The following is a 144,179-nucleotide window of genomic DNA, read 5'->3' as shown; positions in this document are numbered from 1 at the left end:
TGGAACCTGTGGCCCTCGAGCAGGCTGGAAGCTACCCGGCTGGTAGTGCCTGTCTCCTGCCTCTTCACCCCACTCAAGGAGAGGCCAGACCTGCCACCGGTGCAGTACGAACCGGTCCTCTGTAGCAGGGCCAACTGCAAGGCTGTACTAAACCCGCTATGGTGAGTATGGAGGTGAATGTTGTTGTTTTAGGCTGAGTGAGTGTTTTTAATTGTTGCTTGTTGACGTTTTTACAAGCACTTAGCTAGAAGCTAAGCTATGTCCAACGACTTACCTGGCATCTCTTTGTTTTCAACTTCAGCTTTTTATCCTTCTGAGAACTTACGTCTCGGGTGAAGGGAAGAGTAGGAGAAGAAAGGGATCACCAACTAAGTTTTTAATATCTTTAGGAATGCTTAGGTGTAGCTACAATCACTCAGGGAAAGCCTCAGGCTAGGTGACAGGTTTGTTTGACTGCTGTACACTGTATCCAAGTAGCTCTGTCTTTCCCCCCCCCCCTTTGTAGCCAAGTTGACTACAGAGCCAAAATATGGGCGTGCAACTTCTGCTTCCAAAGAAACCCAGTGAGTACACCACAATGGACTATACTGAGCTGTCCGACCAAACACTATTCCACCATAGAATACCGAGGCGCATAATGTACCATTTAGACCTATAATAATAGTCATATCTGTAGGCGGACTACATACATTCCTGTGTTTATACTAGTCATATTCCACAAAGGAACACAGCTGGTGGTAGTAGGAATATCTTTAAAGTGGCCTGTCTACATTCCTTTAGCAGGTGAAGCTAACCACTTTTGTCTTCTCGTTCTCTCCTTCACAGTTCCCCCCGTCATACGCCGGCATATCGGACGTAAACCAGCCGGCTGAGCTCATGCCACAGTTCTCAACCATTGAGTACATAGTGCAGGTAAACACGTACAGTTCTACATAGAGATCACTGAACTCTGAACTTTGCACATAGACATTATGTTCTGTTCACGCGCCTGGCTTTGTAGTTTTGTGCGTCTCAACCCACAGAATTGCTTCATCAAATATGAATGTTTCTTTAATCCTCAAGTTGAGTTACCAGCCACAAAGAATGTACTGGAAAATGTGCACACCACATGACATTACCATCACTTTTAAGTTGAGCATTTCTTTAGACATTCTTTGTCTTTGCTGTTAATTGTAATGGACGTTGTCAATTTACAAAGTGACATCGGGTTACAAAAGTCACCTGACCTCAAAGTGTATCACATGTCATGTGACACCATCCCAAGAACTCAAAACACTGCAACATAGAATAACCATGTCAACTCAAAACTAAAGACCTCAGCACTTTGTTTCTGTGAAATAACATCTCCAATCCCGTCTCTGCCACCAATGTAGCGCGGCCCCCCGAACCCCCTCATCTTCTTGTACGTGGTGGACACGTGTCTGGAGGAGGAGGATCTGCAGGCCCTGAAGGAGTCCCTGCAGATGTCCCTGTCCCTGCTGCCCCCCAACGCCCTGGTCGGCCTCATCACCTTCGGACGCATGGTGCAGGTCCACGAGCTGAGCTGCGAGGGCATTGCAAAGAGCTACGTGTTCAGAGGAACCAAGGAGCTTTCCTCCAAACAGATCCAGGTCAGTCAGTAACTGTTACATACGGGAAGGCAAGTAGTCTTGAAGATGTATTCATTAGTTTTGGGAAAAGATCTGGATTAGTTGTACTAAGATGACTGTAATATGACGACAACCGCGGGCCGCATTAAATATTTCACGGACCGCATTTGGCCCGAGGGCCGTATGTTTGAGACCTCTGATCTAGGTCAAAGTCTGCTTTGTCCATAGAAATAGAATAGGATCTTTGTGGTCGTTTGTCATATGAGCATGTCTAGGTGTCCTTGTATCAATTGGAAATTAAATGACAATAAAACAGTAAAATGGGGACAAGATACAGGTCAAAGACAGCCAGGTGTCACAAGATAGGATAAGAAGATATGATTGGCTCTTTGGGATGGTTCTGAATGACAAATAATGGGTCTATGCCACTGCAGGGGTAGTGTTTCATACAGATTAAAAGCCCTAGGGTCCTACCACCCAGAAACAGAGCGCTAGTCCTATACAGCCGACAGGGAACATTCCCCTTAGTCTGTCATGTAATATTCAAAAACATTGTCAGAGGTACTTTGAAATACAGTGTTGTATATGATATTGTGTACAGTCAGAGCGTTAGGCCTATATAGAATACAGTCAAGAGACTGGTCAGGCCAAGATAAAGTCTTAGGCTGCCATGCAATATTCCACAATACCATTGTTGAAAGTCCATGAGAACTCATAGCTCTCTTTCTCTCTTTCAGGAGATGCTAGGCCTGACGAACCCATCGGCATCTGTGCCTCAAGGTCGTCCCGCGGCCCCTCAGGATCCAGCCGTCACCTGTCGGTTCCTGCAGCCGGTCCATAAGGTAGACATGAACCTGACAGACCTGTTGGGAGAGTTGCAGAGAGATCCCTGGCCTGTACCACAGGGGAAGAGACCACTGCGGTCTACTGGAATAGCACTGTCCATCGCCGTGGGCCTGCTGGAGGTAATAACAGTTACATAAGCGTGCATACACACACACACACACACACTTACACACACACACACTTACACACACACACACTATGTACACATTTTGTGCGGTGTACCAATAACCTGATTCTATGTCGTCAACATAGACAACTGCCCTTCAAAACTAAACTGAACCTTACCCTCTCTGACATGTCACAGGTTTCCACTAACCTTTGACAAACTTCTTCTCTCTCACTCTCTCTCTCACACACACACACACACACACTTCACACACACACACGCTTCTTTCTTTTTGCCTTATTTCTCTCTCTCTCCACTATACTCTCTTCCTCTCTCCAGTAACAAAACTAACATGCTGTAGGTACATGTAAGAACAGCTGTGTTCCCTGCTGTCCGGTCCTCTGGTGCTGATGTCTACTGATAATGTCATGATTAGAGATAAGATAAGGTGCTGTTTGGAAACCGGGTCCTGGTCTGTATGGTTACTTAATAGGAATGAGTTTCTTGAAGGCATATCGGTAGTTTGGTGAATCCTTACGGTGCCTGAGGGTGCATTTGCATACAATTTCACAGTCAAATCACTTGGGATGTCACTGTAATGGGGGAAATAATTTAGTGAAGAGTAATTGACATATGTTTTCCCTTCATGTCGTGTTTCTGTTTGGGACGGTCATTTGTGTACGGGTTGGCGGTCACTAGACTTGATAGTGAATGTTCTGGATCGTTGTCATATCTGTTGATGGTGATGCCAGACTGGAGGTACAAGGACACAGGACACTGATTGTTAATGTGTTCTGTGACACTGTGATTCCGTAGCGGCTGAGGTTGTGACTTCCTACAAGCCTCTCGGCGGGTTTTTACAGAACATTGGTGCTGTGAGATTAGAATGGTTGGGTTACAGAAAGACATTTTCTCTGCTTCTGTTCTGGAGGTGTCTCCCTGTTCCATCTTCTAAAACCGACGGGATTTAGATTGCTGTCGTTATTGTTCACCTGGAGATTCCCAATACATTGAGTTATATCAGACTACAGTTAAATCAGACCTCAATAACCTAATGGCAGCTTCTGTGTTGGCAGTCACATCTCAGTTAGAAATGTCATATTTATGGCTGAATTAATCAAATAAATAAATCAAATCTTGACCATACTGACCATAGCCACCGTCTTTCCACCCCCAGGGTACGTTTCCCAACACAGGGGCCCGTGTGATGATGTTCATGGGCGGACCCCCCACCCAGGGCCCCGGAATGGTGGTGGGAGACGAACTCAAGACCCCCATCCGCTCCTGGCATGATATCACCAAGGACAACGCACGGCATCTGAAGAAAGCCACCAAGGTCAGTCCAAGAATAACAGACTGGATAGCGTAGAATGGATAGCGTAGAATGGATAGCGCAGAATGGATAGCGCAGAATGGATAGCGCAGAATGGATAGCGCAGAATGGATAGCGTAGAATGGATAGCGTAGAATGGATAGCGTAGAATGGATAGCGTAGAATGGATAGCGCAGAATGGATAGCGTAGAATGGATAGCGTAGAATGGATAGCGTAGAATGGATAGCGTAGAATGGATAGCGTAGAATGGATAGCGCAGAATGGATAGCGTAGAATGGATAGCGTAGAATGGATAGCGCAGAATGGATAGCGCAGAATGGATAGCGTAAAAATGGATAGCGTAGAATGGATAGCGTAGAATGGATAGCGTAGAATGGATAGCGTAGAATGGATAGCGTAGAATGGATAGCGTAGAATGGATAGCGCAGAATGGATAGCGCAGAATGGATAGCGTAGAATGGATAGCGCAGAATGGATAGCGCAGAATGGATAGCGTAGAATGGATAGCGCAGAATGGATAGCGCAGAATGGATAGCGCAGAATGGATAGCGCAGAATGGATAGCGCAGAATGGATAGCGCAGAATGGATAGCGCAGAATGGATAGCGTAGAATGGATAGCGCAGAATGGATAGCGTAGAATGGATAGCGTAGAATGGATAGCGTAGAATGGATAGCGTAGAATGGATAGCGTAGAATGGATAGCGTAGAATGGATAGCGCAGAATGGATAGCGCAGAATGGATAGCGCAGAATGGATAGCGCAGAATGGATAGCGTAGAATGGATAGCGTAGAATGGATAGCGTAGAATGGATAGCGTAGAATGGATAGCGCAGAATGGATAGCGCAGAATGGATAGCGCAGAATGGATAGCGTAGAATGGATAGCGCAGAATGGATAGCGCAGAATGGATAGCGCAGAATGGATAGCGTAGAATGGATAGCGCAGAATGGAAGTTTTATTGTCCATGTTGTATATGGACACTGTGAAAAAGAGAAGTTGTATGTGGGTTGGTTATATCTTGTACAAGTTGTTGTTTTGTCGCTGTTTGTCCTTAGTGGGCTTGTTTTTAGAGTTAAAGCTGGAATCCTTCATTGGTGGAACTGCCAGATCCTTTTGTGATATTACAACAACAACAGAAGTTACTGGAAACAACGAACACGTATTTTTCTCGGATGTCATTGCACGCACGATAGAACACAATACGTGGTGCAATTCACAGGAGGTTGGTGGCACCTTAATTGGGGAGGACGGGCTCGTGGTAATGGCTGGAACTTTATAGGTAGAATGGTATCAAATACATCAACAAATGGTTTCCATGTGTTTGATGCCATTCCCTTCTCTCTATTCCAGACATTATTATGAGCCGTCCTCCCCTTTGCAGCCTCCACTGGTGCAATTTTGTTTTACCATGCTGTGCGACACTCCTTAGCGCGGCAACAAAAACAATAACAATGGTGTTGTGGCGGCTAGTGGCTTCCCTCCACTGCGGATTCCATCTTTAAGACTACGCTAGTTTTTAGAGCTAAGATGGATGAAACAACTTAAGCCATTTTTGTCTTAATGTAGTTTAGCTTAATTATTTTCTTTCACTCACGTCAAGCTCTCGCGATGTGTCAAATATTTCGCTCAAGTTTGCGCTCTCTTCTCTCTCTCCATACCTCTTCTGTTGAGGTATGTTCATGGACACCGATGCTCCAAAGAGTTCTCAAGGTGCTACCCAGCACTGTTTGTATATGTTGCAAACGGTTCCCTTGTTTTGTTTTACTCAGTACTACGACGCCTTGGCGAACCGTGCGGCAGTGAACGGCCACAGTATTGACATCTACGCCTGTGCCTTGGATCAGACCGGACTTCTAGAGATGAAATGTTTATCCAACCTCACTGGGTTAGTACCAGTCTCAGACGACGTACGCCTGACCTGTATCCTGTCTTCACCTGATTCCCCTAGTTGTGCTGAATCCCTCATGTCCCTGGTGATTTGAGAACTGTCTACTGAAGCTTTTATTTGATCTGAATAAGAAATACCTTTTGTACAATTCCTCTACATTCGATAGAATGACTTTTCCAGAGACTTCATCCTCACTAGCTCATTGACTTTTCCAGAGACTTCATCCTCACTAGCTCATTGACTTTTCCAGAGACTTCATCCTCACTAGCTCATTGACTTTTCCAGAGACTTCATCCTCACTAGCTCATTGACTTTTCCAGAGACTTCATCCTCACTAGCTCATTGACTTTTCCAGAGACTTCATCCTCACTAGCTCATTGACTTTTCCAGAGACTTCATCCTCACTAGCTCATTGACTTTTCCAGAGACTTCATCCTCACTAGCTCATTGACTTTTCCAGAGACTTCATCCTCACTAGCTCATTGACTTTTCCAGAGACTTCATCCTCACTAGCTCATTGACTTTTCCAGAGACTTCATCCTCACTAGCTCATTGACTTTTCGTCTTGTATTTATATTCGAATTATGCTGCTGAATATTCATGTTTTTTTTCCCTCCCGGTTTCCGTCCTCTCAGAGGTCACATAGCGATGGGCGACTCCTTCAACACCTCTCTGTTCAAGCAGACCTTCCAGAGGGTGTTCAGTAAGGACCACAACGGAGAGTTCCGCATGGCCTTCGGAGGCACGCTGGAAGTCAGCACGTCCAGGGAGCTTAAGGTATCGGGGGCCATCGGGCCCTGTGTCTCCCTCAACGCTAAGGGACCGTGTATATCAGAGAACGTGAGTCTTTCAGGCCCATACAGAATCCAAATAGGGTTTCAAAAATATTTTTAAAATCCGGAAACGGTCCCAAAATTCCTAGCTTTTCCAGAATTTCAGGAATGTTTTGCGGGAATTGTTCAACCTTATATTCTAATGGCATTTTCCCACTGGAAGTGAATTGGGAAGCTGTTTTTCATTGACTTCAATGGCCCTTTGTCTCTGTTACAGGAGGTCGGTGTTGGAGGAACAACGCAGTGGAAAATCTGCAGTCTCAGTCCCTCCACGACGTTGGTCTTGTACTTCGAGGTCGTCAATCAGGTGAACACACTTCCCTTTGATCAAACACCTCCGTGATTCCTTAAGGACGTGGTTTTTAGTATTCAAACAACAGGATGTTTAGCCATATTAAATGGACTCCTATCCTAACTATTGTAGTTGTTTTCTCTGTGCAGCACAACGCCCCAATCCCTCAGGGTGGTAGAGGAGCGGTCCAGTTTGTCACCCAGTACCAACACTCCAACACCCAGAGGAGGATCAGGGTTACCACCGTCGCCAGGAAGTAAGTCTTCTCTCTCGCTTTGAATCAGTAAACAGGAAGTGGGTTTGCAGGACTGCTACATCGTTCTTGACTGAAGTGTGACTGAACTGACGGCCCTTACAATATATATATGCAAGAGTCTGCATTTTGTACACGTCGCATTTCTCACATTGTCTTTAAGCAGTGAGTTACCACAAAGTCAATATTGGCTGTACAAATGAGGATGTTGACATTCGCCCTATCCTGTTAAATGACTGGAAGGGGACGTGCAGCCTAAATTTGTGCTTACGCACACGTGCGTCAGTCTCGCCCTGCCCCTAACCTGTCCACTCCCTCTCTCTCCCTCCATCCAGTTGGGCCGACGCCCAGTCCCAGATCCAGCACATTGAGTCGTCCTTCGACCAGGAGGCGTCGGCGGTCATCATGGCCAGGCTGGGCGTGTTCAGGGCCGAGTCGGAAGAGGGGCCGGACGTCCTGCGCTGGCTGGACAGACAGCTCATTCGCCTGGTGAGTGACAGCTAGGCTGACCAATGTGTGACAGGCTTTGTAATGTCATTGGGCATTGGTCCCACCTTGGCTATTCCAAGAGAGTCGCCTGTTGTTCTTCACATAGCTGAATGTATGTAGGACTTGTGGGTGATTGTGGATAGAAGAATCCTTTGTATTCTTGTGTCTCCTTGTTCTTATTCATTGTAGAAGAATGAAGAAAGGAGTTGCCTGGAATGTGAAGCAGTATGACGCGAATACTAATTCGTTGACAGTTTAAATCCCTCTATGACGTTTCGGAAGTTGTGTTGTATACCTAAACTAAAGTAACAGCACTTGACTGGAGTCCTGAAGGTATGTGTTGATGCCTTAGTTCAAGACGCTGACGTTTGTCTTGTCTCCTTGGTTACAGTGTCAGAAATTCGGTCAGTTCAACAAAGACGACCCCACCTCCTTCAAGCTCTCGGAGTCTCTCTCACTCTACCCACAGGTAAGACTGACACCTAGTGGTACACTCTGGAACTATATGAGCTATTTAATGAGAGCCCTTCAATACAAGTCCTTCTAATAGAGTAGAACTGGAATAGATTTAACTAGCTCATCGAGATCTGAATGATTACTTTGAGTATATACATGCTTACCTCTAACTTTAGCAAAAAATCATATTTATGTCAAATGGGATATATGTACATGAAAAAGTAGTCAACGGCTGTATCCTAACACCACCCAGCACAGAAGCAGAGAACTGTGTAATTGGCCTCGTCTGACAACTTAACACCAGAGGCTTGTATGACGTTGAAACAAAAAGGCAGTGACTTTGTCAGTTGCTACAGAATCACACAATAGTGTGTCCTTGTACCTCCAGTCTGGAGTCAATCACTGTCAACAGACAGGAGTTTAATCCATAACACACAGCACTGTGTCTAATGGCCATCAACCTGAGTGTCACAAACAGAACACTGAAAAAATCATGTTTATTACAGAAGTGGACAATATATACATATATAAACATTGTGTTAATCACTCTAAACTGAACGTTAACTTTATTCATCTTAAATATTCCCATTGCACAGATAATCACAACTCATAACTTCCACTTAGTTTAGTTGACCTCGGTGGGATATGTACAGGAACATTTGATGATGCAAGAAGCAATATCCCAAATATAAAAAAAATAATATAATTCGATAATATTTTTAATTTAAAAAAAAAAAATTAAAATCCTATTTCATATTAATCGTTAGAATAATGTCTCTGTCTTCCCTCTAGTTTATGTTCCACCTGCGGCGGTCGCCGTTCCTGCAGGTGTTCAACAACAGCCCAGATGAGTGTTCCTACTACAGACACCACTTTGTCTGCCAGAACCTGACCCAGTCTCTCATCATGATCCAGCCCATCCTGTACTCTTACTCGTTCCACGGACCACCAGAGGTCAGACTCCTACCAAATACTATGGACACACACTCTATCTATAGTAGTGTGCTAGATGGCGCCGAAAGACATGGTCGACCAGTTTCTAGCTCCTAGGAAACTTTGCAGTATTTAAAAAAAGTTATATTAAAAAAAAGTTATTTCTTAATTTAAATTTTCAGCATTTGTGTGTATTGTTAGGTATTACTGCACTGTTGGAGCTAGAAACATAAGCATTTCACTGCACCTGCAGTAACATCTGCAAAATGTGTATGCGGCCAATCAAATATTGAATTTAATTATAATCAACTTTCTTAGTTATTTGTTTTCCAATCTACTCTGATGTTATAAAACCAGTCTATATATTAGATAATTAGGTCACATTTCCCTAAGGGCAAATGAGTTTAGTCAAATATTCACATGCTCAATGAGTTCCACACTACCTTTCTCTGTAAGAAAATGGATGTGAGACTTATCCTGTTGTGTCTGTCTGTTCTACAGCCTGTTCTCCTGGACAGTGGAAGTATTCTCCCAGACAGGATCCTCCTCATGGACACCTTCTTCCAGCTGGTCATCTACCATGGAGAGGTGAGAGGTCACGCTGTAAAACAACGGCGCTGGTGATCTAATGCTAGTTATTAGTAGCTGGAACACCAATACTGTGCTATAATAATAATAATAATTTATTATTATTTCCTAGCATCTCAAACTGAACATAATCATGTAGAGCATAAACAACAATGTAAATCACTATCAATATTACAACAAGAAATCGAGACGTGTGTGTGTGTGTGTGTGTGTGTGTGTGTGTGTGTGTGTGTGTGTGTACCTGCCTGATGTGATGGGTTTGAAGAAATGGGATACATATTAGTAGATTCACTATGTCCTATCATTTTCTATTCTCAACATGTTAGAAATTTCTCACAAACGACAAAAAAGAGATTAGCTGGCACAACTAACACCAACACACAACATCCTACCATGACAATAACCCTGGCCTATATAACTAACACCAAAACACAACATCCTACCATGACAATAACCCTGGCCTATATAACTAACACCAAAACACAACATCCTACCATGACAATAACCCTGGCCTATATAACTAACACCAAAACACAACATCCTACCATGACAATAACCCTGGCCTATATAACTAACACCAAAACACAACATCCTACCATGACAATAACCCTGGCCTATATAACTAACACCAAAACACAACATCCTACCATGACAATAACCCTGGTCTATATAACTAACACCAAAACACATCCTACCATGACAATAACCCTGGCCTATATAACTAACACCAAAACACATCCTACCATGACTATAACCCTGGCCTATATAACTAACACCAAAACACATCCTACCATGACTATAACCCTGTTGTATCTCTCTCTCTCCACCAGACCATCGCCCAGTGGCGTAAGGCGGGTTACCAGGAGCAGCCGGAGTACGAGAACTTCAAGCATCTACTGGTAGCACCTGTGGATGACGCCCAGGAGATCCTGCAGACCCGCTTCCCCATGCCCCGGTACATCGACACAGAGCACGGAGGGTCCCAGGCCCGCTTCCTCTTGTCCAAGGTCAACCCCTCCCAGACACACAACAACCTCTACTCCTGGGGACAGGTAATACAATGTTCATTCATTCTTCAAAACGTCAACTGAGAATAACAGCTGTGGACTTGATTTGGAAATGGGTGATGTTAAGGTTGGAGTTTCATCATGGGCAGTCAATTGTATTTTTCTTAAAATAATTCTAGTCTTACAAGTGGTAGAGCTTCATGTACCATCTGTCTCTATTCTGCTGGCCATTTTGAATCTGATCCAACTGACGGCAGCTTTACTCTAGTGTTTTCACCATACTCATCACATTTCTGTCTCTTTTCATTCTCTAGGAGACCGGAGCCCCCATCCTCACAGACGACGTCAGTCTACAGGTGTTCATGGACCACTTGAAGAAGCTGGCCGTGTCGAGCGCCACTTAATTTCCCAGTCCCGGGACCAAAGTGATCGCCTCGTGACCAGACCGATATGCCCTCCGTTCTATTTCACTTCACCATTACGTCTGGTTGACGAGGCGACCAAAGTGAAGGACCTGAAAGGAGAGAGGGATGAGAAGGAAAGAGAGAGACATTCCTGTATGAATACAGGGACCTAGTAACACTTTCCCCACATATGACCTATGATGGTTTCAAATCCTCTAAGTTATTATCATTCCTGCTTTAAGTTTCTGGAATTTTGCTTCCCTAAAATTGTGATTGACATTAACTTCTCCCCCACACTGGAAAAGCCTTACTGCACCTCGGTTGTAGCCTGGTCCCAGATCAGTTTTTCATGCCTTGACAATGACCGTAGGAGTTGGCTTATACAGCACAAACAGATCTGGGACCAGGCATCCTCAGATATTTATCACAGTTCTTACATTCCATCTCACCTTTATAATAATAATTTGGCTAATGATTTACTTGTTTGTCTGTCTGTGGTAAGGCATGTAGCTACTGTAGTAGTTTGGTCAATGATTGCTGCTCGAGACGCTTTAAATATTTTTATGTTCTTGATAACGTCCTCTAGTTAATTTTTTCCATTAAAATTCCCCTAAAAAATGATTCATTTAAATAATGTTCTGATTGACAGTTTAATCTATCCTCGTAGTGCTACTGTTTTCCTTTTCAATACAGAAAGACTGGAAGTTCAATGAAAAATGTTGTTATTGTATTAAACAAAACCTCTTTCTTTTCTAACACATCCTTTACATAGTCTAGTCAACTGACTACGTTTTCCACATATCTGTTTTCGCACCATCTGGCATTTTGTACTACTTACCCCGAAACCCCTCATCACTGTTCTTTGACTCGCCTACTCTACTCTTCCTAATGTTAACACTTGTACTTACTGTAACAAAAGGGAACGTAATTGATTGATTTAGTCTGACTGATTTTGTTTCTTAATGCTATGCATATAAAGTGCCAAGACAACCTTATTCACCAGCTATGTATTTTATGTTTCCCTCATTGTTTTGTGTGGGTTTCTATGTCATATAAATGTGTCAAACAGATCAGCAATAGCAGAGAATCATTCATCCTTCCATTTCTCTGGTCTGTGTAGACGGACACCATATTAAAAACAAAATGTATGACTTTAGTGGAAGTGTGAACCATATAATTAGAATAGTAGCATTCTGGAACTTTGAGGGTTTATGACATGGCCCCTCTATGGTGAGAACATCCTCATTCACACAGATAAGCTAGGGGTCAAAGGGCAGCTGTCTGGTTCATGGTATAGCTGACCCCTGATTCCTGTATCGACTATGTTTCCTGGTATCTGGTCTTAATGGTCTGGCTAGTTCGTCTCATCCTCATTTTGTATTTATTTATTTTATACTTTTTTATTTAACTAGGCAAGTTAAGAACAAATTCTTATTTACAATGACTGCCTACCCCTGCCACCCAATGGGAATCCCAATCGCAGCCAGATGTGATATAGCCTGGATTCAAACCAGGGACTGTAGACGCCTCTTGCACTAAGATGCAGTGCTTTAGACCGCTGCGCCACTCAGGAGCCTGGTAATTTACTTCAAAGGGACTTGATCAAATCAGTCGCTTCACTGGGCAGTGAGCAATATGCATCTGCATTCAATATTGGAAAAATAACTGGCACAAAAACATTTTTTTTTAAACATTGCAATTTCCACTCTCACACCCAATGTCCCACAGCACATTAAAACCCCATACACAATCCCATCAAAACACAACTGATCACCGACAACGATGAGAGTATAGGGAGGAGGTCAGAAACCTGGTCGGGTGGTGCCAGGACAACAACCTCTCCCTCAACGTGATCAAAGGAGATGATTGTGGACTACGGGAAAAGGACTGAGCACGCCCCCATTCTCATCGACTGGGCTGTAGTGGAACAGTTTGACAGCTTCAAGTTCCTTGTTGTCCACAACACACTAGCATGGTCCAAACACACTAAGACAGTTGTGAAGAGGGCACGACAAAGCCTACCCCCCCCAGGAAACTAAAAAGATTTGGCATGGGTCCTCAGATCCTCCAGGAGGTTCTACAGTTGCACCATCGAGAGCATCCTGACTGGTTGCATCACTGCCTGGTATGGCAACTGCTCGGCCTCCGACCGCAAACCACTGTAGAGGGTAATGCGTATGGCCCAGTACATCACTGGGGCCAAGCTTCCTGCCATCCAGGACCTCTGTATCAGGCGGTGTCATAGGAAGGCCCTAAAAATTGTCAAAGACTCCAGCCACCCTAGTCATAGACTGTACTCTCTGCTACCACACAGCAAGCGGTACCGGAGCGCCAAGTCGAGGTCCAAGAGGCTTCTTAAACAGCTTCTACCCCCAAGCCATAAGACTCCTGAAGGGATATACAGACCCCTCTTTTACGCTGCTGCTACCCTCTGATTAAAATCAATCCATAGTTAACTCTATCTACATGTACATATTACCGCAACTAACCGGTGCCTCCGCACATTGACTCTGTACTGGTACCCTCCTTCTCAGTCAACTTACCTGGTAAAATAACGGATAAATAAAAAATAGCATTGCTTGTTATTTTACTGCTGCTGTTGAATTATTTGTTACTTTTATTTTCACATTTTTTAAAGCATTGTTGGTTAGGGGCCTGTAACTAAGCATTTCACTGTAAGTTCTACACCTGTTGTATTTGGCACATGTGACAAATACAATTTGATTTGAACTCAACAATCAGCCTGTGACAAACGAACACTGTTCTAGAAGCTGATTCTAAAGCGCCCTGCACACCCAGTCAGACAGTTTGATTTCGAGGGTCTGTAAAGTGCAGATTATACTAATCCTTAGTCTCTATCTGTTGAGAGACTAATTCCCCTCCATCTATCAGCTTTTATTTTCAAATTTTTTAAAGCATTGTTGGTTAGGGGCCTGTAACTAAGCATTTCACTGTAAGTTCTACACCTGTTGTATTTGGCACATGTGACAAATACAATTTGATTTGAACTCAACAATCAGCCTGTGACAAACGAACACTGTTCTAGAAGCTGATTCTAAAGCGCCCTGCACACCCAGTCAGACAGTTTGATTTCGAGGGTCTGTAAAGTGCAGATTATACTAATCCTTAGTCTCTATCTGTTGAGAGACTAATTCCCCTCCATCTATCAGCTTTTATTTTCAAATTTTTTAAAGCATTGTTGGTTAGGGGCCTGTAACTAAGCATTTCACTGTAAGTTCTACACCTGTTGTATTTGGCACATGTGACAAATACAATTTGATTTGAACTCAACAATCAGCCTGTGACAAACGAACACTGTTCTAGAAGCTGATTCTAAAGCGCCCTGCACACCCAGTCAGACAGTTTGATTTCGAGGGTCTGTAAAGTGCAGATTATACTAATCCTTAGTCTCTATCTGTTGAGAGACTAATTCCCCTCCATCTATCAGCTTTTATTTTCAAATTTTTTAAAGCATTGTTGGTTAGGGGCCTGTAACTAAGCATTTCACTGTAAGTTCTACACCTGTTGTATTTGGCACATGTGACAAATGTGACAAACGAACACTGTTCTAGAAGCTTTCTAACTCAACAATCAGCCTGTGACAAACGAACACTGTTCTAGAAGCTGATTCTAAAGCGCCCTGCACAGTCAGACAGTTTGATTTCGAGGGTCTGTAAAGTGCAGATTATACTAATCCTTAGTCTCTATCTGTTGAGAGACTAATTCCCCTCCATCTATCAGCTTTTATTTTCAAATTTTTTAAAGCATTGTTGGTTAGGGGCCTGTAACTAAGCATTTCACTGTAAATTCTACACCTGTTGTATTTGGCACATGTGACAAATACAATTTGATTTGAACTCAACAATCAGCCTGTGACAAACGAACACTGTTCTAGAAGCTGATTCTAAAGCGCCCTGCACACCCAGTCAGACAGTTTGATTTCGAGGGTCTGTAAAGTGCAGATTATACTAATCCTTAGTCTCTATCTGTTGAGAGACTAATTCCCCTCCATCTATCAGCTTCAAACGGAAGTCACCAGCATCCAAACACAAGTGAAGCCCCATGTTTATGGCTGTGAACCAAAGGGCAATCTATTCCCTATGTCGCGCACTGCTTTTGACCAGGGCCCATAGGGCTATGTAGGGAATAGGGTGCCATTTGGGATACATATCATATCCGTGCTTACGATGTTCCTGCTCTTACCTCTTTGGAAGCGCATGTGCTTTAAAAATAAAGGCAGGGCTGGTGGATCCAAAAGATGTCATGCAATGTCATGATTTCTATGCAGTAATCCGCTTGTCATAGACACTCCTGCATAACATAACGGCCACCGCTTAAGCTCTTTTGTATGTGTGTGTGTGTGTGTGTGTCCATTTGTTGGGCTATAAATTGCATGGGTATTTAACGTGAGGTCCCAGGGTTGACAGCTGTTGACATGGATTGAGCATTATTCAACCGAATCATCATATTTCACTGCCTGATCTCCCCTGCGTCAATGTATCCATTTTGCAGTATATTTAAGCTTTGCATGTGTTGATGATTGATATTTGCGTGTGTAGGACATTTTGACCCTTTCTATCTTGAAAATGTGATTCAAAGATTAGAGCCAAACCTGTAAGAAAGCATTTTTGTCTGGTTATATGTGCAGTATATGTGAGCGCAATGGAAATATGAATCCGTCCTGACACGTACAATTGGCCAATACATGTTCCATTTCAACGTATGTCCTAGACATGTTATGTAAGCAGAATGCATGGAATATGGGTTATACAACAATGGCCTAGTTGCCTCCTATACAAGGGGAGTAGGGTGACTGATGGGATGGAATACTAACCAAATCAGTTCTGTATGGAAAGAATGACGAGTTCTTTGAACCAGTGGGCGTGGCTAGGACCTACAGTACCTACTGAATATAGGCTATGTACAAACCTGTCACTGACTGTCTAAACATTTACTCCACCACAGGAGGTTGGTGGCACCTTAATTGGGGAGGACGGGCTCATGGTAATAGCTGGAATAGTATCAAATATATTAAACACGTGGTTTCCAGGTGTTTGATGCCATTCCATTTGCTCTTTCAGCCATTATGAGCTGTCCTCCCCTTAGCAGTCTCCTGTGTACTCCACCCTAACCCTAACCCCAATCTACGTTTCCTTCTATTTGTATGTCTGTTACAACTACTGTAAAGAGTCTATAATACCAAGCTAAGCCTTTTGAAATGTTGAAATAATGCCCCGTGAGTACTGCAATCTAGATATCTCCCTCTGTCGTCAGTGGTGATGCTTCATTATCACACATGTATCAGAAGAACTGTTGTGTCCCAGCAACGTCATACACACACACACACACACACACATTTTGGGTGAAGTATCCTGGCTTTCTGTTGTAGCTTATCCAATCGGAGTCTCATGTAAGCGTGCTGTCTCTCAAGTGTAGTAATGAGAAGAGCCGCTGTGCCACTGCCTCTACCAAACCCAGTATCCCAGATTATTGGGGAAACAAATTGCTTATTGGACATTTGTGACAGGCAAACGAAAAAAAAGGAAGGAAGGAAGGAGGATGCATTATGACGAAAGAAAATCAAGTAATACACACATTGGACTTTTTCGTGTCCAATAAGTAATTTGTGTCTATTTCACAATATGCTGTGATGGTGTGTTGGCTTTTACACTGTCAGAGGGGAGACGGAGATCGAGTGAGACGTTTGAGTGATTACCCAATTGCTGTTGAGGTAGCCCTTCAATTAGAACAGAGCCCTCTTTGCAGAACATTATAGATGGACTTTATGGCAACACTTAACTCGTTGACATCTTAATGGCAACACTGAACAATGGCTATCTAGATAGTCTTTATGATAGGCTTGTCTTGTATGTTGTTTAGACTTGATCATTTTGTCATTGCCAATGGAATAGTCCCAAAAGTGCTAATCCTACCCATCTGGCACTCCACCCCAGACAGGCTCAGTCAAACAGTCCAAGTACTGTTCTGAAATATAAGAAATACTATTGATCCTATTCCCAGTCTGATGCTATGGTTTGATTATTGTTAACACAAAATGAAATATGCTATCAATGAACTGTAATCTCATCATCTCTGAGAGAGGGAAAAATAGAGAGAGGGAGAGAGAGGGAGAGAGAGAGCGGCTCATCACAGATTGAAGGCGAGCATCACCGATACAAATCCCACAGATTTTGTGCGAACAAGCTCTTCAAATCTTTTGACAACGTGACAATCCTTCACCGAATGGATGAGGTTCATTTCAGGGCACTCCGTGTGAAAATTATCTAATGGCTAACGACTCGAACAGATGATAATGGTGGATTGAACCTAATTAAAACTCAGATTTTGCCGTCCCTCAAATCAGGTAGGGAGAGTAATTTCAATTCAACGGGTTGGAGTGCCAAATTATGTATTTTATTGCCGACATGTTGCACATCAGTTGAAACTTATTTTCGGTGGAGTTTGACCAGTTTTTCATTACCTGTTTTGATTCATATTGGATGGATGGCGAGTGAGTGAGTTATCTAATAAGTGCAGATATCTATGGACAATGAAGACCACTCGCAAGTGCAGGGCACTGCTGTCCGTTAGTATGAATCTTTTAGCACTATTTTTCTCAATAACTGCTTTCATCACAACATACTGGTGCGTCGGCACGCAGCGCGTCCCCAAGCCGAAGTGCACTAAACTTCGCACGCACAACTGCATCGATTATGGAGTGAACGAGACGGACCCCAAAGTAGTGGTGTACAGTTGGGAAACGGGGGACGACCGGTTCCTATTCAGACAGTTCCACACCGGGATCTGGTTCTCCTGTGCGGAGAATATCCATGATGAAGGTGAGGTGATGATGTGTTGTTGTTAAATGACGTTGTCCCGTCTAGTTGTCAATTAATTATAGTGAGGTCTCTGGTTCTAAGCAGGCATTCTTGCCATTCAAAAAGAGCACCCTATACATTCAGAAATAGACAAGGGTCTATAAAGGCTTGATTAGATTGTTACACACACACACAACACACACACACACACACACACACACAGTTATGTATAATTGCAGCTATTAAACTCTGCAGTCCTTGCTATAATTCCTTGGTTGTGTCATTATGTGAGCCATTCTCATGTGTCATCATCTTGTGTCACCATAGTAACTAAGCGTCTCCAGATGGGACATATACATACATATGATCTAAAACTGCAAGCTAAGGATATTTACAAAGTTATGAGTTTTTTAGGGTAATCACCCCCAGTTTATGTAGGCAGACGCCACTAGTCAAAAATGGCATCTTGAAAAACGAGTTGTCCTCTCGGGCATGAAGTATTGGATAGCCTAAAGAGCAGGTTATCCCGGCATTAGAATCATTGGAACATGGGATGGGAGTTTTGAGTTACGGTACAGTGAATCCTTGGTAAGAAGTTTAGGGGACATGAGCTTAGTGCTTTTAGAAAGGGTCCCTACCGGCTCTGCTAGTACTTCACCCTAGCATTTCTCTTCTTACAGGTCTATAGGGTACTAATAATCTACCCTAGCATTTCTCTTCTTACAGGTCTATAGGGTACTAATAATCTACCCTAGCAGTCTCTCTTCTTACAGGTCTATAGGGTACTAGTAATCTACCCTAACAGTCTCTCTTCCTGCAGGTCTATAGGGTACTAGTATTCTACCCTAACAGTCTCTCTTCCTGCAGGTCTATAGGGTACTAATAGCCTACAGTAGCAGTCTCTCTCCCTACAGGTCTATAGGGTACTAATAGTCTACCCTAGCAGTCTCTCTCCCTACAGGTCTATACGGTACTAGTAGTCTACCCTAACAGTCTCTCTTCTTACAGGTCTATAGGGTACTAGTAATCTACCCTAACAGTCTCTTCTTACAGGTCTATAGGGTACTAATAATCTACCCTAACAGTCTCTTCTTACAGGTCTATAGGGTACTAGTAATCTACTCTAGCATTCTCTCTTCTTACAGGTCTATAGGGTACTAGTAATCTACCCTTAGCGTTCTCTCTTCTTACAGGTCTATAGGGTACTAGTAATCTACCCCAGCAGTCTCTCTTCTTACAGGTCTATAGGGTACTAGTAATCTACCCTAACAGTCTCTCTTCCTGAAGGTCTATAGGGTACTAGTAATCTACCCTAGCAGTCTCTCTTCTTACAGGTCTATAGGGTACTAGTAGTCTACCCTAACAGTCTCTCTTCTTACAGGTCTATAGGGTACTAGTAATCTACCCTAACAGTCTCTTCTTACAGGTCTATAGGGTACTAATAATCTACCCTAACAGTCTCTTCTTACAGGTCTATAGGGTACTAGCAATCTACTCTAGCATTCTCTCTTCTTACAGGTCTATAGGGTACTAGTAATCTACCCTTAGCGTTCTCTCTTCTTACAGGTCTATAGGGTACTAGTAATCTACCCCAGCAGTCTCTCTTCTTACAGGTCTATAGGGTACTAATAATCTACCCTAACAGTCTCTCTTCCTGAAGGTCTATAGGGTACTAGTAATCTACCCCAGCAGTCTCTCTTCTTACAGGTCTATAGGGTACTAGTAATCTACCCTAGCAGTCTCTCTTCCTGAAGGTCTATAGGGTACTAGTAATCTACCCTAGCGTTCTCTCTTCTTACAGGTCTATAGGGTACTAGTAATCTACCCTAGCAGTCTCTCTTCTTACAGGTCTATAGGGTACTAGTAATCTACCCTATCAGTCTCTCTTCTTACAGGTCTATAGGGTACTAGTAATCTACCCTAGCAGTCTCTCTCCCTCATGTCTATAGGGTACTATAGTCTACAGTAGCAGTCTCTCTCCCTACAGGTCTATAGGGTATTAATAGTCTACAGAAGCAGTCTCTCTCCCTACAGGTCTATAGGGTACTAATAGTCTACAGTAGCAGTCTCTCTCCCTACATGTCTATAGGGTACTAATAGTCTACAGTAGCAGTCTCTCTCCCTACAGGTCTATAGGGTACTAATAGTCTACAGTAGCAGTCTCTCTCCCTACAGGTCTATAGGGTACTAATAGTCTACAGTAGCAGTCTCTCTCCCTACATGTCTATAGGGTACTAATAGTCTACAGTAGCAGTCTCTCTCCCTACAGGTCTATAGGGTACTAATAGTCTACAGTAGCAGTCTCTCTCCCTACAGGTCTATAGGGTACTAATAGTCTACAGTAGCAGTCTCTCTCCCTACAGGTCTATAGGGTAATAATAGTCTACAGTAGCAGTCTCTCTCCCTACAGGTCTATAGGGTACTAATAGTCTACAGTAGCAGTCTCTCTCCCTACAGGTCTATAGGGTACTAATAGTCTACAGTAGCAGTCTCTCTCCCTACAGGTCTATAGGGTACTAATAGTCTACAGTAGCAGTCTCTCTCCCTACATGTCTATAGGGTACTAATAGTCTACAGTAGCAGTCTCTCTCCCTACAGGTCTATAGGGTACTAATAGTCTACAGTAGCAGTCTCTCTCCCCACAGGTCTATAGGGTACTAATAGTCTACAGTAGCAGTCTCTCTCCCTACATGTCTATAGGGTACTAATAGTCTACAGTAGCAGTCTCTCTCCCTACAGGTCTATAGGGTACTAATAGTCTATAGTAGTAGTCTCTCTCCCTACATGTATATAGGGTACTAATAGTCTACAGTAGCAGTCTCTCTCCCTACAGGTCTATAGGGTACTAATAGTCTACAGTAGCAGTCTCTCTCCCTACAGGTCTATAGGGTACTAATAGTCTACAGTAGCAGTCTCTCTCCCTACAGGTCTATAGGGTACCAATAGTCTACAGTAGCAGTCTCTCTCCCTACAGGTCTATAGGGTACTAATAGTCTACAGTAGCAGTCTCTCTCCCTACAGGTCTATAGGGTACTAATAGTCTACAGTAGCAGTCTCTCTCCCTACAGGTCTATAGGGTACTAATAGTCTACAGTAGCAGTCTCTCTCCCTACAGGTCTATAGGGTACTAATAGTCTACAGTAGCAGTCTCTCTCCCTACAGGTCTATAGGGTACTAATAGTCTACAGTAGCAGTCTCTCTCCCTACAGGTCTATAGGGTACTAATAGTCTACAGTAGCAGTCTCTCTCCCTACATGTCTATAGGGTACTAATAGTCTACAGTAGCAGTCTCTCTCCATACAGGTCTATAGGATACTGTGAATGTCTGTAACAAGAAGTAAAATTGTCACACAGCTTTACTCTTGAGTCTAAACAAATGCACAAGGTGGAAGTGCAACAGCTGGATCTGATGACGTGTCCGCGTAAGCATGGTTACCATGTTAATGACAACGCCATTAAGTCACAGGTGTCTCTGGAGATTATATACGTAGCTAGATTAGTTACACTGAGTCTGACTCAACCGAGAACATTTTGCAGCATTCCCACCTTTAAAAGAGGGGAAATGGCAGCTTTCCCATCTCTAAACATCGGTCTTGACTTCCAGGTTCTCCAACAGTAGTGACATCAGGATCAGAGCCTCTGGTTGGAGACAGTAGACCTGGTCTGGTGATGGCATATTAAAGAGACATTAAGAACAGAAATAAAGCGTCAGAGTTTATGTGAGAATAAATACTGGGAGCGTGTTGTCTCATCAGGCCTTGGTCTGGGACTGTACAAACACACAGGCGTGCACACACACACACACACACACACACACACACACACACACACACAGTTGAGTTGACTAATGAGGATTACATAACGCCCTTGATGAGTTTTTCCTCTAAACAGCTGTCACCATCTTCCTGATACCTGATTAAGCTTTAGATTTACGACAAATCCAGCAGGCGCAGCGGGCAGCTACAAGCGACAGCGGACGGAAGAATAAATCACGCCTGGAAGAGGGGAGGAAAGGAGGGAGAAAAAAGTGTATCATGTTATCACGTCTTGATCAAGGGACATAAGGTCTTATGGAGTCCCTGAAGGTCCCAGTAATGTCCAGGAAGAAGAACTGCTAGAAGGATGTCATTTGGGAAGGATTGAAATGGAAGCTCTGTGGGGATGGTCAAGTCATTGACCTCTGTGACCTCCGGCTGCTTGTACTTGGCCACGCTGTGCCTTTTCTCATGCAAAGGACGCAATGGTTGAACTTTTAACCACCCACATGACCTCTAAAATAGTTTCTACCGATGCATTAGACTAGGTAGGCAATCAATCAAATGTATTTATAAAGCCCTTTTTACATCAGCCGATGTCACAAAGTGCTGTACAGAAACACAGCCTAAAACCCCAAACAGCAAGCAATGCACATGTAGAAGCACAGTGGCTAGGAAAAACTCCCTAGAAAGGCAGGAACCTACGAAGAAACCTAGAGAGGAACCAGGCTCTGAGGGGTGGACAGTCCTCTTCTGGCTGTGCCGGGTGGAGATTATAACAGTACATGGCCAAGATGTTCAAACGTTCATAGATGACCAGCAGGGTCAAATAATAATAATCACAGTGGTTGTGGAGGGGGCAACAGGTCAGCACCGCAGGAGTAAATTTCATTGTGACTCTCTCATGATCTTTTGCTTGTTTCTGACCTCTTGATTTGCAGTTCTGGCTCTTGGCTTTGCTCATGCTAAGCACACAATGGTATTTCTTCTTTTGAACAGCCCACAGGGCACTGATGTCATTTCAAAGTCTAGTTTTGATTGACATTTGGTTGAGTTGTCAGCTATTGTGAATTCCCCATGAGATTAACAAAACATTTCACCATGACATTGGATTTAGGGTCAACGTTGAAATTCCTTTACATTGATGACTTTCTGCAAATCCAATCAGTTTTCCACACAGATGTTTTGTTGATGAAATGACTTCGTCGCATTTATTTTTTGTTGTTGAAATGACGTGGGAACAACGCTGATTCAGCCAGTTTTTGTCCAGTGGGTACAATCAAGTAGACCAAATCATCTGAATGACTTGTGTGTGCCTTGAAGCTGCTATTTCATCTCTATTGTATGCCAAGCTCGCAGTGTGTCTCTTCTTGAACTGTTGAACCTCACCTAAAATAGATTATACGTTACTATCAAGTAGGCTAATAGATACTCTGAATGACTTGTGGCTAGAATCCAGCGAAATTTACTTCTATTTGACTTATGGGCTTTTCCCTTTTTCTATGCCAAGCACGCAATGTTTCTCTTCTTGAACTTTTGAACTTCCCCAAATTAGGAAAATCAAGTCGTCTAGACACGATACTCTGAGTGAATTGTGGCCCTGAAGAACCCATGCAAGGTATTACAGCTTGATGTGAAACTCCATTTTCTCCATTCGTTCCAGGTGAGAAATGCAGGAGCTTTATCGATCTGGCTCCGGCTTCGGAGAGAGGTGAGTGATCACTGCATACGTCAGGAGGTAAACACATCTGCTATAGAGCTCTACATCACCCGTACCAGGAAGATTACTTGTAGAGGGAGAGCAGGGGCAGACTGGGACCAGAAATTGGCCCTGGAATTTCTAACACACCGGCCCATTTTCAGGCCCCCATTATTAGCCAGATAATAATCATTTTGTGAAAAGAAGAAAAAAAAGTTAGACAGACCCACTTGACCCACTAGGCAAAAAATGCAAAAATGCCAGATGGCCAATCCACCCCTGGGGACGAGGATATTTTATGACTACAGCTAGCAACAACATAATAAACACATTTTCAATTACATGTCTACAGTAGAAAAGAAGAGGATATCTACTTTATTTGTCAACAATTGAGCAAATTACACTCCTTGGAGATAATTACAGTCACTGGAGTATCTGACATAGGCTTTTGAAAAGGCTACCAGTGCAGCAAGTGCTGCTGGTAAGCTTTCTTGACTTGGACATTCACTTTTGCCAACACATGGCTAACCTTTGTTTAACCAGCTAAACAGCTCTTAGTCAAAATAATGAAAAACTATCTACCAAATCTATTCATCTTTTTTTATATACTTCTCCTTGCCATTATCATTCCCCTAATGATAAGACAAGACAGCACATGTTTTGCTAACGTATGATGGGGGTCCCTGGGTCGCAGGTTTGCCTGGGAGGGGGTCCCTGGACAAAAAAAAGATTGAAGACCCCTGGTCTACAGGGTTGCATAAAGTATAAAAGGATGTTGAGCAATACTCTTGCAGTATGAAGGGGTCTGCATCCTGTCTCAACTGCCATCTTGCACTCAAATGTCATCTTGAGCTGTTCAAATGTTATAACTGTCATGACACCACCATAGAGGAGTTGTTTGCAGGGTGCAGTGGCTGTCATGACACCACCATAGAGGATATGTTTGCAGGGTGCAGTGTCTGTCATGACACCACCATACAGGAGATGTTTGCAGGTTGCAGTGGCTGTCATGACACCACCATAGAGGAGATGTTTGCAGGGTGCAGTGGCTGTCATGACACCACTATACAGGAAATGTTTGCAGGGTGCAGTGGCTGCCATGACACCACCATAGAGGAGATGTTTGCAGGATGCAGTGGCTGCCATGACACCACCATAGAGGAGATGTTTGCAGGGTGCAGTGGCTGTCATGACACCACATTAGAGGAGATGTTTGCAGGGTGCAGTGGCCGTCATGACACCACCATACAGGAGATGTTTGCAGGGTGCCGTGGCTGTCATGACACCACCATAGAGGAGATGTTTGCAGGGTGTAGTGGCTGTCATGACACCACCATACAGGAAATGTTTGCAGGGTGCAGTGGCTGTCATGACACCACATTAGAGGAGATGTTTGCAGGGTGCAGTGGCCGTCATGACACCACCATACAGGAGATGTTTGCAGGGTGCCGTGGCTGTCATGACACCACCATAGAGGAGATGTTTGCAGGGTGTAGTGGCTGTCATGACACCACCATACAGGAAATGTTTGCAGGGTGCAGTGGCTGTCATGACACCACCATAGAGGAGATGTTTGCAGGGTGCAGTGGCTTTCATGACACCACTATACAGCAGATGTTTGCAGGGTGCAGTGGCTGCCATAACACCACCATAGAGGAGATGTTTGCAGGGTGCAGTGGCCGTCATGACACCACCATACAGGAGATGTTTGCAGGGTGCCGTGGCTGTCATGACACCACCATAGAGGAGATGTTTGCAGGGTGTAGTGGCTGTCATGACACCACCATACAGGAAATGTTTGCAGGGTGCAGTGGCTGTCATGACACCACCATAGAGGAGATGTTTGCAGGGTGCAGTGGCTTTCATGACACCACTATACAGCAGATGTTTGCAGGGTGCAGTGGCTGCCATAACACCACCATAGAGGAGATGTTTGCAGGATGCAGTGGCTGCCATGACACCACCATAGAGGAGATGTTTGCAGGGTGCAGTGGCTGTCATTACACCACCATACAGGAGATGTTTGCAGGGTGCAGTGGCTGTCATGACACCACCATACAGGAGATGTTTGCAGGGTGCAGTGGCTGTCATGACACCACCATAGAGGAGATTTACAGGGGGCAGTGGCTGTCATGACACCACCATAGAGGAGATGTAGAGGGGGCAGTGGCTGACATGACACCATCATACAGGAGATGTTTGCAGGGTGCAGTGGCTGTCATGACACCACTATAGAGGAGATGTTTACAGGGTGCAGTAGCTGTCATGACACCACCATAGAGGAGATGTAGAGGGGGCAGTGGCTGACATGACACCATCATACAGGAGATGTTTGCAGGGTGCAGTGGCTGTCATGACACCACTATAGAGGAGATGTTTACAGGGTGCAGTAGCTGTCATGACACCACCATAGAGGAGATGTTTGCAGGGTGTAGAGGCTGTCATGACACCACCGTACAGGAGATGTTTGCAGGGTGCAGTGGCTGTCATGACACCACCATACAGGAGATGTTTGCAGGATGCAGTGGCTGTCATGACACCACCATAGAGGAGATGTTTGCAGGGTGTAGAGGCTGTCATGACACCACCATAGAGGAGATGTTTGCAGGGTGTAGAGGCTGTCATGACACCACCATACAGGAGATGTTTGCAGGGTGTAGAGGCTGTCATGACACCACCATACAAGAGATGTTTGCAGAGGGTGTAGAGGCTGTCATGACACCACCATAGAGGATATGTTTGCAGGATGCAGTGGCTGTCATGACACCACCATACAGGAGATGTTTGCAGGATGCCGTGGCTGTCATGACACCACCATACAGGAGATGTTTGCAGGATGCCGTGGCTGTCATGACACCACCATACAGGAGATGTTTGCAGGGTGTAGAGGCTGTCATGACACCACCATACAGGAGATGTCTGCAGGGTGCAGTGGCTGTCATGACACCACCATACAGGAGATGTTTGCAGGGTGCAGTGGCTGTCATGACACCACTATAGAGGAGATGTTTGCAGGGTGCAGTGGCTGTCATGACACCACCATAGAGAAGGTGTTTGCAGAGTGTAGAGGCTGTCATGACACCACCATAGAGGAGATGTTTGCAGGATGCAGTGGCTGTCATGACACCACCATACAGGAGATGTTTGCAGGATGCCGTGGCTGTCATGACACCACCATACAAGAGATGTTTGCAGAGGGTGTAGAGGCTGTCATGACACCACCATAGAGGAGATGTTTGCAGGGTGCAGTGGCTGTCATGACACCACTATAGAGGAGATGTTTGCAGGGTGCAGTGGCTGTCATGACACCACCATAGAGAATGTGTTTGCAGAGTGTAGAGGCTGTCATGACACCACCATAGAGGAGATGTTTCCAGGGTGTAGAGGCTGTCATGACACCACCATAGAGGAGATGTTTGCAGGGTGTAGAGGCTGTCATGACACCACCATACAGGAGATGTTTGCAGGGTGTAGAGGCTGTCATGACACCACCATAGAGGGGATGTTTGCAGGGTACAGTGGCTGTCATGACACCGCCATAAAGGGGATGTTTGCAGGGTGCAGTGGCTGTCATGACACCACCATAGAGGAGATGTTTGCAGGGTGTATAGGCTGTCATGACACCACCATAGAGGAGATGTTTGCAGGTTACAGTGGCTGTCATGACACCACCATAGAGGGGATGTTTGCAGGGTACAGTGGCTGTCATGACACCACCATAGAGGGGATGTTTGCAGGGTGTAGATGCTGTCATGACACCACCATACAGGAGATGTTTGCAGGGTGTAGAGGCTGTCATGACACCACCATACAAGAGATGTTTGCAGAGGGTGTAGAGGCTGTCATGACACCACCATAGAGGGGATGTTTGCAGGGTACAGTGGCTGTCATGACACCACCATACAGGAGATGTTTGCAGGATGCCGTGGCTGTCATGACACCACCATACAAGAGATGTTTGCAGAGGGTGTAGAGGCTGTCATGACACCACCATAGAGGGGATGTTTGCAGGGTACAGTGGCTGTCATGACACCGCCATAAAGGGGATGTTTGCAGGGTGCAGTGGCTGTCATGACACCACCATAGAGGAGATGTTTGCAGGGTGTATAGGCTGTCATGACACCACCATAGAGGGGATGTTTGCAGGGTACAGTGGCTGTCATGACACCACCATAGAGGAGATGTTTGCAGGTTACAGTGGCTGTCATGACACCACCATAGAGGGGATGTTTGCAGGGTACAGTGGCTGTCATGACACCACCATACAGGAGATGTTTGCAGGATGCCGTGGCTGTCATGACACCACCATACAAGAGATGTTTGCAGAGGGTGTAGAGGCTGTCATGACACCACCATAGAGGGGATGTTTGCAGGGTACAGTGGCTGTCATGACACCGCCATAAAGGGGATGTTTGCAGGGTGCAGTGGCTGTCATGACACCACCATAGAGGAGATGTTTGCAGGGTGTATAGGCTGTCATGACACCACCATAGAGGGGATGTTTGCAGGGTACAGTGGCTGTCATGACACCACCATAGAGGAGATGTTTGCAGGTTACAGTGGCTGTCATGACACCACCATAGAGGGGATGTTTGCAGGGTACAGTGGCTGTCATGACACCACCATAGAGGGGATGTTTGCAGGGTACAGTGGCTGCATCAAGTTTGAACTGCCTTCTGATATGTAGTTACTTTGCTTGCCTTTGTTGTTCCAATTGAGGAAATTACATTATGACTCAATATTTTTTTCCCCTCATGTAAATTAAATATGAACGTACCACATCATCAAAGTTACATTTGTTGAACTTTAATTATGTCTGAATTTGGATATTATACAGTGCAGCTTTTTTAAAACAATATGAAGTATTTAGCTGCTACCAATGTTGCAGATTGATGTAATGCATGGAGCAATAAGATTGGTGTAACTTTCTTTGTTAATATATTATAAAGGAAGGAAGGCAGAATAGGTTTAATTGAGCTTCGAAATGAAAAATCCACCCACATGTTTCTACTGATTGTTGTTAATGAAAATTCTGGAGAAAGTTCTGCTGTGAGACTTATAACTACAGTGAATGCTTTTATATCGGATCGTCTATCTATATGCTTTGGTCTAGTTCTTACAACTTGTACTGTATCTCTGGTATACCTTTTCCATATTCATTAAACCTGAACTTTGACATCACAATAGTTGATTGATTTGTTGACTATATCAGCCTTCATGTACTGGAGGTAAAATAAACTCCCTATTCCAGACGTACTGTGGCTTATGTTCTCAAACAACCTTGGCATCATCCCCTGTGTTGTCAGGGACACAGGATGTGGGGTTGCTATGGTCACGCCCACTCTGTCAAAGGAGAAGGTTATGATAACAGCTGTGAAATTATCCATGCGCAAATAATGCAGAATGACAACCAATCAAAACGAGATAGAAGCTCTCATACTTCCGCGAGTCATAATGTGTCTCCCCTAGAAAGTGTCTGCTAAACAACTCAATTGAAACAAAACAGAAAAAACGACATGGATTGTACTGTAATTCATATAGCCTACTTTATTTACTACCGTAGCAATAAGTACAACACTTACTACACTCTGCTCACAAGAATAGTTACACAGAACGCTGTACAGGGTTAATACTGTCTCCAAAGTTAAGTACCACCAAACCTTGTTCTAAAATTCCACTACGAAATAAGACACTGTCTCAGTCTTGGGACATTCCTCCCCCAACCCCATCCCCGCCACCGCCCCTGACCATCCGTCCTATCCCGTTGAGAGCGTCTCAGGGGAAATACTGGCACCAGCCAATTTTCACTTCCTGCAATGAAGTGTCAAGAAGGATTAATAGCAGACTGGTGAGGTAGGAAGAGATGTCTGACTCCAACCTCCCGTAACGAGACAGTGTGAGGGTTTGACGCTCTGGAAGGTCTGAGAAGATTCCTGGTACTTTTTGCATCAGAGACAAATGACATGAATTGGTTTTAAGTGGCCTGTCGGTCCTGAGATATGTTATCAACAGGTCGTCACTATGGATGTCAGAAATGTTGTAAGAGATGTGAGATCGGCAGAGACCAAAAACACAAAAAATACAAATGTGTACCTGAGTATAGGTTAAGTTAGGACACAATCATCAAACATCAGGAATGACTTTTTAGGGAATAAAACGTTTAGTGTCCATGACAGGACTTCAAATAGGCACCTGCCAAATACAGTCCTATGATTTATGAACAAACAGATGGGTGAAGCGATCAAAGAAATCAACCCTTTTCTCCACAACCATCGCACATCCTTATGAAAATATGATCAGTGATTCAAATTGGACATCATCTCACTGATTTCCAATACCCTAACAACTGTTCATGCTTTTACTTTGTCTGTTGCAGGTGTCCTATGGCTGTCGGTGGTCTCTGAGATGCTGTACATAGTCCTGTTGATAGTGGGTTTCAGCCTGATGTGTCTAGAACTGGTTCACTCCAGCACCAGCAACATGATAGATGGACTGAAACTGAACGCCTTCGCTGCAATCTTCACCGTCCTCTCAGGTACAGAGGGACTGTTGAAAACCACCTCTGCAAGACGGCACAAACAGATCTGGGACCCAGGCTATTGTTTCGTGTGTAAGGGCCGGGAGTTCTCCCAGGCCTCATGACCTGACCAGGAAAAACTCCATGGCGACCATAGAGCCCAGATTTCTTTCTGTTCATGATACATTTAGATTTTTGTTGACTTGCATAGATTACGTCATATGGCCAGGGGGGGAAACGCTGTTGAGTCTGGTCTGGGGAAAACTCCTGAACCTTTTTATGCCTAATTGGTGGAGCAAAGTAAAGAAATACTTGTATACATTACTATGCAACTGTTGCCACTAGTAGACATTGAACAAGTCTACCACGGTGGTGAACATGATGAAAAGTGAAGCTAGCAAGGAGAGAAGCTGGTTTTGTAGGTCTTGACTAGGAGATAACCTGCAGCCTCTCCCAATGTAGAAGCATCAGCTATCAGAGAGGGATTTTGAAAAGTCATCCTAGAGGTCACAAGGTCCTAGTGTGTGTGTGTGTGTGTGTGTGTGTGTGTGTGTGTGTGTGTGTGTGTGTGTGTGTGTGTGTGTGTGTGTGTGTGTGTGTGTGTGTGTGTGTGTGTGTGTGTGTGTGTGTGTGTGTGTGTGTGTGTGTGTGTGTGTGTGCCTACATGTACACTAAACATCTAACTGTATACCGGTATCTGTGTATTTGCAGGGCTCCTGGGTATGGTGGCCCACATGATGTACACACAGGTGTTCCAGGTGACAGTCACCCTGGGCCCTGCAGACTGGAGGCCCTATAACTGGGACTACGGATGGTCCTTCTGGTAGGGAACACACACACACACACACACAATCCCACGTCTCCCTTTGTAGCGTCACACTTCTCTAATGAAAACCCCAAAGCTCTCATGTTACCGGGTGGATTAGGCTTTGGTGTCCCAAAGCCCCAATATATATATATGGTCGATGCGATTGGAAAATTGCATAAGGGGATCAAGGGTGAAGTGTAGCCCACAAAGACATATGTACACTGTATGTTCAGAATTTTAATCTTCCAGGCTGAACATCTTAACACTTGTGACATAGCTCTGGATTATAACATGTGCAGTGAGTGAAAATGGGAGCTACAGTGTATAGACTCATGTACAGTAGTGGCCTATTACATTGGGATCTACCCAGATTGACATTCCTACCCTGTCGGGACTGACGGATTGACAATAATCCTGCAAAGCTACGACCCTTCCATTTTTACACGGGAATAATAATATTGACAAAAAGTACGCCAGAAATCCCCAAACTCAAAGTGATTATATGTTTTTCGCAGTGTTTTGCAGTGTTTCATAAAAACATCATATTTCTTAGAGTAGTATTTGTTTGAATTACTTGAGCTGTTGTCAAGTGATTGATAACTTCGGTACTTAACGTTTCTTAGCTTTTAAAGCCACTTGTTTCAAGCCATTTGTTTGTTTTAAACCATTTGTTTGTTTTAAAGCCACTTGTCATTTGTTTTTCATTCAAAGAGCAGCCCAGTGAACTGACCATGAACAGCGAAAGGCCTAAATATGCAGACTGCACCTTCAATTGACTCCTCCTTGCCTTTTCCTCTCTCTGTCCCCATCATTTTCCTCTCTTCATTCTGTTGTCCCTATTTCCTCACTTCTCTCTCTTCCATCTTTTCCATTTCCTGTTTTCCAGCATGGCCTGGGCATCCTTCACCTGCTGCATGGGTGCATCAGTCACCACCCTCAACTCCTACACCAAGACTGTCATCGAGTTCCGACACAAACGCAAGACCTTCGTGCAGAGCATCCGAAAGGAGCAGGCGCGGCAGGCGTTGGGATACTACCGCAATCACCCCCTGCGCTCCATATCCCAAACCGTGGAGGTGTACACACAGACGCCGTATAGCAGTGGTATTAGGACGCACGTACCGGACGCGTCGTTAGACCCGAGTGACGTATCAGAGACTCTGGGGGAAGACCAGTGCTGAAGGGAGGGATCCCAGCGGGGAAAACTGGTTACAACTGGTTCACATGATGTCGCAGTTATGTCATTTTTAACCATTTTCTGGTTGTGCTGATGTTATTTCATCGTCATTTCAACTCGTTTTGCCCACCGGGATGTGTCGAAAGTAAATGTATGAAGTCAGTGCTATCCAATTGTGGTCTGTCACCTGTGTTGGGTCTTTTGGGGATTCTGTAGCAACTGAATCCGTTCGGATTGAATTCATCACTGCCTTAATTGAGCCAGGATATTCACTCCCTTGTTCCCAGTTTGGGCATTGATAGTCATGGAAAGACAGCCGTGTACACACTGATCATACAACTAGATGATCTGACACACAAGGAAAGCCGCAATCAATAACAGTAGCGTTTTACCCGCCCCTAACAACTCTCAAATTCAGAGACAGAACTATGGATGTAAGGACTGAATATCCATGATATCAGCATTATAGTTTTAACCATGTTTTGAGGCTGTGTAGTGTTTGTTTACATTTACTTTGTTTACAAACATTGGAGTAAAACAAGCTTATACAGTGCCTTGCGAAAGTATTCGGCCCCCTTGAACTTTGCGACCTTCTGCCACATTTCAGGCTTCAAACATAAAGATATAAAACTGTATTTTTTTGTGAAGAATCAACAACAAGTGGGACACAATCATGAAGTGGAACGACATTTATTGGATATTTCAAACTTTTAACAAATCAAAAACTGAAAAATTGGGCGTGCAAAATTATTCAGCCCCTTTACTTTCAGTGCAGCAAACTCTCTCCAGAAGTTCAGTGAGAATCTCTGAATGATCCAATGTTGACCTAAATGACTAATGATGATAAATACAATCCACCTGTGTGTAATCAAGTCTCCGTATAAATGCACCTGCACTGTGATAGTCTCAGAGGTCCGTTAAAAGCGCAGAGAGCATCATGAAGAACAAGGAACACACCAGGCAGGTCCGAGATACTGTTGTGAAGGAGTTTAAAGCCGGATTTGGATACAAAAAGATTTCCCAAGCTTTAAACATCCCAAGGAGCACTGTGCAAGCGATAATATTGAAATGGAAGGAGTATCAGACCACTGCAAATCTACCAAGACCTGGCCGTCCCTCTAAACTTTCAGCTCATACAAGGAGAAGACTGATCAGAGATGCAGCCAAGAGGCACATGATCACTCTGGATGAACTGCAGAGATCTACAGCTGAGGTGGGAGACTCTGTCCATAGGACAACAATCAGTCGTATATTGCACAAATCTGGCCTTTATGGAAGAGTGGCAAGAAGAAAGCCATTTCTTAAAGATATCCATAAAAAGTGTTGTTTAAAGTTTGCCACAAGCCACCTGGGAGACACACCAAACATGTGGAAGAAGGTGCTCTGGTCAGATGAAACCAAAATTGAACTTTTTGGCAACAATGCAAAACATTATGTTTGGCGTAAAAGCAACACAGCTCATCACCCTGAACACACTATCCCCACTGTCAAACATGGTGGTGGCAGCATCATGGTTTGGGCCTGATTTTCTTCAGCAGGGACAGGGAAGATGGTTAAAATTGATGGGAAGATGGATGGAGCCAAATACAGGACCATTCTGGAAGAAAACCTGATGGAGTCTGCAAAAGACCTGAGACTGGGACGGAGATTTGTCTTCCAACAAGACAATGATCCAAAACATAAAGCAAAATCTACAATGGAATGGTTCAAAAATAAACATATCCAGGTGTTAGAATGGCCAAGTCAAAGTCCAGACCTGAATCCAATCGAGAATGTGTGGAAAGAACTGAAAACTGCTGTTCACAAATGCTCTCCAGCCAACCTCACTGAGCTCGAGCTGTTTTGCAAGGAGGAATGGGAAAAAATGTCAGTCTCTCGATGTGCAAAACTGATAGAGACATACCCCAAGCGACTTACAGCTGTAATCGCAGCAAAAGGTGGCGCTACAAAGTATTAACTTAAGGGGGCTGAATAATTTTACACGCCCAATTTTTCAGTTTTTGATTAGTTAAAAAAGTTTGAAATATCCAATAAATGTCGTTCCACTTCATGATTGTGTCCCACTTGTTGTTGATTCTTCACAAAAAAATACAGTTTTATATCTTTATGTTTGAAGCCTGAAATGTGGCAAAAGGTCGCAAAGTTCAAGGGGGCCGAATACTTTCGCAAGGCACTGTATTTTGGGTTCTAATGGGGTCAGACAGTTGAACTGATGAGGCATTAATGTTATATTCTTCAAGAATGAATGGGTACATATCATTCATTTGTATGTTCAAAAATGGATGCCCCTTTAAACAAGATTTGTAACAGAATGCCCTCTGATTTTCCTGGGACACCATAGGACTGTTTATGCTATGTTTTTGCATGCTATTAGCCTTACTAAATATGGAATTAGGAAGGGGGTGACAAACTGCATTCAACTCGTATTTTAAGAATGTGCACCGCAAAATATAGCTATAAGTGTTTGCAGCGTATACCGTGCCTATAACACGTAACTATATGAATGTAAATACATGTCACAAAGTAGAATGGTTTTGATCTGTGAAATCACTGTAAGATGTGTATTATTTTCCTTTTGAAGTTGTGTGTTGTTTGTTGCCTCAGTGGTCTGTTTACTGCACATTACTCAGTGTCGGATAAAACTGACCACTGGACACCAATGTTACTTGAGTACAATTATGACCAATGACTGTGTATTCTATTTAAAGTACTTTGTGCTTATAGGGATTAAGGATTCTGCAATTAATTACTCAATAAACAAATGTATTCCATAGCAAACTCAAGAGTGTTTCATTTTGTACAGAAAATATTTTCTGTAGTTTCTTTCATTATGTTCTATATTCGTTTTTGCTTTGCTCTGAGAACAATAAGTGACTTGGATGTATTCTCAAAGTATATATTTGATATCTACTCAAGTACCTATTCATTGATGAACATCTAGACCAGGTTCAATCCCTACCACTAGAGGACAGTGCTGTTCATGGAAAAAATCAACATAGAGTACCATACAATTTTATAGTATTTACAATTGAATACGGATGAGAATATTCCTACATTTATACAACATTCATTGAAAGTATTTTACAGACTAAGCAAAAAACATGTATACATACAGTACACAAATATATTAAATATTCAAATATTTTTTTGTACAAAAACAATGTGTTCTTTTATCAAAAGGGAATACATATATCAGATGTATCTTTTCACACCCCATTGGCTACACTCTTTTATGGTCCAATAGAAACAGTCTACATAGAGGTGGTCCTGCCCTCTTGATGCCAGACAGAATCTTATTGCGTTTCCTCTTATATTTCTCTGCTTTCTACAGCTGGTCACATTTCAATTTTGTCCGCCATATTTTTTCCCCCCCAAGTGGTTCAGTTCTCGGTCATGCTCAGTATCCTCCTCTACCTGTTGCCGGGCTAGCATGGCCTGTATCAGAGCACTACCGGTGCCTGACGCATCTGGGTGCTGTGAAGAAGCAGGCGCCCGGTAAAACTCGCTCTCCTCCTCCTCTGCTCGCTGCCTGGCCTGCATGACCTGCATCATCGCACTGGGCGTTGATGACACTGGGTGTTCTGAATGAACTGGCGCCCGGTAAAACTCGTCCTCTTCCTGCTCTGACTCCGCCCTCTGCCTGGCTTGCATCACCTGTATCATCGCACTGGGTAACGCGTTTACTGGGTTCTGTGACTGAACTGGCTCCCGGTAAAACTCGTCCTCATTCTGTGACTCCGCCCTTTGCCTGGCTTGCATGGCCTGTATCAGTGCACTGGAGGGCGCAGGTGTTTGGTCTGCAGGAAATGGCACCCCGCGATAACTGGCTACATCCTGGTCCTCTGCGTATTGCCTGGCTAGCATGGCCTGCATCATAGCACTCGATGTCGTGGAGACTGAGTGGCCGGAAGGCATAGGCACACCGAAAGAGCTGCTGCTGTCACCATTCTCTTGCTCCAACCGCTGTCGGGCAATCAGAGCCTGGAGCATGCCAGAGGAGGATTCATTTTCCTGTCTTTTCCTGACCTGATTGAGAGAAAGGGTCATAGTTCAAGTATGACATTTTAAATAACATTGGAGTTTAGCTATTTATTGTAAGTTAGATCGTCTCAAGGTTACGTTAGATAGTCTCAAGGTTAAGTTAGATAGTCACAAGGTTAAATACGATAGTCTCAAGGTTACGTTAGATAGTCTCACGGTTAAATACGATAGTCTCAAGGTTAAATACGATAGTCTCAAGGTTAAATACGATAGTCTCAAGGTTACGTTAGATAGTCTCAAGGTTAAATACGATAGTCTCAAGGTTACGTTAGATAGTCTCAAGGTTAAATACGATAGTCTCAAGGTTACGTTAGATAGTCTCAAGGTTAAGTTAGATAGTCTCAAGGTTAAATACAATAGTCTCAAGGTTAAATACGATAGTCTCAAGGTTATGTTAGGTAGTCTCAAGGTTAAATACGATAGTCTCAAGGTTAAATACGATAGTCTCAAGGTTATGTTAGGTAGTCTCAAGGTTAAATACGATAGTCTCAAGGTTATGTTAGGTAGTCTCAAGGTTAAATACGATAGTCTCAAGGTTAAATACGATAGTCTCAAGGTTATGTTAGGTAGTCTCAAGGTTAAATACGATAGTCTCAAGGTTAAATACGATAGTCTCAAGGTTATGTTAGGTTGTCTCAAGGTTAAATACGATAGTCTCAAGGTTAAATACGATAGTCTCAAGGTTATGTTAGGTTGTCTCAAGGTTAAATACGATAGTCTCAAGGTTAAATACGATAGTCTCAAGGTCATTTCTCTTTGATCCTCTCACCTGTTTTTTCTTTTTCTGTTTGTTCTGCTTGGATTTCTGAAGGTTCTGTAGCTTCTCCAACAAGAACGCCTTGTCCTTCCCTTCCTAATAAAGGGAGTGAGAGAGAGAGAGAGAGAGAGAGAGAGAGAGAGAGAGTAGAGAGCGAATGAGAGAGAGACAACCAGAGAGAGAGGGAGTGAAAGAGAGAGATAGTACGTTCTAGACAATCAATACAATTCATAAAAACAACAAATGAACAACATCAACACTGCACATTCAAATGAAAGCAGGTAAATATATTACTCCGGCACTTCAACAACATCATAACGTAGACACAACCACTTCGGACACAACAGCTCTGATGGACGAGACACGTCGGACCAGACAGCTCACCAGAACTCACATTAACAATCTGCTGTCTCAGTAGAATGATAAGCAGCTGGCGTCCCTGAGTGATCTGCCTGAAGATGTAAATGAAGACACTGTGGAAAGGAGGTCAGTCAATGACTTTGTATTACAGTACGTGAAAAGGCAAAGTAGGCACACATAAAGTGCCACTAGATTGTATTTGAAGGCTTGATCCGGTAGACAACGCTACAAAAGCTGAATGCATTGCTTGATAGGACTTCAGTATACTGCTTCAAGGCAGGTAGCCTAGCGGTTAAGAGCATTGGGCCAGTAACCGAAAGGTCGCTGGTTTGAATCACTAAGCAGACTAGGTGAAAAATGTACCGATGTGCCCTTGAGCAAGGCACTTCACCCTAAGTGCTCCTGTAAGTCTATGGATAAGAGTGACTAGCAAAATGTACAAATCAATCTTTTGACAAACAGCTCAAACGATCAATCATTTCTAGGAATCATGATCAAGTTAAGTTTACGACTTATATGCCTTATATCCCGTTTTCAAGACAACTGTCACTTTACCTTAAGACTGTGCTTTAAAACTACTTGCTACCTTCATAAACACAACTTTAACCCAACATAACCACCTCAACATGAACAAAGAGGAACTCACAGGATGATGAGAGAGACCAGGAAGTAGAATATCTCACTCCTGATGACGTGCTGGTAGATCCAGACAGTCCACTGAAACGCATCCACCCTGTTCAAATCATCCATCCAGATCTGTATTGCACTGAAGGTGGTGTTGAGGCCCCTGAAGGGCCCACACTTGTCTGAGGGGGGCAGACTGGGGGAGGGATCAGGGGAGACATGGCAGATTGAAATGCTTAGGTCAGAGAAAAGGAGCCAAAGTCAACCAACTTTCAATCATCCAACTTTCAGCACATTTTCAACTTTCTTACTGGAAGGTTTAAGTATAGCGTCATGCTTTTGAATAGCTGCTAATCCAACAGCATGATTCCACGGACTATCTCAGCCCCTAAAATTAAACCAAACTGAATTTGATCAATTAATGGTTATCAATTAATGACAGACTCCAGTTCTTCAGAACAAGCCATATTTATCCAGAACTAGATGGAATCTGAACCACTCCATATATCTACAGGTGTTTGTTTGGCCTTGCCTTAATCTATGATAGCCTTAACATAACATAAATCCCTAGATTAGCCTTGCCCTGATCGCTTCTACACCTACGTCCACACGGTGTAGGCCACCATGGACAGAGCCCCCACGAAGGAAGGGAAGAAGAGGATAGCGATGAAGATGGTTTGCATCTGAGCCGCCCTGCCGGCTCGCCTGGGGGGCTGGCAGTTCTGGGTCAGGCTGACCTGGAGGACACAAAGTATAGACAGGGCATTACAGAGCTGGAGAGGGAGATAGAGAGAGGAGGAGCCTGGTGACGGTGTCTTGGCAACGGCACGATTTGATGAACAGGTAAACAAACAATGACCTTTGACAATAAGGGAGAACTGAGAGTAACAATTAACCTGCACCTTAACCAGTAATAAAGTAATTATTAATTTGTCAGGGAGGTATTTATTTGTAATTTATTTCACCTTTATTTAACTAGGCAAGTCATTTACCTCGCTGGACTTCATGTTTTTTTATTCAATTTTACCTTTATTTAACTAGGCGAGTCAGTTAAGAACAAATTCTTATTTTCAATGACGGCCTAGGAACAGTGGGTTAACTGCCTGTTCAGGGGCAGAACAACAGATTTGTACCTTGTCAGCTCGGGGGTTTGAACTTGCAACCTTCCGGTTACTAGTCCAACACTCTTAACCACTAGGCTACCCTGCCGCCCACAACAATACATGTATGTTTTGTTCGATAAAGTTCATATTTATATCCAAAAACCTCAGTTTACATTGGCACATTACGTTCAGTAATGTTTTGCTTCCAAAACATCCGATGATTTTGCAGAGAGCCACATCAATTTACAGAAATACTCATCATAAATGTTGATGAAAAGTGTTATGCATGGAACTTTAGATAAACTTCTCCTTAACGCAACCACTGTGTCAGATTTCAGAGTGTTTTCTATCCAGATCTACTAATAATATGCATATATTAGCAACTGGGCATGAGTAGCAGGCAGTTTACTCTGGGCACCTTATTCATCCAATCTACTCAATACTACTCAATATTTACAATGACGGCCTACCAAAAGGCAAAAGGCCTCCTGCGGGGACGAGGGGCTTGGACAATAAATATAAATATAGGACAAAACACACATCACAACTAGAGAGACAACACAACACTACATAAAGAGAGACCTAAAGACAACAACAAAGCAAGGCAGCTACACATGTCAACACAACATGGTAGCAGCAAACATAGTAGCAGTACAAAACATGGTACAAACATTATTGGGCACAGAACAACAGCACAAAGGGCAAGAAGGTAGAGACAACATTACATCACGCAAAGCAGCCACAACTGTCAGTAAGAGTGTCCATGATCGAGTCTTTGAATGAAGAGATTGAGATAAGACTGTCCAGTTTGAGTGTTTGTTGCAGCTTGTTCCAGTCGCTGGCTGCAGCAAACTGAAGAGGAGTGACCCAGGGATGTGTGTGCTTTGGGGACCTTTAACAGGTATCATGTTATTGTATTTGATCAACTAAATCCTTTATTGCAGACACCTTCCACTTGTAGTTTTTTTTCTTCAGATGAATTGATGAACATGTAATGATTTCCCTGTATATACCACAGGGGAAACAACCTCTTTTAATTTCCAGGACACTCATATATGTTTCCTCATTGTATTGGAAAATCCTAGTGACCATCGCTACCATCTATAAATAGAGCTAATTCTATGCCATTCAAGCGTGTCATGAAACATTCAGCACCCTCTTCAGAAGAGAGTAACACGAGCCTGGCCCATTCTGCTATGGCATGGTATCTAGGGCAGAGAATCAACACTGTGCTGCGCTAGCAATAACAAATTCCTGCTGGGGTCACTTGCCATATTAAAATGTACTCACTTTAAATACTTTTTTCACTGTACTGAATATGTACTCACTGCTTTGGATAAGAAGTGTCTGCTAAGGGGCCTATATTATCTACCGTAATGAACACGTTACCTTCTTTAGGTAGAAGAACCGTACTGAACAGGTTACCTTCTTTAGGTAGAAGAACCGTACTGAACAGGTTACCTTCTTTAGGTAGAAGAACCGTACTGAACAGGTTAACTTCTTTAGGTAGAAGAACCGTACTGAACAGGTTACCTTCTTTAGGTAGAAGAACCGTACTGAACAGGTTACCTTCTCTAGGTAGAAGAACCGTACTGAACAGGTTACCTTCTTTAGGTAGAAGAACCGTACTGAACAGGTTACCTTCTTTAGGTAGAAGAACCATACTGAACAGGTTACCTTCTTTAGGTAGAAGAACCATACTGAACAGGTTACCTTCTTTAGGTAGAAGAACCGTACTGAAAAGGTTACCTTCTTTAGGTAGAAGAACCGTACTGAACAGGTTACCTTCTTTAGGTAGAAGAACCATACTGAACAGGTTACCTTCTTTAGGTAGAAGACCGTACTGAACAGGTTACCTTCTTTAGGTAGAAGAACCATACTGAACAGGTTACCTTCTTTCGGTAGAAGAACCATACTGAACAGGTTACCTTCTTTCGGTAGAAGAACCATACTGAACAGGTTACCTTCTTTAGGTAGAAGAACCGTACTGAACAGGTTACCTTCTTTAGGTAGAAGAACCATACTGAACAGGTTACCTTCTTTAGGTAGAAGAACCATACTGAACAGGTTACCTTCTTTAGGTAGAAGAACCGTACTGAACAGGTTACCTTCTTTAGGTAGAAGAACCATACTGAACAGGTTACCTTCTTTAGGTAGAAGAACCATACTGAACAGGTTACCTTCTTTAGGTAGAAGAACCATACTGAACAGGTTACCTTCTTTAGGTAGAAGAACCGTACTGAACAGGTTACCTTCTTTAGGTAGAAGAACCATACTGAACAGGTTACCTTCTTTAGGTAGAAGAACCATACTGAACAGGTTACCTTCTTTAGGTAGAAGAACCATACTGAACAGGTTACCTTCTTTAGGTAGAAGAACCATACTGAACAGATTACCTTCTTTAGGTAGAAGAGGATGAAGAACTTGATTATCTGTATCACTGGGAGGAGGGGAGAGAAGTAGATTCCGATCCTGCAGACAGAAAAACATGGTTATAAGAATTGACCATATCTCATCCACAGTACTGTGTTATGTTTTACTATGAAAATAGATGGAGCTATAGATGAACAGAGATTAGAGTCGAGGACAGCACAGTTCAGTACAGTAGAGTACAGTAGAGCACAGTACAGTAGAGTACAGTACAGTAGAGCACAGTACAGTAGAGTCCAGTAGAGTACAGTAGAGCACAGTACAGTAGAGTACAGTACAGTAGAGTCCAGTAGAGTACAGTACAGTAGAGAGCAGTACAGTAGAGTACAGTAGAGTACAGTACAGTAGAGTGCAGTACAGTAGAGTACAGTACAGTAGAGTACAGTAGAGCACAGTACAGTAGAGTACAGTACAGTAGAGTCCAGTAGAGTACAGTACAGTAGAGTACAGTGTAATGAAATAACGTCAGTACCATGCCAGGGTCTGTGCATAGATCAGGTCAAGGACATTCCTGGCAACATCAAACTCTGGAACTCCCAGGCTCTGTATGCATTTAGTCCCAATGACACTGGTGGAAAAAAGAACAAAGGAGTTACAGAAGAGCATTTTTCACTGAAACCTTCCCTCCAAACAGAAAGATGAGTTACAGTATAGAATTCTCCTGCATACTGTAGCATGTTTAGCTTTAAGTGAACACGTTATGGGAAAATGTGTTTGGAAAATGCCACTCACTTGCTCAGGAACTCTCCAAAGAAGGATCCTAACATTATGAAGAGGAAGTCCATAATAACCAGTCTGTACAAGGCTTGTCCTACGATGGACTCCCAGCACTAAGACAAACAATTGGAATCACAGTGGTGAATGTACACACAGTACATATCAGTGACAATCAAAAACATTTTTGAAAGCATGAATGTGATTTGGTTTAAAAGGACTTACTGAAAATGTATTGGCCACATCCTTCATCCAGTAGTAGCAGAGAATACCCAGAATGGACAACTTGAGAATGACATTTCTAAAAAGGAAAAAGGAATTCAAAAGATCATTCAAAACATCAGTCATTGTACAGTATATGACAGTTCTGTTTTTTCCTGATATTGTATTAAGCATATTTAGTCTTTATTTATGCATTACTGTAATATTTAATTCAGCCTTTACTTTAAATTGATCATTGAGCAAATAGTTTTGATCAATCGATTTCAATATACTGTACCAGTCAAAGGTTTGGACACACCTACTCCAGGGTTTTTCTTTATTTTTTACTATTTTCTACATTGTAGAATAATAGTGAAGACATCAAAACTATGAAATAACACATATGGAATCATGTGGTAACCAAAAAAGTGTTAAACAAATCAAATTGTATCAAGAATATTCATATCCTTGCTTCAGGTCCTGAGCTACTGGCAGTTAGATTTTGTGTATGTCATTTTAGGCAGAAATTGGAAAAAAGGGTACGATCCGTTGACATGAAGGTCAGTCAATTTGGAAGATTTCAAGAACTTTCTTCAAGTGCAGTCGCAAAAACCATCAAGCGCTATGATGAAACTGGCTCTCACGAGGACCACCACAGGAAAGCAAGACCCAGAGTTTCCTCTGCAACAGAGGACAAGTTCATTAGAGTTACCAGCCTCAGAAATTGCAGCCCAAATCAATTCTTCACAGAGTTCAAGTAACAGACACATCGCAACATCAACTGTTCAGAGGAGACTGCGTGAATCAGACCTTCATGGTCGATTGCTGCAAACAAACCACTACTAAAGGACACCAATAATAAGAAGACTTCCTTGGGCCAAGAAACATGAGCAATGGACATTAGACCGGTGGAAATCTGTCCTTTTGGTCTGATGAGTCCAAATGTGAGATTTATGGTTCAAACCGCTGTGTTTTGTGAGATGCAGAGTAAGTGAACGGAGGATCTCTGCATGTGTGGTTCCCACTGTGAAGCATGGAGGAGGATTTGTGATGGTGTGGGGGTGCTTTGCTGGTGACACTGTCAGTGATTTATTTAGAATTAAAGGCACACTTAACCAGCATGGCTACCACAGCATTCTGCAGTGATATGCCATCCCATTCTGGTTTGCACTTAGTGGGACTATCATTTTGACCCAAAAACACCTATAGTCTGTGTAAGGACCGCAGAGTGAAAAGGAAAAGCAGCCAACAAGTGCTCAGCATATTTGGGAACTCCTTCAAGACTGTTGGAAAAGCATTCCCGGTGAAGCTGGTTGAGAGAATGCCAAGAGTGTGCAAAGCTGTCATCAAGGCAAAGGGTGGCAACTTTGAACAAGCTAAAATATATTTTGATTTGTTTAACACTTTTTTGGTTACGACATGAGTAGGTGTATCTAAACTTTTGACCGGTAGCGTATGTATTTTTAAATGTGTTTTGTATCCATCTCTAACCTGACTATGATGGCATAGACCTGCATGCGAGGGTTGGAGTAGTGCTCTATCTTTTTGAACAGAGAGTAGAAGAGAGGGACAACCAGATTGATCAGGGACACCACAAAGGGGAGGAGGAGAGTAGCGGCCTCCTCCAGGAGAGAGCCGGAAGCTGTGTCCCCTGACTGCCTCGTCCGCTGGAAAGATACCATAGTAGGTCAGTTTGTTCTGATCTAAGGACAGTTTTGTGTTTCCCCCATGTTAAAAAGAGGCTTTGGAGAGGGTGAGCTGTTCATAGATCAGTGCCTAGAAGCAACCAGCCTGAAGTCTGGACATAATCAATCACAGCTTTAGCAAGATAGTGTCCCGTTTCCAATTGAGATTTACCCCGATGTTTTACACAAAAGGCTCACATTTTTCTGTTTCCATCTACGCAGGCCGGCACCAATGTCTCACTGGGCCATGTCTCCGGCTGACATGCTCTGACTTGGATCCAAGGCCCTGGGTACTTTTCAGCTTGCATTTAAATAATAATGGCTAACTGTGGACTTTAACACCTTGTCACAAAGAAACATGATGATGAAGATATTGTTGATTCTGCTCTCCCCAAGTCTTTATCGTCACACTTCTGATGGAAACACGAACACTTGAGCTTCCATTAACAATAAATCAGTGGTGACACAATGGTGTAGGGTAAGTCTTAGGTGCTCCCGAGTGGCGCAGCGGTCTAAGGCACTGCATCTCAGTGCCAGAGACATCACTACAGGCACCTTGGTTCGAATCCAGGCTGTATCACAACTGGCCGTGATTGGGAGTCCCATAGGGCGGCGCACAATTGGCCCAGCTTCGTCTGGCCTTGGCCGGTGTAGGCTGTCATTGTAAATAAGAAGTTGTTTTTAACTGACTTGCCTAGTTAAATGAAGGTTAAATTGAAAAGAAAATATTATAATAGTTTGGTGGAAGTGTAGCAACGATGTCACACTAACACCATTATAAAGACCACACCTTGTACAGCCAGGAAAGTAGTATTGTATTGATGCTATATGATTCAGATATGCTCAGGTGCACACAGACACAATGACACACTTTGAATTACTGTATACAAGGGTATGTCTTATACCATGGTCATAGACACTAGTCCCGGAGCTACACATTGTGCAGGCATTTGTTTTAGCCCAGCACTAACACACCTGATTCAACTAATCACCGCCTGGTCTTCATCATACTTAGATGGATCAGGGTCAGCTGATCCCCGGATCATACATTAACAACACAAGCTTTATAAGGAAGCAACGTGCCATCGTGTCACAACGTTTATGTAAGGTCTCCCTTGGGAAAGAGTTCTTCTGACCTCAATGGGACTTCCTGGTTATATGAAAGTTAATCAAATGTACTATACCCATGTATCATATTGACACAGGAAGTAGACACTGGCACCACAGCCCAAGGCCATGCCCGTGGAGAGGAGCCAGGTACCCAGGAAGACCCCATAGTGCTTCAGCCTCTCTGTCAGAGGTAGCAGGGCCACCTGGAACTTTTCTGATAAGGACTCCTGGAGGGGAATGGAAACATTATTTCAAAGTTATTTCACAGTTGGTTATCTGAAAGAGATCCTATTTGGGCCCCCTAACAAGTCAGAGAGCAGAGTATTCTATGTATGGAAGAGCAGATCAGTACTGAGTCACAAGTACTGGACATTTATCTAGTCTCTCAAATGTGGGATTTGTTCAGCGATATTACATTCTTTCTTGTAACAAAGCTACAGTTATGATTTGGCCATGAGGTCAACAAAGCTACAGTAATGATATGGCCACGAGGTCAACAAAGCTACAGTAATGATATGGACATGAGGTCAACAAAGCTAAAGTAATGATATGGACATGAGGTAAACAAAGCTACAGTAATGATATGGACATGAGGTAAACAAAGCTACAATAATTATATGGCAATGAGATCAACAAAGCTACAGTAATGATACGGACATGAGGTAAACAAAGCTACAGTAATTATGTGGCAATGAGATCAACAAAGCTACAGTAATTATATGGCAATGAGATCAACAAAGCTACAGTAATGATCTAGCCATGAGGTCAACAAACCTAAAGTAATGATATGGACATGACGTCAACAAAGCTACAGTAATGATATGGCAATGAGGTCAACAAAGCTACAGTAATGATATGGCAATGAGGTCAACAAAGCTACAGTAATGATATGGACATGAGGTCAACAAAGCTACAGTAATGATATGGCCATGAGGTCAACAAAGCTACAGTAATGATACGGCCATGAGGTCAACAAAGCTACAGTAATGATATGGCAATGAGGTCAACAAAGCTAAAGTAATGATATGGACATGAGGTCAACAAAGCTACAGTAATGATATGGCAATGAGGTCAACAAAGCTAAAGTAATGATATGGACATGAGGTCAACAAAGCTACAGTAATGATATGGCAATGAGGTCAACAAAGCTACAGTAATGATACGGCCATGAGGTCAACAAAGCTACAGTAATGATATGGCAATGAGGTCAACAAAGCTAAAGTAATGATATGGACATGAGGTCAACAAAGCTACAGTAATGATATGGCAATGAGGTCAACAAAGCTACAGTAATGATATGGCAATGAGGTCAACAAAGCTAAAGTAATGATATGGACATGAGGTCAACAAAGCTACAGTAATGATATGGCAATGAAGTCAACAAAGCTACAATAATGATACGGCCATGAGGTCAACAAAGCTACAGTAATAGTTTATCAAAAACAGTGACATTAGTCGCTTGTAAAAGCCTGATAACCTGCCAGCTCACACAAGATTTGGTTCTGGTTTCCGAGATTACAGTGAAAGTGACCTTGAGTTGGATGCGCAGATTGTTCTTGCGCTGTCGTACGGCTTTCTCGTTAGTCACACTGAAGTCCCAGCTACACAGGAGCTGCCAGGCTCCACCCAAGCCTGAGTCTGCAAGGACATACTTCTTCCTGAACGAGCTGGCCATGCTGCAGAGAGAGAGAGAGGGGGGAGGTCAACAATCCACAACAGCAACCTTGGGAAAATCCTCTGCATTATGATTAACAGCAGACTCATACATTTCCTCAGTGAAAACAATGTACTGAGCAAATATCAAATTGGCTTTTTACCAAATGTTTTACCGACAGACCACATATTCACCCTGCACACCCTAATTGACAAAGAACAAACCAAAACAAAGGCAAAGTCTTCTCATGCTTTGTTGATTGAAAAAAAGCATTTGACTCAATGTGGCATGAGGGTCTGCTACACAAATTTATGGAAAGTGGTGTTGGGGGAAAAACATACGACATTATAAAATCCATGTACACAAACAGTGTGTGCGGTAAAAATTTGCAAAAAACACACACATTTCTTTCCACAGGGCCGTGGGGTGAGACAGGGATGCAGCTTAAGCCCCACCCTCTTCAACATATATATCAACGAATAGGCGAGGGCACTAGAACAGTCCGCAGCTACTAGAATCTGAAGTAAAATGTCTACTGTTTGCTGATGATCTGGTGCTTCTGTCACCAACCAAGGAGGGCCTTCAGCAGCACCTACATCTTCTGCACAGATTCAGCTAGACCTTGGCCCTGACAGTAAATCTCAATAAGACCAAAATAATGGTGTTCCAAAAAAGGTCCAGTCGCCGGGACCACAAATACAAATTCCATCTAGACACCGTTGCCCTAGAGCACACAATAATGTATGCAGAGCAGAATTAGGCCAATACTCTCTAATTATCAAAATCCAGAAAAGAGCTGTTAAATACTACAACCACCTAAAAGGAAGCGATTCGCAAACCTTCCATAGCAAAGCCATAATCTACAGAGAGATGAAAATGGATCAGAGTCCCCTATGCAAGCTGGTCCTGGGGCTCTGTTCACAAACACAAACAGACCCCACAGAGCCCCAGGACAGCAACACAATTAGACTCAACCAAATCATGAGAAAACAAAAAGAGAATTACATTGGAAAGAATTAACAAAACAGCAGAGCAAACTAGAATGCTATATGGCCCTAAACAGAGAGTACAGAGTGGCAAAATACCTGACCACTGTGACTGACCCAAAATTAAGGAAAGCTTTGACTATGTACAGACTCAGTGAGCATAGCCTTGCTATTGAGAAAGGCCGCCGTAGGCAGACCTGGCTCTCAAGAGAAGACAGGCTATGTGTACACTGCCCACAAAATGAGGTGGAAATTGAGCTGCACTTCCATCCTCCTGCCAAATGTATGACCATAGAGACACATATTTCCTTCAGATTACACAGATCCACAAAGAATTAAAAAACAAACCCAATTTTATTAAACTCCCATTATCTACTGGGTGAAATACCACAGTGTGCCATCACAGCAGCACGATTTGTGCAACCAGTGAAGAACAAACACCATTGTAAATACAACCCATATTTATGTTTATTTATTTTCCCTTTTGTACTTTAACATCGCCACAACACTGTATATAGACATAATATGACATTTGAAATGTCTTTATTCTTTTGGAACTTATGTGAGTGTAATGTTTACTGTTAATTTTGAATTCAAGATGACGTAGCAGTCAGACGTCTTTGTCTTGTCTCGTATCATGTATATATCTTTTTATATCTTTTTCTTTGGATTCTTTTTAATATTTTTCCTAAACCTCAACTTCAAAATACTCTCCTGCAACCCGCCTCACCCAATGTGGTGTGAATCTGTTTTTTTCTAAAGTATTTCTATTCACCTCCAAACTGGAATACCTCAACTGAAGCTAGCTAGCTAACTAGCTACCAGCTATCAGTCAGCTAACCCTTAGGTCGGAAAGCTCTCGCCAGTTCGTACAACGCGTTTCAAACCAGAGCATACCGGACCTATTTTTCTCTCCATATCCCCGGATTCCTATCGCAAACTCTGAACCCTTTCATCTGGATCATGGCAGCTAGCTAACCGCAACCCGGGTTGACTACTCCTGGCTAACGTTTCCGTCCCGTAGCAAGCACCAACTAGCCTGGTGCTAGCCCATGCTAGACCCATCTCCCGGCTAGGGCTCCTGGGCTACTCCTGAAGCCCACTCCTCGGCTACAATATCCGGACACCTTCTACTGCTGGTACGGGGCACGGAACCCCGCCGATCCTTCACAACTGGAATACCGACATAATCTGCCCGAGGATCTCAACAGGCCCCTCAGGCTCGACATCCCCTGAAGGACCATTCTGATAACCGCGGCCTGCTAGCTATCTATAACATATATGACTGTTAGCTGATCCACTGGCCAGTTTCTTGGACCACTATACCCATTTTGCCAATTGGACTTGGACCCTCTGCTACTTGGAACCCTACTAATTCCACGACTGGTCTATCGACGTCACCGCACGAGAAGGCAAAAACAGACTTTTCCCCCATCGCGACGTCCCTCTAAGGCCCTTATGCGAGCTTGCTAGCCCCGGCCTGCTAACCACTAGCTTGCTAGCACCGGCTTGCTAACTGTCTGAATCGCCGTGCCCCCAGCCAGCCCAACCACTCACTGGACCCATACGATCACTTGGCTATGCATGCCTCTCCCTAATATCAATATGCCTTGTCCATTACTGTCCTGGTTAGTGATTACTGTCTTATTTCACTGTAGAGCCTATAGCCCTGCTCAATATGCCTTAACCAACCATGTTGTTCCACCATCCACATATCCGATGACATCACCTGGTTTAAACGTCTCTAGAGACTATATATATCTCTCTTCATCACTAAATGCCTAGGTTTACCTCCAATGTACTCTCTTCCAACCATACCTTTGTCTGTACATTATGCCTTGAATCTATGCTATCGTGCCCAGAAACCTTCTCCCTTTACTCTCTGTTCCAAACGTGCTAGACGGCCAGTTCTTATAGCCTTTAGCCGTACCCTTATCCTACTTCTCCTCTGTTCCTCTGGTGATGTAGAGGTTAATCCAGGACCTGCAGTGCCTAGCTCTACTCCTACTCCCCAGGTGTTCTCATTTGTTGACTTCTGTAACCATAAAAGCCTTGGTTTCATGCATGTTAACATTAGAAGCCTACTCCCTACGTTTGCTTTATTCACTGCTTTAGCACATTCTGCCAACCCAGATGTCTTAGCCGTGTCTGAATCCTGGCTTAGGAAAACCACCAAAAACCCTGAAATTTCCATCCCTAACTATAACATTTTCCGCCAAGATAGAACTGCCAAAGGGGGCGGTGATGCAATCTACTGCAGAGATAGACTGCAGAGTTCTATCTTACAATCCAGGTCTGTGCCAAAACAATTCAAGCTTCTACTTCTAAAAATGAACCTTTCCAGAAACATGTCTCTCACCGTTTCCACTTGCTATAGACCACCCTCTGCCCCCAGCTATGCCCTGGACACCATATGTGAATTGATTGCCCCCCATCTATCTTCTGAGCTCGTGCTTCTAGGTGACCTAAACTGGGACATGCTTAACACCCCGGCCATCCCACAATCTAAGCTTGATGCCCTCAATCTCACACAAATGATCAATGAACCTACCAGGTACAACCCCAAATCCATAAACACGGGCACCCTCATAGATATCATCCTAACTAACTCGCCCTCCAAATGTATTTATTTATTTTTTATTTCACCTTTATTTAACCAGGTAGGCAAGTTGAGAGCAAGTTCTCATTTACAATTGCGACCTGGCCAAGATAAAGCAAAGCAGTTCGACAGATACAACGACACAGAGTTACACATGGAGTAAAACAAACATACAGTCAATAATACAGTATAAACAAGTCTATATACAATGTGAGCAAATGAGGTGAGAAGGGAGGTAAAGGCAAAAAAGGCCATGGTGGCAAAGTAAATACAATATAGCACAATAAAACACTGGAATGGTAGTTTTGCAATGGAAGAATGTGCAAAGTAGAAATAAAAATAGTGGGGTGCAAAGGAGCAAAATAAATAAATAAATTAAATACAGTTGGAAAGAGGTAGTTGTTTGGGCTAAATTATAGGTGGGCTATGTACAGGTGCAGTAATCTGTAAGATGCTCTGACAGTTGGTGCTTAAAGCTAGTGAGGGAGATAAGTGTTTCCAGTTTCAGAGATTTTTGAAGTTCGTTCCAGTCATTGGCAGCAGAGAACTGGAAGGAGAGGCGGCCAAAGAAAGAATTGGTTTTGGGGGTGACTAGAGAGATATACCTGCTGGAGCGTGTGCTACAGGTGGGAGATGCTATGGTGACCAGCGAGCTGAGATAAGGGCGGACTTTACCTAGCAGGGTCTTGTAGATGACATGGAGCCAGTGGGTTTGGCGACGAGTATGAAGCGAGGGCCAGCCAACGAGAGCGTACAGGTCGCAATGGTGGGTAGTATATGGGGCTTTGGTGACAATACACCTCTGCTGTTTTCAACCAAGATCTCAGCAATCACTGCCTCATTGCCTGCATCCGTAATGGGTCTGCGGTCAAACGACCACCGCTCATCACTGTCAAACGTTCCCTAAAACACTTCTGCGAACAGGCCTTTCTAATTGACCTGGCCGGGGTATCCTGGAATGACATTGACCTCATCCTGTCAGTAGAGGATGCCTGGTTATTCTTTAAAAGTGTCTTTCTCACCATCTTAAATAAACATAGTCCATTCAAAAAATGTAGAACTAGGAATAGATATAGCCCTTGGTTCACTCCAGACCTGTATGCCCTTGACCAGCACAAAAACATCCTGTGGCGTTCTGCATTAGCATCGAATAACCCCCGTGATATGCAACTTTTTAGGGAACTTAGGAACCAATATACACAGGCAGTTAGGAAAGCTAAGGCTAGCTTTTTCAAACAGAAATGTGCATCCTGTAGTACAAACTCAAAACAGTTCTGGGGCACTGTAAAGTCCATGGAGAACAAGAGCACCTCCTCCCAGCTTCCCACTGCATGAGGATAGGAAACACTGTCACTACCAATAAATCCACTATAACTGAGAATTTCAATAAGCATTTTTCTATGGCTGGCTATGCTTTCCACCTGGCTACTCCTACCCCGGTCAACAGCCCTGCACTGCCCACAGCAACTCGTCCAAACCTCCCCCACTTCTCCTTCACCCAAATCCAGATAGCTGATGTTCTGAAAGAGTTGCAAAATCTGGACCCCTACAAATCAACTGGGCTAGACAATCTGGACCCTCTCTTTCTAAAATTGGAACCCCTATTACTAGCCTGTTCAACCTCTCTTTCATATCGTCTGAGATTCCCATAGATTGGAAAGCTGCCGCGGTCATCCCCCTCTTCAAAGGGGGAGACACTCTAGACCCAAACTGCTACAGACCTATATCTATTCTACCCTGCCTCTCTAAGGTCTTTGAAAGCCAAGTTAACAAACAGATTACCGACCATTTCGAATCTCGTACCTTCTCAGCTATGCAATCTGGTTTCAGAGCTGGTCATGGCTGCACCTCAGCCACGCTCAAGGTCCTAAACGATATCATAACCAACTAGCCTGCCTGGTTAAATAAAGGTTAAATAAAAAAATAAAAATGTAAATAAAAAATTGTATTGTTTAATTCAGTTTTGTTTCTTATCTATTTCACTTGCTTTGGCAATGTTAACATGTGCTTCCCATGCCAATAAAGCCCTTGAATTGGAATTGAATTGAGAGAGAGAGAGAGAGAGAGAGAGAGAGATGTACAGAAAGAGACGGACAGACAAAGACAGAGAGACAGAGAGACCGAGAGAGAGACTGATCACCCCAATCCACAAAAGTGGAGACAAATTTGACCCCAATAACTATGTGTCAACAGCAACCTTGGGGAAATAGTCTGCATTATAATTAACAGCAAACTCGTACACTTGTAAATACAACCCATATTTTATTTATTATTATTTTTATTTATTTTCCCTTTTGTACTTTAACAATTTGCATATCATTACAAAACTATATATATATATATATATATATATATATATATGACATTTGTAATGTCTTTATTCTTTTGGAACTTCTGTGAGTGTAATGTTTACTGTTCATTTTTATTGTTTATTTCACTTTTGTATATTATCTACTTCACTTGCTTTGGCAATGTTAACATATGTTTCCCATGCCAATAAAGCCCCTTGAATCGAATTGAGAGAGACAGAGAGAAAGAGAGAGAACAGGGGTCCCTTTACTGCACTATTACAACATGAAGAAAAGGTTCAATAAATATATAAAGGTATGATGTGAATGTCATGGCATTGTGGATTTGATTGACATCATACATGTGAGATCAACTGGCTTTGATAAATGATTTACTGGCACTTGAAACCGATGGAGAAGCACATGGAAACCAAACCATGCATGACATAAATGACAGTCCAAAGCAGAGTTAATAGTGGTCAATACAATGTTACTGTTACATGATCCCTGTGCAGTCTCATCCCATACTGACCTGTAGATGAGGGCGGCTCCACACAACACCATGTAGGCTGCTATGGTGAAGAAGTAGGCCAGCTGCATGTTGTACTCAGACCGGCCCCCTGTCCCTTGTGTTTTATTACTGTAGCCGCCATAATACATCATTGTGTGGCTGAAATAACCCTGTGGGGAAAATGTATACATCAAAATAAAACATTTTTACCACACAGTAACTGTTCACTGTATGCTGACTTTACAGTACGGGGTGTCGTATAACAAATATGTTGATCAGATTCGTAGCGTATGCTGCTATGGAATGATTCACTCAAAAGCCTCGACCAGAAGTAGCGTGAATAGTTAACAACAACAAACCGCTCCGGTCAGTATCTCTAGCCCTTTGAAGCTGACCCCAGCGGGGATGTCTGGCGTGGGGTGATAGATGAGCTGGGGGATGGTGATGAAACCAAAGTTGACCAGGAAGGAGAAGATGTTGAACATCAGCAGCCATTTTAGGAACTTGAAGTAGGAGAGGACCCCCGTGCCAAATTTACCCCCGACCTCCTTCATGGTACCCCGCCACAGTTCCAGGGTCTGCTTGGCTAAAGTCATGTTAGCACCGCACCTGCGGAACGCCTGAGGGGGAAGACTGGTCTGAGAACAGTGGTGAGGTCTTGTATGTCACAAATGCACTGTCATAGATTTCATAGCACAGATGTCACAGAATAGGTGTAATTGTCAATAGAGGATGTGGATGATGGAATAGTAATAATGTTTAATGTAAGTAGAAAGTTATTGTATGGCCTGCATGGTGGCAGTCTGTTTCTGCTTTTGCCAATGTTCAAGTGTCGCTGAATGCAGAGACAGAATGTCACTCTGGCAAATTGTATTGCTCATAAAAGGCATAATGATTTAGTGATAGCCAACCACAGGAAGCGTTGCACTTTGCCATAGTCTAATAGGACAAGGACACACAGGAAGTAAAGTTGGGCATAAGGCCAGGAGGACACACAGAGAGACACAAAGATGTCAGAGAGTCAAACTGCTTACCAGTGAGACAGTCTTTGAGCAGTCTGCAAAGCAGTTCAGTTGCCGGGACTTTTTGAATGATTTCAACGCCAACACTTGACCCCTAGGAGATATGAGATCAAACAAACATAAAGATTACAGTCTGATACAGTTATGTAGCATATGATAATAACATACGCACATCACAGCGTTATCTCTTCATAAAAATATATGACCTGTCAAAAGTTGCACAGTGCTCTTGGCTGGCTGTGTGGCTGTAAACTTTGGACTTGGCCGATGCGATGCGCTTATGCTAAACACTTCTTCCTTACCTGCATACCGCAAGAAGGTGTGTGTGTGTCTGTGTGTCTGTGTGTGTGACTATTCTCCCCAATGATCTCACATCGCAAGCCTACATAACTGCACACTCGATGTCCAACCTACCCTTGTACATAGTACTTATTTTACTACCCCTGGTAATAAGTTAAACTTTCCATAGTAAAACTGAAAGAAAACAGGCACTTTTTGACCTATGACGGTGACATGACAACTATACAGTTGAAGTCGGAAGTTTACATACAACTCAGCCAAATACATTTAAACTCAGTTTTCACAATTCCTGGCATTTAATCCTAGTAAGAATTCCCTGTTTTATGTCAGTTAGGATCACCACTTTATTTTAAGAATGTGAAATAATAATTGTAGAGAGAATTATTCATTTCAGATATGATTTCTTTCATCCCCAATGGTGGAACAAACTCCCTCACGACGCCAGGACAGCGGAGTCAATCACCACCTTCCGGAGACACCTGAAACCCCACCTCTTTAAGGAATACCTAGGATAGGATAAAGTAATCCTTCTCCCCCCCCCCTTAAAAGACCTAGATGCACTATTGTAAAGTGGCTGTTCCACTGGATGTCATAAGGTGAAAGCACCAATTTGTAAGTCGCTCTGGATAAGAGCGTCTGCTAAATGACTTAAATGATGTAAATGTATCACATTCCCATTGGGTCAGAAGTTTACATACACTCAATTAGTATTTGGTAGCATTGCCTTGAAATTGTTTAACTTGGGTCAAACATTTTGGATAGCCTTCCACAAGCTTCCCACAATAAGTTGGGTGAATTCTGGCACATTCCTCCTGACAGAGCTGGTGTAACTAAGTCAGGTTTGTAGGCCTCCTTGCTCGCACACGCTTTTTCAGTTCTGCCAACGCATTTTCTATAGGATTGAGGTCAGGGCTTTGAGATGGCCACTCCAATACCTTAACTTTGTTGTCCTTAAGCCATTTTGCCACAACTTTGAAAGTATGCTTGGGGTCCATTTGAAAGACCCATTTGCGACCAAGCTTTATCTTCCTGACTGATGTCTTGAGATGTTGCTTCAATATACCCACATAAATATCCATCCTCATGATGTCATCTATTTTGTGAAGTGCACCAGACCCTCCTGCAGCCAAGCACCCCCACAACATGATGCTGCCACCCCCATGCTTCACGGTTGGGATGGTGTTCTTCGGCTTGCAAACCTACCCCTTTTAACTCCAAACATAACGATGGTCATTATGGCCAAACAGTTCTATTTTTGTTTCATCAGACCAGAGGACATTGCTCCAAAAAGTAAGATCCTTGTCCCCATGTGCAGTTGCAAACCGTCGTCTGGCTTTTTTATGGCGAGTTTGGAGCAGTGTCTTCTTCCTTGCTGACCGACCTTTCAGGTTATGTCGATATAGGACTCGTTTTACTGTGGATATAGATAGTTTTATACCTGTTTCCTCCAGCATCTTCACAAGGTCTTTTGCTGTTGTTCTGGGATTGATTTGCACTTTTCGCACCAAAGTATGTTAATCTCTAGGGGACAGAACGCGTCTCCTTCCTGAGCGGTATGATGGCTGCATGGTCCCATGGTGTTTATACTTGCGTACTATTGTTTGTACAGATGAACGTGGTACCTTAAGGAGTTTGGAAATTGCTCCAAGGATGAACCAGACTCATGGAGGCCTACAATTGTTTTTCTGAGGTCTTGGCTGATTTATTTTGATTTTCCCATGATGTCAAGCAAAGATGCACTGAGTTTGAAGGTAGGCCTTGAAATACATCCATAGGTCCACCTCCAATTGATTCAAATGATGTCAATTAGCCTATCAGAAGCTTCTAAAGCCACAACATAATTTTCTGGAATTTTCCACACTGTTTAATGGCATAGTCAACTTAGTGTATGTAAACTTCTGACCCACTGGAATTGTGATACAGTGAATTATAAGTGAAATAATCTGTTTGTAAACATTTGTTGGAAAAATGACTTGTGTCATGCACAAAGTAGATGTCCTAACCGACTTGCCAAAACTATAGTTTGCTAACAAGAAATTTGTGGAGTGGTTGAAAAACGAGTTTTAATGAGTCCAACCTAAGTGTATGTAAACTTCCCACTTCAACTGTACCTGATGTGTTTCTTGTCATCAAAGCTCATAGGGAGGTCTCGGATGGCCTTGATTCTGTCCCTCGTTGACATAGCAACCAGCTCTTGGACCAAGTTCTGTTCCTCTGTTGGACAAAGACATGATAAGACAGATCTGTGAGGTTATTATTCATAGTATGCCTTTAAAATCAGAGCTGTAATATAATACAAAAAATTACAATATAATAATACATAATATAATGTATAATATATGAGTTTGTCATTGTGATTTAGGATAAGAAGTGAGGTAGGGTTAGGATTGAGCTATAAAGTCATTATATAGTAGGAAACGTCTTATACATCAATCAGTGAGTGTATCCAGAATATGACTTCAATGGATAACATTGTCCTGAACCGATTGAAAAGAGAAACATCATATTTCTACAAGGAGAATGGACAGGCATTCTCACCGGTTGTTGTGCCCATAGGAATGCAATTCTAGTAATTGAATTTCTATGGCTGTGCCCTAGGCTCTCCCTTCTTCAACCCTCACCATTTTCCATCTCATTCCTGATGTCGTCCTCAGAAAGGCCCAGATTGCCCAGAGCAGCCTCTCCTACAGGGAATAGACTCATCTTCCTCGACCCCCTGAACCTCATCGAAACATGACCTGGGAGACACGAGGACATCTAATTAAACACAGCTGACAGCCTAGCTATTACTGGGGAATTATGAGCCTAATAACGTGTGTTGAACGAATAGAAAGTCATCCATCATAGGCTTACTATCAGCACTAACAATACTGAGGATATATAATATGTTAAGCTTATAGAAAGCACTACACATCCTATTTATTCATTTCAGATCATGTCCACCCATTGACTTGGCAAACACAATTCATTCCCATAATTCCAGTGCAAACAAGTGAACTTACAAAGAACGGCATGCACACACAACTTACAATATATCATGGTTTATTGGTTCACGCACTGACACGGTCCTTGATTGCACAGGGAAGTGGTTTTGGGTGGCTTGAAAGGATGAGACCCCCAATCACATTGCATGGGTGTGTTGTGAGTCAATATTTACAATGTGTAAATAAGCATTAGCCGCTGATGATCAACTTTGATTAAACCAAATGAAATAGAGGTGGTTAAAAAAAGGTTTCCAAAAGGTTGTGCCCATAGCAGAACCCTTCTTGGTTCCAGGTAGAACCATTTTAGGTTGCAGGTAGAACCCATTGGGTTCCATGTAGAACCTGAATCCAAAGGGTTCTCCTATATGCAAAGGGTTCTCCTATGGGGACAGCCAAATAACCCTTTTAGGTTCTAGATAGCATATTTTTTTCTAAGACTGTACTATGTTTCACATCCTTTTGCCAAATGCAGTAGCATGACTAGCTGACAATGAAAGAAGATGAATGTGCAAGTAGAGGTACTGGGGTACTGGGGTAGTTGGGTGGGCTATTTACAGATGGGCTGTGTACAGGTGCAATGATCGGTAAGCTGCTCTGACAGCTGATGCTTAAAGTTAGTGAGGGAGATATAAGACTCCAGCTTCAGTGATTTTTGCAATTTGTTCCAGTCACTGGCAGCAGAGAACTGGAAGGCGGCCAAACGAGGAGTTGGCTATGGGGATGACCATAGCAAACACCTAATCATCAGTCCTCGTGATTAGACCGTATTACCTGGATTGTGTTCATTAGGCAACAAATGGAAGAAAACAGACTGAAACAGGGAGGGACTACCTGGACTTGTCCAAAAATAAATGCTCATTGTAATGTTTCGTTGAAAAATGTTTTGCTACGTTTTGCCCTAATCAATACAGCCCTGTAAACTGTTAGCACCGTAGTTTCCCGGGATAGTATTTTTCTGCCAACTTCCTTGTGCTGCCTGTTTACCTTTGGGTAATGTTTAATTAGACATTGGATCGTCAAATCATCATCTTAAGGATCTGACCCTTTTTTTCCAATTTTCGCCTAAAATGACATACCCAAATCTAACTGCCTGTAGCAAGGATAGTGCAACAACTAACCTCAAAGGTTCTTATGATCAAAGGGACCAACTGAAAGCTAAAGAAGTAAAGTAAGGAAGTAAATAGAGAGTAATCTACTGTATGTGCTTTAGAAGTGGTTTGAACAGCACCTGAAGTTGCAGATGGAAGTCGTACAGGAGGCGTTGTGTCATAATGCGTTGCCTGGTCGATCTGGTACCCGCTGTGATCTGAACATCATGGAGAACGAACACTAGATTCATTAATTGCATCCACCTAATTTTCGAACGTTGCTATGGGCACAGCCAAACAACGGAAGTGATGTATTCGATTTCTGCTTTACTTACCTAGTGCAGCGTGCACGTGGCACATTTGCTAGAGTAAATTATTTGAAGGAGTCAATTTGTAGAGTATAAGAGTCAAGTAAACAAGTGTAAGTGTAATTGTATATGTATTTAATTCAAGTTCTCAAACGTTAGATAGAGCTACTAGTAGTTATGTTGTGATAATTACGTGAATTGTGTTGTGTATGAGATTAGGGCCTCCACAAAGCCAATAACTATAACGATAAACTATAGTCTACATAACTATAAAACGTTGGTGAGCATCCACACTAGATGAAAGTTTATCAAGTATTGTCCTGCACCTGTCAATCAACTGATCAACGCATTCTACTGCACACTGCCTATTAATAAGGTGGTAACACAAGACCATTCACGAGGTCATAAGCACAGATACTGGTTCAGACCATTCACGAGGTCATAAGCACAGATACTGGTTCAGACCGTTCACGAGGTCTAACGCACAGATACTGTTTCAGACCATTCACGAGGTCTAACGCACAGATACTGGTTCAGACCAGTGCTTTCAGGGTGTGTTCATTGTCATAGTGACAACTGCAAATAATACTTCAATGTACATCTAGGCCAAATGAAAAATAATATAGTAACTCGTATTTAAATGTAGCAATTGAACAACAAACTCAGAGCCTGCACATATTTTACAGCATCTCATTGCCTCGTTGCTCAACTGGTTTGCAAGTGATTTCCATTTTTGTAATGGTTGTCAATTCCTTTGTGTCTTATTTTTCACTCTGCTCATCTAGGCTATGTCCTGTACAACTATTTGCTATGCACCAGTGCAACAATGTTATAATCATTAAAGGCCAAACTTGATCAATCACACCAACACACTTTCTCTCTTCAATTTTACCCGAAATTGATTTTCTGTGCTGTAGGCCTGTTTTACTTTCAGCAATTAGTCAAAGCAAGCCTGTTTCTTTCCCTGAATAGGCTATTAGGTGTAATATTTGTGTTGTGGAGAAATGACCAGGCAGGAGACGGGAGTACAGTTAGTTTTCGTTTAGTCCAAACCCCTCGTGCTCTACAGTTCCCGGCACCCCAGTGCCGTAATGTAACACTGCCGTAATGCATTACTGCTTAGTAACAGCACAGTAACTAATATAAACAGATGTAGATCCCGGATACTACACTCCTCCCCCATAGTGTTTACCTCCCAGAGAACAAGGTAAATATGTTAGGTAACTACTAATGCAATATCTGAACAATGCATTCTTAAACATTTTTCAACTACTGGGTTGAAACAGACTTTTCAGAGCCCAGCACAAATCCAGGGGATCATTCTGCCCCGAAGATGGAGTTTGTGTCCTAATAACTAACCCAGGTAATGTCCTTTTTCTTTCCTTTTATCTAGGACATATTAAAGTGTTTGTTTTACTGTCCGTTACCTCCTTAACCAGCTCAACTCACAGGTCAAGCTTTTGAGGTGCCCTTCGCTGTCGAATCGGATATCTCCGCTCCTCCTGGGCTTCCTGTGGCGGGCCAGGTTCGGGTGGAAGGTCAGGCTCTGTCTCTCCCGTACGTCCACAGTCAGGAGAATAGTCCTGGGGGTCGTTATTGTTCTTGTTCTCTCGGCATGTCTCTGCTGGGGCGTTGGACCGTAGCAGATGATCCACATGAACGTTGACCTGGCGATGACCAATTTGACCTGGCGATGATCAAAGGTCCTCTGTGTTGCAAGATCACACCTGAGTTCCACAGGCACTTGGGGTGTCTGAAATCACGTACCATCACCCTCTCTTCCTCTTTGAATTCTCTGACAGTCTTTGAGTGTCTGTCATGAGCTTTCTTCTGCTGTAGCTGGTGCTTTGCCACAGTGCTTGACAAGTCTGGTTTCAACAATGTCAGGCGGGTACGTGGTTGACGTTTCAGAAACAGTTCAGCTGGTGTACATTCCGTTACTGTGTGTGGTGGGCACAGACTGAACCTCGAGTCTAGTCCAGGCCTTCTTAAAGGTTTGCACGGCTCTCTCCGCTGCTCCGTTTGATGCCGGATGGTAAGGTGGTGACAGGATGTGCCTTACTCCATTGTTCTTGAGAAACATTTCAAAATCGTTTGACGTGAACGGAGGGCCATTGTCCGATACAAGCTCCTTGACTAGTCCAAAGGATGCAAACAGGTGTCTGAGAAGATTGATGGTCTTCTCAGCTGTGGTCAGTTAAGTAGGGAACACTTCCATCCACTTGGAATGGACATCAACGACAACAAGGAAATGTTGCTTGTCAATTTCGGCGTAATCCACATGGATGCGTTCCCAAGGTGTAGCAGCCCAGGACCATGGATGAAGAGGTGCAGCAGCAGGCTTGTTGCGAACAGCTTCACAAGGTGAGCAGTGGCCTACATGCTGTTGAATGTCCTGATCCAGTCCAGGCCACCACAGATAACTGCGAGCGAGTGCTTTCATTCGAGTGATCCCTGGATGTCCCTCATGCAGGTCAGATAGCAGTCTCCTCTGGAATTTGTGAGGTACCACCACCCTTGATCCCCACAGAACACACCCTTGATCAGTGGACAACTGGTCTTGTCGATGAATGGACGAAGGTTATCGTCATTTACGAAGGTTGGCCAACCGCCTAATGTTAAGTCCAAGACTTTGGAAAGCACTGGGTCTTTCCTTGTTTCCTCTGCTATGTCAGAAGCAGATATGGGCAGTTCATCAATGAGAGAGATCTGGAAGACTGCTCTATCATCTTCACTGTCAGAGTCACTATTGCATGGTAGTCTTGATAGTGCATCGGCATTTGCGTGATCACTGGATCGTCTGTACTCAATCTCGTAGTCGTAGGCTAACAATATCAGAGCCCAACGTTGCATTCGAAGTGCAGCAAGGGTTGGTATAGCTGATTTTGGTCCAAGGATGGCCAACAGAGGCTTGTGATCTGTCAGCAGTTGGAACTTCCTTCCGTAGAGGTATTTGTGAAACTTCTTCACTCCGAATATTATGCTCAGGGCTTCCTTCTCAATTTGAGCATAATTTTTCTCACTTGGTGACAGAGTCTGTGATGCAAATGCGATAGGGTGTTCTTCACCTGACGGTAGAACATGTGAGATGACGGCTCCTACTCCGTATGGAGATGCATCACACGCAAGTCTCAGCTTCATCTCTGTGTTATAGTGGGCAAGCCACTTGCTCTTTAGCAGACGCTGTTTGCAAGTCTTGAATGCTTCTTCGCATTGTGGGGACCAATTCCACTTTGTATCGGCCTGCAGCAGTTGGTGAAGCGGATGCAACAATGTGGACAAGTTTGCCACAAACTTTCCGTAATAGTTCAGGAGCCCCAAAAATGACCTCAGCTCTGAGATATTTGTGGGTGCTGGTGCGTTTACGATTGCTTCCACCTTGCTGTTGGTTGGGTGCAGGCCTTGTGCATCAATCTTGTATCCGAGATACTCCACTGAGTCCTGGAGGAACTCACACTTGCTGCGTTTCATTCTCACTCCATATTTCTCCAGTCTTGACATCACTTTGTCCAGGACTACAAGGTGCTCTCCAATGGTTGGTGCTGACACGAGGATGTCGTCCATGAAGCACACAACATGGTCTATACCGTCCAAGATCTGATCCATTGTGTGTTGGAATATCGCTGGAGCTGTCGAGATTCCATAGGCCAAGCAATTGAATCTGAATAGCCCCTTGTGTGTATTGATGGTCAGATACTGTTCTGACTCCGGATCCAGCTTCAGTTGCTGATAAGCGAATGCCAGGTCCAGCTTACTGAAAACCTTCCCACCAGCTAGAGTGGCAAACAGATCTTCAGCGTTTGGTAGTGGATATTCCTCTGGTAGTATGCAGCGATTTACTGTGACCTTGTAGTCACCTCACATTCTGACGGTCTTGTCTTTCTTTGGGACTACAACAATCGGAGCGGCCCAGTTGCTCCTCGCTACTTTCGTGATTATGTTATTCTTCTGTAGGTGTTCCTGTTCCTTCTCTACTGCTTCCTTAAGAGCATAGGGAACCGGATATGGTTTGTGAAAGATAGGCTTGGTTCCTTCTTGCACTCTGACTTTTGCTGTGAAGTCTTGTATTTCACCGTAGCCATCTTTGAAAAGTTCTTTGTGCGTCTCCAGCATGTTAGTGAGTGATTTTGTCTAAAAACGTAGTCCTATGCCTAATCAATAATGGCACTTTGCGTGCCCGTGAATCACAGTGCACAACCTGGAGGAACGTACTGCAGATTTGCCATTTCATAAACTTGTAACGGACTTTGACAGGTAAATATTTAGCTCTAATTAGTTAGCTAATGCTCTATAGCTCTAATAGTTAGCTAATGCATGGCCCAATATCTAGCTAATATTTAGCTTCTTACTTCAGCTACACATCACTAGCCTCTCTTTTCCAGCTGTTCCGGTGCGTAACAGGCTATAACAAGCCTCTCTGCAATAGGCGATTCCTCTTCTGGTGAAATCCCAGGAAAGCTGTAGGCTACAAAAGCTATTTATATTTTTTTTTTAGTGGAGCACATATGAATTATGATAAAGCATGAACGTGGAGGAAGTTGTATCACAAGATGTTGGCTCCGAAACAATCTCAAACTTCCTTTATACTGGACTTATGTAAGCATACCAAACGTAACATATTATACTAATTTGAGTGTCACAGATATATATTTACTATGGTACGTCTAGTCTATGCGACCAAGCTGCCATTACAACAAAATCATGGCCATACTATTCTCTCAGAACCCGGAACCAAATCTTGGAGGAGAGACTAACCTTACTACAGCACAAGAGATCATATTTCTCTGATCTGTTTACAATACAATCTCCCATCAGAAAACGTGTGTACTGCCATTACATCGGTGTGTGGCTGTACATTACTTGTTTCTATTGTCTAATTAATCAATTAAATCAAACATAGACTTACTGAGGTCATGCTGCTGCCATCGTGGGCTCTCCGACCGGGGAGGAAGGAGACCCATGGGAATGCTGTCTCTGCCCCTCCAGCTCCCCTCCTGCCACCCGCCCCAGGGCACTCTCTCCTGGGCATCGTCGTAGCTGGACTGGACCCCTCCTGGGAGCTGCTGAAGATCAGACCTCCCCCTCTCACCCCCGGCTCCATCATCCCTGGGGTAGGGGTTACCATGGGGCTTACTGTGACGGGATTGGGATTTCCTAGAAGGACTTTGGAGAGAAGGACAGAGCATAACATTACTGGTGTGTTGTTGTATAAACCCTGCATCAGTCAGTCCAACGCCTTAATCATTACACTCATAAGGTTGCTGATGGTGTTCTAAGAATCATGCTACAATATTATTATAGACATATGACATTTGTCATAGACAATAATGTTTTTTTTTCTGAGGCGCTATAAAGTGAGTCTCTTATAAGAAATACCATAGCTTCCTGCTACGATATGTGATGGCACTGGCATTATAAAAAATCTGACACCAATTGAGAGATTAGAGATGATGTGACCAAGCACAGTGATGGTTTACATTTCAATATACAGAACAAAAGATCCTCTCAGAATTATTTTCTAATACTGGACCATTATGTTTTACTTCACTTCTCATATTTGTGTTATTTGTGCACTCTCCCCAAAAAATGTTTAAGAGCTGTCCGTCAACATTTCACTCAGGCACTCTACCCATTCAGGCCCTGTACCCATTCAGGCCCTCTACTCATTCAGGCCCTCTACCCATGTACCCAGTTAAAGCAGAATTATAACAAACATCCAAACAACACAATCGTACAAGTTGACACACATACCTCCTATCTATCTCCAGGGTGTCACTGTCATGATAGCCAGGGTTGTTATATCCTCCAGTGTTGTTGTAGTGTGACATATGGATCCTTGGCTTGATCTTCCTCTATAGTGGTTAACCCGGCGGGGATTTCTGTCTGTCCCTCTCCTCTTTAGTCCCCTGGAGGTCTGAAAGGTCCTCCTACTGTATTCTCAGTAAAACAATTAGTGAGAATGAGCTTGCCATTACATAAAATGAGAACTGGAAACGAGACAAACGTGCCACTAGCAACAAGACCCCCTTGGGTATAAAGAAGGGGCAAATACAAGACTTCTGAGCCCATACCTCGATGCTATTCCCATCTTCCTTTCACAAATAAAGCTGTGCTATCTAATACACATCACATGTTTTGGATGGAATGGCTGTCTTCAGTAAGTTATTTAACTCCCCTGTCCTATCCCTGTGTATATCATTATTTATTAACACAGGGATATGGTTTCTGTTTTGCCATGGTCTGTGCTTCAGTGCTGCCCTATGGCAGTAAACTAGGCAAAGTAGAAGTAACAAATTCCCGAGCAACAAAGTCTGGAAAGAGATCCGACTAACAAATATGTTGACATGGTAGTTTATTGTGGGGAAAACACAGAAGTTATATGTGACAGTGAATCTTTGTGTTGTCAAATTAAGAGAAATATAACCATGTTCCAAATAATAATAGTATACATTGCTGTTAGATACAGTAACAATTTAAAACTATTGTATCAAACAATTGTTTAAAATAATAAATCCAGTGTGTAATTACCTGGTTAACGTGCTGCTTATTCAGGGAAATCTGCTGGCTGCTTGAACAGGTTTTGCAGTCCGAGGATGCCTCCCCTTTTCCTTATAATCCAGGTTTGAAGTGCCAACTGTGGTAGCTAGAGTGCAGCTCTGAGAGATATACCTTTGTTGAACTTCATCACTGTGTGTCTGTCAGACTACCCGGAACTGTGCACTTGAAAAAAAGGTAAAAGTCCGGTTGTTCTAAATGCCGTATGCAAATCTAATAGGCTGCTATGGTTGGCATAATGACAGGTATTTCCAAATGATTCCCATAGGACGAGAAAATTAATTGTCATAATATGATATGGGACGGCCAAGGGCTCAACTGTGTTATTGCGAATGTGCAATAGGATAGGGAATTGCAATAAAGAGCCATAATGATTCACTTTCGTCTTCTGACTCTCTATTTAAAACACAATGTCAAACAAAATGTTGAATTCTGTGAATAACAGCATAATAAACCATTAAATTGTTAGTTGGACATTTTTATTATTTCATATTCAAATCATATAACCCCATTTTAAGCGTTAATACTTATTGATGCTCCATCATTTAAAATGTTTATGGTGGTGGCATTTGAGGACAGTAGAGCGCGACAAATGTTGTTATATAAATATAAAAGCTAGCTAACTAGCTATACAAATAAACATCAAATTGTTGGTCGGGTCGTTTGTCAGTATTTAATTTTATCCAAAATTAAATAAGCACGATTGTTGTGTATAATTGTGGGAAAGCATGCTATGCCGATCTAGTATTTATACATATCGCGCAGCCCAGTCAAAACTGTTCGCTGCTCTGGCCCCCCAATGGTGGAACAAACTCCCTCACGACGCCAGGACAGCGGAGTCAATCACCACCTTCCGGAGACACCTGAAACCCCACCTCTTTCAGGAATACCTAGGATAGGATAAAGTAATCCTTCTCACCCCCTCCCCCCTTAAAAGATTTAGATGCACTATTGTAAAGTGGCTGTTCCACTGGATGTCTTAAGGTGAACGCACCAATTTGTAAGTCGCTCTGGATAAGAGCGTCTGCTAAATGACTTAAATGTAATGTAAATGTAATACATCTAGCCTCCAGAGTTGCGTCGTTTAAGGATTCTGGAAAGGGAATGCGGCTTTGTTTTCCTTCTGCTGACTGACAGCCAACGTCAGCTAGCTACGCTAGTTAGCTAACAAAGTTGTTCATTAAACTTTCTTTGGTATTAAAAGTGCACGAGGACAACTGAAAATGGAGAGAGACTCAGGTAACTAAGCAAACTCAATTTCATATGGACCTTCTCAGCAAGTAAGTTAGTAAATGTAGCCAGTTATCTAGCTAGACATGGCAGGTAAACTTTCCTAATGCTAAAGCTACCCAGCCAACGTTAGCTAGCTAACGGTAGCTATCTCACTTTTTAGCTGAAACCGTTGTTATTGAAAGAAAACTTCCCTTACTCTTTGATGACATTAAATAGGAACAGTAACTTGGTTGATGAAGATATAAGCCCCTGAACAGGCAGTTAACCCACTGTTCCTAGGCCGCCATTGAAAATAAGAATTTGTTCTTAACTGACTTGCCTAGTTAAATAAAGGTAAAATAAAATAAGTTTTGATAGATGTAATTATTGAGGTGTGGTTGTTGTAGTTTTTTCAAATGTACCTGTCTGTTGCAATGACTGTATGGCTACACCACTTCCTGTGCATTCACAGCCAAATAGTTTTGTGAGTTCAACAGTATGATATCAATAAAGTGTATTGGATTCAAGTACTGCTCTTTATACCCCACATTTTACTCTCACTTTATGAACTTTAACCCCCAGCCTCTTCCCCAAAACATTTTTATTTTATTTATTTATTTACTGTATTTCTCTCTGACAGTGTTCCACAATGACCGTCTGGGAGCACCACGTAACCCACTACTGGACCAGCTCCCCAGCTACCAGTCTCTGCTGTACCGCAGAAAGCCCTCCGGCTCGGGTAGTACCAAGCGCCGTGACAGCTCACGGACCAGGCTGGGCTCCTCCAGCAGTGGGAAATGGGGACAGACCACATTGGCCAGGCAGCATGAGGAGAAACACAGGACTCAGACCCTACAGAGACCAGTCAGGGAACTGCCCAAACCTATGGCGGAGAAAGGCAGAGACAAGTCAGATCTCTAATATGTCTTCATGCAGTGTTATACTGGTGTAAAATGTTGTATTGTAATGATAATATGAAAAGGGTTGCACTGTGTAATAACATTTGTATACTATGTAACTGTATATGTTACAGGACGTCAGAGATTTTTATGTTTTTTTATGAGTCTTACTGTGTTGGAAGTAATTGGTTATCTGCCTTCATTGCCTTCACTCACTGTAGGGGTCAGCAGTGCATAGTTATTGCTCTGCAGGCAGTGTTTCATTTTCTCATATCAATTTGAGACATTACTGGATTAGTGAAGATATGGCAATTCTTAGGCCTTAGGCCAATAACAGAGCACACCATTCACTACAAGTAGGCTACAATTTCATGAGCATAACGATTGGGGCTAGATATGGTTATGTTCATGGTTCATTGGGTCTCTTTGTCGAAGCTCTCTTGGTGGATTCTGGTGTGATGTTAGTATTCTTGAAAAAAGCTTAGTATGTTAACATTGACTTACTGATTGATTGCTTAATATATTGACTGATTGATCATCTGACAGGGACCAGCGTTTGGAGCAGGCCAAGGATCTGAGCAGTTGGAGCCAGTGGAGACAGGGCACCAGACGGACCCTGAGGAGGCTAACGGAGGATGGGTTTGAGATGCTCAGCAACCTGGAGCTCTGGAGGGGAGACATCCATGTCATTGAGGGTAAGAGAATGGTTGCCAGTGACAAAACAACCTGTTACTCCAATTGACTTCTATTGACATGATTTATGTCAAAGGCTTAGTTACACAAACAAAGCTCAAAATTGGATTTGTGAGGGACAAAGGCAGAGTTTCCACAGAGATTATGTAATATCGCTGATAAAAATTGGGCAATTAAAAGTTCTCTTGCTCACTTGTGTGTCTTCTGTTGGAAGCATTGAAAGATATGAGTGCGTTGATGTTGATCTCTTTGAGATCCGGGATGGTATCTAAATCACTCATCCTTTCCCTTCTCTGTGTCCCATCACAGGGATGTTTGGCACAGGGATCCTGTCCTACTTCTCCTTCCTGCGTTTCCTGGTGCTGCTCAACTTCATCATGTTCCTGCTCATGTTCGGCTTCGTCATGCTGCCCAGCATCACCATGCCTCAGGGAACACCACCTTCAACCACGTAGATGGTAACACAGGCCTTTACGTGTTATAGAGTAAAGTAGACAATATTATACATGTAACTGTCAAGATAAAGGAAACGCACAGGCCCTTTAAAACTGCCTATGCTCCTTTGAGACCCGTCCGTCAAAGTCACTTCTTCTAGCCATGGTAGCAAAAATAATAAGCATTTTTATACATGACTCTAAGCACGATGGGATGTTAATTACTGAATTAACTCAGGAACCACACCTGTGTGGAAGCACCTGCTTTCAATAGACTTCGCATCCCTCATTTGCTAAAGTGTTTCCTTTATTTTGGCAGTGACATGTACATCACAGGAGGTTGGTGGCACTTTAATTGGGGAGGACAGGCTTGTGGCAATGGCTTGAGCAGAATGTGTGTAATGGTATCAAATACATGGTTTCCATTGTTTGGTGCTATTCCATTCGCTCAGTTCCAGCTATTATTATGAGCCGTCCTCCCCTCAGCAGCCTCCACTGCTGTACATTAATTCTATAGTATTTATGTAAACTGTAGGTCAGTAAGAGATTAACACCACATTCAACCATGTTGTCATGAAGGTTCAGTTAGAGAGGAGAGATATGGGGCATGTAGCTGTTCTGCGACATCAAGAGCATCAGTCATCTTTACATTAGATTATGAATGTTGTATTGTTAATCTCATCTATGATATATATATATATATATATATAGATATATTAAATTCATTGTTAATGGACTTCTAGATAGATGTCTTACCAATATTATATTGTTGCTTCTGTTGTGAACCACAGGCTTCGAGTGCAGTAACTACCCCAGCACCTCTCGCCGTGGCCTGGTGGTTTTCCACCAGCACATCACAGACCTCCTCTCAGGGGCGGTACAGACTACCCTCCTCATATACCACGCCCTCTTATTCATTTAATTCAGTCACTCATTGTACGCCTGCATAGCACTGTAGATGATGTTCTGGGACTGAGAATGACTCCCTTGTTTGTTTCACATCTTAAAGGGCTTTCTGGAGCAGACCTACCTCTTCTATGGTTACTACAAGGTAGAGACCATTCACTTCCCTAAGTTCACCTACAACCTGCCTCTGGCCTACCTGCTGGTCACCATAGCCTACCTCTTCCTCAGTCTCATATGGATAGTCAAAAGGTAAAAAAGTGCCCTATCTTACTGTATTCAGACTTGTCAATTATACACGTATTTTGGATAAAACGCTCCTCAAAAGGAATCTTCTCAAACATGCACACGCTGTTCAATTGTTTTTCACGGTCATGCAAGTCATATACTGTTATAGAAATACTTAAGTTTTTTAGCCATTTCCAAATCGGCATTTCTCGTCGTTCCTCAAAGGTCTGCGACTGGCTTCAAGCGTAAACTGGTGCAGGACGAGGATCGCTTCCAGAGCTTCTGCAACAAGATCTTTGCCGGCTGGGACTTCTGTATCGTCAACGACAGCGCAGCCAGGCTCAAGAGGAGCAGTCTTCTTTATGAACTGAAGGTGAGGTGTCAGTAGTCAGTCGATATTATAGGTTGACTCAAAACAACAGGGAGAAATGTGATTCAACACTATTGACAAAGTGAATTGAATTCCTCAGTTCACACATTCCAGTTACAGCCATACAATGTAAAATAACTGTATTGGTTCACTTCTGTTTACCACTCGCTTTTCAACAACTCCTTTCAGAAGAAGCTGTGTTTATTTGGTTTATTAATATATACAGTATAAGTGCTTATAACTGCATATAATGGAGATCCTATATTCATTCCTCTGTCCTTTCTATGTCAACAGACTGATCTGGAAGAGGAGCGCATCAAGCAGAAGATAGCAGACAGGACACGGAAGGAGAAGTGTAGGATCTACGTGATCCGACTGATCCTGAATCTGTTTGTGATCGCGGTACTGGCTGCCTGTTTCTACTCCATCTACATAGCCACCAACTTCTCCCAGAAAGCACAGATGACTAAGGTAACTAGGCAAGTCAGTTAAGAACATATTCTTATTTACAATGACGGCCTACCCCGGCCAAACCTGGACGACGCTGGGCCAATTGTGCGCCGCCCTATGGGACTCCCAATTACGGCCAAATGTGATACAACCTGGATTCGAACCAGGGTTATAAACCTTTAAACAGCAATGTTAGTTCAGTTTAGTTTCATTTGATGTGTACTATGGAAGCTTAAAGATGAATTGCAGCAGCACAAATGTAAATCAATGATCAACATGAAGGGAGTTGAAGCGTGACTGGAGGAGGAGCATCTTGGTCACAGCCAGGGAGGATAGTCAGTCAGAGACAGGTCTGGAGTCTCCTCAGCACAGCTTGCTGTCCCTGATGTCCTCAGCCTCTCCTTATGGACTCTGTAGGTAGCTGGTCAATAGACACATGGTTATTTTTAGATCTGATACATATGTCTAAGTTTAGCACAGGTGTGTCAAACATGCGGCACACGGGTGGTCTGAGTAAAAAATGATATTAATCGCCATTGAAATGACTAAAACCAAATCTAAACTGTAGAATTGATAATGGACTTACATTTATAGTGTCTTCACTCTTTCCAGCATCCTAAAAGTAATCGAAATAAATGAAAACTAGACAGTCAGGGAGCATTGACGAGACCGAATGCGGCACACGGGGAAAAAATAGTTTGACACTCCTGGTTTAGCACAATTTTTTATTTTATTTTTATCTACGCAAGTCAGTTAAGAGCAAATTCCTATTTACAATGACGGCCTAACCCAGACGATGCTGGGCCAATTGTGCACCGTCCTATGGGACTCCCAATCACGGTCGGTTGTGATACAGCCCAGGATCGAACTAGGGTCTGTAGTGACGCCTTGTAGCACTGAGATGCAGCGCCTTAGACCACTGGCCACTCGGGAGCACAATGGTTGTGGTTTTTTTAAAACGTTTATCTATTTTACAAAAAAACACAAACATCAACACAGAATGACACTGACACGTTCAACAATTTCAAAGGTTGAGGGATGAGCACAATGGCTGTTCTATTGAAATGAATGCTCTCTTCCTCAGTACTGTATACCTAATGGCATGTGCCTTTTCTGTTTTACTTCAAACATGCGTTGTCATAACAGGTGAACTTCATCCTGGACCTGATCTATGAGTATCTGCCTTCCATCGTCATCACCCTGGCCAACTTCATCACCCCCCTCATCTTCTCCCTCATCATCCAATTTGAAGACTACTCCCCCGCCTTTGAGATCCGCTTCACTCTCATGAGGTAAACAACAGGGCTGGGGTTGTTTTATTTCTATTCAGTCATTACATTTTTCAGTTTACTTCCTGAATTGATATGACATTTACCCCAACCCTGGCAACCAAGCACTTTCTTCTGTGAAAATCAATGAATGATGCTCTTGATGTTTCACACCGATTCCAGTTTGCATACTGATGTAGCACCCTGGTATTGATGAATAGATTTTTGCATTTTAACACCAATGTAATTTCTTTGTAATGTCATAATCTTTCCACAGGTGTGTGTTCATGCGCCTGACCAGTATCTGTGTGCTTCTCGTCTCCCTCTGGGGTCAGATCACCTCTTGCCAGGAAGGCAACTGTGTCTGTGGGTACAACCACATCCTCTACCCGGTGAGTGGAGGTCAAAGGTTACCGTCGATATTCTTTATTTGTACTATTTTCTACATTGTAGAATAATAGTGAAGATATCAAAACTATGAAATAATACATATGGAATCATGTAGTAACCAAAAAAGTGTTAAATACATTTTAGATTTTAGATTATTTAAAGTAGCCACCCTTTGCCTTGATGACAGCTTTGCACTTTCTTGGCATTATCTCAATCAGCTTCACCTGGAATGCTTTTCCAACAGTCTTGAAGGAGTTCCCACATATGCTGAGCACTTGTTGGCTGCTTTTCCTTCACGCTGCGGTCCAACTCATTCCAAGCTATCTCAATTGGGTTGAGGTCGGGTGATTGTGGAGGCCAGGTCATCTGATGCAGCACTCCATCACTCTCCTTGGTCAAATAGCCCTTACACAGCCTGGAGGTGTCTGTTACTTGAACTCTGTGAAACATTTCTTAGGGCTGCAATTTCTGATGCTGGTAACTCTAATGAACGTATCCTCTGCAGCAGAGGTAACTCTGGGTCTTCCTTTCCTGTGGCAGTCCTCATGCGAGTCAGTTTCATCATAGCGCTTGATGGTTTTTGCGACTGCACTTGAAGAAACGCTCAAAGTTCTTGAAATATTCCATATTGACTGGCCTTCATGACTTAAAGTAATGATGTACTGTCATTTATCTTTGCTTATTTGAGCTGTTCTTGCCATAATATGTACTTGGTCTTTTATCAAATAGGGATATATTCTGTATACCACCCCTATCTTGTCACAACACAACTGATTGGCTCAAATGCATTAAGAAGGAAAGAAATTCCACAAATGAACTTTTAAGAAGGCACACCTGTTAATTGAAATGCATTCCAGGTGACTACCTCTTGAAGCTGGAGGTAGTCACCTGGAATGCAACAATTTATTCATCCAGCTGGTTGAGAGAATGCCAAGAGTGTGCAAAGCTGTCATCAAGGCAAAGGCTGGCTACTTTTGAAGAAACTCAAATCTAAAATATATTTTGAATTGTTTAACACTTTTTGGTCACTACATGATTCCATATGTGTTATTTCATAGTTTTGATGTCTTCACTATTATTCTACAATATAGTGAAAATCCCTGGAATGAGTAGGTGTGTCCAAACTTTTGACTGGTACTGTACATATTGATATTGGACGTTACTATGATCTCATATAATTCTACCTCTGCCTATAGTGTTGGGAGTCTCGCGTGGGCCAGGAGATGTACAAACTCATGATCTTTGATTTCATCATCATCTGTGCCGTCACTGTCTTTGTGGAGTTCCCTAGGAAGTAAGTCATCTTTTCTCTTCTCTCCTCTTCTCTCATCTCCTCTTCTGACAGTTCTCTCCCTCTCCCCCTCCCCCAGACTCATAGTGGACTACTGTGACTGTGGCCTGGCCAAGTGGTGGGGCCAGCAGGAGTTTGCCATCCCCAGAACGTCCTGGGGATTGTGTATGGCCAGACCATCTGCTGGATTGGGACGTTCTACTGCCCCCTGCTGCCCGCCATCTGCACCATCAAGTACTTCATCATCTTCTACATCAAAAAGGTAACATACCATAGAAATATTAGACCGTATCAATGTACTGGTATAGGTGGGCCGATGGCCATAATTGTTGTTCTATGTAATACAGTACAGTAAAGGCATCAGGAAGGTACAGAAACTAAAACAGGAAGCAGCCGTGCTCAGGTCTGTTCAACGCTGGTCCGACCAATCGGATTCCACCCTTCAAGATTGCTTCGATCACGTGGACTGGGATTTGTTCCGCATAGCGTCGAACAACAACATTGATGAATACGCTGATTCAGTGAGCGAGTTTATTAGCAAGTGCATCGGTGATGTTGTACCCAGAGCGTCTATTAAAACATTCCCCAACCAGAAACTGTGTATTGATGGCAGCATTTGCACAAAAATGAAAGCTCGAACCACTGCTTTTAATCAGGGCAAGGTGACCGGAAACATGACCGAATACAAACAGTGTAACTATTCCTTCCGCAAGGCAATCAAACAAGCTAAGCGTCAGTATAGAGGCGAAGTAGAGTCGCAATTCAACGGCTCAGACATGAGAGGTATGTGGCAGGGTCTACAGTCAATCACGGACTACAAATGAAAAACCAGCCCCGTCGCTGACCACGATGTCTTGCTCCCAGACAAACTAAACAACTTCTTTGCCCGCTTTGAGGACAATACAGTGCCACTGACACAGCCCGCTACTAAAACCTGCAGGCTCTCCTTCACTGCAGCCAACGTGAGTAAAACATTTAAACAGGTTAACCCTCGCAAGGCTGCAGGCCCAGACGGCATCCCCAGCCACGTCCTCAGAGCATGCGCAGACCAGCTGGCTGGTGTGTTTACGGACATATTCAATCAATCCTTATCCCAGTCTGCTGTTCCCGCATGCTTCAAGAGGGCCACCATTGTTCCTGTTCCCAAGAAAGCTAAGGTAACTGAGCTAAATGACTACCGCCCCGTAGCACTCACTTCCGTCATCATGAAGTACTTTGAGAGACTATTCACGGACCATATCACCTCCACCCTACCTGACACCCTAGACCCACTCCAATTTGCTTACCGCCCCAATAGGTCCACAGACGACGCAATCACACTGCACACTGCCCTAACCCATCTGGACAAGAGGAATACCTATGTGAGAATGCTGTTCATCGACTACAGCTCAGCATTTAACACCATAGTACCCTCCAAACTCGTCATCAAGCTCGAGACCCTGGGTCTCGACTCCGCCCTGTGCAACTGGGTCCTGGAGCGCCTCTTCAACCTCAGGAGGCTGAAGAAATTCGTCTTGTCACCAAAAACCCTCTCAAACTTTTACAGATGAACCATCGAGAGCATCCTGTCGGACTGTATCACCGCCTGGTACAGCAACTGCGCCGCCCACAACCGTAAGGCTCTCCAGATGGTAGTGAGGTCTGCACAACACATCACCAGGGGCAAACTACCTGCCCTCCAGGATACCTGTGACGCCACCCAATGTCACAGGAAGGCCGAAAATATCAAAGGACAACAACCACCCGAGCCACTGCCTGTTCACCCCGCTATCATCCAGAAGGCAAGGTCAGTACAGGTGCATCAAAGGGTGGACCGAGAGACTGAAAAACAGCTTCTATCTCAAGGCAATCAGACTGTTTAACAGCCATCACTAACATTGAGTGGCTGCTGCCAACATACTGACTCAACTCCAGCCACTTTAATACTGGAAAAATTGATGTAATAAATGTATCACTAGCCACTTTAAACAATACCACTTTATATAATGTTTACATACCCTACATTACTCATCTCATATGTATATACTGTACTCTATAGCATCTACTGCATCTTGCCTATGCTGTTCAGCCATCACTCATTCATATATTTTTGTGTACATATTCTTATTCATTCCTTTACACTTAGTAGTTGGTGTGAAATTGTTAGGTTAGATTACTTGTTAGATATTACTGCATGGTCGGAACTAGAAGCACAGGCACTTCGCTACACTCGCATTAACATCTGCTAACCATGTGTATGTGACAAATAAAATTTGATTTGATATGAATGACTGTTTGTTTTTGGTTGTAGCGTATGGTTTCAGCTGGGTCTAAACCTCGGGTTACATACTCTAGGTAACTGATTGAGTTGAGCGATACTGTACCTCATAAGTCATAGTGTAGGTCAGGATATTTCCTTATCCTAATTCCTTCACCCAATTGATAGAGAAAAGGAATATCCCATACCTGTGTGCATTATGTTGACTGAAAGGGAATTCTCACCCACAAATATGTTGATGAATGTATGTATTGTCTACCCTGCAGGTGACCCTGGTGAATAACTGCCGCCCGGCCACCCGTCCGTTCCGAGCCTCCAGCTCCAACTTCTTCTTCCTGGCTGTGCTGCTGATTGGCCTGGCACTGGCCTGTGTACCTGTCACCATTGGCATCGCACAGTGAGTACATGGCAGCAGTTAGCCTACCATGCATGCATCTTTATTTCCATAGATAACCATCAAAATGGCTAGTTGCACTGAAACTCACCATGCACCAATCTCATACCCTTTTCACACTGATGAGCCTAACTGAGCTTAGCTTAGCTGTACTGCTCTACTGTTGCTGAAACTGGGCTGGAAAGGAAATATTTGAGTCCGCACAGTACAGTTTGGCTTGGCACCATAGTGAGAAAATAGTATCAATCTGCTCCTAGATCAGTTGTTGGGTACATAAACTAACCCTTCCGTTTCTCCCTTATCAGGATCAGCTGTTCCCAGGCCTGTAGTCCCTTCGTTAACTACACCACATCCTGGGAGGTGCTCCCCCGGACGGTGTCCCAGCTGCCTGCAGGGGCACGCACGTTCCTCCTGGCCATCTCCTCTGAGGCCTTCGCCGTCTCCCTCTTTGTCATTACATGGTACGTGTTCCGGCCAATGATATCACTCCTGTCTACGGTTCATTGTCATTTGATATCCAGGCCGATAGATTGTGGTTTCAGCCAATCAATCAATAAAATATATTTATAAAACCCTCTTTTCATCAACACGTCACAAAGGGCTATCAAAATTCTGCTTTGTTAACCGTTGTCTCTTTCCTCCCTCAGCCTGGCCATGTTTTATGTCATTGCTCTAGCTGGAGCGCACAAGCGAGTGATCAACCAACTGAGGGAACAGCTAGTCATGGTGAGTAGCTATAGTAACCAGTCTACATGGCTGCACAACTCTACTGCACAGTATCTTCATAGGATTATTTTCCTGACCAGAAGAAATCTAGCTCCTAGTTATCTGGCATAACATTGTTATAGGGTTAATTTAGGCACTAACCCTCTTCTCCCTGTTCGGCCAGGATGGGCGAGACAAGCGTTTCCTGATCCAGAAGCTGTGTCAGGCCCAGAGGACCTGTGCTATTAGATCCACAGGTTCGGGATTCCAGTCCCACTCCTCAGACAGAGTCAGCCCCAGCTACCGCTCCAACTCTGGGTTCTTCCTGGTCCAGCCACCCCCGGACTCTGCTACTCATGTCTGAATTGCTAGGATTAGGCCCTTGAGTTTTACCTGACTAAAAAACTCAGGGCTCTTAATATTACTTGTAACTGGCTGTTTACTGGCATACACTATAGGTGCTGGCTTACCAGACATATATTAAGTCTAGACCTGGACTAAAATGCAGTCCAGGGACCAGGCTCGATCTGTGTCTAGGAAACCAGCCCTACCACTGGCAGACACTCGATTTGAGGAACACTATGCAACTGGGGGATTCGCTTTGCCTATCAAGGTTCTTTTGGTTTTGATCCAACGCATGTTGAGATCTGTGAATGTTCAAATGTCTGGTACAAGCCCAGTTTTACAATATTGGACCAATAGTTTGAACTCAAGGCTGGCAAAATAGCTATTTACTGCCTTTTGTGGAGAATTTCTTGTCCTGTTTGTTGTTTACTATATGTAGCCTACCATAAACATTACTATATGTGATGTCATGATGATAATTCTGCTGACTATTACCTTTTTCCTTCCAAGAAGGACTCTTAAGCTTTGAATTGCCCTTAAGTAATACAAAAAAATCAAAGCTGATCCCATATTGTTCAACTCCAACGCCTATAAACACTAAACATTCTTCTTGCACTTTAAATGTGACCTTTCTTGTTTATATTTTAAAGGTATACTGTATTAATTTGTGTAAACTTATATTCCTTAATCTCTTGTTTACTATTTCCATTAACTCTTAAGTATTAACTTTTAATGACCATGACATGCTACATGTGATTTAATATTTCACAATGTATTTGAGATCTACTGTCCCAACTTCTGCTACATACCAAACTGAACTAATACTTTTTTACTGTACTCTGTCTCCACTGCCTGTGTTCCATAAAGGGGAAGTGTTGTTTTATCCATTGCAAACCATTGTTTATGAGTGAACTGTTACATTTGAATCAACTAGTAAGATGTCATTTTGGCAAAAGTTTTATAATTCCAAAATCTGTGTGTTATTCATTGTTATAAACTGGGTGGTTCAAGCCCTGAATGCTGATTGGCTGACAGCTGTGGTATATCAGACTGTATACCACGGGTTAGACAAATCATGTATTTTTACTGCTCTAATTACTTTGGCAAACAGTTTATAATAGCAATAATGCACAGTTTGTGGTATATGGCCAACTCCGCTTTGCGTGGTGCTTAAGAACAGCCCTTAGCTGTGGTATATTGGCCATATACCACACCCCCTCGGGCCTTATTGCTTATTGAATTGTGGCTGGAAAAGGTAAATAAATAATGCAAGTATTTAAAACGTATGTTATTTCTTGTCATACTTTGTGTGAATATAACTAGTTTAATTTGTTCAGTAGGGAAACCCAAAAGACAAGATTCTGTTCATATTTGAATAGACACCCAACATTTTCAAAAGTACATACTTAATCTATGTCACCTCCGCACCAGCAGGTGTCGACGACTCCAGAATAGGTAGCTACTGCTCCTTCAACAGCGCAGTTTACGGAACCGGAGGCAGCGTGCACTGTCAATTCGGTTGTCCAGAAAAATCTTCTGGCGAATGCTCGGAATAACGGAACCGGCAGACATGGCAGTGTTCTGGATATTATTTGGAATCTTCTGCTGCCAGTTTATTACAGTGTCAGCTGATGACATTGTGGTGGCCTGCGGAGGGTTCGTGAAATCCGACGTTGAAATCAACTACTCGCTGATCGAGGTGAGTGCAGAGACGGCCTACTACCTTAGTAGGCGGAGACAGGATATTGCTGGGGGTCTTGAGTGGTGAAAAGACAGTTGAGTTTGAATGAAATAACATTAGCCCCAAGGTGGCTAGTAAGATGATCTAGATGATGTGGCTAGTAAGATTAGCTAACTGAGTAACCACACTAATCTCACGAGCCATCTCTGATCTATGTTGCTGGTTTCTCGTGCACAACCATGTCGAAATTCAGAACTTGTTAGCTAACTAGTTAACCTAGCATTGTACCAACTAGCTATCCTTACAAAACACATCAGAAACGCAATAACTTGCAGCTATGTAAATGTAGCTAAATGTGTTTCACTGATTTTAAGTCCTTGCTACGTTTAAAACTCCGAGCGAATTTTTACGTAGTTTACGCACTGGCTAGCTAACGTTAGCTAGCTTGCTAAAGTTGACCTAGCTAGTTGCCAGTCCACTTAAACCCCACTGTACTGACGAGGTATTGCACCATACACACACCATTTACAATAATAGGATTACTGTTTAGTCAAATCATCTCATACTGGACCACCCTCACCCTAATGACTGCCGGTGCAAGTCATTCACGTTCGCTAACTAACTACTTGACCGCAAGAGCCTATAGTACTGTCCAGCATGCATTGCATGAAATCATGCTTTTGCCTTTTTGGTTGTGTTTGTGCATTGCTAAATACACATCGTCTGTCTTGTCTCTCACAGATTAAAGTGTACACCAAACAAGGGTCTTTGAAATATCAGACGGACTGTGCTCCCATCAATGGATACTTTATGATTCCCCTCTATGACAAGGTAATGAATGTATTGATCCGAGTAGGCAGGCGTTTCCGTACGTTTGATACGGTTTAATTTATTCCATTCCAGACATTACAATGAGCCCGTCCTATAGCTTCTCCCACCAGCCTCCTGTGGTATTGATACATATGAAAATGCAATAGTAGTAGTATGGCATTGGTTTGTCTAAACCTCAGACTGTTTCCCTGGTTACTTCATGGATATCAGTCTGAAAGAAGTCGCTGTAAAAAAGACGCAGTAATCTCTGCAAGACAGAATGTTGAATACAATTCTATTTAATCGTACTTTACCAGTTGTCCGTGCTATTGGTCCTGTTGGCGGTATCAGGTGGAGCTGGGGTAGCCACAGGAAAGGGCTGTTTACCCCACTTTTTGTGGCAGCGGTTCTGTTGCTTGTATTTCCCAGCTCCTGACGCATTTCACGTGATGCACAACATCAAACAATAGCCGAATGTAGCTTAATATTGTCGACCAAAGCACAGTTTCCTCGCAATCAGCTGAAAGTGCTTGTGAAATTTGCCAGTTGATTGCGTGGGACAAAGTTCAGTCTGCTTCGGTTAAACTCGGCATTGTTGACATATTGTGCAGCGTGGCATGTGAATTGAGTCAGCATTGAAAATACAAACTGACAAACAGCCCAGCGTACTGAAAGTCGGGTTAATAACATTACTCTGGATATTTTGTCTCAGATTACCTCCTTTTTATAGGGACAAAATCAGTGGACAACAGGCAAAGTACGTTTATTCAACAGTTTGACTTGTGATGGGACTGTTAGAGCCTACATTTTTAGAGACGAGAGACGAGTCTTCCACTCTCGGATTCATAGAGGCAGTTCTGCTAATATTTGACTCTGTCTTATTCATAGGGAGACTTTGTGTTGAAGATTGAGCCTCCTCTTGGGTGGAGCTTTGGTAAGGAGAATTTCATGTGTATTTGTAGCTCTTGTGTATTGCCAGCAGTACTGTAACATAACACTCTGTCTGTGTTTTTGCAGAGCCCACCAGTGTGGACCTCTATGTGGACGGGGTCAATGATATCTGCACCAAGGAGCAGGACATCAACTTTGTCTTCACTGGCTTCTCTGTCTCTGGAACGGTGAGAGGAACTCTTCTTCAATAACCCTTGTGGGGATGGTGCTGGCTAAACTTCATTTACATTTGAGTCATTTAGCAGATGCTCTTCTCCAGTGGGACTTACTGGAGCAATTAGGGTTAAGTGTCTTGCTCAAGGGCACATCAACATATTTTTTTTATCTAGTCAGCCCGGGGATTCGAACCAGCGACCTTTCTGTTACTGGCCCAACGCACTTAACCGCTAGACTACATCCACCCCCCAAAGACTCAATACATCACTATTTAATGACTAAACAGAATGGCACAGAGATCTGCCTCTTTTTAAAATGGTTGTTTAGTGTTAGTACTTACCGGATCTACAGTATGTGCATTTCTGAAATAATTGTTTACTTTGTTGTGGCGTTAATGTGTTGTGTATGTCCCAGGTGCTAAGTAAAGGCCAACTCCTGGGCCCAGCTGGGGTGGAGATCAGCCTGACCAGGGAGGGAACAGGAGAAAAGCTGCAGAATGTGCTCACTCAGCCTGGAGGAAAGTAAGGGGCCGCTCCTCAAACTCTTAACAGCGTTGCTTTAAACTACAAGGCAATATAACTACCCCTTACAACACAAACAAACACACTGGCTTTTCTTTCAGTAGTGGCAACTCAAGCCATTCATATCAATGCTAATGCTTTTGTACACATCCGCTGTTGTTTTGTATCAGGACAATATACGTGGGGGTGGTAGAGGCACTAGGCTTCTAACACAGACTGTTTTGGGTCATTTCACAGGTACATCTTCTCCAAAGTACTTCCTGGAAGTTATGACATCATTGCTTCTCATCCATCCTGGACCTTGGAGCAGGTGAGTTTCTTTCTGCAGGGCTCATGATCTCAAGCCATCTCAAAGTGCAGCTGTAGGTGTTATTGGCACAGTTTTAGGTGGATGCAATTGGAACTCAATCCTATTGCACAAGTAATATAAGCAAGCAGAGTAAGAACATAAGTGATTACAGGTAGTGTGAAATATGCAAAAGAATTGGAGCAGAAACGTCCAAATGCTTCACAATCATTTTGCGTTGTCTTTCCACAGAGCGCTACGTCCGTGCGTGTGTCCAGTGCCAATGCAGCGGCTGCAGAACATCTGGTGGTGGGAGGGTACGATGTCTCTGGGGAGGTCCGGAGTGATGGGGAACCCATGAAAAAAGTCACCTTCCTCCTCTACTCTGCCACAGTGAAGAAGGAGGTCAAATATATTTGTATTGAATTGAATGGCAAATTGAAAGAGCGGTGATGTCCAGTCTGCTGTATTTCTGTACATATTGTGATACAATACAGTGATATTTTATCCTTAATGTTGGCTGTCTATGAAGCTGGGCATTTTACCTCATGAATGGTTAAATTATGATATACAGTGAGGGGGGGGGAGTATTTGATCCCCTGCTGATTTTGTACGTTTGCCCACTGACAAAGAAATGATCAGTCTATAATTTTAATGGTAGGTTTATTTGAACAGTGAGAGACGAAATAACAACAAAAAAATCCAGAAAACGCATCTCAAAAATGGTATAAATTGATTTGCATTTTAATGAGGGAAATAAGTATTTGACCCCCTCTCAATCAGAAAGATTTCTGGCTCAAAGGTGTCTTTTATACAGGTAACGAGCTGAGATTAGGAGCACACTCTTAAAGGGAGTGCTCCTAATCTCAGTTTGTTACCTATATAAAAGACACCTGTCCACAAAAGCAATCCATCAATCAGATTCCAAACTCTCCACCATGGCCAAGACCAAAGAGCTCTCCAAGGATGTCAGGGACAAGATTGTAGACTTACACAGGGCTCGAATGGGCTACAAGACCATCGCCAAGCAGCTTGGTGAGAAGGTTACAACAGTTGGTGCTATTATTCGTAATTGGAAGAAACACAAAAGAACTGTCAATCTCCCTCGGCCTGGGGCTCCATGCAAGATCTCACCTTGTGGAGTTGCAATGATCATGAGAACGGTGAGGAATCAGCCCAGAACTACACGGGAGGATATTGTCAATGATCTGAAGGCAGCTGGGACCATAGTCACCAAAAAAACAATTGGTAACACACTACACCGTGAAGGACTGAAATCCTGCAGTGCCCGCAAGGTCCCCCTGCTCAAGAAAGCACATATACATGCCCGTCTGAAGTTTGCCAATGAACATCTGAATGATTCAGAGGACAACTGGGTGAAAGTGTTGTGGTCAGATGAGACCAAAATGGAGCTCTTTGGCATCAACTCAACTCGCTGTGTTTGGAGGAGGAGGAATGCTGCCTATGACCCCAAGAACACCATCCCCACCGTCAAACATGGAGGAGGAAACATTATGCTTTGGGGGTGTTTTCTGCTAAGGGGACAGGACAACTTCACCGCATCAAAGGGACGATGGACGGGGCCATGTACCGTCAAATCTTGGGTGAGAACCTCCTTCTCTCAGCCAGGGCATTGAAAATGGGTCATGGATGGGTTTTCCAGCATGACAATGACCCAAAACACACGGCCAAGGCAACAAAGGAGTGGCTCAAGAAGAAGCACATTAAGGTCCTGGAGTGGCCTAGCCAGTCTCCAGACCTTAATCCCATAGAAAATCTGTGGAGGGAGCTGAAAGTTCGAGTTGCCAAACGTCAGCCTCAACCTTAATGACTTGGAGAAGATCTACAAAGAGGAGTGGGACAAAATCCCTCATGAGATGTGTGCAAACCTGGTGTCCAACTACAAGAAACGTCTGACCTCTGTGATTGCCAACAAGGGTTTTGCCACCAAGTACTAAGTCATGTTTTGAAGAGCGGTCAAATACTTATTTCCCTCGTTAAAATGCAAATCAATTTATAACATTTTTGACGTGTTTTTCTGGATTTTTGTTGTTGTTATTCTGTCTCTCAATGTTCAAATAAACCTACCATTAAAATTATAGACCAATCATTTCTTTGTCAGTGGGTAAAAGTACAAAATCAGCAGTGGATCAAATACTTTTCCCCCTCACTGTAGTAACCCAGACGGATACATACAGTTTTTACTCAAAATGGGAATTTCAAGTTTCAGATATATGTAATACTTATCTTACATCCAGGCTGTATCACAACCGGCCGTGATTGGGAGTCCCATAGGGCGGCGCACAATTGGCCCAGAGTCGTCCGGTGTTGGCCGTCATTGTAAATAAGAATTTGACTTGCCTAGTTAAATTTAAAATGTATAAAATTCCCTCTAATATGTGTATTTCTTGTGTTTCCTAGGACGTCAGTGTCTGTAACACAGCCCCAGTGGATGGAGCCGAGTCTGGAGATGACTCCCTGGTCTACCTGTGTAGCGCCCTGTCCCGAGAGGACGGCATCTTCTCCTTCCCCTCACTGGCCAGCGGAGACTACACTGTGGTAAGATGGCCGCCACAACACACCCCTGTTGTTCACACTGCACTTATCCCATGGCAAATTAGCCCTGGGCTAAGAAAATGCTCTGTGAAAAGGTCTTTTGAAGACTACTTATTCAGCACATATCCCTCCCAGTTAATGTGTGTTACTGAAATAGTGCTGTTGGTGTTCTTAGGTTGTCTTTAATGTGTAAAATATCCTTGGGATCTGGAAGGCTCTGTTAAAAAATCTGGAGGGCTGTATACAGGCTCTATACAAAAATAATGTATTATGTACTTAGTCTGGTTTCTTTTCCTTCACTTTGACTATGTTGGACTAATTTGTCTGTGTTTCAGATTCCCTTCTACAGGGGAGAGAGGATCACATTTGACGTGGCACCTTCCAGAATGGACTTCAGGGTGGAGCACAACAGCTTGAGGCTGGAGGTAAGTTTACAGTGCTCCAGCTTCCTGCTTGGCTGCTACTTATGGGTTTTAATTGTACAGCATTGGCCTTTGTCATGTGATTAACAGAGGTTATGGTACTGTACATGACCCTGGAGGTGTTGTGTTCTGTGTTTCTCTCTCTCTGTAGCCCATCTTCCGTGTCATGGGTTTCTCTGTGACCGGCAGGGTTCTCAACAGCCTGGAGGGGGATGGGGTACCTGACGCCACAGTAACCCTCAACAACCAGATCAAAGGTAACCATAGTGACATCCACCACCCCATTTCTCTTCTATTATCTGTCTTCAAATTCGGAGGAGAAATGTCAGAGATGACATTGTTTGATTAACGTGGAGACATGCTATGTTCATTTGCGTTGGGATTGTCCTTCTGCCGAACCCTTTCTTTCTCTCTCCCTTTTCCTCCCTCTCTCTTTCTTCCCCTCTAACAGTTCTGACCAAAGAGGACGGCTCCTACCGCCTGGAGAATATGACCACCGGTACCTACACCCTCCACACGCACAAGGACCTCATGTTTTTTGAGCCAATCACAGTGAAGATATCTCCCAACACGCCTCAACTCCCTGACATCATCACTGCTGGGTGAGTTTCGACTTTCAATGTGTCCTATTGATGCCCCCATCTATAATCATAACATGCATCTGACATAACAGCTACGTGGTTGTTTTGTTGCAGCATTATAAATTATTATTATAAATGTCATTCTCATCCCCCTCTCCAGGTTCAGCGTGTGTGGTCAGATCGCTATCACCCGTCTGCCAGAGGGCCTGAAGCAGCAGGGGCGTTACAAGGTGACCCTCACTCCCCTGGGACAGGACAACACCGCCACCCGCACCACCGACTCAGACCAGCAGGGGGCCTTCTGCTTCCATGCCAAACCTGGAGACTACAGTGTTACCGTACGTTACAGAAATACAGCTTGTTCTGACTATGAGATGAATTGTCTGTATTTTGGTGGCTTTGGTTGTATTGAGCGAAGTTGCCCTTAGTCCCTTATCTAGGATCAGCTTAGCTGCTCTGAATCATATCCCTATAAGGGTGAAGAAAGCATACTAAAGTGATCTATGATCAGTGTCTATGGGCAACTTCATCCTACTTCCAGTCCTATTTACGTGAGATCAGCTCTTAGCGATGTTACCCTCAAAATACAACGAAACAGGATTTTTCCATTTACCTTGGCTGTACTTAGGCTAACGTTTCATCCTGTCTTCCATCCTTCCCTGCAGGTGTCTCTTCCTGAGGTGGAGATGAAGGCTGGCCTGGCCCTGCAGCCTGCTGCTCTGGAGGTCTCCCTGGTGGACAGGCCCCTCTCCGACCTCCTCTTCACCCAGTTCATGGCCTCCGTCTCGGGCAGGGTCTACTGTCTGGGTAAGCCTGCCCTGGAGCTCTCTCCCATTAGTCTATGACTCACTCTGAACATTTCCTGTTTAGATGTCAAGTAGGAATAATTCAAGGTTAACAATAACCCCTTAGGGAGAAGTAACTCCTATTCAACAGGGAACAGTAGGGCACATTTTCTGTTGAATGAAGACAGTCATGGTTAAAAGTGCTTTTCTATTAGACAGACTGAGTGTGTTTTGATGCCTAACTGGGTCATTGTCAGGACAAACGCTGAAAACAGTCAATCTGAATACTCTATTAGTCCTAGCATCCTCGTTAGACAGCCAATCAGCGACGGTCTCATTTTCACGGCTTTGCCACTTTGAATAACCTTTGACTTCTTGACCCCCAGCGAACTGTGATGACCTGTCGGTGACCCTGCAGCCGGTGAGTCGTCAGGGGGAGAGGAGGAGCATGCTCCTCTCAGGGAGCGGTGACACCTTGGAAATCTCCTTCGACAACGTCCTGCCTGGCAAATACAAAGGTACAGACCTCCTGGGTCGTGTCCATTGGGGAAAAAGGTATTAAAAATAATAATAATAATAAAAATAAATTGTTGCTATGGAAAACAAACATGTATTTTTGGACATGATCTTTTTAGTAGCTCCTCGTTTTTTTTCTGTTATGTGTCTACTGAACAAGTAAGTATGTTATAGGATGGTCAATGTTGTCAGAGAAGAAATCCATACACTAAAGCCTGTACTCCAGTCTCTCAGGCTAGGTTATGTATGTCTTGACCTTATGTCAATATTGTAGCAATGTCTGACGCTCTGCTCTCCTCCCTCCCAGTGAGTATCTCCCATGAGGAGTGGTGCTGGAAGCTCAAGTCAGTGGAGGTGGAGGTGCTGGACTCTGACGTGCTGGGAGTAGAGCTCAGACAGATAGGCTACATCCTCCGCTGCTCCCTGTCCCACGCCATCACACTGGTCAGTAGTAACACAGGGGAGGGCTGTGTGTAGGGTTTAGGTTTGTTCATATGTGTAGTTGTGTGCATGTGTACTGTTATTTGTTCCTGCGTGTATTTCTGTTTATGCTTCTTATACACTACACGGCCGAAAGTATGTATTTGGACACCCCGTAAATCAGTGGATTTGGCTATTTCAGCCACACCCGTTGCTGACCGGTGTATAAAATCGAGCACCCAGCCATGCAATCTCCATAGACAAACATTGACCTTTACTGAAGAGCTCAGTGACTTTCAACGTGGCACAACAAGTCAGTTATTCCAAATCTGTCCTGCTAGAGCTGCCCCGGTCAACTGTAACATGCTGACCGCACCGCCCACGTCGTGTGCGTTGCAAAATAAATGTACACGTTATTCAATCAATGCACGCACGCTGCTTACGAGCGTCTTCATAGCCAGGCGCTAAAATAGAACTTGGTTCTTCTTGTGAAGCCTGACGTGCTGCAAGTCCCGCCTCTCCCATCTCCTCATTGGTTTTTAGGAGCATATACCAAACGTGGGTGATTGAAAGACAAACTGAGGTCCACACTCCAGTCCAGTTGGTGGTGGTAATGCACCTTAAAGTTGATTGCCAGCCGCTATATAAAGTCTGAAGAAGAAGAAGCCTGAGGAGATCGGTTTACCCTTTTATCTGTGGATTAATTGTCGGAGTAGATGACCTTGCGCGTTTCAAGTAAAATTACAAACCAATGTTTATATCCAAGGAGAAATTAGCTAGCAACAGCAAGCTAGCTAACTAAATTGCCGTGAATGTTTTGTGTGTTTCGACCTGTCCCCAAATGAATATAGTTGGTTCAGAGTTTGTTTTGATATTTCAACCTTACATGTGGACTAGACCGCGCGCACGCATGTTGATTTTGTCCATCCACACCAGTCCACATGTAAGTCCTGTTATTGTGAAGTGGAAACGTCTAGGAGCAACAACGGCTCAGACACGAAGTGGTAGGCCACACAAGCTCACAGAACAAGACCGCAGAGTCCTGATGCGCGTAGCCCTTTTAAATCTGTCCTCTGGTTAAGCACTCACTACCGAGTTCCAAACTGCCTCTGGAAGCAACGTCAGCACAATAAACTGTTCATCGGAAGCGTCATGAAATGGGTTTCCATGGCCGAGCAGCCGCACACAATCCTAAGATCTCCATGTGCAATGACAAGAGTTGACTGGAGTGGTGTAAAGCTCGCCACAATTGGCCTTTGGAGCAGTGGAAACGCGTTCTCTGGAGCGATTAATCATGCTTCACCATCTGGCAGTTCGACGGACGAATCTGGGTTTGGTGGATGCCAGGAGAATGCTACCAGCCCCAATGCATAGCGCCAACTGTAAAATTTGGTGGAGGAGGAATAATGGTCTGGGGCTGTTTTTGATGTTTTGGGCTAGGCCCCTTAATTCCAGTGAAGGGAAATGTTAACGCTTCAGCATACAAAAACATTCTAGACAATTCTGTGCTTCCAACTTTGTGGGAACAGTTTGGGGGAGGCCCTATCCTTTTTCAGCATGACAATGCCCCTGTGCACAAATCGAGGTCCATACAGAAATGGTTTGGCGAGATCGGTGTGGAAGAACTTGACAGCCTGTACAGAGCCCTGACCTCAACCCCATCGAACACCTTTGGGATGAATTGGAACGCTAACTGGCTACCAGGCCTAATCGCCCAACATCAGTGCCCGACCTCACTAATGCTCTTGTGTCTGATTGGAAGCAAGTCCCCACAGCAATGTTCCAACAGCAATGTTTCCAACATCTAGTGGAAAGCCTTCCCAGAAGAGTGGAGGCTGTTGTGGCAGCAAAGGGGGGACCAACTCCATATTAATGCCCGCGATTTTGGAATGAGATGTTGCAGCTGTGCACACACTGTTGGACTGCTGCCCTGATAAGAAAGAGTATGAGTGAATAGTTCGAGCATAATGGTTCTTAAATAGCTTGTACGTTATTTTACATAATCGTGGTTGCTGTGGTGAAAGTCTAAATGAGTGTCTGTGTATCCTGGCAGGAGTTCTTTCAGGACGGCAGCAAGCCTGAGAACGTCGGCGTCTATAACCTCTCCAAGGGGGTCAACCGCTTCTGTCTCTCCAAGCCTGGTGGGAGAAACTCCTCTTCTGTTCACTTGTCTTCAATTCTCTTCAATATCCTTACTGAAAGACCTCTCTTTGGAAAATAAAATATGTCTTTATGAGACTAACCTAGGTTAATATAGGTTACCGGTAGATACATGAGTAAAAGAAGAAAAAAATATATATGCTTATTAATCATCTAATCTTGCTTTTGCCAGGTGTGTACAAAGTGACTCCTCGATCTTGCCACCAATTCGAACAGGACTATTATACCTACGACACGTAAGGGTGTTCTATTGGGTCCATTTCTATGTTTTCCTTTTACATAGCCCCACCAAAGTGAATGACTCTACTTGTCTAAATGTCTCCTTCAGGTCAGCCCCCACTATCCTGACCCTGACTGCAGTGAGACATCACATGACTGGCCTAATCACCACTGATAAGATCCTGGATGTCACGGTCACCATCAAGTTAGTCCCCGTCACCTCTATAGACCTACTATCACTCTACCTTCACTCTACCATGTCCAAACAACCTGGCAAAATGTGGACTGATGGCACTGATGGCATTGTCCTTGTTTGTAAGATGAATATCTGAGATTGTGTGTAAGATTTGCTGAGCAGTACTGTATACAGAATATACATTTAACTCAAAGGGGTGAATCTGTTTGCATAATTTAATTCAACCACCTATTTACATAGAACAGTACAGTGTACATCATTCATAAAAAAAATTGGAGATTTACATGCATTTCCAGAATTAGCTTTTAAACATGAAATTACTCTTGTTTTTCTAAATATGACAACAACAAAAAAGATTATCACGGTGTTCCTCCTGTAGGTCGTCCATAGTCTAACCTAAACACTGTTTATGTGTCCTCCATCAGATCCTCCATAGAGTCTGAGCCAGCTCTGGTCCTAGGCCCTCTGAGAAGCCTGGAGGAGCAGAGACAGGAGCAGCAGCTGCAGGAGATCGAGCTGCGGCGCCAGGAGAGGGAGAGACGTGCCCAAGAGGCTGAGGATGGCGGTGACAGCCAGCCCCCCATCCAAGAGAGAGCTGATGAGCTCACCAGCCCCTTTCACTACGAATTTTCTTACTGGGCCAGGGCTGGGGAGAGGATCACTGTGACTCCCTCCTCCAAGGAGCTTCTCTTCTATCCGCCGGAGATTGAGGCTACTATCACTGGAGGTCGGAGTTCACTTCCTTGTTATCCTCTTCTTTTGTGTTATGTTATTGTGTGTGTGTTTGGTCTGTGGTGTCTGTCTGCATATCTCTCTGTGTGGTGTGTAGTGGACATTCTAACCAAAGGGGAAAGAGACTAGATTCTTCAAACAACAATTATATTTATTAAGATTTGTAAAAAATGGATCAGCCAACAATCCACACAACAGTGCAGAGTTAAAAGCCCAACGAACAGAGTTGGCTCTCCACTTTTATAGAAAGTACAACTCTTGTCTACATGGCAGTTTAGCAGATGTGTGTAAACAGGGGCGGAACATAGTGTGTACAAGGAGATTGGTTTGTCTTTGCAGATTTTAAGATGGCTCGAGGTTGATAGCTCGAGGGCTCAACCGTCTAACTGCATTTATCACAGCTCACAGATAGTAAAAACACGGGATGTCTCACATGCTGGGGTCACACCCAAACGGATCTTCACTATACGGGGCGGCAAGGTAGCCTAGTGGTTAGAGCGTTGGACTAGTAACCGGAAGGTTGCAAGTTCAAACCTCTGAGCTGACAAGGTACAAATCTGTCGTTCTGCCCCTGAACAGGTAGTTAACCCACTGTTAAATAAAGGTGTAAAAAAAATATAAAAATACGCCCAGTCTTGTGACTGAGTCACACAAAGACACATTTGTATCAGGTTAGAAGAAAAAAACACTTAACATATAGCAACAGACAATTCTCTTAAGTAGTATCACACGGGATAGCATAACTCATTTAGTAATTTTCCACCACAGGTGTATAACCTGTTTTAATCTGTCTCTATATTTATATATGGTAACTCCCTATTCTCTGCCCCTACCAGAACCCATCCACAGAGATCTGACCAGGGCGTGTGGTGGACATCACCGGCCATGAAGCTCTGTCTGTCTCTATATTTATATATGGTAACTCCCTATTCTCTGCCCCTACCAGAACCCATCCACAGAGATCTGACCAGGGCGTGTGGTGGACATCACTGGCCATGAAGCTCTGTCTGTCTCTATATTTATATATGGTAACTCCCTATTCTCTGCCCCTACCAGAACCCATCCACAGAGATCTGACCAGGGCGTGTGGTGGACATCACTGGCCATGAAGCTCTGTCTGTCTCTATATTTATATATGGTAACTCCTATTCTCTGCCCCTACCAGAACCCATCCACAGAGATCTGACCAGGGCGTATGGTGGACATCACTGGCCATGAAGCTCTGTCTGTCTCTATATTTATATATGGTAACTCCCTATTCTCTGCCCCTACCAGAACCCATCCACAGAGATCTGACCAGGGCGTATGGTGGACATCACTGGCCATGAAGCTCTGTCTGTCTCTATATTTATATATGGTAACTCCCTATTCTCTGCCCCTACCAGAACCCATCCACAGAGATCTGTCCAGGGCGTATGGTGGACATCACTGGCCATGAAGCTCTGTCTGTGTCCAGTGGTAATATATATGCCTTCTCTTATTCTGTCCCCTTCTCACAGAGTCTTGTCCAGGGCGTGTGGTGGACATCGCGGGACGCGCTGGTCTGTTCCTGGAGGGCCAAGTGACTCCAGAACTGCAGGGTGTGGAGATCTCCATCACCGAGAGAGGAGCCAAGGCCCCCCTCATCACCGTCGCCACCAATGAGAACGGGGCTTACAGGTATACAGGCTATCCCCTAACCATAACCTCGGTCACTGCTGTGTTAGCCGTAAGGCTAGCATGGCCTACTCATCCTTGCCCTAGGCATCAGGCAAAACATCTTGCAAGCTGGGGTTTCTTGTTCAAATCATGCTCTTGTTGTTTTTTTTAACAATACATTTGACCACTTTGCGTCTTAATCTAGTCACTTGAAATGTCCACCATGTTACATATTTGTTGCTTTATATTAGCTTCAGGCAGGTTTTCTCATGGTGTTTGATAAATGCTCCTTGATTGTGACATTTGTCGGAAACGTACAGTAACACAAGTCAATCTAAATGACTCTGTAATGGTTGTTTCTCCCTCCCCAGTGTTGGTCCCCTGCACAGTGACCGTCACTATGACGTCAGTGCCAGTAAGGAGGGCTTCATCCTCAGCACTGTAGAGGGAACCCAGGGAGACTTCAAGGCTTTCGCCCTGGCTGGAGTCACCTTCAAGGTACAGAACACACATACTACTAGTGAGCTCAGTGGAAAGAACAGGCCATTTATTAGCTTTTGTCTTGTTGGCAAAACAGTTTTTTGTTTAATTAGTAACATTATCCCTCCCTCGGTAGGGTGAGGGTTGTTTTAATAAATACTTGATGAGTCTGTTCTGCGAATGTATTGCCATTCAACAGTGTTCTTTTGGAATTTTGCCTTGGTGTCGAACTGCAACCTAAATATAGTTTTGGCTGCGGCAGGGTTTGTATAGTCTTATACAGTGTGTTCATTGTCATATCTCCTATCTCTCTCTGTGTGTCGTAGATCAAGTCAGAGGATGGTCACTCTCTGTCTGGAGTCCTGCTGTCTCTCAGTGGAGGATCGTTCAGATCCAACCTGCTCACCCAGGACACTGGTGTCCTCACCTTCAACAACTTGGTAAGGACCTTGATGTTGACTGAACTCAACACCTACTTCATCCCTGTATTATCCTCCTCCTGAATGATTGACTATTAAACACACCGGGCTACTAGGTGGAAGTCTATATTCTGTGTGATGTGAACTGGTGCTGATTGGATTGGTGCGGCAACACTGCAGGGGGCATTTATTGATTGCATCTCTTCTGTTCTTCCTTTCTATCCCTCCATCCCTCCCCTCAGAGCCCAGGCCAGTACTACTTCAAGCCCATGATGAAGGAGTTCAGGTTTGAGCCAGCCTCTCAGATGATCACCGTCGAGGAGGGACAGAACCTCAGCATCGACATCACCGGCTTCAAAACCGCATACAGGTACTAGAAACGGGCCAATCGATCTTTATCTATGTAGCACTTTTCATGGAAAGTGAGTGAAACCCAATGAGCTTTAAACTAACTGCAAAAATGTACTAAACAAGGCAGAATGATGTTAAATCCCCCCCAGCCATCACTAGCCACTTATTTTTATTTATTTTATTTTTTATTTATTATTAGGGGCGGCAGCGTAGCCTAGTGGTTAGAGCGTTGGACTAGTAACCGGAAGGTTGCGAGTTCAAACCCCCGAGCTGACAAGGTACAAATCTGTCGTTCTGCCTCTGAACAGGCAGTTAACCCACTGTTCCTAGGCCGTCATTGAAAATAAGAATTTATTCTTAACTGACTTGCCTGGTTAAATAAAGGTAAAATTAAAAAATATATATATATTTTTATTGTAACATCTTATTCAGGCCTGTTCTTACTTGACAAGGAGACAAACAGTCCCATCCCCAAATGGCGGCGTGTGTAATTATTTGTCTGTCCTATCGATCCCCAAAATGGCTGATTTACTGCTTCCTATCCAGCTGCTACGGGGCAGTTCAGTCCCTGAGTGGAGTTGCTGAGAGGGACGTGTCAGTGGAGGCTGTGGGACAGGCAGAGTGTAGTATCTACAGCGAGGACACAGTCACTGACGAGGAGGGACGCTTCAGGCTCAGGGGCCTGCTGGTGAGTCGGGCCTTTTTGAGGCTTCATAAGGGCAACATAAAGTAGTTATAAAGCCTGTATACAAGCACATAAAGGAGTTATGAAGCTGACGTAACGATACAACACATTTGTAAGAGTTACTTTGTGCAGAATGGGTCATTGTGTTTGATACCCCCAAATACTGCTGTTGCAATTGCTAATAGCTCTGCTATTATTTTTGTGTTGCTAACTTTGAGCTTCTCTCACAGCCTGGCTGTAGATACCTGATCCAGCTGAGAGCACAGGGCAACGACCACATCGAGAGAGCCCTCCCTCAGCACCGTTCCATAGAGGTTGGGAGCACCGACATCGTGGGAGTCAACATCATCGCCTTCAGGCAGATCAACCAGTTTGACCTGAGTGGGAACATCATCACCTCATCAGAACACCTACCCACCCTCTCTGTAAGATCCCCTCACTACAATACCCATAAAACCTCAGCAGAGCACCTGCCCACCCTCTCTGTAAGATCCCCTCACTACAATACCCATAAAACCTCATCAGAACACCTACCCACCCTCTCTGTAAGATCCCTCACTACAATACCCATAAAACCTCAGCAGAGCACCTGCCCACCCTCTCTGTAAGATCCCCTCACTACAATACCCATAAAACCTCATCAGAACACCTACCCACCCTCTCTGTAAGATCCCTCACTACAATACCCATAAAACCTCACCAGAACACCTGTCCACCCTCTCTGTAAGATCCCCTCACTACAATACCCATAAAACCTCACCAGAACACCTGCCCACCCTCTCTGTAAGATCCCCTCACTACAATACCAATAAAACCTCAGCAGAGCACCTGCCTACCCTCTCTGTAAGATCCCCTCACTACAATACCCATAAAACCTCACCAGAACACCTGTCCACCCTCTCTGTAAGATCCCCTCACTACAATACCAATAAAACCTCAGCAGAGCACCTGTCCACCCTCTCTGTAAGATCCCCTCACTACAATACCCATAAAACCTCATCAGAACACCTGCCCACCCTCTCTGTAAGATCCCCTCACTACAATACCCATAAAACCTCACCAGAACACCTGTCCACCCTCTCTGTAAGATCCCCTCACTACAATACCCATAAAACCTCACCAGAACACCTGCCCACCCTCTCTGTAAGATCCCCTCACTACAATACCCATAAAACCTCACCAGAACACCTGTCCACCCTCTCTGTAAGATCCCCTCACTACAATACCCATAAAACCTCATCAGAACACCTGTCCACCCTCTCTGTAAGATCCCCTCACTACAATACCCATAAAACCTCACCAGAACACCTACCCACCCTCTCTGTAAGATCCCCTCACTACAATACCCATAAAACCTCACCAGAACACCTGTCCACCCTCTCTGTAAGATCCCCTCACTACAATACCCATAAAACCTCATCAGAACACCTACCCACCCTCTCTGTAAGATCCCCTCACTACAATACCCATAAAACCTCACCAGAACACCTGCCCACCCTCTCTGTAAGATCCCCTCACTACAATACCCATAAAACCTCATCAGAACACCTACCCACCCTCTCTGTAAGATCCCCTCACTACAATACCCATAAAACCTCACCAGAACACCTGCCCACCCTCTCTGTAAGATCCCCTCACTACAATACCCGTAAGAGGACTAATGCTAAAATGAGTTATATCCATCTAGAGTCCTCTATTTAATTCTATGGCTCCATATAATTGTATTTCTCCTCCTGTCCCATGCAGGTGAAGCTGTATAAGAGTGACAACCTTGACAACCCCATCAACAGTGTGTCTTTGGGACAGTCCCTCTTCTTTCACTTCCCGCCTCTGGACAGGGATGGAGAGGTATGGACCTGCTATTAGTATGTAAGGTGGTATGAGGCGGGCTATAAATGTGTGTAGCTGATAGCCAAGGAAGCATCATTACTGCCTTCCTGAGACCTGAAGCACTGCTATACCCAACCCAGAAATGGCTCTTCTGGGTCAGTGGTATTACTTCAATCAAATCACAACTTATTTAAGTTGTATTTAACAAAGTCGTAATACGCTTCCCAGAAACGAAAATAATCTAAATAATAACAATATTTTATCAATTAAAGCAGAAGACAACAGAGAAATCGAGAACAAAATGAATCTGTTTATTTTGGGATTGTCAGTTTAACATTGTACAACATATAGAAATACATTTTCTTAATTAAGTTGTCGTTTTTTCAAGATATAACAGTCAGTGTGTTTTCGGGCTGCCTATGTCCAAAAAATTACAAGTACTTTTCAGGATGGAAAAATGTTTTCGGTGTAAACTTAAACGACTTAAACCAGATATTAAGTATGTAGAAAAGATAATGGACCATTATATTTTTTTAATATTATCTTTGAGAACTAACAATCACCAAAATAAAAGCTAGATAGTCGGAGAATCTAAAATTTAAAAAATTATGCTTTGAAGATTATTTTTGATGACGCATTGATTTTCTTATGAGGTTTGATTCACTCCGTTTTAAAACGGCTACATTTCACTGCCAACAACACGAGGGCCTCTAAAATGTTGGTTGGTTCCGGCCCCCCCGAACCCACCACCTACGCCCCATTTTGATCCAGAAAAAAAAAACAGTAAATTACTTACATTGACTTCTATACTACAGATGGCAAACTTAACTACTGTGTCTTTACAAGCCAATCACAAGCATATTATGGCTTAACTATACTGAACTAAATATAACATGTTGTGTGTTGGTCCCGTGTTTCATGACCTGAAGTAATAGAGAGCCCAAAATGTTCCCATATGCACAAATAGCTCATTTAGTTAAATATTTTTGCACAAATGTATTTCTATCCCGGTTGGTGAACATTTCTCCTTTTGCCAAGATAATCCATCCACCTGACAGGTGTGGCATATCAAGAAGCTGGTTAAACAGCATGATAATTAGATGTGTGTGTTTGAGAGAAAAAGGAAGGAAGAAGTTGTGTGCACTTTACATGTTAAAGTAGACACTGGTGTTATGGTATTAATAATCCACTTTCTCACAAATCCCTAGATATTTCACGTCACACCCAAAGTCATTCCATGCGTTTAGAGGAATATGTTGTATGCCTCCATACATCATAGCACAGTCACAACTTCTGAATCCGGTTCAGACCACCACCGCCGTTGTCAGTGCTGTGCCGTCAACCCGTTTCCAGGTCCCTTCCGTCTCTCCGTCAGTCAGACCGATCCAGATGCATTGGTCAAATACCTGTTCCTCTTGGCTGTTTATGGTCACCAGGTCTCTCTGCCTCTGTAGGTTGGCTGTATAAATGTGATAGATGATCCCAGCCAGTAGGAGAAGACCCAGCAGGGAGGGCTTGGTCGGTAGGGATGTCCTTGTCTCATCGCGCACCTGTGGCGGGCCGGGCGCAGTGCGTGCCAACCAAGGTTGCCAGGTGCATGGTGTACCCTCCGACACATTGGCTGGCTTCCGGTTGGATGCGCGCTGTGTTAAGAAGCAGTACGGCTGGTTGGGTTGTGTATCGGAGGACGCATGACTTTCAACCTTCGTCTCTCCCGAGCCTGTACTGGAGTTGTAGCGATGAGACAAGATAGTAGCTACTACAACAATTGGATACCATGAAATTGGGGAGAAAAAAAGGGGTAATTATTATTATTTTTTTTTAGTATATGGAGGGAAAATGGAAAACAAAGGCTAGCTGTAACAATTTAAATATCATCTGTGTCAGCCCCAAGCAAATTTAGAGAGTTTCCCGAACTCCTGCTCTTTCCTTTTCACCTTTCTGCAGATGTGTACCCTCTGTTTACTCCCAAATATACACTACATCACCAAAGGTATGTGGACACCTTCTTGTCAAACATCTCATTCCAAAATCATGAGCATTAATATGGAGTTGGTCCTCCCTTTGCTGCTACAACAGCCTCCACTCTTCTGGGAAGGCTTTCCAGTAGATGTTGGAACATTGCTGCAGGGACTTGCTTCCATTCAGCCACAAGCATTAGTGAGGTTGGGCGAATAGGCCTGGCTCGCAGTCGGCGTTCCAATTCATCCCAAAGGTTGAGGTCAGGGTTCTATGCAGGCCAGTCAAGTTCTTCCACACCGATCTCGACAAACAATTTCTGTATGGACCTTGCTTTGTGCAAGGGGGTATTGTCATGCTGAAACAGGAAAGGACCTTCCCCAAACTGTTGCCACAAATTTGAAAGCACAGAATCGTATAGAATGTCATTGTATGCTGTAGCGTTAATATTTCCCTTCACTGAAATTAAGGGGCCTAGCTCAAAACAAGAAAAACAGCCCCAGATTATTATTCCTCCTCCACCAAACTTTACAGTTTGCACTATGCATTGGGGCAGGTAGTGTTCTCTTGGCATCCGCCAAACCCAGATTCATCTGTCGTACTGCCAGATGGTGAAGCGTGATTCATCACTCCAGAGAACGTGTTTCCCCTGCTACAGAGTCCAATTGAGGCGAGCTTTACACCACTCCAGCCGATGCTCGGCATTGGGCATGGAGATCTTAGGATTGTGTGCGGCTGCTCGGCCATGGAAACCCATTTCATGACGCTTTCGACAAACAGTTATTGTGCTGACTTGGCGGTCCTGTTCTGTAAACTTGTGTAGCCTACCACTTTGTGGCTGAGCCGTTGTTGCTCCTAGACGTTTCCACTTCACAATAACAGCACTTATGGTTGTCCAGGGCAGCTCTAGCAGGGCAGAAAGTTGACGAACTGACTTGTTTGGAAATTGGCAGTCTGTGATGGTGCCACGTTGAAAGTTACTGAGCTCTACAGTAAGGCTATTCTACGGCCTATGTTTGTCTATGGAGATTGCATGGCTCTGTGCTCTATTTTATACAACTGTCAGCAACGGGTGTGGCTGAAATAGCCGAATCCACAAATTTTGAAGGGGTGTCAACATACTTTTGTGCGTATATAAAGTGTACATCAACATGTTCAAGGAGGTCCAGGTCTACAAACGTGGGTCATTATCATATTTCGAACATTGATTTTACACCACAGACTACAGGTTGGGTATGCTTGACCAGTGAGGATGGGGAACGGCTGGGGCTCTCTTACTCTCTTAATGAACCTGATTGGCCGAGAAGTAAAAAAAAAAAAAACTTTTTAAAAACTGTTTTTCAAATAATTTTTTCCCAGACTTACAAACCGTCATGGTGCAGCAGCTCCCCCCTCCCCCTTAGAAATAAAACCTAACAGGTTATACAACAGCAATGCAAAATAGTGATAGAATGATGGTCTCTCCAAGTGTATTAACCAACAGTAACCGATTTTTTTGTTTGCCCCCCCTTCTAAACCCCACCCCACCCCCACTCGATCAGTGGTTGAGAAATGCCAGCGTAGGTGAGGAACAGTTTCAAACCAAGCAGAGCAGATTGAAATACATTTTCTCATTTCCTTTTTTAATCATTGATATCGGTTCTTTTTGGCTTGCAAATGCTTTTTGACTTGTTTTTGTTTAGTATGTATTTTTTTCCCTCTAGTTTTTGGGAGGAGAAAAAATTCCATTTGACGACTAATGAAAAATAACTCAATTGATCTTCTTTTTTATCAAATGTGGCACCCTGTTCCATTTTTTATCAAACGTGATGCCATATATATATACATATGTGTGTAACCTGAGAACTGTTATTGGCAGAGAGGTTTGAATCTCTCTTTATTGGACCATTAACTTAAACTTCACCCATGTAAATCCTGCTGATTTTAGAATGTCTTGTGTAAATTGTTCTTTCAACCAGCAACTAACTTTCAGAAAATTACACTGCTCACATCTGTCACACTTCTACAGTGTTAGTTTCATCAGCTGTTGTACAATATGATAGAAAACACAGGAAAACAGGATTTTGACAGCACTGGGCCTTTAATGGTTGCTATTCGCCTGATAGAAAGTAGTGTATATAGAAAGTAGTGTATAGGTTTATCTAGAGGTTCTGGGTCAGTGGAATTAACATTAGAGTATGTTGTCATCACCATAAATATACTTTTTGTTGTGTGTCCTCTCCCCCAATACAGACCTATGTGTTGATTCTGCACTCCACACTGTCTCGCTCCCAGTACGACTTCTCTCTGCCCCAAGTCTCCTTCACCTCTACAGGCTACCATAAGCACATCACTTTGACCTTCAACCCCAATGTAAGTACACAGTACCTACTCCGTCAGGGCTGAATCCTCCGGCTAGAAGTTCTCCGCAGCCACAGATCTAAGATCAGCTTATCCTGTCCGCATTCTAACCTTATCCATGATGTGGGTAAGCACAAAACAGATCTAAGATCAGCTTATCCTGTCCGCATTCTAACCTTATCCATGATGTGGGTAAAGCACAAAACAGATCTAAGATCAGCTTATCCTGTCCGCATTCTAACCTTATCCATGATGTGGGTAAAGCACAAAACAGATCTAAGATCAGCTTATCCTGTCCGCATTCTAACCTTATCCATGATGTGGGTAAAGCACAAAACAGATTTTAGATCAGCGTCTGCAGGCAACTTCATCCTAGTTCGGAAACAACTAATGTAATACATTTAGAATATTCTCATTACAGTGATAAAAAAAAAGAGCCTGCATTGTGTGTCTTCTGAATAATGAATGCGAACCCAATGTGATGTTCTTCATCACAGCGTAAAGTTCCTGACCAGGACGTAGCCCAGGGCTCCTACATAGCTCTACCCCTCACTCTACTGCTCCTGCTGGCAGCCTACAACCATGAGAAGGTACACTGCCTCCACTCCTATTGCATAGCCATGTATCATGTATCCAACGTACTGTAATTGAGTGGTCTGGTAAATGTTCAAGCAGACTTCCTATATATATATATATATCTATAACTCCCTGTCTCTCCCCAGGTGATCCCCCTGCTGCTGCAGCTGGTGAGCCGTCTGCAGGGGGTGCGTAGCCTGAGCCAGGCCGGTGGGGACAACGCTGCCCTGGACGAGGCCAAACGCCAGGCCAAGAGACAGAAGACCCGACGCACATGATCCACAGACCTAACATCTAGCATGTAAACTACCCCAACAGGAACCACAGACATGTTGTGTCTGAAATGGCACCCTGTTCCATGTATAGTGCACTACTTTTGACCAGAACCCTATGAGAGTAGTGCACTATGTAGGGGATAGGGCCATTTCAGTCGCAGCCATACTGTACCATAGCATACTTTACCATACTATACCCATAGCTAACCTGGATCATTGGACTGATGTTACCAGCATGGGTTCTATGGAAGGGTCTATGGAAGACTGGCTGTGTAGTTCTGTTCTGTGGGACTCCTTCGTTTTATAGAACACTCATCAGAAATATTAAGAAGAATCCATTTTGTCGATATGTATATGAGCCATTATTGCTTCTTTTTTTCTGTTTTTTTTTAAACATTTGTAATGAATGAAATGTCAATTGAGAAAAAAAAACAAAAAAACACTATGGAGGTCTTAAGGTCTTAATAAGGGAGGTGGTTATGTCAATGTGGGTTCCATGGGGATTTTGGGGTTCAGGGTCACGCTTTGTGGTAACGATGCATCATGAAAGCTTTATAACTCGTTATAAAAGTGACAAACTGTTCATGACAAGTTATTTACTATGACGTGCAATGGCATTCATTTGAATCACAACCAATTCAGCCAACTCTTCAAGTCACTGCATGTGTCATAAGGAGGGCCAGGAGTTTTTTTTCCTGACCACATGACCTGACCACATGTTGGACTATAAATGGTTCCTGGTCAGATCACATGGTCTGAATAAACTCCTGGCCCTAGTATGGAATGGTTTGTCATAATGGTCCTGAATTGTTATGTTTCTATAATGGGTTCTACAGGCTGTGGTGGATTTTATGTGTTGGTCTGTCAGTTTGCTCAGGGAGAGTGGGTGGGTTGAGGGTGGGGGGGGGGTCTAAGGGTTTGGAAGGGTTAGGGTTAATCATTACAGTAACAAGATAAGAAAATAAGATTTCGGGTAGGGAGCTGTAGGGGTATAACTATATGTTAGTGATAATTATTAATTTATTAACATTTTATTTGTCTGATGTGAATGATGAGCAGTTTGGAAGCAAATGTATTTTACGGTGTGTTTGATTTTTTGGAGAAAATAAACGGTCATTTCAAAGTATGCAAATTATCTGAAGGCAAAGGCAACCAGTGTAAATGTATCAGACAAGTATCTACTACGTACGAGGAGATATTTTCTCAACAAATTCTGTGACGAATCCCAACTTTCACTTTAGAAATCAAATCTTTACAGGTTTTCCCATTGACATCATTGCATGACTAAGTGAACTCACTTGTAAGTTAGGATTTGCAGTACAATGTTTGTCTTGACCTCACGTTGCCTTAAGCTAAAATAAAATATGTGATAATCTTAAATAATTACTGAGGAAAATGTAATTGGTTCATCCAAGTTTCTCCTCGTGGTAATATTAATGCTGAATGTGAAATGGAACCACCTGAACCAATCTCTTGTTTTACATGGTACGCTATTCTCCTGTTCTTAGTTATATGGACAATTTTTTAAGAAAAAGATGAACATGCCAATGGCTATTTACTGAGTTGAAACAAATTCCAATTAGGTTATGGTTGCCGGAGAGAGTCGGCTTGAAGAGTGATCTGTGTGAAATTAATGATAAATCAAATCTGACATGGGAAAATGTGCTCCTGTTTGGCTCAGTTGGTAGAGCTGTGTGCAACTGTCCTGGGTTCGATTCCTCCTGGAGCCATGCAACAAATGTATGTGGCTTTGGATAGAAGCGACTGCTAACGGTTAGAGCGTTGGGCCACTAACCAAAAGGTCGCCTGGTCGAATACCCTTGCTGACAAGATGAAAAATCTGTCTGTGCCCTTAAGCAAGGTACTTAACCCTAATTCGCCTCAGGGGGCGCCGTACTACTATAGCTGACCCAGTAAAACGACACATTTCACTGCACCTACCAAATTGTTGTATACCCTGAGTGTACAAAACATCAGGAACGTCTTCCTAATATTAAGTTGCACCCCTTTTTCCCTCAGAATAGCCCCAATGTTGTCGTAGCATGGACTCCACAAGGTGTCGAAAGTGTTCTACAGGGATGCTGGCCCATGTTGACTCCAATGCTTCCCACAGTTGTGTCAAGTTGGCTGGATATCCTTTGGGTGGTGGAACCATTCTTGATACACATGAGAAACAGTTGAGTGTGAAACCAGCTGCGTTGCTGTTCTTGACTCAAACCGGTAGCTTGGTACCTACTACCATACCCCGTTCAAAGGCACTTAAATCTTTTGTCTTACCCATTCACCCTCTGAATGACACACATATGCAATCCATGTCTCAATTGTCTCAAGGCTTAAAAATCCCGAATTAACCTGTTTCCTCTCTTACTACACTGATTGAAGTGGATTTAACAAGTGACATCAATAAGAGATCATAGCTTTCACCTGGTCAGTCTGTCATGGAAAGATGTTCCTAATGCTTGTACACTCGGTGTATATACGTGGTGTTGTGTCATGACCACGTCTCCGGGGGGCAGTGTTGGGTAAGGAAACGATTGATTGATACAGTCAAGGCTTCTTTTCTACAGTATGAGAATCATGTCCTACTCACTGTTTATCATCTATGTATAGTCACTTTACCCTTAACTACATGTACATATTACCTCAATTGCCTTGACTAACCCGTACCACCGGACATTGACTCGGTGACCGATACCCCTTGTATATAGCCTCATTATGTTTGTTTTCTTACTTTAGTTTATTTAGCAAATATTTTCTTAGTCTTCATTCTTGGTTAAAGGCTTGTAAATAAGCATTGTACGGTAAGGCTGTTGTATTCGGCACATGTGACAAATCAAATTTGATTCAATCAATACCCCCTGTCACTACAAAGATGCAGGCGTCCTTCCTAACTCAGTTGACAGAGAGGAAGGAAACCACTCAGGGATTTCACCATGATACCAATGGTGATTTTAAACCAGTTACAGAATTGAATGGCTGTGATAGGAGAAAACTGAGGATGGATCAACAACATTGAAGTTACTCTACGATACTAACCTAAATGACAGAGTGAAAAGAACAGGTACAGCATGTGTTCGTTCCATTCCCACCATGACCAGCCTTATCCCTGGCCCCTGCACTGCTGACCTCTCCCTCAAACTTACAGCTTCCACACTGAGGGTACAGCATGTGTTCGTTCCATCCCCACCATGACCAGCCTTATCCCTGGCCCCTGCACTGCTGACCTCTCCCTCAAGCTTACAGCTTCCACACTGAGGGTACAGCATGTGTTCGTTCCATTCCCACCATGACCAGCCTTATCCCTGGCCCCTGCACTGCTGACCTCTCCCTCAAGCTTACAGCTTCCACACTGAGGGTACAGCATGTGTTCGTTCCATTCCCACCATGACCAGCCTTATCCCTGGCCCCTGCACTGCTGACCTCTCCCTCAAGCTTACAGCTTCCACACTGAGGGTACAGCATGTGTTCGTTCCATCCCCACCATGACCAGCCTTATCCCTGGCCCCTGCACTGCTGACCTCTCCCTCAAGCTTACAGCTTCCACACTGAGGGTAGAGCTGATAGCCCTCAGCCAGACATGGCTTCAAATAGCATCCAAAATGTTTCACATGCTGTCGAAGCTTGCCAGGCCCAATGAAACCAATGGAATAGCCCCAGAAGTGCAAACCCTGCCCATCTGTCATTCCAGGCAGGCTGGAGCAAATGCTAAGTCAAAGTACATCAAATATTTTGAATACTATTTGGACCCAGGTCTGTCTGATGGTCCTCAGCCTGTGAAAATGATGGCTGGTGTCTGAGAGCTCTCTCATTGCTCCACTCCGTCCCAGTCTACATTCCAAATGGCATCCTATTCCCGATATAGTACACTACTTTTGATCAGAACCCATAGGCTTGCCTATAGGGCACTGGTCAAAATAGTGCAATATGTAGGGAACAGGGTTCCCCTTGGGATGTAACTCCAGTCTGCAGGGCTGTAATGGTTTGGTGGATTAAACTGCTCTCCTCTCTGGACTACTGTAATTCCCCTCTGAAATACAGCCTATTAGTCACCATGGGCAACTCCACTCCCTCTCTGTCCCTCTGTGTCTCAACTGACATCATATTCCCTTTATAGTACACTACTTTTGACCCAGGGCCATAGGGTTCTGGTCAAAAGTAGTGCACTAAATAGGTAATAGGCTGCTTTTGGGGTGCAGACTCTGTGTCAGAGCAGGAGAGGAGATACAAACCATCCCTGGGTTAGTGCTGAGAGGAAGCATGCTGGTGGGAGCGGTGGGATCTGGTGATGTCATCGTGTCATGTAAGTCTGCAGCAGCCCAGAGTAGGACACGAGCTAAACACTGTTTCAATTCTGCTATGGTTTTTGTTACTTTAATTAACTATCAAATATCCTCGATGGAAAATTGCATGTTGTATCTGTTTACCTTTTTCATTTTCATGCATTTATAGTGCTGAGAGGAAGCATGTTGGTGGGAGAGATGGGATCTGATGATGTCATCGTGCCATGGAAGTGCAGTTCTGTTCTGCACAGTGTGGTTTTATTACTCTGATTAAGCTATCAAATAGTCTGGGTGGATAACGACACTGCGTACTAAAGAAGAGTAGCATTTATCACCATTTGCTCTTCATCTATTTACATATAGAATTGCATGATGGTGACACTTTTCAAATTGCACAGGGTAATTTTGAACATCTGTCTCTCCCATTACATCGTAGTTTTTGCCAAAGTGCTACATGACATGCATGCCTCAGACGACCCCTACTCACGCACGCATGCACAAACACACACACACACACACACAGAAACCAGCCCTGTTTGCCTCAGACGACCGCTATACCCACTGCCAGCCAGCATTCGGTGCTCCGTCACACTCTGCCTCACACCCTCCTACACCCACACGCACGCACGCACACACACACACACACCTACTGCCATCCAAAACCCAGTCACCAGCTGCCTCTCTCTCTCACTGACTCACTCAGTCCCAGTCAGTCACAACACGTTCACCCAGACACAAGTCATCGCAGGGAAAGGGAGGGGGACACAAAACACAGTGACACATTAATACCAAACCAGACACTTGACGAGAGAGCTGTGGAACTGAGTGGAGTGAAGTGGAGACATTAGTAGCATCCCAAATGCATCCCAAATGGCACCCTGTTCCCTACAATAGCACTGCGGGCTCTGGTCAGAAGTAGTGGACTATATAGGGAATAGGGTGCCATTTGGAATGAATATTAAATATTCATAGAAGGATGATGACAGACAGACATGACTTGTAGAGGGGTTGATCAGGGGAGGAAGGGTAATTGTATCACCAGCTGCCTCTGATATCGAGATGGCGCCGACAGAGATGGTCGCCTCGCTTCAAGTCCTTAGGAAACTATGCAGTATTTTGTTTTTTTATGTATTATTTCTTACAATGTTAGCCCAGAAAATCTTAACTGTTATTACACACAGCTGGGAAGAACTATTGGATATAAGAGCGACATCAATTTACCAACATTATGACCAGGAATACGACTTTCCAGAAGCGGATCCTTTGTTCGGACCTCCACCCTGAACATTGGATCTAATCCCAGAGGCCGACCCAAAACAATGTCGTCGCCGCAGAAGGAGCGGCCTCCTGGTTAGGCGAGCACACAACCCACCTTTTCCGAGCATGTTAGTTGCCAATGTCCAGGCTCTTGTCAGCAAGGTGCACGAAATTAGGGCACGAGTTGCCTTCCAGAGAGACATCAGAGATTGTAACATTCTCTGTTTCACGGAAACATGGCTCAATCAGGATATGTTGTCAGAGTCGGTACAGCCACTGTGTTTCTTCATGCATTTTGCAGACAGAAACAAACATCTCTCTGGTAAGAAGAAGGGTGGGGGTGTATGCCTCATGGTGTAACATTTTTATTTATTTTACCTTTATTTTACTAGGCAAGTCAGTTAAGAACAAATTCTTATTTTCAATGACGGCCTAGGAACAGTGGGTCAACTGCCTGTTCAGGGGCAGAACGACAGATTTGTACCTTGTCAGCTCAGGGATTTGAACTTGCAACCTTACTAGTCCAACGCTCTAACCACTAGGCTACCCTGCCGCCCCGGCAGCACACAGGAACTTAAGTCCTTTTGTTTACCTGTCCTAGAATTCCTTACAATCAAATGCCGACCGCATTATCTCCCAAGAGAATTCTCTTTGATTATAGTCACAGCCGTGTATAAACGTGTTAACCCTCGCAAGGCTGCTGGCCAAGATGACATCCCTAGCCATTTCCTCAGAGCATGCGCAGACCAGCTGGCTGGTGTGTTTACAGACATATTCAATCACTCCCTATCCCAGTCTGCTGTCCGCACATGCTACAAGATGGCCAACATTGTTCCTGTACCAAAGATGGCAAAGATAACTGAACTAAATGACAATCACCCCGTAGCACTCACTTCTGTCATCAGGAAGTGCTTTGAGAGACTAGTCAAGGATCATATCACCTCCACGTTACCTGCCACCCTAGACCCACTTCATTTTGCATTCTGCCCAACAGGTCCAATGACGATGCAATCGCCATCACATTGCACACTGCCCTATTCCATCTGAACAAGAGGAATACCTACAGGGTATGTAAGAATGCTGTTCATTGACTAGGAAACAGCATCTCCACATCGCTGATCCTCAACACTGGGGCCCCACAAGGGTGCATGCTCAGCCCTCTCCTGTACTCCCTGTTCACCCATGACTGTGTGGCCATGCACGCCTCCAATTCAATCATCAAGATTGCAGACGACACAACAGTAGTGGGCTTGATTACCAACAACGACGAGACTGCCTACAGGGAGGAGGTGAGGGCCCTCGGAGTGTGGTGTCAGGAAAACAACCTCTCACTCAACATCAACAAAACAAAGTAGATGATTGTGGACTTCAGGAAACAGCAGAGGGTGCACCCCTCTATCCATATCGACGGGACAGTAGTGGAGAAAGTGGAAAGTTTGAAGTTCCTCGGTGTACACATCACGGACAAACTGAAATGGTCCACCCACACAGACAGTGTGGTGAAGAAGGCGCAACAGTGCCTCTTCAACCTCAGGAGGCTGAAGATATTTGGCTTGTCACCTAAATCCCTCACAAACTTTTACAGATGCACAATCGAGAGCATCCTGTCAGGCTGGATCACCGCCTGATACAGAAACTGCACCACCCTCAACCGCAAGGCTCTCCAGAGGGTAGTGCGGTCTGCACAAAGCATCACCGGGGGCAAACTACCTGCCCTGCAGGACAACTACAGCACCCAAAGTCACAGGAAGGCCAAAAAGATCATCAAGGACAACAACCACCCGAGCCACTGCCTGTTCACCCCACTATCATCCAGAAGGCGAGGTCAGTACAGGTGCATCAAAGCAGGGACCAAGAGACTGAAAAACAGCTTCTATCTCAAGGCCATCAGAGAGCTAAACAGCCATCACTAACATAGAGAGGCTGTTGCCAACATACAGACCCAAATCACTGGACACTTTAATAAATTGATTACGAGTCACTTTAAATAATGCCACTTTAATGTTTACATATCCTACGTTACTCATCTCATATGTGTCATGACGTTGCAGTCTTTGGGTACAGCAAGCCCCATCCCCCTCTTCCTGCCTCCCCCTTGCCTCCTTCAACTAGGCTGCTGTGGTCCGAGAGAGGTCGTTAAATTCCTGAGGAGAAGACCCTGCCTCATGGCCACACAGTATAGAGAGAGTGAAGTTTCATAGAGAACAAAGGAATTTCTTCCACCTCACAGAACTTGAGGTCCGAACAACGTTTACCTTCCGGAGAAGGTATAAAAGATCGGTGAAGAATCCAGCTACGAACTGGTCCGTTTGTTACAACTTGGGGAGCTCGTGGGAGATGGCGTGGCAACACTACCATAACTGCTGTTTATATAATAGCCTCAGATATGTTTACATCTAATTGTTGTATAAGATGAATGAGTGAGTATGATACTGTTTGTAAAATTGTGTAATGTGATTTTGGACTGTTTAATGAAGGAAACTCCAATTATTCCCTTTTGAGTTTAACTAAATCAGAGGACCGCCCATGAGCCCAGTTAGGGCCAGGCATCCTGGGACAGCCCCCTTTCTGCAATTCTGAATAAAACCCCAATTTTGAGAAATTCTCAATAGACCATGTTTCTCTCAATCACGGGAGGACAAAGGTTGCAGACCATTGTTGAATCGTTTAACCATACCACGTGGTTAAACTCTTAGACTATCGATACCGACAGAATAAGAACAAGTCTTTGATATGAATTACTCGTCTGCAGCTAGGAATTCGGTATCATTGAACGCGAAGAACGACAACTGCCAAAACACTCATTCTACAACAACATGAATGAATGTCACTCTGAACTATCCACTATAACCACGACAGAGAGATGGACAATTCTACAAAAGAAACAAACTTTTCAACAGCGATCAAGACGACACACTGAGCGTATATATAAAGATTGATTGCAATTGTTCCCGAATGAGTGAGCGTTCATATGTAAAGGATTAGCATTTCAATTGTTATAATTATTAACTCTGTAGTGACTTCTTAGTTGACCCCCACTTCCCCTTTTGCCTAACAGGCCGCCATGCCGGTTTAGCCCACCAGGGCACATTCTCCAATCCTTTCTTGTAACCATATTTACTTTGTTGTTTTGTTTATGCAGCTCTGTGAATTACTTAGTTGGTAATAAATAAATGATTTAAGACAATTGATGTATGGATGACTCAGAGTGAAGACTGGGTTCGTGCAGATAACCAACAATTTATGACGTTTGGAATGAGACTAACATGAGGTAAATAATTCATTCATCAGAAGACTATTTGATCAGATATTTTATATCTAAAAAGTTATTTTAGGAAATGATTACTTTGTCATCTGAATATTTTCCTTGGTGCCCCGACTTCCTAGTTAATTACAGTTACATGATTAATCAGTTTGATCGCGTAATACTAATTACAGAGAATCTTTGATTAAAGAAAGTCTTCAATTTAATGATAGTAAAGACACAACATATGTATATACTGTATTTCATACCATCTACTGCATCTTGCCTATGCCGCGCAGCCATCGCTCATCTATATATTTATATGTACATATTCGTATTCCATCCCTTTATATTTGTGTGTATAATGTAGTTCTTGTGGATTGGTTACAAGCATTTCGCTACACTCGTATTAACATCTGCTCACCATGTGTATGTGACCAATAAGATTTGATTCGATTTTTATATAACCATGTCTACGTGACAAATAACATTTGATTTGACTTGGTATCTACCGCAAGGCTGACTAGATGGCATGCTCGAGTCAGAGGAGGGAAGAAAGAGTGTGTGTGTGCGTGCGTGAGTGTGTCCCTCTGTGTCCGTCTGTCTGTGCGTGCGCTCACTCGTTTGTGTTTGTGTGTGAGTGTGTGTATATGTGTGTGTGTGTCTATATATGTGTCATGACGTTGGCCTGGGGGTATGTTTATGACAGTCATAAATACCTCTTCCCCCCTTTTTCCTCTCTCTACCCTACTGATGTTACATTTGCAAAACCCTTGGTTAACATAGAGATACTGGGAACATCAGAAGGTGGGGGAAATGAACTATATTCTGGTAATCCGACCAACTGAACATATGCGGTGGTACTTAAATGAATATGATGTCAGTTCGGTTGTCATCTGAGACATTCTCATCAATGATAAGATGACAAACTCTACAGTGGAAAGTCTACACATCAGAGTTATCGGATTCACATGGAATTGTTGTTCAATTTAAATGTTTGAATATGAAATTATTTGTGATGGGATGAAATGTGATTTTAGCTTCTAAAATGTGAGATGTGGGTTTTCATAAGATAGGGCTCTGCTCAATCAGTGGCCCGCCCCTGTGAAGGGACATGGGCTATAAAACTTTTCAAACACGCCCTCCTCTCCCTTCCTATATAAGCCCTTGACGACAATATAACCTTCTGTTCCGAGGATGTCGGACGACGGTCCGATGTCAGAATGGTTCAGATAATAACTACAGAATGAAGCCAACATAAGCGTGAGCTTTGGTTGCGAATAGTATGAACTTATTCACTACAGAAGTGATACCTCCTAGCCGTTGAGTGAGCAACAGCAGATGCAAACGCAGGTTAGGAAGGAACAGACAGAGTATCCCTTCTACCACACAACGACGTTACTACAACGTACCCAATTGACAACCAGAGACTTTCTTCAAAGGACTCGGTTGGGCAACACGGCCTTCCATCTACCACCAACCTACCGAAGCGCAGCTCAGGGTAAATATTTATTGCATTTTCCTTTTCCAAATGGGTGGTATTTTAGAATGCATAATATACTGTATTTACGATAGCACAGCTTCGGCCTTTGTTCCTCAGTCTTCCCGCTCCTTCACTCAAACCCAGCCCCTTTTCTTTTGTGTAACAAGCTGTCATATCTGTTCCGCCCGCTAGGGCCGTTTTCCTTTATGACGTAATTTGTAATCAAGTTATGATTTAATTATGTGTATGTGTAATTCTGTGTGATTAGTTAGGTATTTAGTAAATAAATTATTAAAACCAATTTTGTTTTGCTGATTCAAATTGTTAGCCAGGGTTCGTGCAGATAACCAAGAATTTACAACAATGAGACTGAATTAAGATGACGATTAATATTGACTGCTATTGATGTAAAATATTACTAGGTCTTTAAGAGTTTATTCGGAAGATACCAGCTCTATAAATATTATTTTGTGGTGCCCGACTCTCTAGTTAATTACATTTACATGATTAGCTCAATCAGGTAATATTAATTACGGAAAATTATTTTATCATGTCATATCACTTAATCTGGCATAGCCAAAGACACAACATATGTGTGTGTGGTGATGGTGTGCATGGTGAAGCCCCAAAATTGCCCTTGCTAGAAGCATGTGTTTCAGACATAAGGAAGTGGATGGCTGCAAACGTTCTACTTTTAAATTCAGACAAAACAGATGCTTGTTCTAGGTCCCAAGAAACAAAGAGATCTTGAATCTGACAATTAATCTTAATGGTTGTACAGTCGTCTCAAATAAAACTGTGAAGGACCTCGGCGTTACTCTGGACCCTGATCTATCTTTTGAAGAACATATCAAGACCATTTCAAGGACAGCTTTTTTCCATCTACGCAACATTGCAAAAATCAGAAACTTTCTGTCCAAAAATGATGCAGAAAAATTAATCCATGCTTTTGTCACTTCTAGGTTAGACTACTGCAATGATCTACTTTCCGGCTACCCGGATAAAGCACTAAATAAACTTCAGTTAGTGCTAAATACGGCTGCTAGAATCCTGACTAGAACCAAACAATTTGATCATATTACTCCAGTGCTAGCCTCCCTACACTGGCTTCCTGTCAAAGCAAGGGCTGATTTCAAGGTTTTACTGCTAACCTACAAAGCATTACATGGGCTTGCTCCTACCTATCTCTCTGATTTGGTCCTGCCGTACATACCTACATGTACGCTACGGTCACAAGACGCAGGCCTCCTAATTGTCCCTAGAATTTCTAAGCAAACAGCTGGAGGCAGGGCTTTCTCCTATAGAGCTCCATTTTTATGGAACGGTCTGCCTACCCATGTCAGAGACGCAAACTCGGTCTCAACCTTTAAGTCTTTACTGAAGACTCATCTCTTCAGTGGGTCATATGATTGAGTGTAGTCTGGCCCAGGAGTGGGAAGGTGAACGGAAAGGCTCTGGAGCAACGAACCGCCCTTGCTGTCTCTGCCTGGCCGGTTCCCCTCTTTCCACTGGGATTCTCTGCCTCTAACCCTATTACAGGGGCTGAGTCACTGGCTTACTGGGGCTGTCTCATGCCGTCCCTGGAATGGGTGCGTCACCTGAGTGGGTTGATTCACTGATGTGGTCATCCTGTCTGGGTTGGCGCCCCCCCTTGGGTTGTGCCATGGCGGAGATCTTTGTGGGCTATACTCAGCCTTGTCTCAGGATGGTAAGTTGGTGGTTGAAGATATCCCTCTAGTGGTGTGGGGGCTGTGCTTTGGCAAAGTGGGTGGGGTTATATCCTTCCTGTTTAGCCCTGTCTGGGGGTGTCCTCGGATGGGGCCACAGTGTCTCCTTACCCCTCCTGTCTCAGCCTCCAGTATTTATGCTGCAGTAGTTTATGTGTCGGGGGGCTAGGGTCAGTTTGTTATATCTGGAGTACTTATCCTGTCCTATTCGGTGTCCAGTGTGAATTTAAGTGTGCTTTCTCTAATTCTCTCTTTCTCTCTTTCTCTCTCTTGGAGGACCTGAGCCGTAGGACCATGCCCCAGGACTACCTGACATGATGACTCCTTGCTGTCCCCAGTCCACCTGGCCGTGCTGCTGCTTCAGTTTCAACTGGTCTGCCTAATTATTATTCGACCATGCTGGTCATTTATGAACATTTGAACATCTTGGCCATGTTCTGTCATAATCTCCACCCGGCACAGCCAGAAGAGGACTGGCCACCCCACATGTGCTCTCTCTAATTCTCTCTTTCTCTCTTTCTTTCTCTCTCTTGGAGGACCTGAGCCCTAGGACCATGCCCCAGGACTACCTGACATGATGACTCCTTGCTGTCCCCAGTCCACCTGGCCGTGCTGCTGCTCCAGTTTCAACTGTTCTGTCTTATTATTATTCAACCATGCTGGTCATTTATGAACATTTGAACATCTTGGCTATGTTCTGTCATAATCTCCACCCGGCACAGCCAGAAGAGGTCTGGCCACCCCACATGTGCTCTCTCTAATTCTCTCTTTCTCTCTTTCTTTCTCTCTCTCGGAGGACCTGAGCCCTAGGACCATGCCCCAGGACTACCTGACATGATGACTCCTTGCTGTCCCCAGTCCACCTGGCCGTGCTGCTGCTCCAGTTTCAACTGTTCTGCCTTATTATTATTCAACCATGCTGGTCATTTATGAACATTTGAACATCTTGGCCATGTTCTGTTATAATCTCCACCGGCACAGCCAGAAGAGGACTGGCCACCCCACATAGCCTGGTTCCTCTCTAGGTTTTTTCCTAGGTTTTGGCCTTTCTAGGGAGTTTTTCCTAGCCACCGTGCTTCTACACCTGCATTGCTTGCTGTTTGGGGTTTTAGGCTGGGTTTCTGTACAGCACTTGGAGATATCAGCTGATGTACGAAGGGCTATATAAATACATTTGATTTGATTTGTGTTTATATGTGTGTGTGTGTATATATGTGTGTGCGTGTGTATATGTGTTTGTGCAGATGAGACAGAGCTAAGTGTCAGTCCAGATCAAGGGTAGTAGGAAATGTGTCCTGTCACCCAGATGAAACCCAAAGCCTTTCTTTCCATGACTGTTGTGGTTATGTCATTACTTCTAGCAGACATTGCCTGTATATAGTGCACTACTTTTAACAACGGCTCTGGTCAAAAGTAGTGCACTATATAGGGAATAAGGTGCCATTTGGGATGCAGACAGCTGTGGCCGACAGCTTCCTGGTGTTTCTGTACACTGTGTGGTTTCTGTTGTGCATCGCTCATCCTTAGAAAAGAAAAGTTCCTTTTCAATGTTTGACTTAATCAGAAGGTAATCGGAGATGTAGTCTTATCTAGCTGTCTTAAGATGAATGCACTAACTGGACAAGAGGGTCTGCTGAGTGACTAAAATGTAAATGTAACATGTACATATGAGCTAAGCGACAGGAGATGAATGGAGGAAGGACACTGTTCAGTGTGATGTCTGGATATCATTTCTTTGCTCTCTGACAGTTTTTGTTGGGAAATTCAGATGGGCGGCCTAGCTGGGATTAAAATTAAGCTTATCCCTGTCAGAGTCCCCCTGCTAGAGCCTATATAGCCAGACAGCATCCATTTCATACTGATTCTTCTCTCTCTCTCTCTCTCTCTCTTTGCCCCCCCCCCTCCCCGCGTGTCGACTCATCCATTTGAGCCAACACACTCTTCCCCTCCTACCCACACAAAACCATGCAGGCCCATCATCCTCTCTGTTTGAGAGAGTCAGGCTGTTCCTTAGCCTACTGTGTCAGGTGAAAGAACCATTTGCACACCCCACTCTCCTCCTCCTCATCCCACTCTCCCCCAATTATCTCTCCTCCGGCATGGCTGACCCCGACCGTCACACCCAGCCACGGGGCCACACCACCCTGCCTCGCCGGCTCAGCATTCGAGCTTCGCCTCACCGTTCCTGGGGTCAGCCAGGTGAGCGTTCCCCCTCTCTCCATCCCTCCAACCCTCCATTCTGCCCAACATGCTCTGCTAACTAAACCCCGCTCCCTGGCTCAGCCCGGTCGGATCAGATAAGGTTTCAGTCCCCTCTCTCTTTCTTTCTTTCTTTCTGTGTGTGTGTGTGTGTGCGTGTGCGTGTGTGTGTGCGTGCGTACGTGCACACAGCCTAAGCCTCATGCTTCTCTCTCCCCAGAACACTGGCTAGATGGATGTAATCTGTATGGTCAGCAGGGCCTGGCTAGCTTGCTGGCTGAATGACTGGCTGACTGTCTGTCATTGTATAGTTGGTTGGCCTGACAAACAGCAGAGACAGAGAGACAGAGGTGTGTGGCTATGTTCATCAAGTTGGATGAGTCCTTGAGCAAAGTCAGGACAGTAGTACATTGCCCTGCAGGCAGAGCCCTGAGGACTCAAACAGTAAGACCCCACGCTTGATGTGTCTATGAGCCTGGAATACCAAACTCAGAGGCTGTTTACACAGGCAGCCTAAATCTGATATTTTGACCAATCAGATCAGCTCTTTTGGCAATAATTGGGCAAAATATCAGAATTGGGCTACCTGTGTAAACTCAGACATAGACACACCATGGTATAGAATATTTTGGGCCATATATGGTAATAATCCATTTATACTACATAGTAAATCTACTGAGCAATACATGATATAGCCTCAGAAACAGTGACAAATTATTGATACACATCCATGGATGTAAAAGCCTGTTGGTTATGAGTTCAGAAACCTCCGCTGCTGATTTTTTCCATGTGTCCAGAGTGGACTCCTTGGCCCCGTGGATCCTGGCCTTGGAGAGTGGACACCTTGGCCCCGTGGATCCTGGCCTTGGAGAGTGGACACCTTGGCCCTGTGGATCCTGGCCTTGGAGAGTGGACACCTTGGCCCTGTGGATCCTGGCCTTGGAGAGTGGACACCTTGGCCCTGTGGATCCTGGCCTTGGAGAGTGGACTCCTTGGCCCCGTGGATCCTGGCCTTGGAGAGTGGACTCCTTGGCCCCGTGGATCCTGGCCTTGGAGAGTGGACACCTTGGCCCCGTGGATCCTGGCCTTGGAGAGTGGACACCTTGGCCCTGTGGATCCTGGCCTTGGAGAGTGGACACCTTGGCCCCGTGGATCCTGGCCTTGGAGAGTGGACACCTTGGCCCTGTGGATCCTGGCCTTGGAGAGTGGACACCTTGGCCCCGTGGATCCTGGCCTTGGAGAGTGGACACCTTGGCCCCGTGGATCCTGGCCTTGGAGAGTGGACACCTTGGCCCCGTGGATCCTGGCCTTGGAGAGTGGACACCTTGGCCCTGTGGATCCTGGCCTTGGAGAGTGGACACCTTGGCCCTGTGGATCCTGGCCTTGGAGAGTGGACACCTTGGCCCTGTGGATCCTGGCCTTGGAGAGTGGACACCTCCTGGCCTGGCCCTGGCCCTGGATCCTGGCCTTGGAGAGTGGACACCTTGGCCCTGTGGATCCTGGTCTTGGAGAGTGGACACCTTGGCCCCGTGGATCCTGGCCCTGGAGAGTGGACAACATGGCCCTGTGGATCCTGGCCTTGGAGAGTGGACAACATGACCCTGTGGATCCTGGCCTTGGAGAGTGGACACCTTGGCCCCGTGGATCCTGGCCTTGGAGAGTGGACACCTTGGCCCTTTGGATCCTGGCCTTGGAGAGTGGACACCTTGGCCCCGTGGATCCTGGCCTTGGAGAGTGGACAACATGGCCCTGTGGATCCTGGCCTTGGAGAGTGGACACATTGGCCCCGTGGATCCTGGCCTTGAAGAGTGGACACCTTGGCCCCGTGGATCCTGGCCTTGGAGAGTGGACACCTTGGCCCTGTGGATCCTGGCCTTGGAGAGTGGACAACATGGCCCTGTGGATCCTGGCCTTGAAGAGTGGACAACATGGCCCTGTGGATCCTGGCCTTGGAGAGTGGACACCTTGGCCCTGTGGATCCTGGCCTTGGAGAGTGGACACTTTGGCCCTGTGGATCCTGGCCTTGGAGAGTGGACAACATGGCCCTGTGGATCCTGGCTTTGGAGAGTGGACAACATGGCCCTGTGGATCCTGGCCGTGGAGAGCTCCATAAGTACAATTTCCTTAAATTTTAGCAGCCATTGTTGCAATGGTAACTGATGAGGTGGAATCCACCTTTGTACAGTCATTTTCTTAGCAGCTGTGGTTCCTGCCAACCACACTCTCAGTTGGCGTTCTGACAAGTGCCAATCCGAGTCATCACAAAGCAACATCCCTATTGGATCTAATGGCAGTATTTTATAAGTACAGAGATGACATCATTGACTTTCCCCCAGAATTCAACCACCCCCGGGCATTTCCACAGCACATGAGGGAAAGTACCAAGGTCCCCTGTGGTGCAGAACTCACATAATGCCGATGGACTAATACCCATGTTATGAGATGTTAGATAGGTTCTATTGCAAATGTTTTAATTCATTAATTGGTGGTTGGGGTTTCTAGTTGATCCAAATATACTTTTCCATACTGTATCCCAATTTATTTGTCTGTCAGCAAGTGTAAAATATTTTTCCCACACAGTGGATAGAGTTAATGGTTTTTGTGCTGATAGAATTAATTGCCTATAGATATTAGAAACAACTCCTTTAGAGGGGAATCTGTCCATTAGAAGTTTGACCAATGGGTGTACTGCGAGTTCTGCTCCCCAGAGAACCCCATAGGCTCGCACGGATAGGCGGAGTTGAAGGTAAAGACAAAATGATGAACCTGGGACATTAAAACACAGGCAGATTTCCTGGAAACAGAGGAGTCCATTCACATTGTATATGTCTTTGAAACTATAAATACTCTTCTCAGACCAAGAATCCGATATAAACGGTTTCTCACACGCTATGAATTCTTTATTACGCCATATTGGAGAGTATGAATTCCATTTAAGATTAGATCTCATAAGCTTAGCTTTCCAGACCGTCACTGAGTATGCTAAGGGGTCCAAACAATTAATGCACATTTTTTAGGAGTCAAACCAGAAAATCATTTGTATTTGAATCTAATTGGAGAAACTATTGACTCTTCTATATGCGAAGAAACAGAATCCTCTGGGTCTAACCAGGTCTCCAGGAAATGTATTTGGAATGATAGGAGATACACTTTTAGATTTGGATCTGCAAGTCCACCTGATGCTTATGTTCTCTGCAGTGCTGCATATTTCATCACTTTCTCCCCCAAATGAACTTCTTCATGACAGAGTCAAGTTTAGACCAATAGTCTATAGGAGGAGGCAGTGGTAACATGGAACTCAGAAAATTGATACGAGGGAGGACATTCATTTTAATAGTTGAGATTCTAGCATGCAAAGAAGTGGCCACAGCAGACCATCTTTTTTTATGTCTTTTTGGATCTTTTGAAAGGTTTCTAAGTAGTTATTCCTGCAGGTAGTGTGAATAGAGGGGGTTATGGTGATGCCCAAGGAGCTGATTTGTTTCTTCGCTGGGATCATGGGTGGTAGTTGCACGATTTGGACCAGTTGATCTTGTAAACAGACAAAATAGACATTATTGGCTGGAGGGATTTCTGAGCGTCAGCGACTTAGAGCAGTATGTGATCTGCATACAGAGAAATTGCTTGTTCAATTTGATGTATGCTTTGTGCCAGCGGTTCAAGAGGGGCAACCTTGTTAAAAATCCTGGTTGAATGATGAATGGGTAGTGCCAGTAGATATAATAGAAGAAGGATTCACATAGATGGTACAGATCCTATGGATGAATCGAGCCCCGAAACCAAAATGTTCAAGAACAAGCCATAAATATTCCCACTCTAAGCGGTCAAAGGCTTTCTCTGCATCTAGTGATAACACAGCACACGGGGTATCCAGATTGGTCGCCTCGGCAACCGCATGAAACAGGCGGCGCATGTTCTCGGGTGCTTGACGACCCTTAATAAACACGGTTTGGTCAGGATGTATGAGGTTGTTAATGACTTTCTCTAGGAGCATTGGCTAGAACTTGTTTAATTTGGAATATGCTTTATTTTTAGATTTACCCTTGTAGCAGTAGAAATATCATTTTAAACAAATAGGAGAATAGGTAAATTAGCATTATTTTGCATTTAGGAGGACTCACTCAGGGTCCCCAGTAATTTACACTGAATAGAATGTAGTCAAACACAATAACATTATTCCATTGAACAAATCAAATCAAATCCAATGTATTTATATAGCCCTTCGTACATCAGCTGATATCTCAAAGTGCTGTACAGAAACCCAGCCTAAAACCCCAAACAGCAAGCAATGCAGGTGTAGAAGCACGGTGGCTAGGAAAAACTCCCTAGAACACAAGTCACTCAAACAGTAGCCTACCGCCAGATAATCAAAACAGGCTATCATGCTTCATAATACAATTCTCTAATAATAGTCATATGTTACTGTGATTGGAGATAATCAAATTAGAAAGACAAGCATTTAGGCCTCATCTCCTCTCTCTCGCTCTCATTCTCTCTCCTATCTCTCTCTCTCACTCACTCACTCACTCACACACACACACACACACACACACACACACACACACACACACACACACACACACACACACACACACACACACACACAGAGAGACTCGCCCTTCACAGCCCAGTGAGTGTGGGTGTATGATGGGTAATGATGATATTGTGAGACGCAGCGACACATTGTGGTGATTATGATTAGATGTGTATACCTTTTCTGAATGATTGAATTAATTAGCGAGGACAGGGAAATTAATATTCAGTCGAGTGGTAGGGTAAGAAGGATGTGTGTTTCATATGTTGTGTTTGTGTCTTTGCATGCATTTGTGTGTGTAGGTGTGTGGAAAACTGCATGGCTGTGTGCATGCATCCATGTGTGTGTGTGTGTGAGTGTTGGTCCGTGTATGACCCTCACTAACCTCCACTGTCTGATAGCCTGGGGGAGATAATGATGACATAGTGGGGATGGGTTGGGCCAGTGTGAGAGCACTGGAGGGCAGTGGAAAGCAAATGACTGAAAGTAGAAAATAGCTGGAGTGGAAATGCCAGGATTGACTTGAAAATTGGCTTATGTGTGTGTGTGTGTGTGTGCGCGTGCGCGTGTGCGTGTGCGTGCGTGTGGTTTGTGTGCATGTGTGTGGTGTTTATATGTGTGTGTGTGTGTGTGTGTGTGTGTGTTTATATGTGTGTGTATATGTGTGTGTGTGGGCGGCAGGGTAGCCTAGTGGTTAGAGCGTTGGGCTAGTAACCGGAAGGTTGCAAGTTCAAATCCCCGAGCTGACAAGGTACAAATCTGTCATTCTGCCCCTGAACAGGCAGTAACCCACTGTTCCTAGGCCATCATTGAAAATAAGAATTTGTTCTTAACTGACTAACCGACTGAAAAAAAATATATATGGTGGCTACCAAAGTTATAAAGCTATTAAAGTAAAATGTACATCCTCTGTCTAGCTTTGCTCTCTCACCTGGCTCTCTGTCCCTCTCTCGCTCCCCATCCATCCTTCCCTCTCAATCTCCCTCTCCCTCCATCCCCCCCTCTCTCTCCCCCCCTCTCTCTCCCTACCTCCCTCTTCATGCCATCTCTCACAGTGAGCAGTGTATCACTTGGCCCAGACTCATGGTGGTGAATAATACATCAGGAGACCAGAGAGGAGAGATGGAAAAAGATATGGTGAGAGAGAGAGAGAGAGAGAGAGAGAGAGATGGAGAGAGGGAGAGAGAGAGGGGGAGAGAGAGAGAGATGGAGAGAGTGAGGGATGAAGAGAGAGATGGAGATGAAGTGATCTCTGGCCTGCTCCTCTCCTTCCAGGCCCATGGGCTCTCAGCAGCATCTGGTAGGGGGCTGAGTGGAATACTGACTATATGTGCATAACAGTGGAGGCTCCTCAGAGGAGGAAGGGAGGACCATACTCAGTGAATTTCATAAAAATGTAAATGCTAAATCATTAAAAAAGTTATTATTTTTAGATAAAATTGATTAAAACACACTGTTTTGCAATGAAGGTCTACAGTTGCCTCAACAGCACTCTGCAAGGTTGCACTATTGAGTAGCCGGAGGACAGCTAGCTTCCTTCCTCCTCTGGGCACATTGATTTCAAAACAAAACCTATGAGGCTCATGGCTCTCACCCCCTTCCATAGACTTACACAGTATTTATGACAACTTCCAGCCTATCAGAGCTCTCTCAGCATTAACTGACATGTTGTCCACCCAATCAAAGGATCAGAGAATGATCTAGTACTGAAAACAAGCTACAGCTAGCTAGCACTGCAGTGCATAAAATGTGATGAGAAGATGACTCAAAGAAAGAGAGAGAGACAAATGTTGAACATTTATGAACAAATTAATTTCTTCCAAAATTTGGGAGAAGCAAGAGACAAATAGAGAGAGGGGGAGATTGTCATTTTTTATCAGTTTCACTTACTTAGCTTGCAAATGCAGCTAGCTAGTTTAAACTACTGAAATACCCTGCTCAAACAAAGGGATACTATGTTAGCTAGCTGGCTATGACTTTCCAACACAACACTGGAACTCTTCCAAGTCACGGTAAGCTTTTGGTTTTACTAATTTATTGCCACCAGGGCCCGCTGGTGTAACTGCTTACTAACTGTACACTGTAATGTTGCTACATGACTGTATCAGGTTTACTAATGAGTTAGTTCTATTAGCTATGCTGACTATGATGTTCCTTTAGCTAATATGGTAAGAACGATGCTGGCTGTGTGTAGTGGTTTGACTTGGAAAGGTTTTTCACCTAGTCACATACAGCTGATGTGTTGTGCATTGAAGTCCACAAGTTAAGGGAATAGGTGAGAGGAGAGCGCATAGGTGTGACAGGGAATACAAAGTGGCTGCTATGAAAGTGAACTGTGTTTATGTGTGATCAGTGGTGTATTCATTCCACCAATTCTGTTGAAAAATGTTTCTTAAACGGAAGCAAATGGAACAAAACGGTGATAAACATACCTGATTTTGTCCAATAGAAACTCTCGTTTGCAACTGTTGGAGTAATGATTACACCCCATATCAGCTAGATGCACGCAAGGCGGTATTGAATGTCACTGTCTGTCCATGTGTCACTGTCGGTCACCTCAATGTTGTCTCTCGACCAGTTTGCACCTACGTTGTAAACGTTCATTCATAAGCTAGGTTGTAGCAACCTCATGATGGGTATAGGGAAAATTTGAGTGTCATGTAGTAGCCTAAACCTATCGCTGTTAAAATGAACTGGGTGAATGGAATATGAGTAACAGTCATACAATATGCTGTAATACAAATAAGGCCATGCTCATGAAAACAAACCGGTCCTCCAGCACTGACCGAAACTGGTGCATAACATACACACTCTCCTAAATGTTTATCTGGACAGAATACAGTATGCCGTTTTGGTCTCGAATGATGTGTCTGTTGATGTGTCTGTTGTTGTGTGTTGGTGAGTGGGTTGTATTTGTACTTTTTTCATCCCAGAACCAAGAATCAATTACTTTAGCTGGTTCCATAATTCATTTGACTTTGGGCTTCCCTTCAAAGCAGGAACACCGGGTAGGTAGGAGGTATGGAATTCTCCTGCAAGGTTTGATAACGTCTTATCTTCTGCTGAATAAAAGGACACCTTATTCAGCTTGTATTCCTGCACGATGGATTCCAAAATGTCTCTACTTTAGAAAAAGGAATACTCTCCTTGGATGTGGTGTGTCTGTATATTTAGTTGAGAGTAGTTCTAGTGACCGTTTAACTGGAACAGATAGAGAAGGCCTATAGAATGCCACAGAAACGCAATTCAATAGCTCAGTGAACAGCCAGCCACGGCTCTCATTAGAAACATCCCAAATCAGTTCCAGCCACAGGAGGTTGGTGGCACCCTAATTGGGGAGGACGAGCTCATGGGTAATGGCTGGAGCAGAAGAAGTGGAATGTTATTAAATACATCAAACACATGGTTTCCAGTCGCTATTGTGAGCTGTCCTCCCCTCAGCAGCCTCCACTGGTTCCAGCTTCTAAATGAGTCTCCTTTTTATTCACATCCCCTTCTTTCTCTCTCTCTTTAACCCCTCCCCCTTTTCTCTCTCCCTCGCCTTCTCTATTTATTTTTTTCTCCCCAACCCCTGCTCTCTCACCCCTCCTGCGCTCTCTCATTCTCTCTCGCTCTCTTTCTCTCTCGCTCTCTCTCCCCCTCCTTCCCTCTCTTTCATTGCAGTTTCCAACCTTTTTTTAAATATCAAGCTTGTTTTAATTGATAACCTCATTGCCTGTGTCCACCAGGACATTAAAGACAGACAGTCAGCTCTCTGTTGCCGTAGTAGCACCAGAGGTCACTGTGGCTACTGACCGACAGGATTAGCATACAATAGCAATGAGCATTAAATTGGTAGCAGCTTGCTGGCCTCCCCGCGTTACCATCATTATGCAGTTAAATTGGTCAGACAGCCAGCCACTGCTCCACAGGGGGATTGATCTTCTTTTTCTCATTCCCTCTCCAGCAACTGGTGGGGGGATTGTGTGTGTATGTGTTACGTAGTACAGAACATGGGAAGGGGTTGTCGAGATTCATGCTGCCTCAGGGAGATTCTCATTTGAGGAAAAGTCATCCTCTCCTTCACTCCTTCCTCCTCCTCTCTTCCGTGACCAGCAAACCGATAAGTGGTCGAGGAGTGTGCCAATTCGTTAATAAGTGAATGGAGGAGTGTCTTCCTCGATAGCCTCCTCCTGCCGAGGGAAGACGAGAGTGTCCTCTCGACTCCCTAACTCGGAAGCGTTTTGAAATCCGCCACACCTCTTTTGAATCTACCGTTGTTTTCTTGGAGGAGAAAAGCACACACACATGTCTGGCACAGCCAGCTAAATGTCATTTGGGATTCCTCCTCTGTAAATGTAATTTGCCTGATGATGTGCAAGTGGAGAAGGAGAGTCTCATTTCATACAAGCGCAATTTCCACCTTTCTTCTCCTCACCACCTCTCCTCCGTTACCGTTGACCTTTTTTCAAGAAGAGGAGAGGATGAAAGAGAGGACGCGACGAGTCGAGCAAAACCAATTGAGATCCTCCTTCAGATTTGTATTAACAAAGGTGACATGACACATCATATGTGGTGAGGTGATTCACCTTTGGGGAGGTTTTGTTAATTTTTTTCTGAGGGGATGTTAGATATATTATTCCCTAATGTATTGTTGTGTTTACCATATTAGGGTTTTTTCTGTTGGAAAGGTGTCGTCTGAAGATAATCCAATTTGTTTGGTTAAATAATAGTTTATTTCACAGCTTATTACACCTGAGGAGGTGTTAGATTGGCTTTCCATGACTTGTTGTGTTTCACATGATGGCGTTGCAATTCACAGGGAGTGTTCATGATATGAAGATTCAGCTTGAAATGGTTCTCAGAGGAAATGGAACGTCGTCATGGAGAAGATAGAGCCAGTTCCCAGACTGATGGTGTTGGGTTGTACTTCAGGAGCTCTCAGGCTGCAGAGATGGAATCATAGCTGAGAGAGTATTTGGCAGTGTGGAGATGAGTTGAGGTCAGGTGAGGCAATATTCACTATTTTCAACCTTGAAATGTATGTACTGCACAATACATTGCCTTATGACATCAGTGGAACAGCCACTTTACAATAGTGCATCTAGGTCTTTTAAGGGGGGGGGGAGAAGGATTACTTTATCCTATCCTAGGTATTCCTTAAAGAGGTGGGGTTTCAGGTGTCTCCGGAAGGTGGTGATTGACTCCGCTGTCCTGGCGTCGTGAGGGAGTTTGTTCCACCATTGGGGGGCCAGAGCAGCGAACAGTTTTGACTGGGCTGAGCGGGAACTGTACTTCCTCAGTGGTAGGGAGGCGAGCAGGCCAGAGGTGGATGGCAGTGCCCTTGTTTGGGTGTAGGGCCTGATCAGAGCCTGGAGGTACTGAGGTGCCGTTCCCCTCACAGCTCCGTGAGGCAAGCACCATGGTCTTGTAGCGGATGCGAGCTTCAACTGGAAGCCAGTGGAGAGAGCGGAGGAGCGGGGTGACGTGAGAGAACTTGGGAAGGTTGAACACCAGACGGGCTGCGGCGTTCTGGATGAGTTGTAGGGGTTTAATGGCACAGGCAGGAGCCCAGCCAACAGCGAGTTGCAGTAATCCAGACGGGAGATGACAAGTGCCTGGATTAGGACCTGCGCCGCTTCCTGTGTGAGGCAGGGTCGTACTCTGCGGATGTTGTAGAGCATGAACCTACAGGAACGGGCCACCGCCTTGATGTTATTGAGAACGACAGGGTGTTGTCCAGGATCACGCCAAGGTTCTTAGCGCTCTGGGAGGAGGACACAATGGAGTTGTCAACCGTGATGGCGAGATCATGGAGCGGGCAGTCCTTCCCGGGAGGAAGAGCAGCTCCGTCTTGCCGAGTTCAGCTTGAGGTGATGATCCGTCATCCACACTGATATGTCTGCCAGACATGCAGAGATGCGATTCGCCACCTGGTCATCAGAAGGGGGAAAGGAGAAGATTAATTGTGTGTCGTCTGCATAGCAATGATAGGAGAGACCATGTGAGGTTATGACAGAGCCAAGTGACTTGGTGTATAGCGAGAATAGGAGAGGGCCTAGAACAGAGCCCTGGGGACACCAGTGGTGAGCACGTGGTGAGGAGACGGATTCTCGCCACGCCACCTGGTAGGAGCGACCTGTCAGGTAGGACGCAATCAAGCGTGGGCCGCGCCGGAGATGCCCAACTCGGAGAGGGTGGAGAGGAGGATCTGATGGTTCACAGTATCGAAGGCAGCCGATAGGTCTAGAAGGATGAGAGCAGAGGAGAGAGAGTTAGCTTTAGCAGTGCGGAGCGCCTCCGTGATACAGAGAAGAGCAGTCTCAGTTGAATGACTAGTCTTGAAACCTGACTGATTTGGATCAAGAAGGTCATTCTGAGAGAGATAGCGGGAGAGCTGGCCAAGGACGGCACGTTCAAGAGTTTTGGAGAGAAAAGAAAGAAGGGATACTGGTCTGTAGTTGTTGACATCGGAGGGATCGAGTGTAGGTTTTTCAGAAGGGTGCAACTCTCGCTCTCTTGAAGACGGGAGGGGCGTAGCCAGCGGTCAGGGATGAGTTGATGAGCGAGGTGAGGTAAGGGAGAAGGTCACCGGAGATGGTCTGGAGAAGAGAGGAGGGGATAGGGTCAAGCGGGCAGGTTGTTGGGCGGCCGGCCGTCACAAGACGCGAGATGTCATCTGGAGAGAGAGGGAGAAAGAGGTCAGAGCACAGGGTAGGGCAGTGTGAGCAGAACCAGCGGTGTCGTTTGACTTAGCAAACGAGGATCGGATGTCGTCGACCTTCTTTTCAAAATGGTTGACGAAGTCATCTGCAGAGAGGGAGGAGGGGGGGGGGGAGGAGGATTCAAGAGGGAGGAGAAGGTGGCAAAGAGCTTCCTAGGGTTAGAGGCAGATGCTTGGAATTTAGAGTGGTAGAAAGTGGCTTTAGCAGCAGAGACAGAGGAGGAAAATGTAGAGAGGAGGGAGTGAAAGGATGCCAGGTCCGCAGGGAGGCGGTTTTCCTCCATTTCCGCTCGGCTGCCCGGAGCCCTGTTCTGTGAGCTCGCAATGAGTCGTCGAGCCACGGAGCGGGAGGGAGGACCGAGCCGGCCTGGAGGATAGGGGACATAGAGAGTCAAAGGATGCAGAAAGGGAGGAGAGGAGGGTTGAGGAGGCAGAATCAGGAGATAGGTTGGAGAAGGTTTGAGCAGAGGGAAGAGATGATAGGATGGAAGAGGAGAGAGTAGCGGGGGAGAGAGAGCGAAGGTTGGGACGGCGCGATACCATCCGAGTAGGGGCAGTGTGGGAAGTGTTGGATGAGAGCGAGAGGGAAAAGGATACAAGGTAGTGGTCGGAGACTTGGAGGAGTTGCAATGAGGTTAGTGGAGGAACAGCATCTAGTAAAGATGAGGTCGAGCGTATTGCCTGCCTTGTGAGTAGGGGGAAGGTGAGGGGAGGTCAAAGAGGAGAGGAGTGGAAAGAAGGAGGCAGAGAGGAATGAGTCAAAGGTAGACGTGGGGAGGTTAAAGTCGCCCAGAACTGTGAGAGGTGAGCCGTCCTCAGGAAAGGAGCTTATCAAGGCATCAAGCTCATTGATGAACTCTCCGAGGAACCTGGAGGGCGATAAATGATAAGGATGTTAAGCTTGAAAGGGCTGGTAACTGTGACAGCATGGAATTCAAAGGAGGCGATAGACAGATGGGTAAGGGGAGAAAGAGAGAATGACCACTTGGGAGAGATGAGGATCCCGGTGCCACCACCCCGCTGACCAGAAGCTCTCGGGGTGTGCGAGAGCACGTGGGCGGACGAAGAGAGAGCAGTAGGAGTAGCGGTGTTGTCTGTGGTGATCCATGTTTCCGTCAGAGCCAAGAAGTCGAGGACTGGAGGGAGGCATAGGCTGAGATGAACTCTGCCTTGTTGGCCGCAGATCGGCAGTTCCAGAGGCTACCGGAGACCTGGAACTCCACGTGGGTCGTGCGCGCTGGGACCACCAGATTAGGGTGGCTGCGGCCATGCGGTGTGGAGCGTTTGTATGGTCTGTGCAGAGAGGAGAGAACAGGGATAGACAGACACATAGTTGACAGGCTAGAGAAGAGGCTACGCTAATGCAGAGGAGATTGGAATGACAAGTGGACTACACGTCTCGAATGTTCAGAAAGTTAAGCTTACGTAGCAAGAATCTAATTGACTAAAATGATTAAAATGATAGAGTACTGCTGGGGTAGGCTAGCTGCGTTGTTGACACTACCTAATCAAGTCGTACCGTTGAGTGTGAAGTTTCTACAATGCTGCTTATCGGGAGCTAGCTGGCTAGCTAGCAGTGTTGGTTACGTTACGTTGCGTTAGGAGAACGACAATAGCTGGCTAGCTAACCTAGAAAATCTCTAGACTACACAATTATCTTTGAAACAAAGACGGCTATGTAGCTAGCTATGTAGCTAGCTACGATCAAACAAATCACACCGTTGGGACTGTAATGAAATGAAATGAAAAAGTGATACTACCTGTGGAGCGACGGAATGCGACCGGAATGCGAAAGTTCTATTCAGTAGACGTTGGCTGGCTATTGGCTAGCTAGGAGTGTCTCCTACGTTAAGGACGACAAAATAGCTGGCTAGCTAACCTCTGTGAATTAAGATAATCACTCTAAGACTACACACTCTAAACTACACAATTATCTTGGATGCGAAGACAGCAAAGACAACTATGTAGCTATCTAATACTACACTAATCAAGTCGTTCGGTTGAGTGTGATAGTTACTACAGTGCTACGGTAGCCGGTGAACGTATGCTAGCTGGCTAGCTGCTAGGCAGATATACGAAGACAGCAAAGACAACTATGTAGCTAGCTATGTAGCTAGCTAACACTACACTAATCAAGTCGTTCAGTTGAGTGTGATAGTTACTACAGTGCTACGGTAGCCGGTGAACGTATGCTAGCTGGCTAGCTGCTAGGCAGATAGGAGGGCGACGAAATACGATAATAACGCAATTATCACTCTAAGACTCCACACTCTAAGCTACACAATTATCTTGGATACGAAGACAGCAAAGACAACTATGTAGCTAGCTATGTAGCTAGCTAACACTACACTAATCAAGACGTTCAGTTGAGTGTGATAGTTACTACAGTGCTACGGTAGACGGTGAACGTGTTGGACAGATAGGAGACGACGAAATACGATAATTACGCAATTATCTTTGATACAACGACGACTATGTAGCTAGCTAAGAGGAAATTGCTAAGATTAGACAAATCAGACCGTTGTACTATAATGAAATGTAATGAAATGTAATGAAAAAGTTATACAACCTGCAGACCGAAGCGCGGATGCGACCAGATCGCTCCAACCCGGAAGTCTTGCGAACTGGCTCTATCTTCTCCATGACGACGTCCCATTTCCTCTGAGAACCATAGATACAAAGCATTGTGGGATTCCTCCAGATCAGCTAAATGTCTTCACACAGCTCTCTCCCCTGTCACTGACAGCCTCATTGACAGCTGTCCAATCAGCTCCGATCTTCCTAGAAGAAGACCGCTTATTGGATCTCCTCAAATAATTTATCACAAGGCCTCCTGGGTATTGATCAATGTCAAGGCCTGTCGATCTGGACAACCACCGTATTGTAGTGTGTTGGCGTGTGTGTGTGTGTGAACACTTGACTTTCACTTCCCTGAACTTTATCCAAATGGGCATTTACTCTCCTATCTGTGAGGTTGACAGGCGTTTTCAAATAAATGCATAGATTTATCAAATAATGCTACAATGCAATACTACCTTTGAATCAGCTGTTTTCTCACAGGAGAAAATCACGCACATGTTTTTTTTTTAATTGCATCTATAACATGTCTGGCACAACCATCTAAATGTCCTTTTACCATTTACACATATGTACTTCCTCTGTAAATGTAATTTGCCTGATGAAGCGCGAGTGGAAAAATAGAGTCTCATTTCATACAAGCGCAATTGTTCCCACCTTTTCCTCTCCTCGCCACCTCTTCTGGATAACCTTTGACCTTTTGACTTGTTGTGTTTCACATGATGGTGGTGTGCAATTCGTATGGAGTGTTCACGATGTGAAGATTCAACTTGAAATGGTTCTCAGAGGAAATGGGACGTCGTCATGGAGAAGATAGAGCCAGTTCCCAGACTGATGGTGTTGGGTTGTACTTCAGGAGCTCTCAGGCTGCAGAGATGCAATCATAGCTCAGAGAGTATTTGGCAGTGTGGAGTTGAGGTCAGCTGAGGCAATTTTCACTCTTTTCAACCTGAAAATGTTGTTGTCGGTCACACTAAACAACATACTGGCTTATATACTGAGATGTTGTCCTTGTAAAAGTGTTCAGCAAGAAATGTTTTCAGTTTAAAAAATTAATCTTGGATACTATTCAGCGACGGAGATGATTCAGAGTTCAGATAAGCACACTTTTGCTTAAATCATTTATTGATGTCAATGGAAGACTTTGAGAGAAAATTCTAATTAAGACAGTAAATCTGTAGTCTGAATATGCTGGGTTTTTTTGTGAATCAAAAATTCTCAAGTAAGACATGTTGTAAACGTGCCTTGCCATTTTCCTCCGTAAAAAAAGAGGTAAAAGTAGATACAAAGCATTGTGGGATTCCTCCAGATCAGCTAAATGTCTTCACACAGCTCTCTCCCCTGCCACTGACAGCCTCATGACAGCTGTCCAATCAGCTCTGATCTTCCTAGAAGCTGACAGCTTATTGGTTCTCCTTAAAGACCTTATCACAAAGCATCCTGGGTATGGATCAATGTCAACGCCTGTCGATGCTGACAACCACCATATTGTAGTGTATGTGTGTGTGTGTGTGTGTGTGTGTGTGTGTGTGCGTGTGTGCGTGCGTGCGTGCGTGTGTGCGTGTGTGTGTGTGTGTGTGTGTGTGTGTGTGTGTGTGTGTGCGTGTGTGTGTGTCTGCAGCCCACTCAAAAACGTTCACTTCACTCAACTTTATCCAAATGCACCTTTATTTTCCTATCTGTTAGGCTGATAGTCTTTTGAAATAAAAATAAACAGAAGGCTACATCGGTCCACTAATACAGGACTAGTAAAGGCCCAGCGCACTACTTTTGTGACATTTTTTTTGTTTTAAATAACATATACGTATATTACTTTTTTTTTTTTTTTATCAGATTTTTCAGGGGGTGCTGCAGCACCCTCAGCACCCTTACTTCCTGTGGCTATGTCCTGGCGCACAGAAAAAAAGTGTCAAGGGAAGCCAGTTTGGATTTGGCTTCACACCAATCAAATCAGATCAAGCCAAATGTCATTTGATAGAAACAAATTGAATTGTTGAATCTCGTTGTGTAGTTGTCCTCCGGTGGCTAGCTGGCTAAAATGACTTGGACTTACATTGTGCTTCTGGCCTGAGAGGATGGAAGTTCAACATGTAGCTAGATGTACAGTACCAGTTAAAAGTTTGGACACACCTACTCATTGAAGGATTTTTCTTTATTTTTACCATTTTCTACATTGTAGAAAAATAGTGAAGACATCAAAACTATGAAATAGCACATATGGAATCATGTAGTAACCAAAATAGTGTTAATACAAATCAAAATATATTTTATATTTGAGATTCTTCAAAGTAGCCACCCTTTGCCTTGATGACAGCGTTGCACATTCTTGGCATTCTCTCAACCAGCTTTATCTGGAATGCTTTTCCAACAGTCTTGAAGGGGTTCCCACATATGCTGAGCACTTGTTGACTGATTTTCCTTCACTTTCCTTCACAATCCAAACCATCTCAAATGGGTTGAGGTCGGGTGATTGTGGAGGCCAGGTCATCTGATGCAGCACTCCATCACACTCCTTCTTGGTCAAATACCCTTTACGCAGCCTGGAGATGTGATGAGTCATTGTCCTCCTGAAAATGATTGTCCCACTAAGCGCAAACCAGATGGGATGGCATATCGCTGCAGAATGCTCTGGTAGCCATGCTGGTTAAGTGTGCCTTGAATTCTCAATAAATCACAGACAGTGTCACCAGCAAAGCACTCCCACACCATCACACCTCCTCCTCCATTCTTCACGGTGGGAACCACACATGCAGAGATCATCAATGTACCTACTCTGCGTCTCACAAGGACACGGCAGTTGGAACCAAAAATCTCACATTTGGATTAATCAGACCAAAGGACATATTTCCACCGGTCTAATGTCCATTACTTGTGTTTCTTGGCCGAAGCAAGTCTCTTCTTCTTATTGTTGTCCTTTAGTAGTGGTTTGTTTGCAGCATTTTGACCATGAAGGCCTGATTCACACTGTCTCCTCTGAAAAGTTGATGTTGAGACATGTCTGTTACTTGAACTCAGTGAAGCATTTATTTGGTCTGCATTCTGAGGTGCAGTTAATTCTAATGAACTTATCCTCTGCAGCAGAGGTACCTCTTGGTCTTCTTTTCCTGTGGCGGTTCTCATGAGAGCCAGTTTCATCATAGCGCTTGATAGTTTTTGCGACTGCACTTGAAGAAACTTTCAAAGTTCTTTACATTTTCCACATTGACTGACCTTCATGTCTTAAAGTAATCATGGACTGTTGTTTTTCTTTGCTTATTTGAGCTATTCTTGCCATAATATGGACTTGGTCTTTTATTAAATAGGGCTATCGTCTGTATAGCCCCCCTACCTTGTCACAACACAACTGCGTTTCTCTACAAGGTGAGTCAACATGTTTTTTTCTACTTAAACACACACACATACTCACAGAAATCAGTGCCATGGACAGCCACATGATATTTAGCTTATGTTGATTGGACTAAATTGTTTTTGGATCTTTTAGTTGCCATTGTATTAGACTAAGCATAGGTGATTTAATTCATGTTCAAATGTTGAAGTGAAAATGGTGCTGGATTTAGTGGAGGCAGCTCCTGTTTTCTTTGTGACTTGCGGTAACTCTACGTGGTTCTAAATCAATAGTAGTTTAGTAGTCAGAAAATGTGGTAAAAGTTAACTTGATTGACCATGCTGTAGGTCATGTAACTGTTTGTTACATGCAATATGCCTTGTGGACTTCACCGGACAGATGTGGCTCTCTGGTGTTTTGATGAAACAAAGGTGTGGTTGAATGTATTCTGCCACTATTTCTTCTTATTGTCTCGGCCTTTAGGCCGGATAAGTTCATTATCATGGTGTCAAGGCATATGAACTAACAGGTTATAGAGCATACAACGCAATTATCACAACACAAAGGTTGTAATATGGCATTTTCTTCTGGCTTGGCTTCCCCAGTGATTTTACCCACGCACTGCCACTGCTATAAGCTACAATATGAGGTCCTAAACCTAGCATAAAATTGCTTTCTTGTGGCTTTGTGGGTTAATATAATCAAAATGTTTGCCTTGGTGTAAGTTGAGGAAATGTCCACCATACCCCATACAAATGATGATTACAGTTTTATGTATAATATGCATATTATTTTTTCAATGTGTCATCCCATATGTGTCATCCCATATGAACTCAACATAGTGCATTGTTATTGTTACATAGCAGACATCATGTCCTGTGTATACAAATGCAAAACAAGCAGAGGTCTAGCCACCCTTGAGGTTGAATGTCATTGAAGAGGTACATTGACAAAAAGGAAAAGGAACATGAACCTGTGTGAAAGCGCGGCTGTGACAGAGTAGCAGAGGCACACAAGGTCTTATCTGGTGACGTGGAGCCTGGGCTTGATCAACATTTCAAGCCAGTTTCATGGGCTTAGTAGTCTCAAATGTGGAGAACTTGCCTACGAATTGGCACACTGAAACAATATCCCTGTCCCAGACAAATTTTTTGTGTGTGTATTTTTCCTTAAATTACATGCCTATTAGCTCAGGACCTGAAGCAAGGATATGCATTTTCTTGCTATCATTTGAAAGAAAACACTTTTGTGGAAATGTTAAATGAATGTAGGAGAATATAAGACATTAGATCTGGTAAAAGATAATACAAAGAAAAACATGTGTTTTTGTTAGCATTTGTTTTTGCACCATCATCTTTGAAATGCAAGAGAAAGGCCATAATGTATTATTCCAGCCAAGGCACACTTTAGATTTTGGCCACTAGATGGCAGCATTGTATGTGCAAAGTTGTAGACTGATCCAATGAACCATAGCATTTCTGTTCAAAATGTTGTATCACGACTGCCTAAATGTGCCTAATTGGTTTATTAATACATTTTCAAGTTCATAACTGTGTACTCTCCTCAAACAATAGCATGGTATCCTTTCACTGTACTAGCTACTGTAAATTGAACAGTGCAGATAGATTAACAAGAATTTACGCTTTCTGCCAATGTCAGATATGTCTATGTCCTGGGAAATGTTCTTGTTACTTACAACCTCATGCTAATCACGTTAGCCTACGTTAGCCCACAGATCCTGTAGAGGATATTTAACAGAGCGATCTATATCTGAATGTAGGCATACATATAAGACATATGCAATAAACCATTCCCCTATTCCATGAATTAAACTTTGACCATCACCCACTGTCACTGGACACATCACCCACTGTCACTGGACACATCACCCACTGTCACTGGACACATCACCCACTGTCACTGGACATCATCACCCACTGTCACTGGACACATCACCCACTGTCACTGGACACATCACCCACTGTCACTGGACACCATCACCCTCTGTCACTGGACACCATCACCCTCTGTCACTGGACATCATCACCCACTGTCACTGGACACATCACCCACTGTCACTGGACACCATCACCCACTGTCACTGGACACATCACCCACTGTCACTGGACATCATCACCCACTGTCACTGGACATCATCACCCACTGTCACTGGACCCATCACCCACTGTCACTGGACACCATCACCCTCTGTCACTGGACACCATCACCCACTGTCACTGGACACCATCACCCACTGTCACTGGACCATCACCCACTGTCACTGGACACCATCACCCACTGTCACTGGACATCATCACCCACTGTCACTGGACACCATCACCCTCTGTCACTGGACCCCATCACCCACTGTCACTGGACATCATCACCCACTGTCACTGGACACCATCACCCTCTGTCACTGGACACCATCACCCACTGTCACTGGACACCATCAGCCACTTACCCTAAGGCTGCTCAACTACATGAATTCTGATTATTTCCAGGGATACACAACATCCTGAAATATATGTTGATTTCTTTGTTGGAAATAATACTATATTTCCCTTAATGTGTTATTGTTCAACTTTTACAGGCTTTACAAACTACACTCTGAGTTTAACTAACCAAAATGGACTACCATATCTGCCCAAAGTCCTAAAGGACATTTACATATTCATCACACAAAATGTATCTATAATTATAAGCTTTCTTTACATGGTCAATGCCAAAGCCTTTTGAAATCCCTAAATACACCAATACAGTGTACTTGTGTGAGATGAAATCCTATATTGCCATTTGTACAGTCAAATTGTTCAGTCTTGACCTGCCAGTGAGAGATAGAGAAAGCAGTTCCTTCAACAGTTGAAGTCAGAAGTTTACATACACTTAGGTTGGAGTCATTAAAACTTGTTTTTCAACCACTCCACAAATTTCTTGTTAACAAACTATAGTTTTGGCAAGTCGGTTAGGACATCTACTTTGTGCATGACACAAGTCATTTTTCTAACAATTGTTTACATAGAGATTTTTTCACCTATAATTCGCTGTATCACAATTCCAGTGGGTCAGAAGTTTACATACACTAAGTTGACTATATCATTAAACAGCGTGGAAAATTCCAGAAAATTATGTTGTGGCTTTAGAAGCTTCCGATAGGCTAATTTACATCATTTCAGTCAATTGGAGGTGTACCTGTGGATGTATTTCAAGGCCTACCTTCAAACTCAGTGCCTCTTTGCTTGACATCATGGGAAAATCAAAAGAAATCGGCCAAGACCTCAGAAAAACAATTGTAGACCTCTCCAAGTCTGGTTCATCCTTGGGAGCAATTTCCAAACGCCTGAATGTACCACGTTCATCTGTACAAACAATAGTACGCAAGTATAAACACCATGGGACCACACAGCTGTCATACCGCTCAGATAGGAGACGCGCTCTGTCTCCTAGAGATGAATGTACTTTGGTGTGAAAAGTGCAAATCAATCCCAGAACAACAGCAAAGGACCTTGTGAAGATGCTGGAGGAAACAGGTACAAAAGTATCTATATCCACAGTAAAACGAGTCCTATATCGACATAACCTGAAAGGCCGCTCAGCAAGGAAGAAGCCATTGCTCCAAAACAGCCATAAAAAAAGCCAGACTACGGTTTGCAACTGCACATGGGGACAAAGATCGTACTTTTTGGAGAAATGTCCTCTAGTCTAATGAATCAAAAATAGAACTTTTTGGCCATAATGACCATTGTTATGTTTTGAGGGAAAAGGGGAGGCTTGCACACCGAAGAACACCATCCCAACCGTGAAGTAAGGGGGTGGCAGCATCATGTTGCGGGGGTGCTTTGCCGCAGGAGGGACTGGTGCACTTCACAAAATAGGACAATTATGTGGATATATTGAAACAACATCTCAAGAAATCAGTCAGGAAGTTAAAGCTTGGTCGCAAATGGGTCTTCCAAATGGACAATGACCCAAAGAAACCTTCCAAAGTTGTGGCAAAAAAGCTTAAGGACAACGAAGTCAAGGTATTGGACTGGCCAACTCAAAGCCCTGACCTCAAACCTGAAAAAGTGTGTGTGAGCAAGGAGGCCTACAAACCTGATTCAGTTACACCAGCTCTGTCAGGAGGAATGGGACAAAATTCACCCAACGTATTGTGGAAGGCAATGCTACCAAATACTAATTGATTGTATGTGAACTTCTGACCCACTGGAAATGTGATGAAAGAAATAAAAGCTGAAAGACATAATTCTCTCTACTATTATTCTGACATTTCACATTCTTAAAATAAAGTGGTGATCCTAACTGATTAAATGTGAGGAATTGTGAAAAACTGAGTTTAAATGTATTTGGCTAAGGTGTATGTAAACTTCCGACTTGAACTGTATCTAGCCGAACTAAAAACATGCCATTTTGGAACTGAGTCAGTCAGGGCTTTAGGAGGGATACACAAATATTCTGATCAATGGTTGCTGCTTAGTGAGTGTTTCCTAATGCAGTGCGCACACACACACACACACACACACACACACACACACACACACACACACACACAAAAACCCAGGCAGCCAGTGCTTGTGCAGCTTGGAGCTACAGCAGGAGTTTGGGATGCCAGATTGGATTGGCAGTCTGTGAGCAGATCCATCATGGCCCTGACAGGAGGGAGGTGCTCTGACATCCTGCTCTGCCCTAGGAGGACAACCCCCGTCTTCTTAATGAGGCTCTTGGGGATAGGTAATGTGGTCGTTGAGGTGTGTGTGTTTGAGAGAGAAAGAGAGTGTGTTTGAGTGTCCGTGCCCTTGTGTGTGTGTGTGTGAGAGAGAGAGAGAGAGAGAGAGAGAGTGTGGCTGTGTTGATCAGGTGCCTTGCTGGCCCACCCAGGTACATCTGAGGAGTCTTTCATTCGTGTCTGTCGTTCTTGTCTCGTCTGTGTGGTGTTTATTTCCCGACCTTTAAAAAAAGCCCCAACATTGAGTACATAAATAGTCTCCTCTATCTGACCTTGTTCTTATTATTCAGTTCTTTCCTCTCAAAACAGAAATAATTCCTCCCTTATATATTTAGGCCTTAACCCTTAAACTGATCTCAATAGGGACATACTGCTTCTTTACCCGCTGGATCTGCTCTTGTTCTCCTGTGGAGTCTTACGGTGTCAACATGGCCTAGAACAAAAACCCCAACCTGAACTCCCTGAGAGAAAAATAAAGACTTTTCCTCCTTTCATTGGTTCTCACTCCCGTTTTTTCGTCCCTCCCTCCTTTACCCTTCTACTCCCTATTTTTCTGCTTCCATTCCTCCTCCTGCGACTTCTACTCTTCCATTAGCAGTTTTTCTTCAGCTCCAAATCACCCACCCACCCGTCTCTCTCTATCTATCTTTCTTAGTCCCCACTTTCCTTCTCTCTCTTCCCCACCTCTCTTCCCCACCTCTCTCTTCCCCCTCTCTCTCTTCCCCACCTCTCTCTTCCTCACCTCTCTCTTCCTCTGTCATCTGCACCTACTTCTCCAGCAGTTTTCCTTCAGTTCCAAACCACCCATCTCTCTCTCCATCCCTCCACCTACCCTCTCTCTCTCTCTCTCTCTCCTCTCTCCATCCATCCCTCCACCTACCCTCTCTCTCTCTCCCTCTCTCCATCTATCCCTCCACCTACCCTCTCTCTCTCTCCCTCTCTCCATCCATCCATCCCTCCACCTACCCTCTGTCTCCCCCTCCCTCCTTCCCCAGGGCAGGGTATTAAGTTCACACCATCCATGATAGATGAAGGTACATGAAAGCTGCCTATTGATTTCTCTCCCCGCACCACAACCTCCAGAAGTAATAAACGGCGTTGCGTTACCCCCCCCCCCCAAAACTGCCCAGCCTCATATTTCTTGGAAGCCTGAAATCGAAGAAGCCACACGAAGATGAAATCAAACGGGTAGCTGGGAGCAGACTCACAAGATCGCACTGATGCCTTGATGTTGAGTTAGCCGAGTTAGTTACTGTTATTTACTTACGTAAACAATTTCATTGAAATGACATGAAACAACAATGATTCAACCGGTGTGTGCCCGGTGGGTAGTTTATTAAAATGATGCCTAAACCTTCAAACGCTGTTGATAAATCGTATCTTAATGGTCCCTGGGTGTAAAATGCCACCACTGTTGTACTAATACGGTCATCCGGAATGATTTAAAAGTCTGCCCAGCAACTTAGCTGCTACGCCAGTTTCACACAGATTGGAGTTGATTTAAGCCCATAGTAGATGGATGGACTGCCTGAGGAGACGTTGGCCATTTTGGATCAGCGAGGGTCTGATTTCTATAGAACCGCAATGGCCGAGCGGTAACAGGCTGAAGGACTTAATTACTAGGGCTAACTGAGCGACTGCGGCACTACATGTTTGAATTACGTTAGAGACAATTTGGCTTTTAATTGTTAACCATTTCTTCTCTTTCTCTCCATCTCCCCATTTCTCTCTCTCTCGCTCTCTCTCTCAAATTCAATTCAAAGGGCTTTATTTCTCTCTCTCTCTTTCTCTCTCTCTCTCTCTCTCTCTCTCTCTCTCTCTCTCTCTCTTTCTCTCTCTCTCTCTCGCTCTCTCTCTCTCTCGCTCTCTCTCTCAAATTCAATTCAAAGGACTTTATTTCTCTCTCTCTCTCTCTCTCTCTCTATTTCTCTCTCTCTCTTTCTCTCTCTCTCTCTCTATCTCTATCTCTATCTCTCTCTCTCTATCTCTAGGAAAAAAGTGCTTGGATTGAAGGAAAGGAAGAAGGAAGAGTTAGAATGGAAGAACAATGGATGGATAGAAAGTAAGGAAGACTGAATGATAAAGAAATACATTTTAAAAAGCAATCAAGGAGGTCCGTTCTTTTGATGAAAATAATGAATCCTATTAGCACAACTGATCTAAAGATCTATGAAGGCGCTCAATGTGATCCTTGCCTTTTGTTGATGTGGACGTCTTATGAAGCACATTGGATAGTGTTTGTGACATGAAAGGTATTCAACAGTGTTTCCTTATTGACTGGATGTGTACAGTGTCAAAAAGCATATTATGCTTAAACTTAATTTTAGCATGAATCTGAGAGAGAATATTCAACCTTCTTTCACCCCTCTCTCCCTCTACATCCCTCCTTCTCTCCCTCGCTCTCTCTCGCTCTATTCTTCGTTCTTTCACTCTTATTAATCTATCTATCTATCTACCCCCCCCTCTCTGCTCCATCCTCCCCTCTATGCAGCATCAGAGGGCCTGGTGGTTTCTACGGTGATGAGGGAGACGGTTGCCATGGGAACATGACAAGCAGTAGCCGCCCGGTGCTTTGGGGAGTGATTGGTGGCAGCTCTTCCAGTCCTGAACTCTTGTCCTTTTTACTGTGACTCTCCCTCACCACACAGACATGTCAGATGAGCAAGAGAGGGAGATGGAGTAATGAGACAGGAGGAGTGAAATTCTAGACAAAGAGCAGGTTCCTGTCATTTTCATTGCGGTGCAGAACCCTAGAATCATTTAATTCCAGCCCTTGAAAATAGTATTTGTTAAAGCAAGAACATAAGAGGAAATTGTCTTCTTAAAGAAAGTGAGAAAATATTTTTGGATTGTAAAAAATCACCTGAAAGGTTGTGAACAAATGTAACAGCTTGTATAGGCTTTAACATTAAGTTACAGATATTCAACTCCTCCAGTACAGGGTCAAATAGCTTTAACATGACAGATATTCAACTCCTCCAGTACAGGGTCAAATAGCTTTAACATTACAGATATTCAACTCCTCCAGTACAGGGTCAAATAGCTTTAACATGACAGATATTCAACTCCTCCAGTACAGGGTCAAATAGCTTTAACATTACAGATATTCAACTCCTCCAGTACAGGGTCAAATAGCTTTAGCATGACAGATATTCAACTCCGCCAGTACAGGGTAAAATAGCTTTAACATGACAGATATTCAACTCCTCCAGTACAGGGTAAAATAGCTTTAACATGACAGATATTCAACTCCTCCAGTACAGGGTCAAATAACTTTAACATGACAGATATTCAACTCCTCCAGTACAGGGTCAAATAGCTTTAACATGACAGATATTCAACTCCTCCAGTACAGGGTAAAATATCTTTAACATTACAGATATTCAACTCCTCCAGTACAGGGTCAAATAGCTTTAGCATGACAGATATTCAACTCCTCCAGTACAGGGTCAAATAGCTTTAACATGACAGATATTAAACTCCTCCAGTACAGGGTCAAATAGCTTTAACATGACAGATATTCAACTCCTCCAGGACAGGGTAAAATAGCTTTAACATTACAGATATTCAACTCCTCCAGTACAGGGTCAAATAGCTTTAACATGACAGATATTCAACTCCTCCAGTACAGGGTCAAAATAGCTTTAACATGACAGATATTCAACTCCTCCAGTACAGGGTCAAATAGCTTTAACATGACAGATATTCAACTCCTCCAGTACAGGGTCAAATAGCTTTAACATTACAGATATTCAACTCCTCCAGTACAGGGTCAAATAGCTTTAACATGACAGATATTCAACTCCTCCAGTACAGGGTCAAATAGCTTTAACATTACAGATATTCAACTCCTCCAGTACAGGGTCAAATAGCTTTAACATGACAGATATTCAACTCCTCCAGTACAGGGTAAAATATCTTTAACATTACAGATATTCAACTCCTCCAGTACAGGGTCAAATAGCTTTAGCATGACAGATATTCAACTCCTCCAGTACAGGGTCAAATAGCTTTAACATGACAGATATTAAACTCCTCCAGTATAGGGTCAAATAGCTTTAACATGACAGATATTCAACTCCTCCAGTACAGGGTCAAATAGCTTTAACATGACAGATATTCAACTCCTCCAGTACAGGGTAAAATAGCTTTAACATGACAGATATTCAACTCCTCCAGTACAGGGTCAAATAGCTTTAACATGACAGATATTCAACTCCTCCAGTACAGGGTAAAATGGCTTTAACATGACAGATATTCAACTCCTCCAGTACAGGGTCAAATAGCTTTAACATGACAGATATTCAACTCCTCCAGTACAGGGTCAAATAGCTTTAACATGACAGATATTCAACTCCTCCAGTACAGGGTAAAATGGCTTTAACATGACAGATATTCAACTCCTCCAGTACAGGGTCAAATAGCTTTAACATGACAGATATTCAACTCCTCCAGTACAGGGTCAAATAGCTTTAACATTACAGATATTCAACTCCTCCAGTACAGGGTCAAATAGCTTTAACATGACAGATATTCAACTCCTCCAGTACAGGGTCAAATAGCTTTAACATGACAGATATTCAACTCCTCCAGTACAGGGTCAAATAGCTTTAACATGACAGATATTCAACTCCTCCAGTACAGGGTAAAATAGCTTTAACATGACAGATATTCAACTCCTCCAGTACAGGGTCAAAAGCTTTAACATGACAGATATTCAACTCCTCCAGTACAGGGTCAAATAGCTTTAACATGACAGATATTCAACTCCTCCAGTACAGGGTCAAATAGCTTTAACATGACAGATATTCAACTCCTCCAGTACAGGGTCAAATAGCTTTAACATGACAGATATTCAACTCCTCCAGTACAGGGTAAAATGGCTTTAACATGACAGATATTCAACTCCTCCAGTACAGGGTCAAATAGCTTTAACATGACAGATATTCAACTCCTCCAGTACAGGGTCAAATAGCTTTAACATTACAGATATTCAACTCCTCCAGTACAGGGTCAAATAGCTTTAACATGACAGATATTCAACTCCTCCAGTACAGGGTCAAATAGCTTTAACATTACAGATATTCAACTCCTCCAGTACAGGGTCAAATAGCTTTAACATGACAGATATTCAACTCCTCCAGTACAGGGTCAAATAGCTTTAACATGACAGATATTCAACTCCTCCAGTACAGGGTAAAATAGCTTTAACATGACAGATATTCAACTCCTCCAGTACAGGGTCAAATAGCTTTAACATGACAGATATTCAACTCCTCCAGTACAGGGTAAAATAGCTTTAACATGACAGATATTCAACTCCTCCAGTACAGGGTCAAATAGCTTTAACATGACAGTTATTCAACTCCTCCAGTACAGGGTCAAATAGCTTTAACATTACAGATATTCAACTCCTCCAGTACAGGGTCAAATAGCTTTAACATGACAGATATTCAACTCCTCCAGTACAGGGTCAAATAGCTTTAACATTACAGATATTCAACTCCTCCAGTACAGGGTCAAATAGCTTTAACATGACAGATATTCAACTCCTCCAGTACAGGGTAAAATATCTTTAACATTACAGATATTCAACTCCTCCAGTACAGGGTCAAATAGCTTTAACATGACAGATATTCAACTCCTCCAGTACAGGGTCAAATAGCTTTAACATGACAGATATTCAACTCCTCCAGTACAGGGTCAAATAGCTTTAACATGACAGATATTCAACTCCTCCAGTACAGGGTCAAATAGCTTTAACATGACAGATATTCAACTCCTCCAGTACAGGGTAAAATAGCTTTAACATGACAGATATTCAACTCCTCCAGTACAGGGTCAAATAGCTTTAACATGACAGATATTCAACTCCTCCAGTACAGGGTCAAATAGCTTTAACATGACAGATATTCAACTCCTCCAGTACAGGGTCAAATAGCTTTAACATGACAGATATTCAACTCCTCCAGTACAGGGTCAAATAGCTTTAACATGACAGATATTCAACTCCTCCAGTACAGGGTAAAATGGCTTTAACATGACAGATATTCAACTCCTCCAGTACAGGGTCAAATAGCTTTAACATGACAGATATTCAACTCCTCCAGTACAGGGTCAAATAGCTTTAACATTACAGATATTCAACTCCTCCAGTACAGGGTCAAATAGCTTTAACATGACAGATATTCAACTCCTCCAGTACAGGGTCAAATAGCTTTAACATGACAGATATTCAACTCCTCCAGTACAGGGTCAAATAGCTTTAACATTACAGATATTCAACTCCTCCAGTACAGGGTCAAATAGCTTTAACATGACAGATATTCAACTCCTCCAGTACAGGGTCAAATAGCTTTAACATTACAGATATTCAACTCCTCCAGTACAGGGTCAAATAGCTTTAACATTACAGATATTCAACTCCTCCAGTACAGGGTCAAATAGCTTTAACATGACAGATATTCAACTCCTCCAGTACAGGGTCAAATAGCTTTAACATGACAGATATTCAACTCCTCCAGTACAGGGTCAAATAGCTTTAACATGACAGATATTCAACTCCTCCAGTACAGGGTCAAATAGCTTTAACATGACAGATATTCAACTCCTCCAGGACAGGGTAAAATAGCTTTAACATTACAGATATTCAACTCCTCCAGTACAGGGTCAAATAGCTTTAACATTACAGATATTCAACTCCTCCAGTACAGGGTCAAATAGCTTTAACATGACAGATATTCAACTCCTCCAGTACAGGGTCAAATAGCTTTAACATGACAGATATTCAACTCCTCCAGTACAGGGTAAAATGGCTTTAACATGACAGATATTCAACTCCTCCAGTACAGGGTCAAATAGCTTTAACATGACAGATATTCAACTCCTCCAGTACAGGGTCAAATAGCTTTAACATTACAGATATTCAACTCCTCCAGTACAGGGTCAAATAGCTTTAACATGACAGATATTCAACTCCCAGTACAGGGTCAAATAGCTTTAACATGACAGATATTCAACTCCTCCAGTACAGGGTCAAATAGCTTTAACATTACAGATATTCAACTCCTCCAGTACAGGGTCAAATAGCTTTAACATGACAGATATTCAACTCCTCCAGTACAGGGTCAAATAGCTTTAACATTACAGATATTCAACTCCTCCAGTACAGGGTCAAATAGCTTTAACATTACAGATATTCAACTCCTCCAGTACAGGGTCAAATAGCTTTAACATGACAGATATTAAACTCCTCCAGGACAGGGTCAAATAGCTTTAACATGACAGATATTCAACTCCTCCAGTACAGGGTCAAATAGCTTTAACATGACAGATATTCAACTCCTCCAGTACAGGGTAAAATAGCTTTAACATGACAGATATTCAACTCCTCCAGTACAGGGTCAAAAAGCTTTAACATGACAGATATTCAACTCCTCCAGTACAGGGTAAAATGGCTTTAACATGACAGATATTCAACTCCTCCAGTACAGGGTCAAATAGCTTTAACATGACAGATATTCAACTCCTCCAGTACAGGGTCAAATAGCTTTAACATGACAGATATTCAACTCCTCCAGTACAGGGTAAAATGGCTTTAACATGACAGATATTCAACTCCTCCAGT

At 43.8% G+C, this 144,179-nt stretch overlaps 4 protein-coding genes and 1 long non-coding RNA gene across 7 annotated transcripts in view; 3 read left to right on the top strand and 2 right to left on the bottom strand.

Moving 5' to 3' along the window:
* sec23b (SEC23 homolog B, coat complex II component) overlaps window positions 1–12,089 on the top strand; it is a 13,705-nt gene extending 1,616 nt beyond the window's left edge. Inside the window, exons 2-17 of the mRNA XM_029681821.2 lie at window positions 1–161; window positions 506–563; window positions 826–912; window positions 1,374–1,610; window positions 2,327–2,554; window positions 3,719–3,877; window positions 5,646–5,761; window positions 6,400–6,604; window positions 6,815–6,904; window positions 7,039–7,145; window positions 7,478–7,631; window positions 8,023–8,100; window positions 8,880–9,041; window positions 9,522–9,608; window positions 10,439–10,660; window positions 10,930–12,089. The exon at window positions 1–161 is cut by the window's left edge and continues 65 nt beyond it. Coding sequence (XP_029537681.1) covers window positions 1–161; window positions 506–563; window positions 826–912; window positions 1,374–1,610; window positions 2,327–2,554; window positions 3,719–3,877; window positions 5,646–5,761; window positions 6,400–6,604; window positions 6,815–6,904; window positions 7,039–7,145; window positions 7,478–7,631; window positions 8,023–8,100; window positions 8,880–9,041; window positions 9,522–9,608; window positions 10,439–10,660; window positions 10,930–11,019 — 2,241 coding nt within the window. The 3' untranslated portion in view covers window positions 11,020–12,089. The remainder of the gene's footprint in view (window positions 162–505; window positions 564–825; window positions 913–1,373; window positions 1,611–2,326; window positions 2,555–3,718; window positions 3,878–5,645; window positions 5,762–6,399; window positions 6,605–6,814; window positions 6,905–7,038; window positions 7,146–7,477; window positions 7,632–8,022; window positions 8,101–8,879; window positions 9,042–9,521; window positions 9,609–10,438; window positions 10,661–10,929) is intronic.
* A 17,582-nt stretch (window positions 12,090–29,671) lies between these two features.
* Window positions 29,672–32,452, top strand: LOC115142407 (germ cell-specific gene 1-like protein). The gene is made up of 3 exons (XM_029681835.2): window positions 29,672–29,826; window positions 30,520–30,631; window positions 31,503–32,452. The coding sequence occupies exons 1-3, from the start codon at window positions 29,697–29,699 to the stop codon at window positions 31,795–31,797; spliced, it is 537 nt and encodes a 178-aa protein (XP_029537695.2). The 5' UTR covers window positions 29,672–29,696; the 3' UTR covers window positions 31,798–32,452.
* Window positions 32,453–32,467: 15 nt separating this feature from the next.
* LOC115143539 (transmembrane channel-like protein 5) lies at window positions 32,468–65,264 on the bottom strand. 3 transcript variants are annotated; one of them, XM_065001471.1, is made up of 21 exons: window positions 65,087–65,264; window positions 64,310–64,495; window positions 63,465–63,721; window positions 58,391–58,468; window positions 56,800–56,916; window positions 56,290–56,392; window positions 53,891–53,972; window positions 53,216–53,476; window positions 52,878–53,026; window positions 46,350–46,494; window positions 44,893–45,045; window positions 43,515–43,690; window positions 42,048–42,123; window positions 41,841–41,938; window positions 41,581–41,676; window positions 41,075–41,150; window positions 38,179–38,312; window positions 37,598–37,771; window positions 36,986–37,064; window positions 36,604–36,687; window positions 32,468–35,819 (listed from the first exon to the last, which is right to left on the bottom strand). In XM_065001471.1, the coding sequence occupies exons 2-21, from the start codon at window positions 64,384–64,386 to the stop codon at window positions 35,136–35,138; spliced, it is 3,099 nt and encodes a 1,032-aa protein (XP_064857543.1). In that variant the 5' UTR covers window positions 64,387–64,495; window positions 65,087–65,264; the 3' UTR covers window positions 32,468–35,135. The 3 variants fall into 3 exon arrangements, with proteins under 3 accessions (XP_064857543.1, XP_064857542.1, XP_064857544.1); XM_065001470.1 differs by having other exon boundaries at window positions 64,310–64,488; XM_065001472.1 differs by lacking the exon at window positions 58,391–58,468 and having other exon boundaries at window positions 64,310–64,488.
* Window positions 65,265–66,086: 822 nt separating this feature from the next.
* On the top strand, window positions 66,087–101,620 carry LOC115142414 (BOS complex subunit NOMO1-like). Its single transcript, XM_029681843.2, is given in 48 exon segments — window positions 66,087–66,352; window positions 66,966–67,233; window positions 67,771–67,919; window positions 68,227–68,334; window positions 68,337–68,375; window positions 69,143–69,228; window positions 69,361–69,506; window positions 69,708–69,855; window positions 70,147–70,323; window positions 71,449–71,594; window positions 71,848–71,962; window positions 73,157–73,254; window positions 73,331–73,389; window positions 73,392–73,513; window positions 75,775–75,905; window positions 76,208–76,363; window positions 76,550–76,628; window positions 76,792–76,985; window positions 78,412–78,490; window positions 78,493–78,651; window positions 79,375–79,464; window positions 80,332–80,377; window positions 80,461–80,561; window positions 80,965–81,071; window positions 81,309–81,381; window positions 81,610–81,762; window positions 83,779–83,916; window positions 84,249–84,338; window positions 84,487–84,592; window positions 84,787–84,937; window positions 85,077–85,254; window positions 85,582–85,723; window positions 86,088–86,219; window positions 86,525–86,661; window positions 88,691–88,778; window positions 88,970–89,033; window positions 89,126–89,221; window positions 89,638–89,939; window positions 91,444–91,603; window positions 91,954–92,080; window positions 92,389–92,502; window positions 92,724–92,851; window positions 93,379–93,520; window positions 93,748–93,942; window positions 95,264–95,365; window positions 99,539–99,658; window positions 100,144–100,236; window positions 100,369–101,620. Coding segments are annotated over 48 exon segments (5,982 nt in total). The 5' UTR covers window positions 66,087–66,336; the 3' UTR covers window positions 100,501–101,620.
* Window positions 67,080–69,148, bottom strand: LOC135560165 (uncharacterized). The gene is made up of 3 exons (XR_010458732.1): window positions 68,111–69,148; window positions 67,729–67,890; window positions 67,080–67,208 (listed from the first exon to the last, which is right to left on the bottom strand). It is a non-coding gene; the product is annotated as an uncharacterized LOC135560165 (long non-coding RNA).
* Window positions 101,621–144,179: the final 42,559 nt, after the last annotated feature.

This window comes from Oncorhynchus nerka, linkage group LG15, assembly GCF_034236695.1.
Source record: "Oncorhynchus nerka isolate Pitt River linkage group LG15, Oner_Uvic_2.0, whole genome shotgun sequence".
Classification (NCBI taxonomy): domain Eukaryota; kingdom Metazoa; phylum Chordata; class Actinopteri; order Salmoniformes; family Salmonidae; genus Oncorhynchus; species Oncorhynchus nerka.
The sequence above is the reverse complement of the archived record's forward strand: the minus strand, read 5'-3'. Positions and strand labels throughout refer to the sequence as shown.

Excerpts from the sequence above, each read along its gene's own strand:
- LOC115142407 (XM_029681835.2), top strand. The coding sequence starts at position 29,697 with ATGCTGTACATAGTCCTGTTGATAGTGGGTTTCAGCCTGATGTGTCTA. Across the intron at positions 29,827-30,519 it reads AATCTTCACCGTCCTCTCAG|GGCTCCTGGGTATGGTGGCC; the intron begins GTACAGAGGGAC and ends GTGTATTTGCAG. Across the intron at positions 30,632-31,502 it reads GACTACGGATGGTCCTTCTG|CATGGCCTGGGCATCCTTCA; the intron begins GTAGGGAACACA and ends CCTGTTTTCCAG.
- LOC115143539 (XM_065001471.1), bottom strand. The coding sequence starts at position 64,386 with ATGTCACACTACAACAACACTGGAGGATATAACAACCCTGGCTATCAT. Across the intron at positions 63,722-64,309 it reads ACCCTGGAGATAGATAGGAG|TCCTTCTAGGAAATCCCAAT; the intron begins GTATGTGTGTCA and ends TTCTCTCCAAAG. Across the intron at positions 37,772-38,178 it reads GTGGCCTACACCGTGTGGAC|TCTGCCCCCCTCAGACAAGT; the intron begins GTAGGTGTAGAA and ends TCCCTCCCCCAG.